Source organism: Glycine soja, chromosome 19, assembly GCF_004193775.1.
Source record: "Glycine soja cultivar W05 chromosome 19, ASM419377v2, whole genome shotgun sequence".
NCBI lineage: Eukaryota > Viridiplantae > Streptophyta > Magnoliopsida > Fabales > Fabaceae > Glycine > Glycine soja.
This window is the reverse complement of record NC_041020.1, coordinates 35,885,111-36,029,289: the sequence shown is the minus strand read 5'-3', so window position 1 is coordinate 36,029,289 and position 144,179 is coordinate 35,885,111. Positions and strand designations below refer to the sequence as shown.

The 144,179-nt window shown below is 33.9% G+C and overlaps 4 protein-coding genes and 1 pseudogene across 7 annotated transcripts in view; 2 read left to right on the top strand and 3 right to left on the bottom strand.

Annotated features, from left to right (window-relative positions):
* Window positions 1-44,016: 44,016 nt before the first annotated feature.
* Window positions 44,017-47,610, bottom strand: LOC114399545 (omega-hydroxypalmitate O-feruloyl transferase-like). The gene is made up of 2 exons (XM_028361751.1): window positions 47,076-47,610; window positions 44,017-45,134 (listed from the first exon to the last, which is right to left on the bottom strand). The coding sequence occupies exons 1-2, from the start codon at window positions 47,529-47,531 to the stop codon at window positions 44,256-44,258; spliced, it is 1,335 nt and encodes a 444-aa protein (XP_028217552.1). The 5' UTR covers window positions 47,532-47,610; the 3' UTR covers window positions 44,017-44,255.
* Window positions 47,611-69,153: 21,543 nt separating this feature from the next.
* On the top strand, window positions 69,154-105,044 carry LOC114398109 (transportin MOS14-like). Of its 4 annotated transcripts, XM_028360256.1 has the most exons (25): window positions 69,156-69,369; window positions 69,449-69,689; window positions 70,450-70,548; window positions 70,696-70,920; window positions 71,025-71,144; window positions 71,366-71,449; window positions 71,533-71,592; window positions 75,349-75,477; window positions 75,749-75,810; window positions 76,180-76,236; window positions 83,832-83,955; window positions 84,425-84,559; window positions 91,358-91,438; window positions 96,586-96,699; window positions 96,804-96,883; window positions 97,109-97,244; window positions 97,580-97,729; window positions 98,975-99,060; window positions 99,476-99,663; window positions 99,738-99,830; window positions 100,163-100,350; window positions 100,509-100,620; window positions 101,024-101,181; window positions 103,506-103,622; window positions 104,445-105,044. In XM_028360256.1, the coding sequence occupies exons 2-25, from the start codon at window positions 69,474-69,476 to the stop codon at window positions 104,667-104,669; spliced, it is 3,039 nt and encodes a 1,012-aa protein (XP_028216057.1). In that variant the 5' UTR covers window positions 69,156-69,369; window positions 69,449-69,473; the 3' UTR covers window positions 104,670-105,044. The 4 variants fall into 4 exon arrangements, with proteins under 4 accessions (XP_028216058.1, XP_028216057.1, XP_028216056.1 ...); XM_028360255.1 differs by having other exon boundaries at window positions 69,156-69,689; XM_028360257.1 differs by lacking the exon at window positions 103,506-103,622 and having other exon boundaries at window positions 69,154-69,689.
* An 11,670-nt stretch (window positions 105,045-116,714) lies between these two features.
* Window positions 116,715-120,043, top strand: LOC114399295 (annotated as a pseudogene).
* Window positions 120,044-128,513: 8,470 nt separating this feature from the next.
* Window positions 128,514-136,559, bottom strand: LOC114400183 (acetyl-coenzyme A synthetase, chloroplastic/glyoxysomal-like). The gene is made up of 17 exons (XM_028362504.1): window positions 136,173-136,559; window positions 135,827-135,970; window positions 135,545-135,700; window positions 135,268-135,390; window positions 134,960-135,128; window positions 133,463-133,545; window positions 133,020-133,121; window positions 132,831-132,919; window positions 132,643-132,733; window positions 131,723-131,836; window positions 130,976-131,131; window positions 130,629-130,697; window positions 130,345-130,520; window positions 129,733-129,789; window positions 129,486-129,576; window positions 129,202-129,300; window positions 128,514-129,055 (listed from the first exon to the last, which is right to left on the bottom strand). Exons 1-17 carry the CDS (start codon window positions 136,524-136,526, stop codon window positions 128,870-128,872), a joined length of 2,259 nt encoding a protein of 752 aa, XP_028218305.1. The 5' UTR covers window positions 136,527-136,559; the 3' UTR covers window positions 128,514-128,869.
* A 7,485-nt stretch (window positions 136,560-144,044) lies between these two features.
* Window positions 144,045-144,179, bottom strand: part of LOC114398321 — a 1,551-nt gene continuing 1,416 nt past the window's right edge. Inside the window, exon 3 of the mRNA XM_028360507.1 lies at window positions 144,045-144,179. This exon is cut by the window's right edge and continues 140 nt beyond it. The gene's annotated coding sequence lies outside the window, so the exon portion shown is untranslated.

Here is a 144,179-nt window from a genome sequence, read left to right as displayed (position 1 = left end):
AAATTAAAACAGAAAATAAAGTAAAAGAAAATTATATTTTTGTAATTAAAAGAGGAAATAAAAATAAAAACACAACATTTTGTCAAATTAAATTGTTTCTTAACCTTTTAGTATCAAGACTTGAGCAACAAGGGCTTAACATCACTGATCTAGTTGCTCTATCTCGTATACTCCTTAAACTTTGCCTCTGTTTAGAATTGGGGCCCCTAAATGTACAGGTAGTGTAACAATTTATGGTGTTTGTTTCGCCACCTGAAGGAGATTTCTCAGATTCTGTGACATTTGCAACCCTGAGCATAGTTTAGGTAAAGCTATACTTTAAAATATGGTTAAAATGGGAAACTGCCTACAAAGTAAGTTGGCCTCAGGTTGTCATGACCAATGGCCATAAATTGTTAAAACCATGTTTAGGCATTATGAAATACTCCTCTGGTTATTTACAAAACCTGTACCAGATGCCACTTATGATCAGCGTGCGAAATTCATCTGGTTAGATATGTTTTCATCTAACTTTACACTATACATCTACCATTCTTAGCATCATTTGGCTTGTTTTAGAAATCTATTATATATTATATTTACGGTCACCACAAAATGGTTAAAAGCGGTAGTCAACTTTAGATGATATAGATAAGAACTTTTGTGCCCTCATTGCGTCTTGACTTGAGAAGTTCTAATGATTGAAAGAAGTACTAATCACTAGTTTGTTATGTTATACTCTTGTCAAATTATATATTCGTTTAGTTATTAGAACTTTTTGAGTACTTCTGTGATGATATTAGATAAAAGATGTCATTGATAACTGTTAAATATGAGTTATTTTTTATACTAAAAATATAATGGAAATATCCTTAAAAATGTTTATTTAGCAGTTATTTATGTTTATTTGTTAAGAATTAATGTTCTTCCTATTCATGGCTTGCAGATATGAAAATGAGGGATTAAAAGTAAAAAAGATGCAGAAAATAGCAAATATTTGAAAGGCCCAGCTCATGATGCGCTCAGCGTGCAGCACGCGCCCAGCACGAAAGCAGGCGTACTTGCTAAGCGAGAAGAAGCGTGCTTAGCGCAAAAACACACACTAGCACTAAGCAAGAGGATGCGCGCTAAGCGCGAATACAGGTACCCACACCAAGCGAGTAGTGCAGACTTAGTGTGAGTACGCAGGCCCAAGTCCACTCTAGCAATTATAAAAAAAGAGTCAAGCCAAAGAGAAAACGCATCGAGTCTCAGAGCACTCTAATATACACGTCAATCCTGAGAACTCTTCCTTAGGGAATTCTTTCTTCTCTCTATCATTTTTTATTCCCTTTTTCCATCCCTTCTCCTACATCAGTTCTAAACCCTTTTCAAGTGTAAGGCCCCTTATGGCTATGAGAGGTTAAACTCTTAGTTAGGGCTTGACAGGTCTAAAAAGCCAAAAAAATGTATTGTATGTTTCATATCTATCAATATAAATAGGTGTTTTCTTTCCTATTATCCTTTCTTATTTTAATTTAATGTATTATTCATCCTTGCATCATCTTCGGGGGTTAGGTGCTTGATAGAGGGTAATCCTTAATAGAAGTACAATGAAGGTTTTACATGTATTAGTTTTAGGGATTAGTCGCTCAAAAGAGGGTAATTTCTAATAGAAATAAAAGGAAGGGGTATCTTAATAAACTCATTACTAGACATAAGTGATTGCATTATGCCCATGCATCAAAGCAAACATCTAGAATTAAAATTTCATGCATTTTATCTATTGAATCTTTGCAAAGACATTTGGGATATAGATAGGTAAGATAGGTTTTTCATCGTGAAACATCAGGGACAAGTATTCTAATAGATGTGGAAGGAAAAATTCACCTAATTGATAGAGAAAAAAATCTAAAATAATACATCTTAGGCAAATAAGGCATGCTAGGTCCTTACATTCTCATCCCATTGAATTCCCTATTATATCTTTTTTCTCTTGTTAATATCTATTATTGCAGTTATTGTTTCTTTTAGCTTATCTCATAATTTCCTCTTATAAATTGAAAATTAGCCAACACAAGTACAAATCAAAGTCCATGTGGAAATCGACACTCGGACTTCTGAGTCTTTACTACTTGGACATTTTGATATACTTGCCAAACGGTTAACAAGTTTTTAGCGTCGTTGTCGGGGACTTTGTTCTTCATACTTGGTTGCCATACATTTTCAATTTGTAAGTATTAATTTTTTTATTCTTTATTTTGCGTTTTTAATTTTATTCATTATTTTTTTTCTTCTCCATTCTTTATCTTCTATAATTTGCACGGTAATGCCTTTTTTTGTGTATGCGAGGTAGAACTGCAACTGAAGATTTAGCTCTACTAAATCCGAAAATTGAAGCCACTTTTAGGCGTAACAACGCTGCAAGAAGAAGAAGAGAGCAAGAAATACAAGGAAGCAATCAACCCTTACCTCCACCCTCTCCACAAAGTTACTATCAAATGGAAGATAAACATGCATGACGAGTGACACTAGAGGACTACTCTAGTACAGTTACCCCCCAGTTCTTCACTAGTATTGCAAGGTCAGAGGTTCAAGCGGCCAAAATCTCTTATCCCCACTCTCTCATACAACTGATACAAGGAAACCTCTTCCACGGTCTACCAAATGAGGATCCTTATGCTCATCTCACCACCTACATAGAAATTTGTAACACGGTAAAGATAGCCGATGTTCCCAATAATGCCATACGTTTGAATCTTTTCTCTTTTTCTTTGGGAAGGGAAGCAAAAAGGTGGCTACACTCCTTTAAAGGCAATAGCTTGCGGACTTGGGAAGAAGTTGTAGAAAATTTCTTAAAGAAATACTTCCCAGAGTCAAAGACTACCAAGGGGAAGATGGAAATATCCTCATTCCATCAATTCCCTGATGAATCACTCAGCGAGGCACTCGACCGTTTCCACATACTACTCAGAAAGATGCCTACACATGGGTACATTGAGCCGGTGCAATTAAACATCTTCATAGATGGCCTGCAACCTTGGTCAAAGCAACTCCTTAACACATTCGCAGGAGGAAAAATCAAGATGAAGACACCGGAGGAGGCAATGGAGCTGATAGAGAACATGGCTGCCAGTGATCATGCCATCCTTCATGATCGAGCATACACGTCAACAAAGAGGAGCATTCTTGAACTCTGTTAGTCGTTATTTATGACTAACTTTTTGCATTGAATAGTTACATGAAATTAGCCTTTTCCCTAATTTATAGTTCTTTTTGTAGGAATTGTACATATTTTCATGTTTAGTTTGAATTTATACAATAGATACTCTCATTTTGTGAATTAATGTTGAAACCACTTCAGTTTCAAGCCAAAAGAAGAGAAGGTCAAGCAGCTGGTGTCTCGCTAAGCGAGACATATGCGCTTAGCGAGTGGCATCCGCTAAGCGAGGCACTCAGCTCGCTTAGCGTGTTGGAAAATCCTAGAAGAGGATCAGTCAAATATGTGCTCGCTCAACGCGCTACAAGCTCGTTCAGCGAGTCGTTTGTCTCTTCTCGCGCTCAGCGCGCCCAGCTTGCTAAGCCAAAATTCACTTGCTCGCGCTTAGCGAGCCAATCTCGCTAAGCGAGCCTTCATAATCTGAAATGTCAAGGAGCCTTTAAAACACTGAAGTTGGCGGAATATAAAGAGAGGAGTCGAAAAACAAAGCCAAGGGAGAAGCTAGAGCGATAGAAACAAGCCTCCAAGAGAGTTTAAGTTAGAGGAGTGAGATTAGGGTTCTAGAGGTTGGAGGAGACATCCTCAACCATTCTTAGCCATTTTCTTCCCTCAAAATCTATTCTTTGTGCTGAAAGTTCATTGCTTGTAATGGAAGGCTAAACCTCTTATTGGGGAGTTCTGCTGAACCTTTGATGTTAAATTTTCTTACTATCTATTTAATGTTGTTTTTATGTGTTCATTGCTTCTATCTATGCTTATTTTTGCATGCTTGTGGCTTGATCACCCATTTGTATGTATAGTTAGGATTTTTAGTACTAGGAAGTGCTTTAAAACCTTAGAACTTGATAGAGCAAGCTAGAAAACTGTATGTCTAGGAATGGAGTGCAACGATCTAGTCCTTATTATGTTGTAATTGTAATGCAACTCTTTTAGACTAAGTTTGTTGAGGGGTCAAGGATGAGGTTTAAATAGAGTTAGGCCCATTCACTCAAGGGATCTTGGTTTGGGTAATTTCTTAGCATAAGAACACTAGGATAACATTAAATAGAGAAAAATATTTAACAACATCAAAGGAAATTCAGTAGGATGACCCAACGTGCTTTTTTACTTGACTGTTTTTACTTCTCAACCTCTAGATATTTTACTTTGTGTTTAACTAGATTTTTATACATAAATCCAACTCAACATTTACTTGCTTTACACAAATGTTTGCTCATTGAACATATATCTTCTAAGTGAAACAAGTTTCCTATGGATACGATACTCAGTTCTTACCATTTTATATTACTTATGCGATTCAGTACACTTGCTTATTAGCATCGCAGAATATTAGTGAACAAGTTTTTACTATGGAACAAACTCACAACTCAAGATGCAACACTAGCCCAAAACAAGCTATTGGCATGACTGATAGAGGCCCTGACAGAGACCCTCAGCAAGCTCTCTCAACAACTACAAGCGGTTATTCCCTCTCTCTCCTCAATCATGCAAATAGGGGGATGCCACATCTGCAGTGGAGCACAAGAGCCAGGGCAATGCATAGCCCAAGAAGATTCTTCTAGGGAAGTGAACTACAAGGGAGCTCACAATCACCATGGATTCCAAGGCTATAACTAAGGAGGACCGTCGGGATTCAACCAAGGGAGGAATTTCACACAGGGCTCAAGCTGGAAAAATCATCCAGGGAAACAGTTCAACAAAGAGCAAAGAAGTCAACCTGTCTAGAATTCCAACCAAGGGATTGATCTTTATGAGAAGACCAGCAATCTTAAGGAGACGCTGACTCAATTTATGTAGATATCCATGTCCAAATACAGGAGCACAGAGTCATCCATCAAGAACTTGGAGATACAAGTAAGACACTTAGCCAAACAAATGGTTGAGAAGCCCACTAGTAGCTTTGGAGCTAACATAGAGAAGAACCCGAAGGAGGAATGCAAGGCGATGTTGACTAGAAGCCAAAGGAGAGCACAAGGTGAAGAAGAGAAAGCTGAAGGAAACCAGTCTGAGGAAGGAAAGAGCAGACAAAGAAGGAGAGAAAGAGAAAGAAGAGAAGAAGAGTAGAAGGTCTTAACCTCTAAGACCAAAAGCCAGCTAGCTCGAGAGGTAGGAAAGAAGAGCCACTAGTCCCTCTAAAAGATCTCTCATATCCTTTAGTGCCATCTAAGAAGAATAAGGAGCGCTACTTCAAGCGTTTCTTGGAGATATTCAAGGGGATGAAGATAACCATGCCATTTGGGGAAGCCTTGTAGCAGATGCCGCTCTACACCAAATTCATGAAGGACATCCTCACCAAGAAGAGGAAGTACATTGACAATGAAAGCATTGTGGTGGGAGGCAACTGCAGTGCAGTGATACAGAGGAAGCTACCCAAGAAATTCAAAGACCCCGGGAGCATGACAATCCCTTTCACCATAGGGAATGAGTCAGTAGGGAAGGCTCTCATTGACTTAGGGGAAAGCATCAACTTGATGCCCCTATCAATGTGTAGAAGTTTTGGAAATATGAAGATATACCCTACCAAGATGACGCTCCAGCTCGTAGACTGATCACTCACAAGACTATACGGGATAGTGGAAGATGTCCTGGTCAAAGTCGGCCACTTTACTTTCCCGATGGATTTCATCATCATGGACATAGAAGAAGATGCGGAGATTCCTTTTATCTTAGGCAGACCCTTCATGCTGACTACCAACTGTGCAGTAGATATGGGGAATGGTAATCTAGAAATGAGCGTCGACGATCAAAAGGTAACCTTTAACCTTTTCGAAGCAATTAAATACCCAGGGGAACACAAGAGGTGCTTCAGGGTGGAGGAGGTCAATAAAGAAGACGTTGATGCTCTTCAAACCACACAAACTTCACTGGAGAAAGCTTTGATCAATGTTGTGGATTGTCTAACTAGTGAAAAGGAGAAAGATCTAAGGGCTTTCTTGTAAGACTTAGATCGTGAAGAAACCATTCCTGCAGGGGGAACCAACTTTGAAGAATTGAAAAGCGGGAGTCAATCCGAGAAGACCAAGGTGGAGTTGAAGATCCTACCCAACCACCTGAAGTATGTGTTCTTGGAGGAGAACGAGACCAAGCCCGTGGTGATCAGCAATTAGCTAACAGTAGAGGAAGATAACAGGTTGGTAGAGGTCCTCAAGAGACACAGGGAGGCAATTAGGTGGCACATATCAGATCTAAAAGGAATTAGCCTTGTCTACTGTATGCACAAGATAATGATGGAAGAAGACTATAGACCTGTCAGACAGCCTCAGAGAAGGCTCAACCCATCAATGAAGGAAGAGGTGAGAAAAGAGTTGCTCAAGCTTCTAGAGGCTGGGCTTATCTACCCCATTTCCGACAGTGCTTGGGTAAGCCCAGTCCAGGTGATACCAAAGAAAGGCGGCATGACAGTCATTCTTAATGAAAAGGATGACCTAATACCAAAAAGGATTGTCACTGACTGGAGAATGTGTATAAATTACCGCAAGCTCAACGAAGCCACAAGGAAAGACCATGTTCCTTTTCCTTTCATAGACCAAATGTTGGAGAGGCTTCCGGGACAGGCTTATTACTGCTTCTTGGATGGATATTTTGGATACAATCAGATTGCGGTGGACCCCAAGGATCAGGAAAAGATGACCTTCACATCCCCTTTTGGTGTCTTTGCCTATAGACGAATATCATTTGGGTTATGTAATGCATCTGCCACATTTCAGAGGTGTATGTTGGCCATTTTTGCAGATATGGTGGAGAAAAGTATCAAGGTATTCATGGATGACTTCTCGATATTTGGGCCCTCATTTGAATGTTGCTTGAAGAACTTGGAGATAATGCTACAAAGATGCGTGGAAACAAACGTAGTTCTGAATTGGGAGAAGTGTCACTTCATGGTTCGAGAAGGTATAGTCTTGGGCCACAAAATTTTGGCCCGAGGGATTGAAGTAGACCAGGCCAAGATTGATGTCATTGAGAATTTGCCATCACTGTCAAATGTTAAAGGCATCAAGAGCTTCCTAGGACATGCAGGGTTCTACAGAAGATTCATCAAAGATTTCTCCAAAATCGCAAGACCGTTGAGCAACCTGCTAAACAAAGATGTTGTGTTTAAATTTGATGAAGAGTGTTTAGCGTCCTTCCAGACCCTGAAAGACAAGCTCAGAACTGCCCCAGTGATGATCGCATCTGATTGGAGTAAAAAGTTTGAATTAATGTGCGATGCTAGTGATTATGAAGTGGGCGTAGTCCTAGGACAGAGGCAATACAAGACATTCCATGCCATTTATTACGCTAGCAAAGTTCTCAATGAAGCACAGATGAATTATGCCACTACGGAGAAGGAGATGCTAGCTATTGTCTTTGCCTTAGAAAAATTCAGGCCATACTTGGTGGGGTTAAAGGTAGTGATTTTCACTGATCATGCCGCCATCAAGCACCTCCTCACCAAAGCATATTCAAAACCAAGGCTGATTAGATAGGTCCTACTTATACAAGAGTTTGATATAGTCATCAAGGACAAGAAGAGATCCGAGAATATGGTGGCTGATCACCTCTCTTGGTTGAAGAATGAAGAAGTGACCAAAGAAGAACCAGAGGTAAGGGGAGAATTCTTAGATAAGTTCCTCTTACAAGCCACCGCAAGACCTTGGTTTGCTGATGTGGCCAACTACAAAGCCACAAGAATCATCCCTAAAGAACTTAACTAAAGTCGACAGAAGAAATTTCTACATGATTCCCGCTTCTATGTGTGTGATGATCCACATCTGTTCAAGCTAGGAGCAAACAATCTGCTGAGGAGGTGTGTTATGATAGAGGAAGCACAAAGCATCCTTTGGCCCTGCCATAGTTCACTATATGGTGGTCACCGCAACAGAGATAGGACAGCAGCAAAGGTGCTACAAGCAGGTTTCTTTTGGCCCTCAATCTTCAAGGATGCTCATGATTATGTGCGTCATTGTGACAAATGCCAGAGAATAGGGGGAATTTCCAGAAGGAACGAGATGCCTCTGCAAAACATAATGGAGGTAGAAATCATTGACTGCTAAGGGATTGACTTTGTGGGGCCTCTCCCATCTTCATACGAGAATATCTATATCTCGGTAGCTGTTGATTACGTGTCTAAGTGGGTGGAAGTCGTAGCCACTCCCAAGAATGATTTTAGGGTAGTGATAAAATTCTTAAAGAAAAACATTTTTTTCCCATTTCGGAGTACCGCGAGCCCTAATTAGTAATGGGGGAACACACTTCTGTAATGCACAACTGAAGAAGGTTCTAGAGCATTACAATGTCAAACATAAGGTGGCCACACCTTATCATCCCCAAACACATGGTCAAGCAGAAGTTTCAAATAGAGAGCTAAAGTGAATCCTTGAGAAGACTATCGCATCATCAAGAAAAGATTAGGCTTTGAAGCTGGATGATGCTCTCTAGGCTTACAGGACTGTATTCATGACTCGCATAGGCCTGTCACCATTTCAGTTGGTCTATGGGAAAGCATGCCACCTATCGGTGGAGTTAGAGCACAAAGCCTATTGGGTCCTTAAACTGCTTAACTTTGATAAAGCTACAACTAGAGGGAAGAGAAAGTTACAATTACTGGAGTTAGAAGAAATGAGGATGAACGCCTATGAATCATCCAAGATTTATAAGCAGAAGATAAAGGTGTATCATGACAAGAAGCTACAGAGATAGAACTTCTAGCCAGGCCAAAGAGTATTGCTCTTCAATTCCAGACTCAGGCTATTTTCAGGAAAGCTGAAGTCAAAGTGGTCAGGGTCGTTCGTGATCGAAGAAGTAAGACTCCATGGAGCTGTGGAATTGGTGGACCCTACAGCAATCTCCCGGATAAAAGATGGATCGTCAACGGACAACGCTTAAAATTTTACAATGGAATCCAGTTAGAAAGATTAGCAAGCGTTGTCTACCTGAACGATCCATAAAATGAAGAACAACGTCTAGCTAAAGATGATAAATTAAGCACTTACTGGGAGGCAACCCAACATTTTTGTTAATTTTTTTTTCAATTGTTGCAAAAAAAAAAAAAAGTCCAACAATGTATATATTGATTTCAGGGGTGCATGAAGCAAAAAGGATGTTGGGCTAACTTTGCGATGTCCTAAGCGCGCATCTGGCGACACACGCGCTAAGCGAGACATCCTTGCTAAGCGCATGGGAAATTTTAAATTTTGGAAGGAATATCAAGGGATGTCGCCCTTGGCGCGCTTAGCGACCACTGCTCGCTAAGCGCAAGTGCCATAACTGCTGGCGGTCTTCGAAACTGCCCAACCCCTCCAACTTCCAGCTACTCTTATTTACTTCTTTCTCACTTTTATTTTCGTTCCCCTTACTTCAGTCTCATTCTTTTCTCTCCTCTCACTCATCACTTCCTTTCCTCTCACTCAAATCCACCGAGCTTCCTATTTTAAGGTACACTAATTTCTTTTGGTTCTGTGTTCATTGTGTTCTTCTTCGCAGGTACCAACTCACTAAGCCTCATATTAGGCTTAGTGAGAACGAGCAATCTGGATGGGAAAATGGATGATTTGGAATGAACTCGCTAAGCGTAACACAACGCACTGAGTGAGTTCATGGCAGCTGATGAACTTGGACAAGCGAGCAAAGCAAGCAAGCACACACTCAGTGCGCCCATCAAGAATAACGAGCCCGCTGAGCGTGCTCAAGAAGATAGAAGAACTCGCTTAGCACGCAGCTCGCTCTAAGTGAGACTACAACGCTAAGCCCACCAGCTCAAGACTTGGCGCTAAGCACACACTGGCGGCTTAGTGCCAGATTTTTATTCTATTCTATTTATGTAATTACTTTACTATTTGCACCCTTATTTTTACTAAACCCAATCTTATTTTTATTTTTCAGATGGCCTCACGGAAATGTCAAGTGGTGCCCACATAAAGAAGGGAATCCACCTCGAATTCCTTTCACTTCACTTCTGAGACAGCTTGGCACATATATCAAGACAATGTTCACCTTCAGAACATTTTACTAAAGAGGAACGTGGAGCTCTCCACAGGCATATTTGATGAATTTTACAGAGAGCTCCAACAGAGGCAGTGGCACCGGGTACTCACCAAACTCCCAGAGAAGCAGATTGACGTCGCTCTGGTTAAAGATTTCTACTATAACATCTTTGACTCAAAGGACAAAGCTCCAAAATACTACATGGTGCGGGGGAATGTCATCAGGTTTGATGCAGAGACGATCAATGACTTCCTTGACACCTTAGTCATCCTTGCTGAAGGAGAGGAATATTTGGCGTACTCCCAGTACCTACACATGTACTTGGACCACCAGGCCATCGTGGCAGCATTATGCACACCCGAAGAAGGATTCGTCCTGAACGTCGACAGGGCCCCATGGAAGCTATTGCGGAAGGATCTGACTATGCTCGCTCAAACATGGAGTGTACTTTCTTATTTTAACCTTGCTCCTACCTCTCACACTTTTGATCTTAATGTTGACAGGGCAAGGTTGATTTATGGCTTCTTCATGAAGATGGACATGGATTTGGACAACTTCATTTCAGGTCAAATCACGCAGATAGCCCAGTCCAACACTTCTCAATTGGGGTTCCCGGCATTGCTCACAACGTTGTGTGACGCTCAGGGGGTCGTTTCTGATACCCTGACCTTTGAGTCACTAAGCCCTATGATTAAGTTGGCCTACATAAAGAAAAACTACTAGAACTTCGTCGACCTGTCCATCACCTTCCAAGGGCACGTTGTGCCTGAGCCAGAGACGCAGCACCAGACGCCCCATCTCCAGCACAACCTCCTCCACCACCTACTGCACGTCGCCAGCCGCCATCCACCTCAATCCTAATGGACCCGCATAGTTAGATGATTCAGTCCATCTACCAGGGCTAGCAGATCATTGTTCAGGGTCTTCACAGACTCTCCATACACCTAGGGATGGACCCACCATTGACAACCCCAGAGGCCTTTATCCAGCAGGTTGCTTGGGCCAGGAGTCCAACCCTCTGCTGATGGGGGGGTGAGCCCTCTAAGGTCAGAGAGACTACTGAGGCAAGAGCTAGGGATGACATCATGGCAGATCTGGTGGCTACTGATTGGGGCCCATGGCCAGACTTGGGTTGAAGAAGCAGGATTTTATTTTTATGTTTTATTTTAAAGAACTTGGACTATAAATAAATGTTATTTAAATTCAATCATTATATCTTTATTTTTATTTTATTTGTTTTCTCTCAAATAATTGCATGATATTTATGAAGTCACTGTTGCTAAGGCTTTTTCTAAAAGGACTCAAACACTTGAAATGTTGCATATCAATTTTGTGAAAATGCTAGTTCCATGAAGGCAGGCGTCAGTTCAAGTAGTGGAGTATGAATCACAACAAAGAGAGAAAAGGTTAGCATGTCTGAAAGAAATCATGGTATGGTAAGCCAGCAACTTTGTCTTGTCCCAGTGAGTTGTGTGAAACTTACTTGTGAGAGAACGTCTATTTTTAATTTCCTGAATTTGCATCATTCTTAGAGTGTTAGATTAATTACATGAGGTGGAAATGATCAAGGCCTTGTTTCTTTATTTTCAGCCACTTAGCCGAAAAACCAACCTTTGATAAAAATTTATCCCTTGCACCTTACTTAAGCCAAAATGATAATCATGTTTTTGTAAAACCCCTAAGCCTATTTTAATTATCTCCTACCTTGTTTTAGGGTTTAAGAGAGTATAAGGGTTTTAGTTATGATATGCCCCTAATTTGGGGGAGGGCTAGGGTAAAGATTGTCTAGGAAGGTAAAACAACACACAATAAGGCACCCTCAAAAAGCTTTTGAGCCCAAATTTCTTTCCAAAAAAAAAGGTGCCATAAGTTTTGTTAGAACAAATTGAGGCTGAAAAATAAATAAGCCTAGGATGATTAAGTAGTTTTTTTAGGATGAATGCTCTCTTATAACCCTAATTTTTGAAATCCCAGAAAAACCAGAATTTCTTTGATTAGTCGGGCCACATTACAAGCTAATAAAAGTCCTTAGTGATCCACCAAGTGTAAGCAGGATAACTTTAACTGAGATGAAGTGCAAAATTAGGAACATTATTTCTAGGTCGTAGGAATTTTAAACACTCATCCAAGACACTTTTGAGCAGAGAGAAATACTAAAGCCTTGTGAGGAAAAGTGACGCAAGCCGACCAGATTGATTTTTGCTACTGACCAATTCTATCTCAATGTTTGTTTATGCTTCCATTGCAAGATCATGACAATTGCAAGAAGGTCCAACTAAGGGAATTTGAAAAAATTGCAACAATTGAAAGTGCTGGAGCATTCAGAGCCTGCTCTCAATTTTAATTTTTGCTTGAGGACAAGCAAAGTTTTTAATTTGGGAGATTTTGATAATTGCTAAATATGAGTTGTTTTTTATACTAAAAATATAATGGAAATATCCTTAAAAAAGTTATTTAGTGGTTATTTATGTTTAATTGTTTAGAATTGATGTTCTTCCTATTCATGGCTTGCGGATATGAAAAGGAGGAATTAAAAGCCAAAAAGATGCAGAAAATAGCAAATATTTGAAAGGCGCAACCCAAGACGCGCTCAGCGCACAGCACGCGCCCAGCTCGAAAACAGGCATCCTCGCTAAGAGAGAAGAGGTGCGCTTAGCGCGAAAACACGCACTGGCGCTAAGCGAGAGGATGTGTGCTAAGCGCGAATATAGGTACTCGTGCTAAGCAAGCAGTGCAGGCTTAGCACAAGTACGTAGGCCTAAGTCCACTCCAACAACTTTAAAAAGAAAGTCAAGTCAAGGAGAAAAACACACCGAGTCTAAGAGTACTCTAATACACACCTAAAGTCTGAGAACTCTCCCTTAGGGAATTCTTTCTTTTCTCCCATCATTTTCTATTCCCTTTTTCCATCCCTTCTCCTACATCAGTTCTAAACCCTTTTCAAGTGTAAGGCCCCTTATGGCTATGAGAGGGAGAACCCTTAGTTAGGGTCTGACAGGCCTAAAAAGCCAAAAGATGTATTGTATGCTTCATATCTATCAATGCAAACAAGTGTTTTCTTTCCTATTATCATTTCTTATTTTAATTTCATGTATTATTCATCATTGCATCATCTTTGGGGGTTAGGTGCTCGAAAAAGGGTAATCCTTAATAGAAGTACAAGGAAGGTTTTACATGTATCAGTTTTAGGAATTAGTCGCTCGACAGAGGGTAATTTCTAATAGAACTAAAAGGAAGGGGTATCTTAATAAAATCATTGCTAGACATAGAGTGATTGCATTTTGCCCATGCATCAAAGCAACATCTAGAATTAGAACTTCATGCATTTTATTTATTGAATCTTTGCAAAGACATTTGAGAAATAGATAAGTAAGATAGGTTTGTCATTGTGAGACATCAGGGGCAAGTATTCTAATAGATGTGGGTAGGAAAAATTCACTTAATTGATAGAGAAAAAAATCTAAAACAATACATCTTAGGCAAATAAGGCATGCTATGTCCTAACATTCTCATCCCATTGAATTCTCTATTATATCTTTTGTCTCTTGTTAATATCTATTATTGCAGTTATTGTTTCTTTTAGCTCATCTTTTACCTTATCTCATTTTTTTCTCTTATAAATTGGAAATTAGCCAACACAAGTACAAAACAAAGTCCCTGTGGAAATCGACACTCGAACTTCTGAGTCTTTACTACTTGGACATTTTGGTACACTTGCCAAATGGTTAACAGTCATGTACTATTCTATGATCATGCTAGAAGTATTGGTCCTGGCTTTGCAATGGCACGAGCAAGCATGCCAGTTGGAGTCTGGTGTGAAGGTATAATTCTACTTTCATTTATTTTGGCAGTATCATGTAAAAGGTAGATTAGTCTATGTCAAATTACCAATTAGTTTAATGGTTTTCTAACCATATGTTGTCTTTATATAGTAGGAAGCTTGAGTCAGATTAGGCATTTGAGAGTTGTTCACCCGTTGTAGCTAATGCCTACAATTTGTCTATTACTATCAGTTAACATGCAATGATGGCAATTGGTGTTTATTTTTTATCTTTGTTTTAGTTGAATATTAGGGTGTTAGTGTTACAAATCTCAAATGAAAAGAAGAAATTATCAAATACATTGTTTTAGCCAAATATTTTCTATGGTGTGTGTTGAATTGTTACTTTCTTTAAAATATTTATTGATTATTGTGCAGTTAGTTGTATTTCAAACTTTTCATTACTTTAAGTATTTCTTTTATTTGATAGTGATTACTCAATAATAATTTGAATATAATATTTTGTACTGTCTGGTTCTGTTTTCAATTTGCAGGTTTGGGTAATATTGACAAAGCAAACAAAATATTAAAAAAAATGAAAAAATAACATTGATTCTTCGAGAATCGATGTTGTAATGCACCACACTATACAACATCAGTGTTGGTTAAACGAATGTTGTAAGCTGCATAATCACATCGGTTCTGGCCAAAACCGATGTTGTAAGCTATATTACAACATCAGTTTTTCCCAAAACCGATGTTATTTATGCAGTTTTTACTTTTTTGTATATTTCTTATTATATGACATCGGTTTCCATAAAAATCAATGTTATGTAGTGTATGTTAATATCAGTTTTCAAAACTCGATATTAACATTGATTGATAATGTTAACATCGATGGTTTCAACATCGGTTAAAAATCGATGTTGAAATTCGAAAACAATCCATGTTAAAAGCTTATTTTTTATGTAAAATTGTATATGATTTCCTTAGGTAAAATCTTAAGTTTGAATTTTGTAGATGAAAAAAATATAGTCAAAATGAGAAATTTTATTATAGGTTATGAATAAATTTTTTTAACAAACATTAATTATTAATAAAATTGATAAATATTTCATAGCATTATTATGATATTAAAAAAAATTGAATTATGTGTTGATGTGGAGATGCATCTATGCGAGCGGTTGCCACGCGCTATTGAATTTGTGTTATCTTTTTAAGGAACATATTCGTCTCATCCCAAAGTGCACTAACTTTCTAATGATAATCTTTGAATTGTGTTACTTTTCATTTACACACTTGTCTCAACTCAATTGCTCAAAAAACTTAAAACAGAAGTTGTGCAATTGAATTATAATACGAAAATAACTGTTATATGTATCTGTATTCATATGGATATAATATGAACACATCATCAATTCTAACGCATATGTACCAGCTTTCCTAGGTGGAATGGGAATTGTTGCCAACACGATTCAGGTTCGAATGCTGATACCAAAAGCTGATGCAGTTAAACCAAAAATTCTAATGCATATGTGCACGAGAGATTATTTTTTATTGGTCAATGTTTGTTAATTAAAAAAAAAATTGAACTCACAATATTTTTTTTATTCTTCTTTTAATTATTAAGTCAATAACTTTGTAAATTAGAGATTTCATACTAAACAATTAAATAAGTTAAAAATCTTATAAAAAAATCCATTGATGTTAAGTGACATAATATGGGACAAGATTGTGTCAAATTTGATATAAAAAAATAACACATTTAATAACTTTTTATGAAAAAAAAATTTATTAATTTGATTTTTTTATCAGCAAGTGTTCTTAATTTGATCGTTATAATGAAAGTTCTTGTTTTTGTTTGATTTTTCCCTTTTAGTTGAAGATCGAAAACCATGTCACGTATTACAGGGGATGCAGTTTTATCATGTGCTAGACATTGGTAAAACTAAAACCAATTAAAGTTGACCACCTAGCTACATGTGTGTTAAAAGCGATACAAAATTAAACACAAAAGAGCATTTGCTGCTGCAACTGTACGAAACTCTTCCATATAAGCCTAGCTAAGCTTTTGACTTCAAATGAAAATGACACACATTGGAAGCATTTAAGCAATTGATTGGTTCTGATAAAAAAAAAAACTTTAGTATCGTGGAATAATTCTTTTATCTCGTCACAAGCACACCAGTTATTGGTTGGAAACTCATCGTTGCATTATGTCCTCAATTTGTTTATCCACTATATGGGGGGTTCCCATGATAGCAATAGAGATCAGGAATCTCGCATACATTATGTTAAAGATTAAACATGCGAGCCACTTGTGCATTTGACGAACCTTATCGTCCCTTGTAACCCTTTAATTTGATTTTCCCTTTTAGTTTGGAGACCGAAAGAGAATATTTTCAAAGCAGATTGGGTCTGATGGTGCCCTTTACTAAGTTAGTTCATCTTATGGAACCTTTTGACATTTCTCGTATGACACATATACGATTCCTACGATGAGAAAAGAAAACACGAATACGGTAGCATCTCATGATCATTCTTTTTTCTTTTTTTTCCTTTTTATTGGTTTATAGTTAAGAAAATGTTATCGTGTTGTATTATACTGTATTTTTTATTTATTTTTTTTACTAATAATTAGTCCAAAAGTTTATGGATTAAATTCCCTTAAACAATGTTTTGAATTCGAATTTTGTAGATAAGAAAAATATTATTGGGAGGAAAAAACTTCACTAAAAGGTGATTAGACATATCTTCTATTAAAAATTAATCATCAATAAAGTTGGTGTATATATTATTAATATGGTTAAACAAAATATTATATATTTGTAATATGTTGAAAATAAATAACAGAAAAAATATTTTTTTAGTTTTATTATTTTCTTTACATTCAAATAAAAAAATGTGAAATTTTCTTAATTAATAAATAAGAATACATCAATTATAAAATAAATATAAATCAAAATCTAATATATATATATATATATATATATATATATATATATATATATATATATATATATATATATATATATATATATATATATATATATATATATATATAACAGTTGTTGATTGTACCTGTCAGCACACATATCAAGCTCTCATAAGGGGATGTTTCACTTTTTTCTCAGAGTTTACAAAAGAAAACAAGATATTTTGCATTTATGCCTATTATATTGATATATCATTTATGTAATTACAAATAGTACAAAAAATTAAATGTGCATTTATGATAATTATATATAAAAAAGAAAAAAATTAAATTAACATTTTCTTATAATTTAATTTTCTACTTTATTTTGTCTGAAAAATTTCTATAATTTTGTTTTTTAAAATTTGCATTTATATGTCAATCATTATAAACTTTTTAGAGTTTATGTACGTTGCAAATATTATGCACATAAAAAATTAATTTTTATAAATATATCTCATTAAAAAAAATAAGCAATGAATTTTTATTATTAATATTATTTTTTGTTGAATTTTTAATATATTTTTGCTGGAAAACTTCAAATATTAATCTTTTGTGGGTGGCCTCCTGTAAGCCAAGAGAGCATTGGCCCCACCCCACAATTATTATTATTAGTAGTAGTAGTAGGGTTTCACACCATTTGTGTAATGTAGCATTTTTATTTTGTGTATTTCTTATTCAGTAAAATTAATTAACTTGTTTGAATATAATCAAGCATCAAAAGTGAAAACCCATTTACCAATAGGTTAATATCTTTTTTCGTGTTCGCTAAGGATATCCCCCGAATACTATTCCTTTAGGGCATAAAAATCATTGAAGTAAACTTTTATATAACTTTATATCTTTTGATAAAAATCTTTTTCACGTATATGGTCTGAAATCAAAATTTTATTAATATACTTAAAGTAGTCAAATAATATTTGCTAATTATGCCAGACATTTTAGGTAAGCCTAATATTAATTTATAAGAGTATGGACAATGGTGCTTTTATTGTAGCATAATTTATATGAGGTGTAGATAAGGATATAATTATGATAAATTAGATCCTTAAATTTTACAAAACTTGCAAAATTAATATATAGAAATATAAGTGTTAAAATTTATATTAAACTTTCATTAAATTCTAAATTAATTTCCATACCACATGTTCAAGGACTGGTTTAACAATAACTGATACTTAAAGTAAATTTTAAAAGAAATTGAGAAATTTTTTTTACGAGTTAATTATATAAATTAGACTTTTTTTTACCAATATGTGTGGCCATTTTGTTAACAAATGTGACTTTTTGGTTTTATAAAAATTAATAGCAATTTTTTTTACTAATAAACAAAGTTTAAGTTTTAGTTGCTGTATGCTTAGATCAATTATTTCACATGCCATGCCATAAACCTTATTAGTTATTACAAACAGCATATTTTTTTATTCTTTTATTCTTATTTAAACTAAAGATAATCTTACATGTATTTTTATTAGATTTATTTTACTATTCTTATCTTTTTAAGAAAATGTGTTAACATTTACCTCCTTTAAAATTTAGATTTGTCTTTTATTAAAAGTGTGATATACTTACCGCACATCAAATTCTTTCTGTGCATGTGAATGAATGATTATCTGGTTAACTTTTAACAATTTACTGAAATGGTAGCCCATACTTTTTACATTTATCAGCTTATTTCTTGTTCTTCATAATAAGATGTTATCCAGTAGCAATAATTCCTAAGAATTTCGTTCTTATCGTTCTCGCTGCACTCTCATTGTTGTTTAATTTTCACAAACAAAAGAACATTCGTTCCTTTTTCCTTACTTTCTAATATCTCCTCATCTGTCATCTCTTGCCCTTCAACCCCACCATGCATTAAAAGAATCCATCTTTCATGATTGATTCTCTCTATCTTTTCAGCTTTCGTTAATTTGTTCACGCACCCTAAATAGAGATTCTTTGCATGAAAGACTAAGGCAAGGCTAAATTATATGGAGATCAAAGAAGGGAGTTGCTATTCTCACCTGCATTTTGGTATTTACACCCCACGTGCTTTAAAACATGATTCCCAAAGTAACCTTCTTTATACAGTGGTAAGAGAGAATACGAAAAAATACACAATGCAAATATGTTTTCATTGAGTAAAGTATATAGTAAAAATATATTTTAGTTATGTATTTTTTTGCATCCACTCTTACACAATAGAAAATACGTTTCCATTTTAATATTTTTTTTCAAAAATCATTGTTATTAATTGAAAATCTTACTTTTAAATTATTCTTGAATTCATTATGATACAATTCATGTTAATGATTGCACATATTACCTTTTTAATAGCAATAGAATTAATTGTGATATAATTATATTTTTAATTTTAATTTTAATTAATGATGGCACAAGTTATCCTTTTCAATTGTAATTGAATTAATTATGATAAAAAATAGTACAAGATTTAATTTTAATTATTATTATTATTAAAGGTAATTCATATGATAATCAATTTGATTACTTTTATAAATGGTAACTTCTATCTAATTAATTCAATTTTAATTAAAAATATATATATTAATTATATAATGTGGACTAATATTAAAAGGTAAATTGTATCCTAATTAACTTAATTTAAATTTAAAAAAGATCATTTATATACCCATTATGATAAATTTAAAAGAATTCACTTGTATCTATAATTAATTAGAAAAAATCATAAAATTTCACATAATGAAAATTAATTTTTGTTGAGCAAAATACACAACAGAATCATATTTTCATTATATATTTTTTTGGAGCTCTCTCTCATACTACAAAACATGATTTCATGTGTATTTTGTCAATGGAATCATGTTTCCTTGAAAAGGATAATTTCATAAAAACAAATTTTTTAAGGCACATCGGTGTGAACAGAAAAAGTGAGGTGAAAATAGCAATTCCGTTGAAGAATGCCAACATCAATTAAATGCTACACTAAAATGGGTTTTACCTTAAATTTTAGAATGAATAGACATTTTGGTCCTTGTCTTTGTATCAATTTTGCAAATTAGTTCCTATCTTTTTTAAATGTAAAAAATAATCTCTATCTTTACATTCGTTATGCAAATAAGTTCCTACCGTTAAAATCTAATTTTCACTGTTAGTCATATGTCTATGTGGCAAGTCTTTGACCCCTTTACTTAGCTTCGGAGAAAGCAAGTCTCCTTCTCACATGAAAAAAATTAAATTTCAATGAATCAAAATAAAAACACTCATTCAATTATGCATCTAAGGTTTTCAACTGCTGCAAATGAGGACTACATTGGCAGCTGCAACATTGCAGCTGCAACATTGTGGTATATACAATTTATGCTGAAATTTAGATATAGGTTAAACAATTTATGCTGCACGTATAAATGCTAAAAACAATAAAAATTAAATACAAATGCATAAGTAATAATCAAAAGTCATATATATGAGTAAAGTGAAGGAATCAAATAAGTTTAAGCCTACAAGGAATGAGAAGCAAGAAGAAAACAGAACTGTGAATAGCTAGAGACAAAAAAGAAAAAGACTTCACAGCTACTAGAGAGCACAGAAACTTACGAAACAAGGGTAAAAACTTCAAGAACAAATGCTTGGCAGGAAAATGCAGCATGGCCTGTAAACCCTGGGGCTTGGTTGGAATAATGTTGATGAACAATGGGTCTGATGGGATTTGGTTGAAATTGCAGCTATAACACAAAACCACTACTACAATTTAAACCACAATTTTCGTAATCGCGGCCATTTGGGTTCTGTTTTTTTTAGAAACCCTAATTTGAGGAAGAAGAAGCAAGTTAAAATTACCAACAATGCACCTCACTAACGGCGTTACTTTCAAATTTAACGACAAGGACTATTTTGCAAAGATAAGGACTATTTTTTATATTTCAAAAAAATAGGGACTAATTTGCAAAATGAGTACAAAGACAGGGACCAAAATGCCTATTCACTCTTAAATTTTATGATGATGCTTGAGTTTAGGGTGTTGCTAGGTGCATCCAACACCATTACTTGTGCACCCAGTAATTTAAGTGAAGTGGCAAAAATGTTCTTCACTTAAATTTTAAAAGTCAGGCTCCCTCTCTCTCTCTCTCATCCAGTCTGTATGTTCCTCTGCAACAAGGCTTCTTCCTCCTCCATCTGTGTAACACATACGAATTTGTTAATCCGTATACAGATTGATTAATCCGTATAACGATACGGATTACCTAATCTGTGTGAGTTTACATATTGATTAATCCATATGACGCATACGAATTACCTAATCCATGAGTTACACGAAATCCGTATAACTCATATAGATTGACCAATTCGTGTAACTCATACGGATTAGGTAATCCATATGCATTATATGGATTAATCAATCCATATAACTCATACAGATTATTTAATCCGTATGTTTTATTTTTTTAATTATTAATATATTAATTTTATTTTTTTATTTTTAATAATTAATTTTTTTATTTATAAATATATTATTTTGATTTTTGTTTTTAAATAGTTATTTTTTATTATAAATAAATAAATTATTTTGATTTTGGTTTTTAAATACTTATTGTTTATTTTTTAAATAAAAATAAATTATTTTGAATTATGCTTTTAAATAGTTATTTTTTTAATTGTAAATATATTAATTTTGTTTTTGTTTTTATATAGCTATTGTTTTTTAATTATAAATATATTATTATCACTTTTGTTTTGAAATATCTGTATTTTATTAAAAATAAATATATTATTTTGAATTATTTTTTTAAATATTTATTTTTTAAAATTAAAAATAGATTATTTTGAATTATGTTTTGAAATAGTTATTGTTTTTTTAAAATTAAAATATATTATTTTGAATTATGTTTTTAAATAGTTATGTTTTTAATTATAACTATTTTATTTAGAATTTTTTTTAAAATAGTTAATCTATTTTAATAAAAAAATAGATTATTTTCATTTTTGTTTTGAAATAGTTATTTTTTTAATTATAAAAATATTTGTAATTATTATATATTAGTTTTTTGTATAAAAAAAATAGGCAAGCAGACATATTTTTTGTTATTTTATTTAATTAATTAATTATAGTATTTTTTAAGTTCGTTTTTAATAAAGAAGTTATTTTGATTACATAAAATTAATTAAAAATAGATTTTAAAAAATATATAAAAATAATAATTTTTTATTTATGAATTATTAAATAGTAATTGATTGGAGTATTTTTTATGTTTGACATAAATTGTTATAGTGGTTTAAATGTCCAGATTATCGTTAGAACAAGAGGTTTTGGTCGGACTTTAGATAGGGTTGTAGGAAAAGCCTTGGGGAGAGAAGATAATCGTGATTTAGATTAGGCTCCCCAAAGGCGAAGGCCCATTGCATCCGCACAGGTAACGGGAAGCTGCCCCTGTTGCTGAGGATGTTCATCACGTGGATGACACAGTTGACAAGGTCTTCCAACAACCTCAAGAAGAAGTTGATACCCAGGGTTTTCCAGGTAGGCCGCATGACACATCAGTTCTGACTGGCTATGCTGATCATGTTGCAATCATTGTTTGGAATGGAGAGGTATTTATATTTTTAAATAAATTATATTTCAATAAGTATTTGTTATTATTGTTAGAATTTTTTTTTTAGGAACGTCTTGAATTGAAGCTATACTCCCATGGAAGGAAGGTTCAGAAATTCGGGAGGCCTGCTGTAGAGTTTGAAGGGTTGGTTGCTGCCACAAGATTAAGTCTTATGATCGCATGTTCATTGAACACTAGCAATCAGGGACTTATATCGGCTTTTGCGGATAGGTGGCATAAGGATACTAGCAGTTTCCATCTTCCTGTAGGAAAGGTGACCATCACCCTAGATGATGGCCTCTTTGCTTCATCTGTCCATCACACGTGCCTTCCATAGCTTTGAGACTGTTCATGTTGACGAAGCGATGTTGTTGTTAGTGAAGTTACTAGAAGTCAATGCAAATGAAGTCAGAGATGAGACAGTACAGTTTCATGGGGGCATATGTACGACTATCATGGCTACAAGACATTTATCGTAGCAAATGTGATGTCGCACACTGGACTGTAGCAGCTCCAGCTTATCTGATGCATTTGCTAAGTTGCTCTCTTTTTGCTAACAAGAATGCAACACACGTGCATGTGGTGTTCTTGGACGCCTTTCGAGACCTCACTCAAAGTGGAAGATATGCATGGAGAGTTGTCGCCTTAGTGCATATGTACGATAATTTGAATGATGCGTCTAAGAGCAGCGACAGACAACTTGCTGGATATATCACACTATTACAGGTAATTATAATTGAATTTAATTTTTGTTTTGTTTTTTATTTTTTCTTTGTATTGATTTGATTTTTTTTTGTTTTGAAAATATGTGCAGTGTTGAATTTATAAGCATTTTCCATCTGTTGCTGGGGTTATTACTACGGAAGACTATCATGAAAAGAAACCACGTGCCTGCCGCTGGACCTCTGGGAAAGCATGACCAATGTCGACGTATTGTAAGCGCCAAGATCAATTGACGTCTGATGTTGTTTGTTGGATGTCTTACGGTGACCACCGTGCAGTTAGAGAGTTCGAGCTCATTTCTTGTTTTTTCGGACATATTCGATCGGGTCCCGTTGTTGTCATACACCGACCAAAGAGGGTTGTGCGGCAGTTTGGGTATGTTTAGACTATTCCTCCACCCTCTCCGGGTTCAAGATTATGCTTAGAAGATATTGATGACAGATGGATGCACTTCTCTGAGTATCTTGCACCGGTGGGTCAAATTTGTGTTGTGCCTAGACAGTGTGCATCAGACTACATCAATTGATTCTGCATGATTTCGCATCCCTTCATGAGGCCGCCAGAGCCCGAGGATCTAGTCAGACATCCACCTGTTGTGCAAGATGACACATATGTCAAACCAGATATGCCTCAGTACCTGGTGGCGACAGCAGTTATGGAGGAAGTACGTGCACATGCATCTTCTCAGATGGAGCAACCTCGACATGCAGTGGTAACATATATATTCATCTTACTCTGAATTTCATTTTATTTAAACATGCAATATGTATAAACCTTATCCATTGTTGTGAATGTCATAGCAGGCTTGTCAAGAAATACCTAAAAGGTTGGAGTGGTTGCTCAACCTAAGGATAGTGATTGAAGACACAGAAACATACAATGTCATGGAAGACTGCCTAAGAATCGCTAGAGGTGTGACTGCGGATTGCAATGTATATGTGCGGTCGTGACGAAGGCGGCACATGGAAGACGCATGAAGACTTTTAGACTTTTTTAGGAAATGTGTAGACAATGTTTATCATTTTATTTTATTTGACAGCATTTTTTTTACCAATTTTATTTGAAATCTTTTTTATATTACTATCGAACCACTTATATCAAATTCCGTGAATTAAACCATAAACCCTATATTCCACACATAACAAAAACTTTAATAAGTTTCGAATTAACCCTAAATTGTAATTGGCGATGTAACACTAAACCCTACGTATTATAGTAACCCTAAACCGTTCGAATGTAAAGTACAATACATAATTATGTGAATTTCCAATGAAACAATTGTATATTATAGTAGTACATGACAATTACATAAGTACCTAAATCTTCACTCTTCACTTAAATCAACATAGTCAGTTTTCAACATCATCAAATTTTTGTACTACCACATTCTACTAATATATGAAGTTGGCCACTGCTTTGCCTGAGGATGACAATTCCTAGACCGTAACAAAACTAGAGGCGGTAAAGGATAACGATCTCTTAAATAAACCTATTACACATGCACAAACAATTTCAAATTATTATAACACAATTAATTTCATAAATTAAAAAACAGGATTATGAAAAATCTACCTGAACAAAATGATTGACATACACATGACCGATACATATTACGCGATGCACAGAAGAATTTGTTGGTAGTTGACTTCTAAGAGGAAAAAACGTTATGCTTTGTTGGAGAGACAGAAAAACAAGGATGACATTACACCTTGATGCAATGACATATCCTATGTCGTTTATATTCATCCACTTATCCATGGTAACCTGCATGTTACAATTATGATTAGATTTATTTAAACTAAATTTTAAATAAAAAATAACATAAATTACATACCATGGATAATCCATCAACAAGTAGGGATCTCTTTAATTCCTCAAATCTATCTATGCCACCAAGGAGGTTGATATGCTCATCAGACCATTTGACAAGTTCTTTAAGCAAATGGTTGCGCACCAAAGACCATGAATCTTCACTCATACCTAATAAGGCAGCAATTGCACAATATCCACAGTCACTGTCAGCTTTGGCATCGACAATATTTTCAATGGAATCGTGAATGTACAGATGAAATTGATCCAACATCGGCAAAGTCCTTCTTGGAATTGCTTGGTTAGATGATGATGCACTACGTTTGACTGAAGAATGACTATTTTGCACAGAATGTAAAGCATTAACATACTCCCAGTAAGATGGATCACGCTTTGTTGATCTTTAATGTTTGGTCATCGATTTCTTCTGAGCACCTTTGGTGTTGATCTTTTCTGGAGAAGGACACGTAGAGTTTAGATCAGGGTAGGCAATTTCCCGGAGTTTACTCTTTAAAGTAACTTTGCCACAAACATTAAGCTCTTCAAATTGCTTTGATATGGTTTCCATCTCTTCGGTTATGCTCACTTGGGGCTCAAATAACCCTTGGTTTGAAAAACTTAGCATCTGCCAAAACATATGGATTATCTCAAGTAGTATGGTACCAAAAACATATTTGGATAGCTCACATGTACATGGAAGACCGTGAGTAGTTCTTATGACACATCCATAACAAGAAGGGTTTTTGTCAGCATAATGTACACGCTCAAACTCAACAACAATCTGATTTAAAGCATACCTTGATATCATGCCAAGTAGTCTTTTGTATAAGGTAACTTTAAAAACATGTCCAACCACATGTGTACTTGTCTCAAAAGATGCCTTAATTTCAGTGTGTTGCAGCGTGATCATGTTGTTCATGGCTTCCCAAACACTACATGGGTTTCCAAGGTTATTCTGTAATAGTCTTTTTAAAACCCCATGAGCAAATTCAACCCTGGATATGAAATACACATAAAAAATAAACAAATACAAGTATTTTATCCATTAAGTCCTAAACCCTAATAAAAAATGACAATTTTCATACCTGTTTGTTGTTGTGTTTTCTAAGTACATCATCTTATTCGTCCAAGCTTTAACAAATTTTTCTTTGTGGGGAATTATCCATGTTTGGTTGACATAGTCAAAAAACATTAACCATGGTGAACAAGTAATTTTAAACCTCTTGAGGCAATCATCAAACTAATCCTTGAAAGGATAATCAACCAAACTCCCCCAGGCATCCATCACATAATCCCATGCATTTTTTAGACCAACCAGGGATTTACATTTTTCCTTGACATTCTTGACAATGTGAAACCTACACAACAAGTTGGTACACTTAGGAAATACAGTTTTCATTGCATTCATCAATACTATGTCGGTAACAATAACTCCAGGAAAGGCATCACGTCTTAGAAAAAGACCTCAAAACCGTTCTAGAGCTCATACCACATTATTTAGACGTCCTCCTTCCAAGTAGGAAAATTCAGTAGAGAATGTCATTCATGTTGGTGTCACACCAACAAATTCAAGTAACAGGAGCATGTACCTATTTGTTTTGTAGGTACTATCTATCAAAAATACCAAATTACAGACATTACATAACTTCACTGCATCAGGATGACACCAGAAGATATCATGTATAACATCTTCATCATTTTATCTATGCCAATGAATATACTGATCTCGTTCAAGAAGCTTCATTAGTTGTTGCATTTCAATATCACTTCCTCTTATGGAAGAATGGTATGCACTTCTTGCATTGTATATTTGTTTGATTGTTGTATAACTATTGGCATTGTGCTCCTTCAGTGTTAGCAGAATACTTCTTGGTTTCACCATTGACTTTGTCATATTAGCAATAATTATCTTTTGATCCTTAGTCAATCGACCAGTGTATGGATGTTCAACTAATGACTTTGTTATTTCATGACTGTGACTCCCACACATTACCTTCACCATCCATCATTGACCTTTAACCACTGGTTTCCCATGAAGCTTAAAGGGACACCCACATTTCCTACTGCCAGTATCTCTTTTTTACAAAATCTTTCTTTCTAGACCTATACTGACCACTCCTTTCACAACCAATTAAGACAAATGAAGTCATTCCTCTCATACCAGTGTTTGTGTCTCTCCTCATAATCACTGCCACAAATCCAATTTCATAATCAACAAATTGAGCCCAATACAAAACATCATCTCAAGTAACAAACACCTACAATGCAATCCACACAAGTTTAGTCTTCAAGGGACATTCATTTAATTACTTTAATAACAATAAATCATATTAATACCTGAGAAGTATTGAACGCATCAGAACAATCAACATGTTCTTTATTCACATGAGTTTTGTCTTCATTTTGTTCATTCATATCAACTTCTTCAAACATTATATTGTCATACATCCATCGATCTTCGTCCATCTTAACAAGACATTCAAAAATTTCAATCACAAACAAACAACCCCTAACTGCATCATACATATACTATCACACAAAATCCTAGGTAATTTTTTACTATATATAATATTATAAAACATTAAAATTGATAACCCTATATATTAAAAACCAATAACATCAACTTTTTTTACTTAAAATTGATAACCATATAATAGATAAAAAAAATTATAACCTAACCATATGTACTAAAATAAATTATATTATTCAACTTAATTCTAATTCATAAAATTATAGCCACCAAAAACAATTAATTTTAGACCACAACAAATCAAATAATTTATACCTAAATTATAAGTGTAAATTATTTTACAATTAATACCATTTTCAAAATATAAAAACAAATACTTACAAATTAATTATCAAACTACATTTATTTAAAAATATTTAAAATAGTAATACCAATTACATTTCAAATAAACAAATAATTTTTTATGCACATTAATTTTTATAACAATCATATTAATATATTTATAATTTAATAAAATTTAAAAAATTAAATATTTCTTTTAATCAAAAAAATTATAAATCCGTATAACTCATACGGATTGGTTAATCTGTATGACTTATACGGATTGGCAATCTGTAAGTTATATAAAACTTATAAATTAATGAATTCGTATTTTACACAAAAAAAAAATCAAATAATGTCGGCGTACCTCTAACATACCTTCGTTAACAACCAAACTAGGCATGGCACCCACGCGGGACGGGGGCGGGGAGTACTCTCCCGCTCCCCGTCCCCGAACCTTACCCTGCTCCATGTCCCCGTTCCCCGGCTCCCCTCGGGGACTTGTGGGGACTCCGTTTTACATTAAAAAATGTCAAAAATTATATAAAAAAATAAAAAAAATTGTTTTATCTCAATTTTTCAATAATAATAAATTTAAGGTTTAATTATAAGTTTAAAACATGACTAAAAATACCAAAATAAATCAATAATAATAGTAATAAAATCACACAAGCATAAAAGGTGAAGAAGGAAGTCAAGGAACGAAGTCTGAATGTTTGATGCGGCGTTTTAGGATTTGGGTAATGTTTGTGTCTTTGTGACTTGTGAGATATTACTTATATATATGATAATTTTATTTTGTATTTTTTTTACTAGTAAAATACTATATTAACCCTTATATTTACGTTATACATATTATAAGTTATGAGGGTATATAAGTAAAATTCTATATACATGGGGATACGGGGACCCTGCGAGGCGAGGAGCATAGTCCCCGTCCCCGAATTAGCTGCGGGGGGTTTTTCATCTCCATCCCCGTCCCCGCGGGATCCCCGAGTTGCGGGAAGAATTGTCATGCCTAAACCAAACTAACCACTGTCACAACCACCACCAATGTACCTCCGTAACACTTTCACCTCAATCGAAGCGGCACAATGCACCTCTGACGGTAATGAAAAAACTAGAACAAACCGAGAAAACGAACGAATGAATGTGTTACTGTAAAAAATAACTTAAAAGGAAGAAGAAAGCACTTAAGGGTATTTTCAAAATTATGTTTTATTGTTGGGTGCGCAAGCAATATGGTTGGTGAACTTAGCAATACCCTTGAGTCTAACTTGGGGACAGTAATAGAGCCCAATATGCATGTCCAGAATGCACTGGTTGGCTTCAATTGCTCAATTTTGTTGGATTTTTTATTATTGAACCCAAGTGAATAATAGATGAGTTCAATTTAATATGTTTCAATGTGTGATTGGACAAGGGTTCAAAATATTGATTTTGAATGAAATTGATTTTAGTTAAATTTTGAAGTGATGTGATTTATATTTAAATGTTTTTAATATAAAATCAAGTTAGAAATAAAACTCTATATAAAATTTTGAATCTAACACAAAAGCTACTAAAAATTACTTCAACTGAATCAATTTTGAATTCTTCTCTAACCTGAAACTAAACATGTAAAAATTTGCCAAAAATTATTTATGAACTCAAAATCAATTATGCAATGTGAAATCAAACACTCACTCAAACACTTTTGTCCATCATTTTTTGGCAATTTTTAACCGTCAAGAAATTAGTCGCCAAAAAATGTCATTAAATAATACCACCTTTGTTCTTATATATAAGACTTTTTCACTTTATTGTTTGTCCTTTCTTATAAAATCTTCTTCTAAAAGTTTGGTGCATTTATTTTTTTATTTTATGATACCCTTAATTAATTATAGCATTCTCTCTCCAAACATTAATTACTTCTTGGTGAGAAGTAATTAAGTGAAGAGAGAAATAAAGGATAATTTTGAAATAACAATATAAATAATTGGAAATTTTAATATAATTGACTAAATTAATAACCATTTTTCTTAAAGGATGTGAATAAGGGATAGAGGTAGTAGTAAAATGAATATCATATCATCACTTACCCGGAAGATTTGACAGCAAAAACTAAAAATATTAACGGAAAAAAAAAACATCAAATATTTAGATGTATTGATAAAAAAAAAATTCAGGAACTAAAATTGAAAACTAAAAAAAGTTCAAAACTAAAAGTATAATTAACCCTAATTTAACTTTGTTTCTTCTGGCCATTACTAGGTATCAATATTTTATTTGATTTTGCAAAAAAAAAAAAAAAAAAAAAAACAATGTCACCCAAGCAAGTTCCTGGCCATAAAAGGAAGATGTAGTCTAGCAACTCTTCAGGACCTACTGAGACCTATAATGTAAACAAGTTCCTACCCTTCCAATGCCTGAAGCAGATAACTGACTCTAACATTAGAGAACCAAAGCATGAATTTTGAGTTCGGATGAGAAGAGTAGCCAAGGGTTGATGAAGTAATTCTGCACCAACACCTACATCATAAACCTAGCCATCACAAATTGCTACAAAAGTTATGTATAAGGGTAAAGGATCTGTATGGACCTTCATATTATTTATTAGATGCATGGTCTTTATCCTCCCCTAAAGTGTACATATCATGATTTGCAACAAGAAAAGCTAGAGGCATAAATATTTCTACCCGTGTTGTGTAGAGATGGAGCCCAATGGTGGCTCACCACCACTAGGAGGCTGAACAAACTAATTAAGAATTATTGATCTTAGTTGCATCTCAAACTTGTTGCTCTTTCATTTCTTACACTTTTTGCTCTACTAGCAAGGTAGATTTTCTATTTGTCATTTGCATTGGGGGATTGTTAAATCACCAACAGTGCTCAAAAGATATATATAAAACATGTGATTAAGTACAACAAATATATGTTGATAAAGAACACATTATTAGTCTTCCTAATATCTCTTATAAAATGAAACACTAATGAATAAAGTCTAAGAAATATAACTTTCAAAATTTATTCGGAATAGAATATTACTCAAATAATTTCTGAGTTTAAGTTTCTAGTTGAGGGTACATTGGGGAAAAAAATTGGAAAATGGGGTGTATCTAAATATGGGAGGTGTGAATAGAAATTTGAAAAGAAGTGTATGAAAATGTTATTGCAAAGATTTCTCAATAATAATAATAATAATAATTTTTTAAAAAAAGCTGATCGAAATCGTCATTGCAATGCAATTTCAGCTTTCTAACAAAAAATTAAAAAGAAAACTCGTCGTTCAAAACCTGATTTTATTTTTTTTAAAATAAAATTAAAAAAGCAAACTCATTTATCTATATATGTAAATTTAAGAATCCAAATACAGAAAAGATTTGTTAATCTATATATGCAAAACTCATTTGGATGACACATGACGAAATAATGTGACTTCTCAAGGTTTGTTTGAATGTCAACTGTCACATTAAATGCTTCAGAAAAGATTGATTCGATTACAAATTAATTATATAATTGATTCATAAATAATATAAAATGATTTAAAGATTAAAATATTTATTGATCATTAAAAAATTTATTTCATTAAATAGTTTTTTTAATTTAAACTTTATTTAAAAATATGTTTATCAATTAATTTATTTTTATAAAAATTTATTGATCATTAAAAATATGTTTGTAAAAACATTTAGTATATTTTTAACGAATAATTTTTTTATAATTAAATTTACAAACAGAAAATTTTAATATATTTATTTATCATGCATTAATTAATAATAATTACTTTTCTAATATTTTTTTTCATTATGTTAATATGAAATTTTTGCAATCTGGAAAAAAATATAGAAACTAATGCATTTAAAAAAAAATAATATAAATAAATGCAAAATTAGTTAAGCGGTAAAAAGGTTTTGTCATAATATATCGTTTTGTTATAATCTAGTAAAATTAAAATTCATTAATTTGAAAAATGTATTATAACTAATTAATGCAAAAATAAGTAGTTGAGAATTATTTGAAATATGTTATAGGTCAATTATATGTAATTCAACTAATAAATATTCAATTTTAATTATTTTCAATCAATTCTAATTTTGTATAAGATAATCGGGTGAATATTAAAATCACATATTTATGATCTTTTATAACTCAAACTTTTACAACCGTATTCTTTTATAATTTAAACTGAATTTTAAAAATATATTTATAAATTTAATTCATTCTAAACAGTAAAAAAATAAAATATTTTTAGTATATTTTTATAGATATTAATTTTTTTATAATTAAATTTAAAATAATAATTTTTTTAATATATTTCACGGATACAAATTTATTATTATGAAAACTCATTAATTTGAACAAATATTAATCCCAATCAATTGTAAATATTCAAATCAATTAAAGATTATACGTAATTGAATAGTATTACAGAATTAATTTAGGGCAGTAAAAAGAAAAAAAAAATTCCAATCAATTTTAAAATTGGTAAATATATTGTTTACATTTTGAATATTCTTTTCCGTAAAATGTATAATTATTGGTAATTATTAATATATGATGACATTTTTATAAGAGTGAGAAATATTATCGAATGATGATTATTTTATCCATTTTAATATGTTTATTATTGTAAATTGACAATTTTAAAAACTTAACTATTTAATACTTCGTTTTGTTGGTCGTTCAAATTTTTTTATGATATACACTCTTATTAACAGGTGTAACATGATTAGATTCTACACTCTTTTTCTCAAGAAAAGAGAAGTATTATAAAAAATCAACAGGTACTACTTAATAATTAATTATTCTTTGTCATTTTTTAAATTAAAATTGGTACTTTTTATTTTCTTATTTGTACCTTTCTTCATTTAAAAATGATTTTTTCTTTACACTTTTCTGTTTTTTTTTCTTTCTTACACTAAAAATTGATGGAGATTTTTTCGTTGACCTTTTTTTTAGTCATGAATTGATTATCAAGAGTACCTTATTTGAAAAGGAAGGAAGAAGGTCAACATGCATGTGTTCTCTACCAAGAAGTTATAGCATAAAGTATCATAAAGCTATGAGAGGAAATTAAAGTTTGAGTCAAGAGTTTCCTGAAATTATGCAAACATATTAGGTGAAAAATCACAAGATCTTATAAATTCTTCCATCTATGTTAATATAAATTAAATTTTACTCATATTAATTTGTACAAAAAATATCACTTAAATTATAAATTTTATATAAAGACATATAAAAAATCAATTAAATCCCATATAAATAAAGTCAAAACAACAATTCACAAAATAAACATAAAAAATAGTGTTTGAAACAAAAGTAAAAATACTAACATTTGTCAATATTTATTATTTATGATAAATATAAATTTAAATTAAATTATGTACTACAAAATATAAAAAAAAATATTAACTTTAAATTAGCATTTAGGGGATTAATGCAAATTTATGACAATTGATGGGTGCGATTCTAACTGCTTTCTTTTTGCATATGTATCTTATTAAAATAAAGTAACTATTTGATGATTTATATTTTTTAAATATTTATATTAAAAGACATTAGTTTTTTTAATAAATTTTAATTTATAATGAAAAAATTATTTTGATTTTTATTTTTTTGTTTTGATTTTTATTTTATAAACTATATTTTAAAATAACAGAAAATATTCTTCTCACACAAAATTAATTTAAACAAAGTTAATCATATCTTTCTATTTTATATCATGAAAGTAACTAATGTAATAATCAATTAAATACAATTAAGGCAATTACATGTAATTATTAAAGATATTTGAACTAAAAGATTGAGCATTAATTAAAATGATTTTAAAATAAAACCTTAAGGTAAACATATAATTATCATGTATAATTTATTTTTTATTATATATAATTACTAAATGTTGCTAAAACAATTATTTTTATTTATAACAATACATCATTATGTTAATTATGGTAATTACGATTGATATATATATATATATATATAGTGATTTTAATTTATTAAGATAATTATAACTAATATATATTTTAATTGAAGTAATAAAAAGCAATGAAGCTATTTTTTCATTTGGAGCTCAATTTTATCTTTTAAAGACTATTTTCACCAACGATCAATTGTGCATTGTATTATTCAAATAGTATGTACAATAACAAAAGAAATTATATCGGTAACATATGCCTATTATGTGACCAAAATATATAAAAAGAGTTAACAATTGTTTCAAGAATGGGATATCACTATAACGGAGACAAAAAGGTTAGGGATTTTTGGTACTTTGAAAAAAAAGGAAGAGCACATGTGATAGAAGAAAACACAAAAAGTATAACTATAATTTTCTCTTAATATTTTTATAAGACTTTTATTAAATTATTCATATATTATTATTTTTATAAAATTACTTTTAAACATGACAAATTTTATTTTATAAATAACAATTATTTTGCTAAATGCCATTGAAATGGTCGATTATTAATTCGGATGAAAGAAATGGTTCAAAATATTTAATAAAATATATTATATAATTTTAAATTATTATCATTATAACACTTATAATCAAAATTACTATTATTATTATTATTTATAGAAATAAAAGGAAAAAGGTGAAATAGAAATATTTATGATATTAAAAAATAAGTCTATTTTTCAATAATTAAAATTATTTAATATGGCATTAAAATGTTTATTAATTAATTTAAGTAGTTTTTAACAATAATTTTCTCTTAAAAAATATTTTTGGATGCTCAGTTCTCACTATAATATTCAAGTAAATATTTTCTCTTAATATCACTACAATATTGACATAATAATTATTAATTTATTTTTGTTTTAAAGTTTTATTTTAAATAATATTCACGAATATCATTCATATACTTACAAATATTTATAAAATACATAAATTGATACTTACCAAAAGAAAATATTGTTGAGGCAAGTATGAAATAGGCAAGACAAGGGGTGTAGTTTTATCTAATGTGACGATGATGAGATAAGAGACTATTATTCAAAAGTCTACACAATATCAAATCATATTTATAATAAAAATCATTAATATTTTTATACAACATTTATATTTAAGAATTATCATTTGAGTTATTGATTTATATATACGTATATACTATAAATATAAATACCAGTATAATATTAACATGAAAATAAACAACATCGTACTTAATTTTACTAATATTATTAAAATTTATAGTTCTTTTTTTAATAAATATTAAAACAAATAATTAATAAATTTACATACTAATAAATGATATTATTTACCTTAAAAAATATAAAATTTCATATCTTAAAATAAAAAATAAAATGTTAATTTCCCATGCATTGCACATGTTTACATATTTGTTGGATCAAGTGGCCTCAGAATAATTAAGAAGGGGAGGTTGAATTAATTATGAACGTATCTTGACTAATTAAAATTTTATCCTTCTTAATGTTACTAGAATCAATCAGGCTTTACTACTAAGTTATGACAAAGTAAAAAACAGAAACAATAACTTAGATAAAAGTAAAGTGGAAATAAAAAGTACATAGCGGAAAAGTAAAGAGCGTAGGGAAGAAGAAGACAAACACATGATTTATACTGGTTCGGCCACAACCCGTCCCTGCATCCAATTCCCAAGAAACCACCAGTTCTTGAGATTTCCAATAACCTTGTAAAATCCTTTACAAGCAAAGATTCACAAGGGATGTACCCTCCCCTGTTCTCTTTGAACAACCAAGTGGATGTATCCTCCACTTGAACTAATCCACAAGAGATGTACCCTCTCTTGTTCTCAGTATTGCAACCCAAGTAGATGTACCCTCTACTTGTACCACAAAGGATGTACCCTCCAATGTGTTAAGACAAAGAATTTTTAGGCGGTTAGTCCCTTGAATCTTTGTAAGGGGAAACAAAAGATATCTCAGGCGGTTAGTCCTTTGAAATCTTTTGTTTAAAGGGAAGAGGAAGAATCAAAAGAATTCTCAGGCGGTTAGTCCTTTGAATCTTTCGGCAAGAGGGAGAAGAAAGAAACAAAAGAATTTTCAGGCAGTTAATCCTTTGAATCTTTTGGCAAGGGGAAGAATGAAGAAGAAGAAGAATACCACAAATTTTTGGCCAATGAACTTTTCTTTACAAAGAAAGTATTGAACAAAAACTCTTAGAAAGATGAATGAATGAATGAAAGAAATCTGTTATGCATACTTTGAAATTCTTGCCATGGTCACATATTTATAATCATTTGATGACTCAAGTTAAAGTTTGTGACTCTTGGCAATTTCTTTAAAACTAGTCACTTTAAAAGTTGTGACTTTTTTGAAAACTAGTCACTTAAAGGTTGTGACTTTTGAAAAAATCTTTAGAAACAAGTCACTTTAAGAATTGTGACTTTTGGTAATTTATTTTTCAAAATAAGTCACCGATAATCGATTACCATCATAGTGTAATCGATTACACATCAACAGATGTGACTCTTCATGTTTAAATTTGAAAATCAAAACGTTTAGAAACACTGGTAATCGATTACAAGTATTGTGTAATCGATTACACATGTTTGAAATGATTTGAAAAAGTTTTATCACAAGTTGTGACTCTTGAAATTTGAAATCTAACGTTTTAAAACATTGATAATCGATTACATGATTATGGTAATCGATTACAACTTTGTAAATCAGTTTGAAAAGAATGTTGACTACTGGTAATCAATTACTGCCTTCTGGTAATCGATTACCAGAGAGCAAAACTCTTGGTAAAGGATTTTTCTTTGAAAAAATCTCTTGAACAAAATTGTGTTATTCAATATTTTGAAAAACTCTTTTAATACTTATCTTAATTGAGTCTTCTCTTGATTCTTTACTTGAATCTTGAATCTTGAATCTTGAATCTTGATTGAACGACCCTTTGATTCTTGAAACATGCTTTGATTGAACGACTCTTTGATTCTTGAAACTTGCTTTGATTGAATGACTCTTTGATTCTTGAAACTTGTTTTGATTGAACGACTCTTTGATTCTTGAAATGAGTCTTTGGCATCATCAAAATAATCTTGGAAAGCATTGCTTCCACAATCTCCCCCTTTTGATGATGACAATCCTGAAATCAAGAGAATACATGCAAGTTTTGTTCTATCGTTCACTCATCTCTTTCTCCCCCTTTCTTTTTGAATTTATGCTTAATCTTTGAAAATATAATATCTTGATTTCTAAAATACCCATTTTCTCTCTCCTTTGGCAACATCAAAAAGCCAAAGTGCGTAAAATAAAATCATACATAAATAATTTTAAAACATACACAAAGCATAATACCAAATGTAAGTACATACCACTAGACATATATCATCAAAATAACTAAGTTTAAAACACATAATCATAAGCAGCCAAGAGCAAATAAATATAATCACCATGTTCAGTCATAATTAACTAAGTAGCAAATACTAAAAAAAACAATCCCAAATATTCAGAGAATAATCTCATGAAACATAGCCAAATACAAGGCTTAAAATTAAAATATAATAATAATAATCTAAATCTATGAGGATGGTGGTGGAAGGTCAAAGCATTGACGAATATAACTCATATTCTCCTCAAGCTGAGTGATGCAAGTATCCATTCCTGTAAACCGTGCATCCATGGCATCAATACGGCTGTCCAATGAGTCAAAGCGCTCACCAACGAAGGTGTGGAGTCCATCCAACCTGTTAAGTATGTTGTGCATAAGAGATGAAGAATCATCTATCTGAGGAGGTGGTGATGGAGAACGGTCTTCTGCGGACTGTGCTGGTGCGTCCTTCTTCACCCAAGTACCATCCCTTTCTTTGCGGTATCCAAAAGAGGAGACCACATTCGCACCGATAGAGAAAGATCTCTTGACTTTAACAAAGGGCTCAAAGTCAAGAGGCACATTAAAATGTTGCAGAAAAAAAAGTGATCAAATAAGGATATGGAAGTGGAGCATTTGATCACAATGCCTTATGCATGCGATATCTCACAAGATGGGCCCAGTCGATTTGATGACCGGTTCAGAAAACCCACATAATTATCAAATCTTCCTGAGAAACATGTGCAAGGTTAGATGATCTAGGAAGTAGGATGCACACAATCAAGTAGTGCATGATGTGGCATTCAAATGCCAATGATCCGAAAAGAATCCTTCCGGTCATATCTGCTTGGTTGGTGCAAACCATCCGGCGGGCATCAGAAACAGAGAAATCGAACTTCCACTCATCATCAAGTGTACCCTCAAACGGTACACCGACACTGAACAATTGAGTGAGTTCAAAGAAAAGGGACTGGTCTATGACCATCTTAATCCCATATACTTCGGAAATCAAGGAATCTTCTTGAATTTCCAAGTTAGAATAAAAGGCTTTAACTAATTCAGGATAAAAAGGAAGTTTCATGGAGATAAATTGAATTAAACTAGAATTTTGAAATGCTTGAAAACAATCAAACACTTCATCATCAAAGAAAAATAAGTTTACAAACTTAGGGTCGATAATGGAATGAGAAGAGAAAGGGAATTGTACCGGATACGTTGTTCTTCCGAGGAAAACAACGTAGGAGATGATATAGAGGGAGGAATTTTGGTTGTCTACGCTTTGGATGCTCCTTGGCTTCGAGTTCCGATGACTGTGGATGAAGTCGAAACGCCCTTTCGCTTCTTTAATGGTTCTGACATTTGAAGAATTTTTTGGAAGTTTTGATTGATGGAGATGAAAGAGAATGAAAAATGATGAATTTTGGGCTTTGTGGGACGTGATTTGGTTGAGAAATGAGGGAGTTATGTGATTTTGAAATTTGGGAGAAAAGGGTTCGTCGTGGAGAAGAAATCGCAAATGACTGTGTTTCTGTCGTTTTGAATTTATAGAGGGGGACACACTGTAATCGATTACATAGTTCCTGTAATCGATTACCAGAACTAAAACTTTACATGTAATCAATTACATGTAGACTGTAATCGATTACAAGGAATCTGTTCTACTGTAATCGATTACACATAGTGGTAATCGATTACCAGAGAACTAACCACTAAAAAATCTAAGTAAAACTCATCAACACATATCATGGTTAATACTTTACTTAATTAAACTATTTTGCATACCAATATAATTCTTATAAAAAATTCAATCATGTCAAATTATGCATAATCATTTCAAACATAATCATCTAAAAAGAAATCAATTAATCATGTATATTCAAATATATCAAACAAGAATCACACAAGGATTGAAGAATATAGATCATAGGCATTATCAAACATTTGGTTAAAAAAACTTCATGCTTTGAGAAAGAAAATTAACTCAAACAAACATATAAGCACAAAATTCACAATAGCAATCAATCAAGACAAACAAATAAAATTTTGTTAGTCATCATATAAACAAGTCAATTGAAAGGAAAGATTTAACCAACTAAATTTAAAAGAGAATGGTTTTGATGTTACTTTTTTCATGATTTAAGTGCCTAGATCTTCAAAGATGGAAGTCAGACTTTTGATTTTTGCTTAGTTTTTTTGAGAGATTTTCTCATCGCTCTCATAGTCCTTGGATAGAAGGTTAATCTCCTTCTCCAAACTATCGGATGAGTCATTGTCATCCCATGCAATATACGCCTTCTTGGATCTTCTTTCTTCATGACTTTTCTTTTCATTCTTCTCAGGCCATTGCTCGTTTGAGGGGCAATTTGCTTTGATGTGACGAAGTTGGTTGCACTTGTAGCATCTAAGAGTTGGAGAGTCTTCTTGGAATCTTTTTCCATGGTTGAAATTTTAACGCCTCTCGATTCTTCTCTTCTAGAAAAATTTGTGAAACTTCTTCACAAAGAGTGAGAAGTCTTCTTCATCTTCTTCTTGAATTGAGGAGGAGGTTTTGAGTGCTATGCTTCATTTCCTCTTATCGGTTTCTTCATTTTGATTTAGTCGTTGGAGTTCCATCTCATGTTCCTGTAATTTGCCAAAAAGAGTGGCAAGAGACATAGAAGAAAGATATTTACTTTTAGAAATGGCAATTACCTTGGGCTGCCATTCCCTACTTAAGCATCTCAAAACTTTATTGATTAAATCTTCATTAGGGAAGGTTTTTCCTAAGGAGGCAAGGTGGTTGATTATCTGTGTGAATCTTTTCTGCATGCTTTGGATGTTCTCATTAGTGTTCATCCTAAATAATTCATATTCATGTGTAAGGGTGTTGACTCTAGATCTTTTCACATCAGTGGTGCCTTCATGTGTAAGTTGGAGAGTATCTCACATCTCCTTTGCATTTGAACAGTTTGACACTCTAAAATATTCATTTATTCCTAGGGTAGAAGTGATGATGTTTTTGGCGTTAAGATTATATTGGACTCTTCTTCTATCTTCTTCAGACCATTTATCTCTAGGTTTTTCTGTTGTTGTGCTTGTGCTTGCATCCACTATGGTGGGTACATAAGGTCCTATTTTTATTGCTTCCCAAATATTTAAATCTATAGCTTCAATAAATATTTGCATTCGGGATTTCCAATAGTGGTAACCCTCACCATTAAAGATTGGTGGCCTATAGATGGAGTTTCCCTCGAAAAACAGAGAATTTGAGGAGGCCATGAATCTTGAAGTTGTAAAACTTTTCTCAAGATACCTGCTCTGATGCCACTTATTGGATCAAGTGGCCTCGAAATAATTAAGAAGGTTGAATTAATTATGAATGTATCTTGACTAATTAAAATTTTATCTTTCTTAATGTTACTAGAATCGATCAGGCTTTACTACTAAGTTATGAGAAAGTAAAGAACAGAAATAATAACTTAGACAAAAGTAAAGCGGAAATAAAAAGTACACAGCGGAAAAGTAAAGTGTGTAGGGAAGAAGAAGACAAACACAAGATTTATACTGGTTCGGCCACAACCCGTGCCTACATCCAGTCCCCAAGCAACCACCGGTTTTTGAGATTTCCAATAACCTTGTAAAATCCTTTACAAGCAAAGATCCACAAGGGATGTACCCTCCCTTGTTCTCTTTGAACAACCAAGTGGATGTACCCTCCACTTGAACTGATCCACAAGAGATGTACCCTCTCTTGTTCTTAGTATTGCAACCCAAGTAGATGTACCCTCTACTTGTACCACAAAGGATGTACCCTCCAATGTGTTAAGACAAAGAATTCTTAGGCGGCTAGTCCCTTGAATCTTTGTAAGGGAAAACAAAAGATATATCAGGCGGTTAGTCCTTTGAAATCTTTTGTTTAAAGGGAAGAGGAAGAATCAAAAGAATTCTCAGGCGGTTAGTCCTTTGAATCTTTTGGCAAGAGGGAGAAGAAAGAAACAAAAGAATTCTCAAGCGGTTAGTCCTTTGAATCTTTTGGCAAAAGGAAGAAGGAAGAAGAAGAATAATAGCAAAAGTTTTTGGCCAATGAACTTTTCTTTACAAAGAAAGTATTGAACAAAAACTCTTAGAAAGATGAATGAATGAATGAAAGAAGTCTGTTATGCATACTTTGAAATTCTTGCCATGGTCACATATTTATAATCATTTGATGGCTCAAGTTAAAGTTTGTGACTCTTGACAATTTCTTTAAAACTAGTCACTTTAAAAGTTGTGACTCTTTTGAAAACTAGTCACTTAAAGGTTGTGACTTTTGAAAAAATCTTTAAAAACAAGTCACTTTAAGAATTGTGACTTTTGGTAATTTATTTTTCAAAATAAGTCACTGATAATCGATTACCATCATAGTGTAATCGATTACACATCAACAGATGTGACTCTTCATGTTTAAATTTGAGAATCAAAACGTTTAGAAACACTGGTAATCGATTACAAGTATTGTGTAATCGATTACACAAGTTTGAAATGATTTGAAAAAGTTTTATCACAAGTTGTGACTCTTGAAATTTGAAATTTAACGTTTTAAAACATTGATAATCGATTACATGATTATGGTAATCGATTACAGCTTTGTAAATCAGTTTGAAAAGAATGTTGACTACTGGTAATCAATTACTGCCTTCTGGTAATCGATTACCAGAGAGTAAAACTCTTGGTAAAAGATTTTTCTTTGAAAAATTCTCTTGAACAAAATTGTGTTATTCAATATTTTGAAAAACTCTTTTAATACTTATCTTAATTGAGTCTTTTCTTGAATCTTGAATCTTGATTGAATGACTCTTTGATTCTTGAAACTTGTTTTGATTGAACGACTCTTTGATTCTTGAAACTTACTTTGATTGAACGATTCTTTGATTCTTGAAATGAGTCTTTGACATCATCAAAATTATCTTGAAAAGCATTGCTTCCATGTGACGAAATAAGGTAACTTCTCAATGTTTCAATGTCACATATCATCATTTGATGCTTAAGAGTATATTGGTCCGGATACAACCCAAATTCAATTTCAAATTAGTACTAAATGAATCATTAATATAAATGAAACAATTTAATTATATAATTGATTCATAAATAATATAAATTGATTTCAAGTTTAAAATATTTATTGGTTATTAAAAAAATTATTTCATTAAACCGTTTTTTATAATTTAAACTATACTTAATAATATGTTTATCAATTAATTTTGTTTTTTTATAAAACATTTATTGGTCATTAAAAATATGTTTGAAAATAAAAATGCTGTTTATAGTATATTTTTAAAGAATAATTTTGCTATAATTAAATTTGCGTACATAAAATTTTAATATATTTTTCATGTATAAATTTTTTTAAAAATTACATGTATAATTTTGCGTTATGTTAATATGAAATTTAATGTTGAAGTTTTTAAATACCGAAAAAAATCTGAAAATTAATGCAATTTTAAAAATATTATAAATAAATGCAAAATTGAATAGTTAAGCGGTAAAAAGGTTTTGTTATAATATGCCATTTTGTAATAATCCAAGTAAAATTAAAATTCATTAATTTGAAAAATATATTATAATTAATTTATGCAAAAAATAAGTAGCTGAGAAGTAAAGGTTTTGTTATAATATACCATTTTGTAATAATCCAAGTAAAATTAAAATTCATTAATTTGAAAAATATTATAATTAATTTATGCAAAAATAAGTAGCTGAGCAGTATTTGGATTACGTTATAGGTCAATTATATGTAATCCAACTAATAAATATTTAATTTTAATTAATTATAATTTTGTTCAAAATAATTGGATGAATATTCAAATCACACGTGATCTTTTATAATTCATACTTTTATAACTATATTTTTTATAATTTAAACTGAATTTAAAAATATGTTTATAGATTTAATTCTTTCTAAACAGTAAAAAACTAAAATGTTTTTATTATATGTTATCAAGAAACTGATGTTGTATTGATACTTTTTACAATGGTTAAAATCACAATCGATATAATAATTAGTGCTAGCAAATTTATAAATTCTATCACATTTCCTACATTGATTTTAGGAATAATCGGTGTAAAACATATAGTTTTCACATCTATTTTAAAATCAATGTTAAAAATGTTTAACTTTTAACAATATTAGATACAACATCAGTTTTAAATAGGTTTTTTTAACCGATGTTAAATGTATTTTTTATGGTAGTGATACATGTATTTTAAAAGCATGAATATTAGTACAATATTGAAATAAATGTCATCAGTTTAAAAAATAATAGTCATACTTAATTTCACTAATACATTTTTTTTACTGCAATTTCACTAATATTATTAAGACTCGTAATTTTTTATAATAACTATTAAAATAAACACATTTAAAAAATTACATATTAATAAAAAAAATATTATGCTAAAAAAGTAATGATACTAATATTATTATTAATTTCCCGTGCATTGTACGGTTTTACATACTAGTATTTTAAAATAAATTTTGTTTAAAGAAATTTTATTTTAAAATACAATTTATCCAGTAATTAATTTTAAAATTATTCATTTTAGTACTTTTTAAAAAAAGTTACCCCAATCTGATAAAAAAAACCACTTTCGTCGTAACACTTCTCTCATACTAAGTAGCATTGCTGTTTAAAAAAATCAAATCAAGTACTACCTTAATCTTGTAATAAAAAATCATCTTGTTTATACATTAACCTACCATATTCTTCTCTACATGAAGTCATAAATCTCATTCGAAGTAGCAACAATAAAAAATTAGCTTAAATGTTCTTGTTTTTCTTAATTAGTTATTTGAAAAAAAAATGTAGTGTTATGCTAAAATCAAGTATTAAACATACAATTTAATAAATATTTGTATTTTCCTTATTTTAAAAAGAAAATCACTATTTTTTTTAACTTATTGAAAGAACTCTTAAAAAAAATAAACGATCGAAGCTTTATATATTTAAGTTATACAAAACATCATGTCATGTACCAATCCTATGCATGTAGCAACAAAATGATCAGTCATATCTTATCTCTGGAAAACCATCACTTACAAATAATTTTTTCTTAACACACATTATCCATATATTGAAATACCATTCATCATTGTTATCTAAAAAAAATACCATTCATCACTTAATTATTAATACACCAACATATATAACTAAGCATACTGATGACCATATCAAGCGAAGAGACATACAGTTGCCATCGATCAAACTCAATTCAAGAACATGTAAAAGAGGGTCTCGAATTTGTCCATTTCCTTGGGAGGAAGAGCCACTATAATATTTATCCCATCATCCCCACTACCAAAAGGAGGAAACACTAAAATAATGTCCTTCCGGTGATACACCACGGGACAACAATACTTAGGCTTCCCCCACGGATACTCCACCTCCTCAAAGCCTAATCTCCACCACGAAGACACCAAAACCTCCCCATGTGGAAACCCACTATGCACCTCTCCCCAGTCTATCATAGACCTTGTATACTCATCACTCATTCTCTTTGCACCCTCTGTCACCATCCCCACCAAGCTTGAGAACTCTCCCTTCTCCAATTCCTCCCATTTTGCTGTGGCATACGCGGTTAACACAGCATTACCCGCAAAGGATTTGGGGAGGGGAGGGTTCAGCCGTGGACGTATGTCCACGGCATATAGTATGGTGGATGACCTAGAGGGGTTGTAGGGTGCAGATAAGGCCTTGCATCTCCATATATGGGCAGTGATAACATTAAACCCAGTGGCACGAGCATTGGTGCTACCCTTGGCTTTCTCCTTGAGGCTGAGAATGTTGTGTGAGGTTAGTTGGAAAACTTTGAAGTCGAGCTCTTCCTTAGAGGCCTCGAAGACACTGGACTCGGTGCTGCCTGTGGGTAAGTTATCGAGCTTGATCAGCTCGTGGTGCGGGAAGCTGACACGTGGCGGAGATCTTGCGGCCAGGAGGTGCCTATCGTGGCAGGGTATCACAGCCAGGGGCTTGTTAGCAGCCAATGCGGCAAGGTTGTCCAAGAATGTTTTGAAGCTTAGACCGTCGAAGGTGGTGTGGCTGGTTGTGAACCCTATTGCGAAGCCTCCACATTTGAAGGATGTCAACTACAAAAATATAATCATTTCATCAATTAAGATTTAATGATATGAAATTTAATGCTTAATTGTGGAGTGGTTATGCCAATTTAATGCCCTACGGCCTAACTTTTAGGTTTTTTAAGAGGATATCAGGAGACATTGTATTTAGTGGAGTACTATTGAAATTTTTCTGTGATATGTGATTGATTGATAAATTAAACTTTCTGAACATCATGGTCCTATACTTAAATGTGCAATCCCATAGCCCTAAACAACAAACGCAGGAGTAATCTATTTGATGTAATGTGATCTTTAATTGTTAGACTAATTTTTCGGCTACCTAACTGTGGACAAAATTAAGATTTCTCAAAATCATGTTGAAGGTAAAGGACAGTACACTTCGAAAAGAACTGGTGAACAATTTTTCCTTAATTGAATTGTACTGTAAGTTTAGTCCTTTGATTTTCCGAGTGATGTAAGAGTGTGTGTGTAATTTTATTTTTTTACTGCATTAATGTAAGTGTGTGTGGAAAGATGAAAATGAAGAGAGAGATTTCAGTTAGAGGAGAAGCGAGCGAGAGCTACGTATATAATTTAATACCCTGGTGTAATCAATCTGTATATTATTTCCTAATTAAACTTCAATTCATAACTAGGGATTAGAGTTTTGGATTTTTGCAACCATTTTACCTTATTACCAAATTGATATAATGATATATTCAATGATCTACAGGTTTTATAGATCCGCAATGCTACTGCTAGAGTAAAGTTTAATGATAAAATAAGATTTAAGATTAAACCTTATCATCTATGGAAAACTTGCTACTATTATAAAATTTCATAGTGAAAATCGATATTATAGAATTTCATGGTGAAAATTGATGTTTAAATATTTTTTTTATTAAATCAAAGCTTAATCGAAACCAAACAGTTCATCAACAATTTTTTTTTAAAAAAAAATTATTCGGAATTAAGAAATTAAATATTTTTTTAAAATAATCATGGCACATGTTGTCAAATCAAAGTTATCCTTATGAATTTGGTGAAAAAACTAATCAGTGCTTTATACAGACTTTCGGCTTCAAAATTTTGATACGAAAATGGTGAAGAATGTTTAACATCAATCCTTCAAATTCATGTAAAATGTATTTATTACATATAAAATATAAAAGTATAACATATCTCTTTTTTAATAAACATTTACTACTTTTATATATATATGCTTAAAATCAAATCTCAAGAGTGGATGTTAATAAAATTGACAAACAATAGAAATACTATACAGTGGAGTAATATATTTTCGGCAAAAGAAATGTATATACGATTTGCCTCTGTTAACAATCCAATTTCTAAGATAAAGCAAAGAAGGAAAGAATGGGAACCAACAACATTTGCATGATTGAAAGAGCAAAAAAAAGCTGATGATGGAAACGAAATTAAATAAAGGTAGCTAGTAGATAGATATGTATTAATGAGGATCTACATTTGCCATGCTCGAAAAGTCGACAGCTATTACAACGTCCTATGATTTCTGAAGAGAAAAAAAATGCATTTAATTCAATTCAAACTACATTGTATCCTTCCCAAAATTATGAAAGTGTAGCTGATGCAACACTAACAAAAAGCTCAACTTCAACAAGCAGATGCAATGTATAAGAGTTAAAAAAGGCAAATTTGCATTGAAAACAAATTAAGGGGAGGGCTAGGAGCAAAGTAATCCCCTCAAACACACACTCTCAAATTAGTTAAAATTTATTAAAAACTATAAAATCAAAAAAGATAATCATTAATATAATATGTTTTAATATTACCTTCATTCATTTTTATAAGAAAAAGGTACTCATAAAGCCGTAAAATACAGACTATAACTTGTTTCTTATTACAAGGAATGATACTAGCAAATTTCAACAAATAAAAGAGAATATGTTTAAAAAATGTGTTAGAGAGTGATTGGAAACAATATTGTACCTGTGCAACGCATAGTGGTTGATCATTTTGTTGAAGGAAATCCTTACTCTTGTGAACAAATTGTGCAAAAGATGGATTGGGATAAACCAAGTGGCCAATCTCACTTAACTTGTACTCACTTGAAGCCACCACAAACCCAGCACCCTTTGCATTGCAATCTATCTCTAATCTTTTGGTTTCGGGGTTCAGATTCAATCTTCCTCCCAAGAAGTCATAGACCACTAGGGCATCCTCTAGAGCATTCTTGAACATCTTGGCCACTTTTTGGGGTGGAAAATCTTTGTTTGCTCCAAAGAAGTGAACCGTTTCCACTTCGAAGTTGAGGACCTTGTCTATGTTTGATAGGAACAATGACCTCTTCTCGGTTTCTTTGGATGGAAAAACCATTGAAGTTTCGTGGATGGTAACCCTTAGGTCTTGGAGAAGTGGTGGAGATTCTGGACAAGTGGTTCCCATGTTTGTCAACAGATACACACAAGGACTAAATGAAAGTGTATAATGTAAGAGTTATGCAATGAGCGTGTGTTGTGCTTTGGCCTTGACCTTATTATATATACACATAGTGGGTGTGTTATCTTTACGAAGGCATGCACATGCATGCACCATGCATCATGTACCATAACGTGCTTTTATGAGCTTTAAATGCATGAAAGGTTCATATTGTGACACGAACTCACGAGGAAGAAAATAAAAGGATTAAATGACATTTAGTGGATGAAATTATAGAAATGTAATATTCTGGTCACATTTTTATATAGTTTTATCCAAATGATGTATTTAGTTTTTTATTTTATTTTTTCATGTGGTTATTTTATCTTTTAAAAAATTTATTTAGAGACCATCTTATGTTAATATTGTTAATAAAATAAAGATATTAAAGATTAAAAAAGAAAAACGCAATACCTTGAATCTCCACCTCTCAAACCAAAAACAACACAAACTCAATTTACATTTACTCCATTATTTGATTGAATCTGAATTGGAGCGTAACTCCAATGAAAAAGAGAGTTTCAATCATAACTTTCCTAATTTTAATACTCTATGACCAGATCTTAAGCAGAAAAAAAAAACATCACAATAATTCTAACATCCATATATATCATAACAGAACATGCACACAGATTTCATAATAATAATAATAATAATAACCTCCATTGATTTCAATTGAAAAAAGAACAACGAAAACCACCACGACCTTGTAAAGTCCTCGGCAATCTCCAACGCAAGTTTGCCTTGAACGACCTTGAAGTACATGTAGAGAGACAGAGTGCGGAGGTGTTCTAAAGGAGGGGGAAGCGACGACGGGTTTCATGCCATTTGTGAGAGAGGCGCTTCGGCGAGGTGACTACTTCAAAAATGGATTCGTATGATTCCACTGTGTTCTCAGATCTCAGATATGGTTCGTTGCGGTCACCGGTGCCGGTGGTGAGGATGACAAGGAAGTGAATAAACTACCAGAAGGGTGTGGTTGTGGGTGACATTGGTGCAGGGAGAAAAGGAAGAAAAAACTTACATTTTTGAATCATTTTTAATTGTTAATATTTTTATCTCATTAAACGGAAATATTTTTATCTTATTAAGAAGTAAATGGAAAGATTATTTTGAATCAGCCAAAATAAGAATTTTTTAAAAAATAAATGATTAAATTGAATAAAAAATAAGACAAAATGATAAAATCATTTGGCCTATAATTTTTGTAAGCACTTGTGCTAATAACTTTTTATACATCTATAACTATCAATAAGAAAAATTATCCCTTCTAATATGCACATGTCATATTCTTAAATTTATATATATAATTATTTTTTTCATGAATCTGGAAAATGTATCGGCTGTCATTACTTTTTTTAATTACTTTTTATTTTAAAAATATGGATAGAGACTCTTTTAACTAATTTTATATAATTTAATTATAGTGAAAAGGAAAACTCAATTTGAAATAGCCATATCCCTTTTAGAGCGTAAGAGTGTGGGAAAATGTGATGTCGTGGTCATGAAATTATGGGTGATGCATGCTATTTTGTAACAGGCGTGTCGGTGTGTTTGATAAGCGTGGCCAGCATTTTTCATGAGCCGATGCATTAGAAATAGCAGGCCAGTTGCCGTGTGATTTAACACAAACTAGAAAAAGTGGTTAAGTGGTTGGTAATTATGTCCTCCAAAGGATAAAGGGGGTTCGCGTGTAATCAAAGCCATGGTTGTTCGTTGACACATATCAACAAGTGTAGAGATTTTACTTCCAAACTTGCCATTTGTAGGACAAAATGTACATGCATGTTGCAACATTATGTGTTCAGTCATCAGTGAGGAGATTTTACTTTCTAAGGCCCTTTTTTAACAGGGTGACTTTGCCTCGTTTTAGACCATTAGATTAAATCTAACGGTTTAAATTTTGTCATTTGAATAAAAGATGAGTATTTTTTTAATTTAATATTTAACTTAATTTCTATGTTTTTATACTTTAAAATCATAAAAAGTACTATTAAACGTGTAGATTAATTAGTATAGAGTTATTTCAGTTTAACTAATGGTCTTTAGAAATATTTTATAATTTATAACAATTTTATCCAATTAAAATACGATTATCTCTCACAATATCAAAATATTTGTATCCGTTCTTAAATTTTCATAGTTTTTTTCTCTCTAAAAAATTTCTGACAGTTTAATAAATGTGAAATAAATAATTTGAAGATCTGAACAAATTAAAAAATATATATAAAAAAATTAAATTAATAATGTCACTTGAAACAAGTTGCAAAATATGGTCCATCAAATTAATTCAATGGCTTAGCATTTCTCTTAACTATTCTTGCTCACCGAAATGAGTTCACTGGTCAAAAACCGCCACTTTTGAAAGCAAATGAGTTCACTGGTCAAAAACCGCCACTTTTGATGTTATTTTAATTAACTAATTATTTTGTTTTATTTTTTTGAGAAAAATGTTCATATATCATCTGTGTCAAGATACACAAACAATCAATCACGGCTCTAGAAATTGTCACAAACCCCAAATTCTTATCGTGTCCATGTAAACCCCACCCCACCCCACATTCTGTTACCTTGCTCACCACATTCGTTGTTCTTTGTGTTGTACCTTCTCTAGTTACATCAACGTCTCTACCTCTGAGACCTACTCCTGTCATATTCTTTGAGAAATAATACTCCCTTTCTCCTTCGTTATAAGATTATTTTCAAAATTTTATTTGTTTTTTTTAAGATAATTTTTTAATTTTTAAATATATTAATTTTTTTTCTGTATACATTTACTTAATTATTATCTTTCCAAACTTAATAAATAATAATTAAGTAGATAAAAAGATTAAAAAAACATAATTTTAGAATGATAATATAATTAATTAATAGATTTAATATGATTAACTAAATTTGTTAAGGAACATAAATTAATTAAAATGATTTTATAATTAAGAAGAGATGAACTAATAGATATATAGGTGATGGGGAAATATGTTTGCAGACATGATCGGAAAGTTTAAGATCGAGATATCCAATTTTTGATGCAGGGAGAAAGTAACAATCAGAAAAAATCTTTTGCTATCACAATGCAACTATGGCGTGATCCATTTTGAAGTTGCAACTGTTACATTGTCCCATTTAAAGGACGTAATCGTCAAACAAAGAGTAAAGCCTTTCTTCTTGGCCAAGGCCTAAAAAGGGATAGTATACCGTATTATGAAGCTGCGTATCCTTTTAGTCATATACTTATATATTTGATACAACATGACTCGGTTTTCAATATATACAAATGACGAATATCATTGGATCATAATTATAGTTAATAAATCTATCTAAGGATATTAACTTGGTTAGAAGTACTTAAGCAAGATTAAGAGACGTAATACCTAACTGGTATTCATAACATGTAAGCCTATAAACCCAACGTCCGGTAAAGTTAATATATAAGGGGAAGAGCCCCAAATAAAAAAATTGATCCACTTTTGAGTATTCACTAGATATTATCAATAGTTTTGAACCAAACTGTTACTTGAGTGTCAGAAGTACCATTTTGCAAATATCTTCTTTTCTTTTGGACTCACACGAAGTGAAATTATTGACAAGAAATCATGAGAGAGAGATCTCGATACAATAGAAAATCCTTCGTTATAAGGATAACTATCTAGTCTATTTGTGACGGAACCAAAGTTATTGACATTTCTCTCAACGGAGATCAAATTCAATTCTTTTAAGATTTTGTCTACTGGTAGCAAGATTAATTATGCAAGGACATTCATTAATTCAGAAATGTATAGTCAAGCGCATTAGGTGCGCCATCTAAGGGCAGAGGCAAGTGCAAGCTGCAGCTTAGAGAGGCCGAAAAACAGTGTTTTTTTTTTTCAATTTTTAATAAAGTTTTATTTAATTAAAACACTATTAAATGACATGATAATTTGTAGAACAATGATTGATTATTGTATAAAGTCTCTTTCACTCACCTACGAGCATTTTTCTCTCTTTTTTTTTATTTCGAGAATTTTCATTTATCACACGAAAAGTAGGATGAAGGAAAATGAAAATGGACATTTGAGCTTTGACTAAATCTCCACGCATCCCTTGACCGTGAAATATTGATGAAAGGAATTAAGTCGATGGTCCCATCCATTAATTAGTACTAATTACAACCCTATACGTGCACAAATGACCCTTCTTACTATTAATTTCCGTTGCAGATTGATATTAACACTAATGGCCGTACGTAACTAATTTTTTCAGCTTTAATAAAAGCAGTTTGGCATTTATGGGCCGAGAATATAAAAATGATTGCGTTGGCAAATCATGTAGTACCATCCGATAGGATGCAGTCTAACGTCACGGAATAATCTCTTAAACTAAGGCGCATAAATAAGTCGATCAGTAAAACAGATATTTAAAGTTTAGGATTGATAAATTAAGAAAATTATTTTAAATAATGTTGTAAAAGTATTAATTAAAAGGCATGAAAATGTCCACCGATAGTCAACGGACGGACTAGAATTGCATAATTTAGAATATTGAAGAACAAAATTTGCAGATTTAAAGATAAAAAATAAAATTACAAATTAAAAATTATAATTTAACCTATTTATTTTTTTCTAATAAAAAAACCCAAACACATTAGAAGACAAAAATCAAAGCAATTTAAGTAATATGTTTTCTTTTTCTAATTAATGTTTATAGTGAGTCTTCTTTCTTTTAAATATTATGTTATATTATTTTTCTTAAACTAAGATTTAGTTTTGCTTTTATTTTATGTTATAAATTTTGTTTATAGCAGTGGTTATTAATAGAAATAATTGAAATATATAATAGGAATTTTTTTCATTTGAGGATATAATTTCGTTTTTAATTGATTTTATAGACAATTTTATTGATAATGTGCCTTTATTTTAAATTTGGAATGCTTTTAATTGGTTTTATAAATTATTTTAGGTTTAATATATCAGGATGTTCCTATTTTTTTGGAAAATTTTAATTAAGTCCCTAAATTAAAAAATATTTGAATTAGGCCATTGATTTTGTAAAAATTTTATAATCAAGTTTATGGCACTTTGAAATTGCCAAAAATTAACAATTTGTGTTACTTTTGCTAACGGTAAGATCCAATTACAAAAATTATAGAAGGATGGTGTATTAAAATATAAAAGGGCCTAATTATAAAAAAAAGCAATTGAAGGACCTAATTAAAATTCTTAAATAATTCAAGAATGGTGTAATAAATCATTATTTTATTTATGTTACCATATATATTGTAGATCATTTTATGATGTGTTAAACTTTTTCCTCCTCGTAAATTTCCTGGTTGTGTCCCTCATTTCAAGTAGGAGTGTCTTATGATAAAAATAATACATATTCCAAAAATATTTTCTGTCTCATAATAATTGTTATACAAAAAGAATAAAAATTATCTAAAAAATAATTGTTATTTTATTTTTTTATATAACATTAATTTTTTTTCATTTATATCTCTTATAATATTAATGATATGCGAAAAAAAACTAAAAATGAGTTAGAAGAAAAAATATGTCTCAAAATAATAAATTTAGTTCAATCTAGGTTTGTAGATCTAAGAAAGATTGTTTGTTTTGTGATTCATTTTTTAAGTCAATCTAATTTATTTAGTTCTAAAACGAAGAACTAAAATGTTTAAGAAGATGCAAACTTGACCCAAGTTATAAAACTATGCATCGCTTGAGTCGACAATGTTGTAGAAAAGTGCTTCACATAAATAGATATGAAACTAATTATGTTATCTAATGAGATAACTTTAAAATGCATATTGACCTTCGAAATGTGCAGAGACCGAGCATGTCCAGACTATGTTTTAGTGGATCCCACCGCGAAATTCATTGAATTTCTTGCGGCAAAACTAAAAAAACATGAGCTTTAATCATGAATAACATGCAAATTGCAAAACAACCGTGAAAGTAAACCTCATTGATTCTTCTGTATGTTCTAAAAATTTATGCAGAGGTTGCAGTGTTGTAAAAAATCAAGAAGAGAGGTTCTGATAAGGTGTGGAGAGTGGACCATAGTATACAAGAAAATTTACTTTTTCATTGTAACTTGTGCCATTAATGATCTGTGTAAAAAACACCCTAAGAAATAAACATAAAAATTAATTTTTCTTTTTTTTTGTAAAATAATTCAGGATAAAAATTACAATTACAATAAGACGGATGAATGGAGTATTAAATAAATCTTCCTACATGTCTCTTATTATTATGACTAGAAGTTATTTCGCGGTTTCTTGTTGTCATGATCCGTGCATGTTCATTAAAATGAACACAAGAAGTTGAATACCCATGTGCAAATAGAAATTAGTAATTTATTACATCCGGGAAATTTAGAGTTAAGTTATGGCACTTAATTCATCTTTGACTATGTAACATCTTATTTTTAGTAAAATAAATTAAAAATAATTTTATTTAAAAATAAATAGAGTTTTAAAAAAATAATAAGGTTTTTATAATTAAATAAATAAATAAAAATAGTTTTATTAATTAAAATAATGATTTTAAGGTAAATAAAATAAATATTTATTTTTAGAAAAAAAATATTTTATTTATTTATTTAATAGGGAGTAAAATAAAGCTTTCTTTTTATGAAATAATAAAATAACAAAAATAGAATAAATAGTAGACTCGAAACCCTAGTTATAAATAGAGACATATTATATCAGTTTTTACAAACATATTATATCAGTTTTTACAATTATGATACATCTATATACTCTAATATCTTCTCCTTCTCTCTATCGCTTGGAAATCCTAGTAGAACAACCAGAGGCAACCGCTAGAGACGCTGATATAGCTGCCAGACTACATGCGTGAGCCCGCTTAGAGGTAAGGGATGAGTTACTCACGCTTCGGGATTAGAATGAACATGTGTAGGGATTCCTAGAGGATCAATTTTGGGTTATTTTATGTTGTTTTATGAAATTCATTTTTGTTCTTATGCTTTTAATCGCAAATTGACTGTGTTTGACAGATCAATTGATGTCCCGATGTGAAATTATTTGAAATTGATGTGTTCTATTCCCTTGTTTCGTGCTTTAAAAATTTATCTGTGATTATAATGTGTGTCGTTCTCTTGTTTCTTATACCTATAAATTGTACGTTTGATTGCTTTATTATTGTGAATTGAGTGCGCTTTCAGTATATTTGTGTCACGAAATATCTATTTAATTTTAATATATTATTTTTCAATTAACTACCAACAACTTTCGTATTTTGCTTATTGATGATGATCGAAAAGATTTTTATATAATACTCCATGATACCACGCGAATGTGCAGGGTTGCACTTTGCTCTTGAATCAATTGGATAATCATAAAGCTATATAAATAATAGGATAAAATTTACTAGATTAGCGTGAGAATTAGATTATTGAAAACATTCTTTGTCATGTTTTGGTCTCATGAGCTTATTACATGTTGATGATTATAACACACACACACACACATATGTATATGAATTGTTAAAATAAATTGGGAATTAATAGTTCAAATAATAAATTAAATTGAAGGAAACTAATATATTATGATTTGACGATAAATACTTTTAATGCATTTTTTTAGTTTAATTATTTATTAACTCTTTTTATTGAAAATAATATAGTTTTATTTAATATATACATGTTTTGTGCCATGTAAATATTAATATTGTGTGATGTTTATATAATTTATGAGGTGTCATAACATGTTACTTTGGGATTATAACATTGTGATTAAGATTGAGTGTATATGATAAATTGAGTATGTGTTAAATTGTAAGGCACATGCATATTGAGATGTTATACGTCTTAAGTTGTGAGCTATAAACTGAACAATCACACAACTGTAAGACCATTTAACATGTTACTTTGGGATTGTAACATTGTGATTGAGATTGAGTGTATGTGATAAATTGAGTATGTGTTGAATTGTAAGATGCATGTGTATTGAGATTTTGTACGCATTGTGTTCTGAGCTATGAACTGTACAATCACACAATTGTAAGACCCTTTAAGAGCAACAAGTTAATGTGTGATGAGTTTTATGATGGGCTCCACTATGGGAACTCGACAAGTCTAATCACTTTGAGGCATGACGAATTAAAATAATTTTGAAAACAATTGAGTAGTTTTATGTATTACATAGTTCAAACTTCAGTGACACATATATGATTTTAAATGCTTGTTTTAATGAGATGATTAATCATATGAATATAACATATTAATATTCTTATTGTGTGATATGTATATGATGCATGAAGTGTGATAATGTGTTGTCTTCGGATTATGAAAGTGTGATTAACTGTGTGTAAGTAACAACTTGAGTATGTGTTAAATTGTAAGATCGCACATGTATTAAGATGTTGTGTACATTGAGTTGTGAGGTATGAACTGTACAATCACACAATTGTGGGTCCTTTAAGGATGACGAGTTTTTGTGCGATGAGTCCACTGTGACAACCTGACGAGTTGAACACTTTAAGGCGTGACGAGTTAAAATTATTTTGAGAACAATTGAGGAGTCTTGTGTTTTGTATAGTTCATAGATAGAGTTAGCATGTTAAAATGTTTTCTGGGTTGAACTTGAATCAGGAAGGAGAAGCCCTAACGGACTCTTCGGAGTCTAAGTCTTAGGGGTAAATACACCGAGTTTGAATGCTCCTTTAAGGCTATGTCGATCCCATATGATTGGAACATTCTCGCAAAATAGCGTGATCCTAACTTGTCTCCCTATGATTTTACCTTGTGAGAGTGACTTGACTTACCAGTGTGTGTGGTATGTCTTGTCATGTACTCTTGGGCACTCGATGAGGTTTTTCATTGACATGGTACCACATTGCATCTAGGATTGAGTTTTAGTATATATGTTACATAATGTTTGTGTATTGGTCATTATTGATTGGTTGAGTGATATTGTGTTTTGATCCTTGAGTACGTGAATGATGTGAAAATGTGTGAGACGTGTTGTGTTAAGGCGTGATGTTATACAATAAGTAGTGGAATGACGTGAGTTGTGTTTAAGTAAGTTAAGTAAGTTGTATTTCATTTATATGATATGTACATCTATATGTTGTCTCGTTTCTCTCTATTAGCTAGAATGTGATAACTCACTCTATGTGTGTTATTTGTGTTTGGATCCTGTGATGATCTCGAACCTTGTGTTCATGGGAGCAGATGGTTAGGTGGATGGCTATGGAGAACCTCATGCTAGAGGGCGTTGGGATACCGTGCTTTGATAGGATGAGACATTGGGGCTTAGGATTTTATGTTGTTTTTATCATATGCTAGTTTTAGATATGTAGTTGAACATGATTTACTTCTATGTTTCTCATTAGAATTTCAGATGTAATACTGATACGATCTTTGTTTAGGGCCAGAACATATTTTTATATTCTTACCGATAAGTTTTAACTTGGTTAATTGGTGAATGTGAACCTTTTACTCTGTTGAGAAGTTTTATATTGAGTTGTGAAGTAAATCTTTTTAAATTACTCTATTATTCTATGCTTCCTTTCACTATATGTATGTCGGGATAGAGGGTGTCACATGCACTGCACATGTCAAGTTGTAAACCATTTCACCATTCTCTTCATAAAAATATTTACTTTTAATCATATATATTTTTAAAAAATTGTATGTAGTGTGAAATTTTACATTTTTAATAACTTATATATGAATTTAAACATTCAGTGTTTTAATTATTATAATTAAGTTTTTTTTTCATTATTTTCTTTTGTTGGGATTCCTACATTTTCTTTTTTCTCAACATATTCACAATTATTTTCATTTTAAATATTCTTTAGCTTAAAATTGATTAATAAAATATTAGATTTATTCCAAAATAAAAAAATCTTTAATTTTTTTTTTTGTGTTCATTCTCACATCTTATTGTGAAAGAGAAGGATGGTGACAAGACGATTTGGCACATTATTGAATAGAAAACTTTGTAGAAGACTTCTTAGAGAGTGGGGGAGTTGTGAAGAGACTCACAAACTGCATATGGGACTTGGGTGTGGGTGGCAGTAGAGGATGAAATAGATAGAGAGAGGAGGGAGGGTGTAAGGGTGAGTATAAAAAAAGAAAGGACAAAAACAAGCACAGAGGCATCACTACATACTTCTTCTCAAGATTCCTAATTGACTACAATGAGTTGGATCTTCGGAGAGTTTAGGAGGCGGTGGTTGCGAAAAGGCTAGACAAGTGGGGACACAGGTTTGATTTCATAAGATTCATGGATGTTCAAAATGTATGGGCCCTGTAAAATTTAATGGTTTTTCTAAGGATCACAATAATAGAAAATCAAATAGGATTTTGAAATATATGATTCTCACAGATAATAGATAAATAATATATATCTTTCTCCATAGTGAAACTTATCTTTGATGTGCTTTGATTCTTTGAAAGATGAGAGAAACAAGATTTCACTTCCTTTGATTGTTCTTTCTATTCTCTCTATCTTTTGTGATCATGGCTAGGGTTGAAAGAATACTTTAATGTCAAGAAGGGGATCTTATTTCACATTAGTGGGCATTGACCCCTTTATAGCCACTACTCCCATCAAATAGTAGTTGTCTTTAGAAATTGCTCCACTTAAGCTCTATGTCCATTTACAACTTAGTCCTTAATAAGTCACATGTCTCTCACATGCGACATTAAAACCTTACATTCTTCCACTTGCTCATGCCAAATTACCTAACATCATGGAAAAATAAATTAATTAATTAAACTTATGTAATGCACATTGAAATGGCTAAATCGTTTCATACATTGGGCACATCATAATTTCATAATTAAGGATATGTACTAATTTGAGTCATGGCAATTTTACATCACTTAATTTGAGCCATGTACCACAAGTTAGACTTCTCCTTAATATGAACATAATTAGAAGCACATAATGGTCCAACATAATGTTTTTATTTAAGATGGTACCTGTTTACGTTACTCTAATACAAACACGCATACAAGTGTAGAGAATAGGTAATCAGAAACATATCATAAATGAGCTCAAAATGTCAACAATCCAAAACAAAAATAAACATTACACCAAAAAAAATCCTTAATAACAATAATGATCATATTTTCAACATGCTCAATAAATATCTTGGGTGGTAATCCCTTTGTCAAAAGGTCAACTATCATGAGATTTGTATTAATAGTTTCTATTGACACTCTTTGTTTCTGAACTTCTTTTTTCATGGCAGAGTACTTCAATTCCATATGTTTAGCACCTTTAGAGTACTTGTCATTCTTAGAGAAAAACACTGTTGTGGAGTTATCACAATACATTTTCAGCGGCTTGGAAATACTATCGATAATTTCAAGCCCTGAAATAAAGTTCCGTAACCAATTAGCTTGAATTGTAGCCTCAAAACATGTTACATGATAAATTTAACTTGTATATAATATCTTTAGTATAAAGTTTATATTATATATAATATATATATTATATAAATTTTATATGCAATTTAATTAGTAACTCACTATTTTATTTGGTAACTCTTTGGTTTGACCAATGACCCACATAGGCTTAGGTGAGGACTTCCTTCATCCTTCCTAAGCTTGGTTTCATGTTTTTTGTTGTTCTCTCTTGTCCCATAAACCTTTTGGATGGTTGATTTATTTTTCTTTTCCTTCTCTCCTTTGTTACCCTAAGTTAGGGATTGATGGTTTTAGGATGATTGTGAGTGATTCAAACTTAGATGTGGATGATTAAGGGTTAGCATATGTTGTATAAGTGTTTAGGTATTGATTGGCATGGTTAAGAGTCATGTGAGGCTTGTGAAGGGTTATGGGTTTGTACGAAACCCAAAATTATGAAGTGCAAATTTTGACCTACAACTTAAGCATTAGGGTCTACGGCTTAAGCGATGAGTCCTGAAACTTATGTGAGATTCGAGTCTACAATTTAAGCCATATTGTTTTGGCACTTAAGCGGTCGATTATAGCTTTAGCTAGAAAAAAGTATAACTTAAGTTACGATGAGAAACAAAGGCTAATATTTTTTTAATTAAAAAAATTAGAATTGGTGTTTCAGTTGAATAAAGGGAAAATTTTTGCGACAAATGGGTACAAAGTATAACTTAAGCGAGCTTTGGTCAAGCTTATGCGATGAGTGGGTACAAAGATTGGTTGGTCTTTGTGGTTAGTTCAGCTTAAGCCATGGCAAGTCCAACTTAAGCTATAGTAATTCCAACTTAAGCCACAATGTATGCAAATGTATATTACCTTTGTATGGTTTTCGCTAAAGCATCACTTAAGTGAGAGGGAAAGACATTGAGAATGAGATGCATATGGAAGGTCAAGTTATGTAGATGTGTAACTATGTGCTTGCTTCAATTATGGTATAGTCATGATTGTTGGCTTATGATTTGTATGAGATTATGATGTTATTATATTGTGTGTTGCTTATGTGCATACATGGTGAATCAAGTGATGTAGTGGCAATGTTTTGGAAGGACTTATTTGTGGCCCAAGATCATATGGAGTAAGGATCACCATGTTATGATGAGTTGTGGTTAAATGGCATCGAGATGGGTGACCTAGCCTATGTGAGGAAAGAATGGGCCTGTGGTATTTTGATCATGAATGACCTAGCTTATACGGGGTAAGAATGAGCTCATTATATTTTATGTGAGGTTCGATGTAATCACTTGTGCAAGAATACTTGAGACATACATCATAAATGATCATATATTTTTAAGATGAGGGATGTGGTCAAGCTTCACCAGGGAAAACATGAGTGAGTTGAAGTTTGACTTTGTCCTTGGGGGTGTTACCCAGTTTGGAATCTTCATGTGGCTCATGCTGATCCCATGGGTTGAAGTGTCCTTGTAAGACTAGGTAACTTTGACACGTCATCGACAGTCTTGTCTTGGTGAGAGTTTAGTAATGGAATCATGTGGGTATGCTACTTGATGTCCTCTCGATCTTCTTTTGCATGTGTTTTTTTGGTATCACATGCATATAAGTAAAAAGAAAGGAACATTACACTGCATTTGTGCTTTATTGTGAGTTTGTTTGGCTTGTGTGGTTGGTTTTGTGATATGGATGCTATGTATGTATTATGTAGTATTGTATGATGTGTGATGATTCTATCTATAATCATGATATGTTGTGAATATGTGAAATTGTTGTGATGACTTGAAATGAGACTAGATGTGAGTTTAAGACTAAGGGCATGGAGAGAGATATACCTTTGAATGGCACTATGTAAGTATAGATGTTAGAATGTATATTGCTATTGATAATTGATAGAAATTGTAAAACTGATTTCATTGATAAAAAAAATTATCAAGCCTAGTTACAAAGGTTTGAGTCACCTCTTTATATAAAGGGACTCAAATTCTAACCAAGACAATTAGTAACTTCTAACCACCTAACAAAAACTTACATCACACACTCCTAACTAATAGAAAACTAACAACTCATTGTTAGTTAATTGACATATCGCTGACAATTAACTAACAACTTATAGTTGACAATTTTCCACTAAGTAAAAAACCAATACATTTTACTTAGTGGAGTAAGAATACTCTGATATCCCCCCTGACATAAGCTCATGGTGGGTAAGATAAAGAAGAATTGAAGGGATCACGCAATGTGAGCTTGGCCCTAGAAGCTTCAAAGTTGCTAGGAGATAAAGTCTTGGTAAGAATGTCAACATATTAACTTGTAGTAGGCACATAAACTACTTGGAGCAGTTTGTTCAGAACCTGCTCTCAAACAAAAAATAAGTCTAACTCCATGTGTTTGGTGCGAGCATGAATAACCAAATTATGAGTAAGAGATGTAGTGCTTGTGTTGTCACAATGGATGACAGGAAGCTTGTGTGGGACAACAAGTTCAATTAGAAGAGATTGAAACCAAGACACCTCTGTAGTGACCAAGGCCAAGCTCCTATACTATGCTTCTGTGCTAGATCTAGCCACAACTGATTGTTTCTTTGACCATCAAGAGATTAAATTAGGCCCAAAGTAAACACAAGCATCAGATGTTGACCTTCTACCATCAAGATCAAAGGCCCAATCCGCCTCACAAAAGGCATTGATGAAAAAAAGGGCAGAAGAAGGTTTTAGATGAAAACCCTATGAAATAGTGCCTTTTAGATACCTTAGGATCCTTTTAACTGCCACCTAGTGATGTTCAAGAGGCTCCTTCATGAATTGGCAGACCTTGTTTATAGAGAAACTTATTTTTGGTCTAGTTATAGTAGCATATTAAAGTGCTCCTACAAATGACCTATACATATAGGGATAAAAAAAAGGATTAAAACCACTTTTAGTGAGCTTATAGCCAGTTACCATTGGGGAAGATATAGGTTTGACATCTAACATGTTGGTTTTGCCCATTAAGTCTCTAATATATTTGGTTTAAGTTAAAGCAATGGAACCATCAGATAGATGCTTTACTTTCATTCCCAAGAAATAATCTGAGGATCCAAGATCTTTGAGAGAAAATACTATATTTAGCTTAGAAATGAGTTGATGTAATAAAGGAATATCATTCCATGTTTTTATGATGTCATCAACATATACTGGAATGTAGATTATGGATGAAGCCTTAAAATAAACAAATAGTGAAGGATCAAACTTGTTGGATTTGAATTCAAACTTTAGTAGAGTCTCATTTAGTTTATCAAACCAAGCCTTAGGAGCTTATTTGAGGCCATATATAACCTTATGAAGCTTGCACACCATGGATTTGGTGGAAGATTCAAAACCTAAAGGTTGCTACATACACCTCTTCCTCAAGAATGCCATTGAGGAAGACATTATTTACATGTAACAGTTGAATAGGCCAACCATAGGTGACAACCAAGGAGAGGGGAAGTCTCACTGTGATAGGCTTGGTGGCAGGTGAAAAAGTCTCAGTGTAATATATTCCATATTGTTGATGAAATCCCTTAGCTACCAATCAGACCTTGTACTTATTTACTGAGCTATTTGAATTTTCTTTAATCCTGAAAACCCACTTACAACCAATAGGAACTCTGTTAGGAGGCAATGAAATAAGTGACCAAGTATTATTCTCAATAAATGCATCATATTCAGCTTTCATAGCAGTTAGCCATGTAGGATTAGCCAAGGCTTGTTTGGTAGACTTAGGTTCCATTTAAGTAAGAAGTCTAGGATGAATTCTATGTTTCACAATTCCAGACTTGGTTCTAGTTTGCATTGGGTGAGTATTTTGAGGAATGGATGGAATAGGTTGTTGTATGTCAAAAATGGAAACAGAAGAATTTACAGTTTCAACAATATACGATTAAGACTCATCTATATTAATAGTAGTAGATGATTGAAACTTTGATTGAGTGTCAACTAAAAGGAAAGGGACATGTTGACTTGATTATGAGTGAGAGAGAAGATTTTGAGAAACAAGAGAAGTTGAAATTTGTGACGTATTGATTGGAGAAGCAACAAAAGAAAGTTGACATTTGTGAGGTATTGATTAGAGAAGCAACAGAAGAAAGGTTATGTGATTGTGTTGGAAGTACAAACACAAGAGGAATAATGGTAATAGGGACATGAGACTCTAAAGAGGAAAGTGAAGAAGTAGAAGATGAAAATAGATTAGGATATGGAAATTTAGATTCATTAAAAACAGATGTAAATTCTGCCATCTAACGAAAGACACTTGTACCCTTTTTGTGCAGGTGAATACCCTAGAAAAAGATACTCTTGGGACCAAAACTAAAACTTGTTTTGTTGTAAGGTCATAAGAGAGGAAAATAAGCACAATCAAACACTCTAAGAAAGTGAAATTCAAGTTGTTGTTTGTATAGTTTGACAAAAGGGTATATCAAAATTAAGGGAAGATGTGTGAATTCTATTAATAAGATAAACATTGGTTAAGAATGCATGATTCTAGTAGGTAAAAGGAAGAAGAGCTTGAGCTAAAAGAGTGAGACCAAGCTCAACTATGTGTGTGAGGGCAAATAACCCTATGAGTGACACCTAATTGTTTTAAAAAGGCAACAAAAGTTCTGAACTCTCCCTCTAGTCAATTTGGACAACTTTAATAGGTAGACTAAATTGCTTTTCAACCATAACTTGAAATTGTTTGAAAACATTAAGTGTTTCATAGTTTTTTTTAAGTAGAAAAATCCAAGTATACCTAGTATATGCATCAACAAAAGTAACATAATAGTTATACCCTATAAAGGAAACAAAGGAAGTTGGTCCCCAAAGGTCACTGCAAATTAGTTCAAGAGGGTGATTATAAGTTATGAGAGAAGAAATAGAGTCTAATCTGTGAGCTTTACCAAGACAACATGAACAACAAAAGTCAAGGCTTAGTTTTATTGATAAATGGAATCTTACAAAGTTATATTACAATTTTATGAATAGAAACACTAAGATGGCCTAACCTAGAGTTCCAAGTCCTTGAATTAATGGATTTTACAGAGACAAAATTTACAGCAAAATGAGAAAAAATAAAACTAGGCCTAGGAGAGTTAGTCTTGATAGCTGATGAAAAGCTTGACAACAAACTGGGAGGTTTGTATAGTCCATCAAAACCTAGATTTCCTTTGAGAAGTTTCTCATTGGAGACCTAAGATTTCACTAAGCAAACATTAGGATGAAATTAAAAAAATACATAGTTATCTTTGGCTAATTGATTGACACTCAACATTTTTTTAGAGATTGTAGGAACATGAAATAATTTGTCCAAAGTAAAAGTAACACTGGGATTAAAGGGAGAGGAAAATGAAGTCGAACCAATAAATTGAATAGGAAAACCTTTACCATTGCCTATTATGATCTGATCAAAACCCTTAAAGGGAGCACACTACTGAATGTTCTGAGCATTTGACGTGACATGATGTGAGGCATTTGAATCTAGAAACCAACTGCTAGAAGAACTAGTAAAGGTACCAGCACGCATAACTTAAGGATGTTTGGAAACAATGGATGATGCAGGAGCTGATTGTGGCTGTGGCACTTGATAATTTGCAGTCTTGGGAACTTCAGAGGGATTGATGAGATAAGATTGTTGTTGTAACTATTGATTAGTAGGAAATTGCATAACTGGTTGTTGTTAGAACTATTGAGAAGCATGATATTGCATAATAGGATACTACATGGGAGAAATAACATACTACATAGAAGTAGATACATAGGATTGTTGTGTGACAAAGGAAACTTGCACAGATTAGGTCATAACTTGCATAGGATTCCTGGTTGAGTCATAGGAGTAAACTTGGGGTAAGCAACTACATAGAAGGAAGAGGAATGTCGATGCCAACAATTACCAACATCATATCCAAACCTGTAACAAATGGAACAATTGAAGAGAACTCTTACCACCACAGTCACCATAGCGACCACCACGACCTCCAAAGCGGCCACCATTGAACTATTGATATTGATTCTGATCAATTTGAGAGAAATTCAAGGACTGACTCTGATTAGAAATAAAATTTTGATTTGAATTTGTTGCACAAAGTTAGTCTGAGTAGTCTTTAAATTAGCTAAAGCAGTGTCCAAATTAGATTTGGGAGGAGCGGAGGAAATTGTCACAACATTAATGGAAACAACATTTTTCTTGTGAAATTTCTCAAGTTGAGACTCATTTGCAAGAAGCACAATTTCAATCTCACTAAGAGAGGGAAGATCAATTTTGTTTGTGATAAAAACAATAGAAAAATAATAATGTTCTGGTAAGCCTTCAACAATTATATCAATATGTTCTTTGAAAGAGATCGGATCTCCAATTGCAACCAAAGAATCAATAATATTTTGTATAATAGAAAGGAAATTAAAGACAAATTAACCTTGAAGAGAGATATGATGAAGATCAGTGCAAAGTTGTCTCGCATTTGCATTCGTATGTGCATGGAAGTAGTTGTGAATTTTATCCCACAACAACCACGAACTTGTGCATCCAAAAAATTTATGAAGCATTGAGGCAGAAATAATGGACTGAAACCACGAGAGGAACAATTGATCCTATTGCTCCCAGGTGCGATAAGCCTTAGTGACATGACCTGCATTGCGATCAACTATCATGGCAAATCACTTCAGAATTTGGAGATCCTTAATGAAGTAATGAAGACGATGACCACATATCACAAGTTTGACTTACGACTTCTAGAAGAGATAGTTTATTGTGTCAAGCTTCTCTATAATAGAGTGATTGAAATGTGTGCTAACTGAAGCAAGTTGAATCAACAGTGCATTTCCATTGTTTGGTGAAGGAAGACCACCACCACCACCACCAGCGACAACTGGAGTTGTCATCATGGCAGAGATAGATGGTGGAAGAGGGGAAAATAGTGATCAAAGATGAAAAAAAATGAAGAAAATTGTTGCGGATCGCAACCAAGAGCTCTATGATACCATGATAGAAATTGAGAGAAATTGTAAAACTAATTTCATTGATAAGAAAATTATCGTGCAAAGTTACAAAAGTCTGAGTCACCACTTTATATAGATGGATTAATAGATTCTAACCAAGACAGTTACTGACTAACTACTATTAGTAACTTCTAACCACCTAATAGAAACTTACATCACACACTTCTAAATAACAGAAAAACTAATAACTCACTATTAGTTAACTGCCAGCTCACTGACAGTTAACTAACAACTTGCAGTTGACAATTTTCCACTAAGTAAAAAACCAATACATTTTACTTAGTGGAGTAAGAATACTCTAATAAGAATAGACTTATGTAAGGTGAGTGTTAGGGATCATTATTTGTGAATTTGATGTTAGCCAAGTATGCCTCAAAAACTCACGAGAGGGGGAGAATTGAGTTCTTTTAAAAATGAATTTCATGCTTAACCTTTAATACCCCATAATTCAATTTTATGAAATAGATGAAAAGAGTTAATTCAAAACCTAAATGCAAGCACAATTAACATGTAAGCAAATCATAGAGTTTAAGGAGAGAGAATAATGCACCAATGTTTTATTTTGGTTCGGTCAACTTGACCTACATCCATTCCTCAAGTCACGCTTGAGATTTTTCACTAAGTCTACATATTTGCTCTATTCTTAATTTTTCTATGATTAATTTGACAAGGATTTGTCTTACCATATAATGAGTGTTGTTTTCATATGATCTTTTTAGAAATTTTAAAACATGTTTTATACAAGGAGATCTTATTTCTTATCATCTTATGTTTGTTTGTCATCAACAAAAGGAAAATATTATTAGATCTAAGATGATTCAACCCTTGGTTTTAATGATGATAAACAAAATATAAGATTGTATGCCTATGATGAAGATTGATAATTTTTTGTTGTACAAATTATCTTAGCAAATCATCCTATAAAAGGATTGCCAATCTTCAAAGCTTTGTCGATCTATAAATTTACCTAAAGGCTCCATCCTAAGAGGAATTTTGTCTTACAAAAGAAGGTATTTCACTTAAGATACTCCTTCCATCCCTATTTATAAAACATAGTTTTGAATTTTTTTTCCTTTATAAGATTTTCTTTTAATTGTCTTGTGCATTAATTATTTTTTGACTAAAATGTCTTGAATTGTCTCTTTTTGTTTCCTATGGAGATTGGAGAAAATGAATATATTCCTAATAAAGTAAGGATAAATTTGGAAAAATATTATAATTATAGACAAATTTAATGATAACAACTAAATTAATCAACTTTCTTAATAAGCATAAAATAATCAACTATGTCTTATAATTAGAGACAAACGAAGTATGAGCTAAGAAGTGTATTTGAGAAGTTTTCAAGATTTGTTCTTATCAAAAGAGACAAACACAAAGTCGACCTATGCTCATGCCTCATAAGATGTATTGAGTCATAAAACGAATAATGACCTTCAATAATTTTGATTAGATGCAAATAAATACTAAATTTGAAAGTTATGCCTTATATGCCAACAAACAAAAGAGTTGCATTTGTCTATGATGGATCAAACGATAATAGATATACACTAAGATCTAGAAAGAATTTAGGATTGAGTTAATGCTCTGTATTTGTGATCTATTTGTAGAGAAGGTTCAAACATCCTTCCATAGATCTATCAAAGTGAAAAAAAAAAGAATGATAAGAAATTAAACTCTTTCTTCACCTAAAAAGATGCACCAACTGCTGCAATTGTTATGAGCATACATGTTATGTGCTAAAGTTGATTTGACTACTGAAGCCAGTTCTAGAAGTGTGGCTTAAGGAAGATAAATAGAGTGGTGTATCAACAAGGAACGAGCGTGCATTCAATGCTCGTATTTAATGCACCAACATACACCTTCTTCAAATGCAATTTGAAGACCATTTAAAGACAACGGTTACCTATTGAAGAAGTGTATAAGTACCAAAAGTTATTGAAGAATTGAATATAACAAACACAAACTTTTGAACAAAACATTCTCTCCTACCTTCAAACTCTTTTTCGTAAATTCTTTAAGTTGTAAAAATCTCTTAAAACACCTTGTGAATCCTGAGAATAGAAAGACATTGTGCTTAAGTTAGATATCCATTTGTAAGATGATAGCCTTGTTTGTATACACTGTGCACCTAACCATCAACATATCTATTGATTTGTTTAGAATAAAAAATGGTTTGGTAGAAAACAATACTTGGTTGTAGAAAGCTTGAGGATTAAGTTTTGTGTAAGAACCATAAGTGATAGTGAAAAGTACTTGTATCTTTGATTAAAGATGGTAAAAACTTGGTGGGTTATAAAAAATTAGACATAATCTTAATGATAGAGATGAACCATTATAAATCACTTTGCTCATTTGATTCTCTCTTTATCTACTTTATATAGCGATTGTGGGTTGACATTTATTTTTTATAAAACAAGTTTTTTTAAATTTGTTAAGTATCATCTATTTTGTTGCTTTTACAAAAAAAATGTTTTTCTTCGTTTTTAACATACAAATGATAGAGGTGTTCTTGCATTTTTTTTAAAATCATAATTCATCCCCACTTCGTGTGATCTTCTGATTTTATAAAATGTCTCAATCAAGTTATTTTTGTCCAATTGAGTTTGACGTTGTTACTTATACAAAAATCCAAAGATTCAATTTAGTCTCAGTATTTATTTATTTGGTTTCTCCTTTATTTAAAAGAATTAAATTTGATCCCTTTATTATTAAAAAATCAATTTGGTGCCTATTTTTTTTTCAAAAAATACCAATCTTGCCCTTTTCTACCATTTGAAATTAACGTAGCTATTATGGTAAATACGGGTGATTTAGATTTGTGAATACCAACAATTTTGAATCACTACAATTTAAGTTTTAAATTATTAAACTTTAACAATTTATAAAAAAAATTACAATGTTGTAGTTAAAATTTATAAAATTATTAACCCAAATAATTGACACAATAATATAAGCTTTCACTACATATAAAACAATCTATTTAACGAGAGAATTTTTGTTCGATTCTAAATTATGTACAAAATTTACTTGAGCTTGTAGCAACTGTGCAATGCAAGTAAAATTAGTCTATCACGTAGAAAACACACTAGTCTCTGATTTGCATTACCAATTTTTATTTTTACAAAATTATTACTATAAAATAGTTTTTTTTAACGAATAAAAAAAATACAGTAGCTGAGAGAACCGTAGGATTAAACATGAGGTGGGTGAGGAAGGTGGCCAATGAGGGTAAAGAATCTATAAAAAATGAGGAGTTGGTGTATGGTGGGATGTAGAGGAGCAGAGCCAAACCCTCACCCGTCCCTCAGTCACTCACTGCTCTGTCACTCCCTCATAGCCCGTAGCCGTCCGATGCAACGGTTAACTGAATGAATCCCTTCCAGGCGTCGCTCCATCTTCCATCATCATCATCATAACATAACAACATCACTCACTCACTCTCTTCCGTCTGTTCTGTTCTGTTCTGTTCCTTTTTTTTTTTTGTTACTCGCTCGATTTTTTATTTTTATTTTATTTTTAATAAAGAAAAAGCCAACCAAAGGCGCACATCATGGAATTGGCAATGAAGGTGGCCGAGGCCGTCCATGTGCTGAACCACGATACGCAATCCTGCAACCGCGTCGCAGCGAATCAGTGGCTCGTCCAGTTCCAGCAAACCCACGCAGCCTGGGACGTCGCCACCGCCATCCTCACCGCTGATCGCCGCCTCCCCCTCCCCGCCAACTTCGAGGTCGAGTTCTTCGCCGCGCAGATTCTCAAACGCAAGGTTCTTTCCTCTCTCTAGAATCTCCTTCTATCTTTCTCTCTCTAGCATCATTAGAGGCTCCTTTGTTTGATGCTTATTATGGATTACGATGCTTTGGATTTCGTAATTGAGGTTTCTGCTTTTATACTTACTATCTGTGTTGCGTGTTTATAGATTGTGGGCTGCGTGATTTAGTTAGGTAATCGAAGTGTTGAGATGAGAAAAAGATGTTGCTTTTTCTCAAGTTAAGAATGTGCTGAGCGTTTTTCTGTGTTGCACTGGCAGTGTTATTATTGAGTTTTGAATTGAATTGATTTTGTTACTTAATAGTATAATTTATTCAGAGATATTAAGGAATATTAATGCATTATTGAGTTTCGGTCCTTTCGGATTAAATTGATTTTGTTAGTTATATAATTTAGTCAATGCTATTAATGTATATGATATGAAAAAAAGTGAGACTTCATTAGTGTTCGGGACTTTTATTGTTCTTCCTTGACTTTCTCGACCTTTTTATAATCTTTTGTTTTTAATTTCTTAAGCTCAACTGTAGTTAGGTTTTTGTATCTCAAGTCATTTGAGCAGTTTAGTGGTAGCTTGTTGCCAGTAACTAATTTTGAAGGTGTGAAGCTTGATTTTGTGTTTTCTTCTTGCTCTGGACTTTTTTTTTTAAGTCGTACGAAGAGTTCCTTCCCCGAGAAAAAATGGAAACCAACAAATACTTCATGACTGATGCCTTTAATATATGTCGGTGATTATTTTTGCATCTTTCAAATTACAGATACAAAATGAAGGTTATCTACTGCAATTAGGAGTTAAGGATGCTTTGTTAAATGCCCTCCTTCTTGCAGTCAAAAGATTTAGTACTGGTCCACCTCAGGTGCATTGTTTTTCTTTCTTTGTGATTCTGTTGAGTGTTGATTATCTTTTTCAAGTAAGGTACTATGTAGACGCTTAGTTGTCTTATAGATGGATTCATGTTAAAAATAATTTGATATGAACTTGTTCTTTGTTGTTGTTGTGACAGCTTTTGACACAGATCTGTCTTGCACTCTCTGCTCTTGTACTTCAAGTTGCTGCACATGGAAACCCTATCAAGCAGCTTTTTTACAGTCTCCGGAATCTGCAGAGCCAGGATGATGACAATATTGCTGTCCTGGAAATGCTCACTGTTCTGCCAGAGGAAGTTGTTGACAATCAACATATCGATTCTAAAATTAGTACATTACACAAAAGCCACTATACCCAAGAGGTTTAGGAACTTTTGCTTTGGTACATTCATCTATGCCATGTTTTTCTGTGCATCCTTGCTCTATCGCTCTGACTTCCTCACATTCTTTTATGTCTGTTTTACAGCTTCTCTCCCATACACCTATGGTTCTTGAGTTCTTGCTGCAGCAGTCTGAAACTAATTTTGATGGTTCTGTGCAACAACACGAAAGGAATAGGAAAATTCTACGCTGCTTATTGAGTTGGGTACGCAATTATACTGATGACTCATTTGGTTTTTGCAATTTTGCCACAATGCATACTTTTATGTTGCCCTATTTTTAAGTTTTAATCATGGTTCTGGACAAGACATCTTTTGCTTTGGTTCTCGTCTGTCTTATATTAACAAGAATATTCATCCATCCCGAGCTTCATCAAAAGCTTTCTGTCATCTCGAGTTTATTCTAGTTTGGTCTCAATATGTTCAGGTTAAAGCAGGTTGCTTCTCTGAGATTTCTCCTGGAACATTGCCAGCTCACCCACTTCTAAATTTTTTGTTCAACTCATTGCAGGTATTCCAGTTCTCATGCACTTGACATTTAGGATGAGCATTCATGACTACTCAAGATTAATTTATATTGCATTGTTTGTGTAGGTTCCTTTATCATTTGATCTAGCCATCGAAGTTCTTGTTGAACTTGTGACTAAACATGAGGTACAGTTGCTTAATTTGATCGAACACCTGTCATTCTGATCATTATTGATCTGGTTGGGTAAGTGCACGTGTCAGGCATTATTTTAAAGATGTCATTGTACTACTAGTCTACTACTATGTTATTGATGTACTTTCTCATTCTCTTAGATTTTATAATATGTTCTAGAGTTCAAGTTATCTGACACTGAATATCAGGGAATCTACCACGCCCTCTCCCATGAGCTCCACCATGACCTCCTCGACCATACGAACAGCCACCATCACCCCTCCCTTGATTACCATACACAGAATCATAATTTGAGGAGGAGTGTGTGTTACCCTGAGTTAGATGAACCTGAGCTTCAGAAGTAGAATTGAAATTTGAACCCTTAGCAAAATTCAACAAGCTCAAATTCTTCTTGCGAGACTTTTCAATGCTAGATTCCTCAGCAGTAACATAGAAGTGACATTGTCCAGATTTAGAGGATCACGCAAATTGTTTAGAATAGTACAAATTGTGCGATAATCATTAGGAAAACCATCGAGAATCAGGTTGATGTGAGCGCTCGTCGAAATCGAGTCTCCAATTGATGCAAGTGAATCAATTAAGGATTGAATGTGCAACAGATAAGCAGTAATCAAACGATTCTCAAGAGAAGAAGAACGAAGCTCACTATGCAAATGCTTCTTCTTTGCGCGCGTAGTGGATTGAAAGTGTTCATACAATCGATCCCATAGATGCCACGAGGTTGCGCAATTGATGATGCGAGGAAGAACTGTTTCTGAAATAGTCGATTGGAGCCAAGAGAGGATCAATTGATCTTGTTGCTCCCAAAAACGATAGGCAGTGCTAACGATGTTGTTGTCAAGATCTTCAACGGTGAGAAATTTTTGCGGAATCTACAGAGCGAGGATGTAATCAAGAAGACCATGTCCAATGATTACAAGTTGAACTTGAGAACGCCATAGAAGGTAATTGGAATCTGTGAGTTTCGCTGTTACAGTGTGCAAGAACGAGACGTGGGAGTGTGGTGCCGGCGGCAGAGGAGGAGGCGGAGGTGGTGACGGAGAAGAATTGTTGTTTGCGGAAGCCATTTTCATAAGCAAGGATCTAACCTAGCTCTGATACCATAAAGAGATTTAGGGAGAAGAGAGAAAGAGAGAGAGAGAGAGAGAGGAAAGTGTTTTTGTATAGATGAGGATTCAACCCAACCAGAGGTTGGGGAATGAAGCAGTACATATAGGCAGTTTCATAATAAAATGATAAAACTGTTGATAGGTGTACTTATAACTGTCTAACAGAAAACTAACCTAACCTGAGTCAGTTAACTTTGAGAAATAGTTAACTAACCTCTGATTACAAGAGATACAGAAACTAAGAAAAAGAACACTTAGAGACTAGAGAATACAATACTACTCTCTTATAACTAGATTTTAGAGTTGTTAGGTTCTTAAAATTATCATATGTAACTATACTGGTATGCTTTAAGTTTGAAGCTTTGCTCTCATACTATCTACATTGAGTACATTCCTACAATGGATGTGTGGTTGGCCTATATTCAAATAGAACATTCAAGCAACTGATTTTTTTTTTCTTGTTTAGGATTTAGGATAGTCTAGGTCCAACATAACAGTTGAATTGATGGTTATTTAGAGGCATCTTATGGTAGGGGTGGTTTAGCAAGCTATAAGTTGATCATTAAGGGTGAATTTTATGGATTTTTTGGTGCTGTGAATTATATAATGGAAGTTGGAGCTGAAGGTTCTTACAGCAAATTCCTGAAGATGAATTAGTAAATGATGCAGAGTCACGAGAACAATAGGAGTGGCTTTAAATTGAGGAAAACATTAGAAATTAATGAAAGAGCAGCGATAGAAACCTGCTTAAAACTATTGTTCATCATGCTTAGAAATTAGTTGCATAGCATGACATGACTGATGCAATAGCAGTATTATGGACTAACGAAAACTGATGATTACCTATTAAATAATCAATATAGCATGGTTAGAGTTTGAAATTGTATTTGGATAATTATGGCTCATAGTTGACAGTCGGCACATTTCAGATGCTTGGTTTACAAAAAAATAGTATATCCTTTCATTTTCTTCAGTTTTTTTTGGATTGTTTAGAGTTTGGGTGACAGTCTCATATTTTGGCTTTCTCTATCATTCCCTCTTGACGTGCATCTCATAAATGGGAAGCTAGGGGAGTCCTGCTTCTTTGTCTTTCTCTTTTCCATTTTTTTTTATGTAGTTCATCTTAAAAGAAAGCATATAACATGTTTAAGGCAGGCAGCTGGACTATTGACCCTGTTTTATTAATGTATTAACTGTTATTTTAGCTCATACAGCTGAAAATACAGCAAGAGCAAAAAACCTGTCTACTTTGAGCAGCCAGTTGGCAGTATTGTTAAATACAAGCCATGGTGCTGTCATGACGGAATGGCGTGGCAAATTTTTGCTAACCTCCATTGCAATTTGTGAAGGGAGGCCCACCATGATGGTAATGTTGTCAAACTCGAAAATTTACGTAAACTCGTAGAGACTCCGCAAACTTAACTCGCAAACTCGTAAGAGTTTACTGAATATAAAAAAATATTAAAATACCTATAAGTTTTTAAAATGATAGCATTTAAAAAACTAAAATATTATTGCTGATATTTGTTAATAAAATAAAAAATATTAACCACAACAAATAAAATCAATAACCAGTGTATAGAAATACAATAATACAACAATTTGGTGCTCCTAAATCAGTGTATATTCCTAATATAAAAATACACTCAGAAATTGAAGGAATAAATAAGAAGTAGCAACTGTTTAACATGTAAATCAAATCCTAAATAAGTGTTCATGGTTCAGTGAAGAAAAAATATCTTGATTGGTAGCCTGGTCTTATACAGCAGAGACAAAGTTACAGGTCGAGCCTTAAACGAACTCCAGAAATAAAATACCTTCAAGCTTTCAATGAATGCCAGCAGCAGATCGAGCAGAGGACAGATTGAGGAAGAGAGCATGCATAGGAAGAAAGGAAAAGCAGCATAAAAAATGTCAGAGAAGTGCTTCAATTTGATCTTCTCCTTTCTGTTCTGGTTCGTGACTCTAGGAGGTTTCGTCTCTTTTAAAATCTTTCGTCTCTACTGGACTAGCCAACTCGGGACGGAACTGGCGAGTTTAACCGAGTTTGTCTGAGTTTGAGTGAGTCTGCTTGATTCTACTGCAAAAACAAGTTTGGTCCTGAGTTAACTCGAAACATGGTTCTGAACTCGTAAACTCATGCAATTTTATGAATCAACTCGTGAGTTTGATAATCATGCGTGGCGGCGTCATAAGGTGCAATGCTGTGTTTATATGGCTGAATACTGGCCTTCCACCATCCACCACTGATAACACTGCCTTTGGTTATACTTTTACAAAGCTAATACCTCTGGTTGAGACAATTGATTTTTTCCATGGGTTTCTGAATCATTCCTCCTTTCTCTTCTCCACCTTTCAGTTTTTCCAGTATGCATATTTAAAATCGTGTTCTCCACTATGCTTTCTTTTTGCCATTTGTGATAAAGACTGACAAAACAATGATTTTTTTAACTACTATTATTGCATATGAGGCTAGAACTTTTCTGGATTTGTGTCTAATTTTTTCTACATAAATTTGGGGTGAATTTTGGCAGTTTACTAAGTTAAACTAGTCTTTTTCTTCTCATTACTTATTGCATTTCTATGCATAATGTTTCTGAAAATGGGTGATATATTGATTTTGATTTTGGTTTTCTTTAGGGAGTGCCCCGAATTTTGTTATGCAGAGTACATTATCTGAAGGAAGTACTTCTTTTTCCAGCTCTTTCTAGGGGAGACATAAAAGTAATTGGTGGTCTTTCTTGCTTGTTGTCAGAAATTGGGCAGGCTGTAAGTATTTAAATAATATTTGAGTTCTCTAGGATTTTCAAAAATCCTCCTTGTTGTGGATACCTTTTTATTTGTTGTCTACTTGTCTGTTAGGATGGCTTTGTTTCCTAATGGTGACTCTTTATTTAATCTTATGTGTTAGATATATGAAAACAGTTCAGTTTACTTATGGTTACTAACTTACTATTAGTCATTTAATTTTTCCATTGCTATGTGCAAGCTAAACAATGCATGCCTCATTTAACTTGTCAACTTGATAAATGTATGCTAGGCTCCATCTCTAATTGTAGAAGCAAGTGCAGAGGCCCTAGCCTTGATTGATGCCCTCTTGAGGTAATCTCAACAATTTATTTAGAATTTTAATTGTTTTAGTTTAGTCTTTTCTGCTCATTTATGGGTTGGAAGAAATCAAGGATATTAGGGTTTATTACATATGTCCTATTCAACATAATCATTGATTGTGAACTCTTCATGCTGTGTCAGTGGATCTAAGATGCTCTCACAGTAAAAGGATACAAATGTTTGGGTAATAACTCTGACAAAGATTTACAATTTGGGAACTTGTATGAACATACTTCAAAAGGCACTTTTTCATGTTGTCATAGTTTTGCATATCTCTAATCAGCTTGTTTGCATATAGCATATTATTATAGATTTCGTTGGTGTTGAGATTAACCTGTTGAATTTGAATTACGCTAACAGCTGTGTGGCATTTCCAAGTGAAGATTGGGAGATCGCAGACTCAATACTGCAGTTTTGGTAATGCAATTTTAGTAAGGCTTTACCACTTGTTTATTGGGGAAATTACACTAGGTAGGTACCCTTGAGTTTTCTTACGTGACACTCGCTACCCTTTGGGATCAGATTACACTTGATACCCCTTGAGCTAACGTCCATTAACAGGAGTTGGTTTACTAGTTGCAAGATTGAAGAAGCTACAAATGATGATAAAAGGGAAGATAGGTCATGTTTTGGATCTGGTTTTCTATTCTAATGGATGTTGAACACCATATTCAACTACAGTTTATGTGTGGTATAAGAAAACCTCGGGTACCGAGTGCAATTTCCCCTTGTTTATTTAGTTTGATGATCTCTACCCATCAATTATTTGAAATATGATGTATGTGTTTATCTCTATGTTGATCTATTTGTGTGCTCTCTCTCTTCTTTGAACCTCTTCGTGTAGTTTCTTGTTGCCATTTATTCTCCTAAGCATGTCAAATATTTGGTTGTTGTTCATGCTGCTAATTGATTATGAGATTTGATATAACATTTTCTTTTCTTTGGGAATGCTCTTGTTAGAATTTCAAGATAGCATATCATATTGTTGGAAAGCCACCTTAATTGTGTCACCCCTAGCCTGCAAGTGTCTCTCGAAAAGGGCTACCTATGGAGTGGCTAACCAGAAAAATTGAGTGAAGCATAGTGTGGAGATCCCACATTGATTAGAGACATGGCCAATGTAATCATTGTAAGGCTTAGACAATCCTCACCTTACAAGTTGATTTTATGGGGTTGAGTAAGGCCCTAAGCCCAAATTCTAAAATGGTATTAGAACCTATCTTAAATCCATTGCTAGGCCAACTGCATTGCCACGCTCTAGGCCCATAGCCTTAGGCGTGAGGGTGTGTGTGCCTTAATTGCATCACCCCTAGCATGCAATTGTCTCTTGGAATGGGTTACTTATGGAGGGGCTGAATAGAAAAGCTGAGTGAAGAGTCATAGTGTTGAGCCACCAAGATGTCAATTCTTAGTAGGTTGAGATCCTACATTGACTAGAGATATGACCAATTAGTCATTATAAGGCCAGGGCATCCTCACATTTCAAGCTAGTTTTATGGGTTGAGTTAGGCCCAAAACCCAAATTCTAATATGTATATGGTAGATTGAATTAGGAGCAATCTTATTTTTTTTTTGGAAGGCAAAAATATATTATTATTAATATGATAAGATAGTACCAGGGGTACTGAAAATTAAATACAAGGCACCAAGTGTGCCACCTTCCAAAACAGAAACCAACAGGCCATAAACCCAACAATCCCCAACACAAAAGGAATACAATATATTAACCAAAAGACTCCGAAAGATTGGTAGACCATTGGTTAAAATGAGTATTGAATCCTTTCTCTCTAGCTTTTAACCAAGATCAAGCAAGGAATAAGGCCTCATCCATCACTTTATGAGGATCAATATAGGATCGTAACTCTATATTAGGATCATATCATTGTAATTAATATTATCGTACTATATATAGACTATGTGTGGATTGTCTAGAGACACTTTCTTCACAACATGTTAATAACAGCATGCCCTTTCTTCCACGACACTTTCCAGTGAGCTTCCACCATTCAACTTTCTGGTGACCTCAAAATTTCATGTCCGATTTTGAAACCCTTGGGTAGAAATGCCAAGTCTTGATTGTCCAAACCTTTAAGTTTTACAGCTGCTAGCCTCTCCATGTAGTCTACCTGAAGTCCACTACACCTTTAACATCTTGATAGAATTGGACCAGAAACAGGGAATGTGTGTATTATTATTGTGGTGCCTCCAACACCCAAGACAGAATACAGATGAGTTTCAAGGTCTCACCACCCTCCACTTCCTAATCCCCCATTTCCTCTAATTCCCCTCTAATAGACTATTTATAGTTTCTTAACTAACTAACAGTTAGTTATCCTAGCTGTTTTAACTAACTGACAGTTACTAAGGCTCTTAGCTCTTCCAAGGATATTTCTTAACATACCCCTTTCCTCATCTATCACATCTTCACTGGTGCTTGAGAGAGTTTGAGCCACTTTTGTGATACTCTTCCATAGGGTCATGAAAACTCACCAACATGAGACTTCCCAAGCCACTTTGGCTCCTATCTTGGCCATTTGAGGGGTTTGAGATTTGGGTCTCATGGTTGTGTTCTTTGAACAACTCTGATGGGCCTCATGTGGGCATATAATTAAAAACAACGCCAACCATAGAAGGGGTAAAGGAACAAGGTATCTCAAATTTAGAAGAAATAATATTTTATTTTCTCATATAGAATTATGAGGTCAATGAACCTATATGTACATGAGTCTGCTGGCTATTTTAGGAAATATGGACAACTAATTCTAGGGAGACAAATCCCTATAATTATGGGATTTATTCTAAATACATAATCCTAGTATTAATAGTAATATACAGCTGTGATAAAGAATAAAAATACAATCAGGGATAAAATATAAACTTTCCTAAAATACACACTAAGTAACATGATTTTGACACTCCCCCTCAAGCTGGTGAATAAATGTTCTCCATTCCCAGCTTGGATATAATTCTTGCAAAGTTGATACAGTTTAGCCCCTTGGTGAGTATATCTGCAAGTTGATTTTGAGTGGACACATATGGAGTGTAAATCAAGCCATTGTCTAGCTTTTCTTTGATAAAATGTCTATCCACCTCAATATGTTTGGTTCTATCATGTTGCACTGGATTGTGAGCTATACTAATTGCAGATTTATTGTCACAATATAACCTCATTGGTTCATCCCACCTTATCTTTAAGTCTTCCAATATAATTTTCAGCCATAGAAGTTCACATATTCCTTGGGCCATTGCTCGAAATTCTGCTTCAACACTTGATCTAGCTACTACACTTTGTTTTTTGCTCTTCCAAGTCACCAAGTTTCCACCAAGGAAAGTGCAGTATCCAATAGTTGATCTCCTATCCACAACTGACCCAGCATAATCTGCATCGGTATATGCTTCAAGACTTACACTCTTGTTTCATTTGAACAAAATCCCTTTTCCTGGAGGCCCTTTTAAATATTGAACAATTCTAAGGGCAGCTTGTAAATGTGCTTCCTTTGGTTGGTGCATAAATTGGCTGACTAAGCTTACAGCAAAAGCAATGTCTGGCCTAGTATGGAATAAGTAAATAAGTCTGCCCACAAGTCTCTTATACATTTCCTTGTCCATGACAATATCCTCCTCTGCACTTCCTAACTTTATGTTTGAATCAACTGGAGTACTTGCTGGTTTGCAAGTTGTTTTACCTGTTTCTTTAAGCAAGTCAGTGATGTATTTTTGTTGAGATATGAAGATTCCTTTCTTAGAATGGGCCACTTCAATTCCCAAAAAGTATTTAAGTCTCCCTAATGTCTTAATCTCAAATTCTGTGGCAAGGCATTGACTTACTCTTGCTGCTCCCTTTTGTCATCCCCAGTTACTATAATATCATCTACATACACCAGTAATACTGTTACTTCCCCTGAAACTGAATGTTTGACAAAATAAAGTGTGATCACCTTGGCTCTGTTTATAGCCCAAACTTGTCATAACTTTGGTGAATCTTCCAAACCATGCTCTCGGGGATTGGTTCAGCCCATATAGAGTCTTTTTTAGCTTGCAAACAGTTCCAGTAGCAACCTGTCCATCATAACCAGGGGGTAACTCCATGTATATTTCTTCTTCAAGATCTCCATTTAGGAATGCATTCTTCACATCAAACTACTGCAGGTCCCAATCATGGTTTGCTGCTAATGACAATATTACTCTGACCGTGTTCATCTTAGCAACTAGGGCAAATGTTTCCAAGTAATCCACTCCATATGCCTGAGTGAATCCTTTGGCCACTAACCTTGCCTTGTAACGTTCAATGGTCCCATCAGCTCGATACTTTATGGTGTATACCCATTTGCACCCAGCTGGTTTTATTCCAGTTGGCAAAGTGACAAGTTCCCAGGTCTTGTTCTTGTTTAACACCTCCATTTTCACATCTATGGCTTGTTTCCATTTCTTGTCAGATAATGCTTCAGATACAGAGGAAGGTGTGAGTGTAGTGTTTAGGTTTGTGAGAAAGGTTTTATGGGTAGGAGATAATTTTTTAAAGGATATGAAACTTGATAGAGAGTAAAGTGGTTGTTGGGTGCATGTTCTAGTTCCTTTTCTAAGGGCAATGGGAAGGTCAAGGTTTTGGTTCACCTGTACTTCTGAAATTTCAGCAACAAATTCATTAGAATTATTTATAGGATTAGAAGATATTACCTCATGTAATGATGGTGGATCAGATTCTTGGACATGGATAGAATTTGGAATGGCCTTTTCTCTCCTTGAATGTACCAGATTTTTCCCAAATTTTCCACCATTAGTCTCAGGTTGAGGTGCAGGTCCTGCTGTTGAATAAGGGGATTGTTCTGCTGAATTTGGACTTCTTTTAGTTTCGTGTACAACAGCGCTAGTTGTCCCAATTTCAGGTCCAAATGTCATATTCGGAAGCATTAGAGGCTCATCTTCCTCTATTACATTCTCCCCCTGAAGATAAGGTTGCTTGAAGTAGCTTTCTTGTTCGTTGAAGGTGACATCCCTTGACACATAGAATCTTCTTGATGGAGGGTGAAAGCATTTGTAACCCTTTTGTGTGGTTGAGTACTCCAAGAATACACACTTGACAGCCCTAGGATCCAGTTTTCCCCTTTCATTACTATGAACATGTACAAAGGATACACCCCCAAATATTCTAGGTTGGAGTTTATTTGTAGGGTCCAAGTGTGGGTAGAATGAGGATAGGACTTGTTGGGTTACAAGTGTGAGGTGAAGTCCCACATCGGGTAGAAGTGGAAAGGTTGAGGAGAAGACTCATAAACCTGAGCCTTAAGGTTTTGGGTTAGAGTGTGGTGTCAGGTCTCCTTATGTGGTGGCTCGTGGTCCACAGGTGTACCCCTCGAATCCCCCCAACAATTGGTATCAGAGCCGATGGTTCAAGTTAGTGACCGGCTTAGATGAGTATGCAAGTACCGCAGGTGGCCAGAATGGCTAGCGGCACAGCACGCCCTGCAGGTGAAGCGGGGTAGCCAGAATGGCTAGCGGGCAGGGCAAGTACCGCAGGTGGCCATGACTATACTCGTGGATGATAAAGACTTCCGCTCGAGAGGGAGACTACCATGTGGAAGAGACTCACACTTGAGGGGGAGATGTGTTGGGTTACAAGTGTGAGGTGAAGTCCCACATCGGGTAGAAGTGGTAAGGTTGAACACCATATAAGTGAGGAGAAGACCCATAAACCTGAGCCTTAAGGTTTTGGGTTAGAGTGTGGTGTCAGGTCTCCTTATGTGGTGGCTCGTGGTCCACAGGTGTACCCCTCGAATCCCCCCAACAGGACTTGCATGAGACTTTTTGATTCTAAGATTTTTGAGGGTAACCTATTGATTAGGTAGGTGGCCGTAAGGAGGGCTTCCCCCCAAAATTTTTTAGGGACATGATTTTGAAAAAGCAAGGCTCTGGTTTGGTTTAATAAGTGTCCATTTTTCCTTTCTGCAATCCCATTCTGTTGGGGTGTGTTAACACATGAAGACTCATGGATTATCCCTTCCTTTTGACAAAAAGAGTTGAGCACAAGATTAAAGTAGTCCCTGGCATTGTCAGACCTAATTCTCTTAATGTTGACTCCAAATTGGTTTTTAATCATTGAGACAAACTGAATAAAAATAGTGCTAACTTCAGATTTCTGTTTTAATAAGAAAACCCATTCTCGACTTGGGGGTTTTCCATGTAATTTCCAACACTTCTCCCTTGTGTGACGTGGCTTGTTGCAGTAGGTACACCAGACTTCCTCATGTTTTTTCTCCATATTGGAAAATCCGTTTTTCTTCTGGTTAACAACCATGGCTGTTCCTCCTTCAGCTATCATTGTTGAGCTTTCAGCAGTTGGGGTTTCTAGCATCAGTTCTCGCCTGCTTTCTTCACTCCGGATGATGGCTATCACTTCATTAAGTACTGGGACTTTCTCTTTTCCTAGAATTTTGATTCGGACCTGGTCATATTCAGAATTCAGGCCTACCAAAAAATCATAAACTCTATCTTGTTCAATGTACTCCTTAAGGATTGCTGAGTCTTCTGAACACCTTGCTTTTATGACTCGATAGTGATCCAATTCCATCCATAGGGATTTGAGTTGATTGGCATATTCTGTGACTGATTTGTTTCCTTGTTTTGCACCCAAGGTTTTCACCTTTACATCATATATTTGTGCAGCATCCTTAGCCTTAGAATAGGTTTGTTCTTCTGCCTTCCAAATTTCCTTTGCTGATTTAAGGAACATACATGTATCACTGATTTCTGGGACCATTGAATTCCACAGCCATGCCATGATCATGGAGTCTTCTTCATCCCATGATTTGAACTTGGCATCCTTTTCATCAGGGGCATTATTAGTCAGGTGACTGCCCTTTCCTTTTCCCTTCATTATGGTCCTAATGAGTTGAAACCATTTAAGATAATTCTTTCCAGTTAACCGATAAGCAGAATGAATATTCTGCAATTCTCCAGCAATCTGGAATTTGTCCCCTATTTCAGGAACAGGATTCACAATTTCAGCCACGGGTGAGATCAAGGCTGCGATGAGTAATGAAGACAGCAATGAAGGCTGCGATAGGTTTAAAGGTTGCGCAGCAATGAGGGCTGCGACTTAGGGTTTCAGGCACGGTCAGAGGCTCCTAAGGTTCAGGAGCTCTGATACCATCTCAAATTTAGAAGGAATAATATTTTATTTTCTCATATAGAATTATGAGGTCATTGGACCTATATGTACATGAGTCTGCTGGCTATTTTAGGAAATATGGACAACTAATTTGAGGGAGACAAATCCCTATAATTATGGGATTTATTCTAAATACATAATCCTAGTATTAATAGCAATATACAGCTGTGATAAAGAATAAAAATACAATCAGGGATAAAATATAAACTTCCCTCAAATACACACTAAATAACACGATTTTGACAAGGTAGGATGTGAAATGACATGGAAAATGGAGGGGAGAAGTCTGTTACTACCAGATTAACATAACAGACAGGACAGGAGGCAGCAGGAGAGTGGGGAAGGTGTTGTAATCATTGAGAATATGAGAGGAATGAGGGATAGGGGGTAAGGCAGGCTATCATTTGGGTAGTTTGAGGGTGTGTGTTGCTAACTTACCTAGGGAAGAGAATGTCTCCTCTGATAATTACTTGATTTGTTTTCTGTTCTGAATTCCCGCATTATTCTATTGTAATCTGAGGTTTGTTCTCTGGATTCTCCTATTATTTCTATAGTAAATTTCAGTTCCTATTTGATTTAATGCATGCCCAGACCTTCCCAGTCCTTTTTTTTAAGCACTCCATGTCCTTTAATTAAGCATAATGGGATTTTTGCAGCATTTAGGATTTATCTGAGAATTTTCTTACTAATTTTTCCACTTAAAACTTTGCTGTGTTATGTGATGATATACAGAGACTAGGAAGCCTTTCAGTATCGTTAGCTTCTCAACTTCCTAATTATTTTTTACATCCTCTCGCGTTGATGATGAACACACTCATCATAAGCACAAAATATCTTGTCACAGGTCCACTCTTGCAAGCTATATACTTGGCATTGATGAAGATGATGCAAAAAGTAGAAAACGCGTGGAAGACATTTTTTCTCCCGTGTTCTCAACATTACTTGATTCACTGTTATTGCGTTCTCAGGTTTGTTCATGTCTATTTGCATTTTTCCAATATGGGCATGAATTAATTTAATGTTGCTTTCTTATTTATGTCTTTGTTCCGGGGGAGGGGAAGATTCTATTTGCTTTTATCTACCTTGGACATTTTCTACTTTATAAATAATCTTTAAACTGTTCACTTTTAAAAAGAGAGAGAAGGAACTTTGCCTAACATTGGTTGTTGTGTTCTAATCGATAGTCCATATTTTATGAATATTGGATCTATTATTTGTTGATAAAAAAAATTATTTGTTCCATTGAAAATATTAACCTATCACTTATGATTACTATGGTATATTGGTCTTCATTTTGTTTGTGAGCATAACCTTTATTCAAGTGTGTAGCTTGACTGGTTGATCTTTTCTTTGTTAATAATCCTTTGAGCTTCCTTGTATTAAAAGATTGAATCTTTTGAGTAAATTGCCTTTTCTTTCCCTCTGGGTGCTTAACAGGTGGATGATTCAACATACAATGATGAGGGAGGAGTAGTTGATTTGCCTGATGGCCTTATCCATTTCAGGGTGAACCTAGTAGAACTTTTGGTGGATATATGTCACCTGTTAGGATCTGCCACATTTATGCAAAAGGTGCTTTTGGAATGTTTGATTTCTTTTATTTCTTTTTTGACTTGGTTTCCCGGGCTTGGTTTTATCTCTTACACCTTTTATTTGGTATCCAATAGCTGATAACTGATAATCACGAATTTTGACTCTGTTTGATCATGTTGGGTTATTATGAATAGATACTAATTGTTAATGGTTCAGAGAAAGTTTAGAGAGAAGATGAGTAATTATGAGAAACAGAAAAAATTATTTCATTCCCAAGTTTATTAGTACAGTAGTTAGGTATTTATACAGTATTGTTTTTAATCATGATTTCTGTATTGTATCAATCTCATGATGTCTAGAGAGAGAGAGAGAGAGAGAGAGAGAGTGAGTGGGTGAGGGAGCAAAACAGTGAGTGGGTAAGAGAGCGACCATGTCATAGCTACGCCGAGAAAGGGTAGGAGCAACGCAATGTGGCAACAGCCGACAGTGGTGACACGACGAGGTGAGGGGAGGCAAAAAAACTGGAGGGACGCCTTAGATGTGTCTTCCTTCTACTTCACGTGTTTTCCAAAAGATATGGGGGAAAAGGACTTATGGTTCAAATTTAAAAAATGGGGTGACGTCAGAGAGATATTCATCACAAAGAATAGAAACAGAAGTGGGAGGAGATATGATTTCGTGCGATTCAAAAGGGTTGAAGATGTTCAAAAACTTGAGAGGTAGTTGGATAACCTGATTATCGGGGGACTGAAACTGCACGCGAAACTCCCGAAACATGGAAGGGAACGAAAGCTGGTAAAGAAAACCAACATCGTTGATCAATACAAGAAGGGACATGTCAGGGATAAGCTAGCAGAGCAAGACGAGGACATAGGCAGGCTGAAAACAACACAAACAGTGTGGAACAGAGGAGCTTAGAAGCATTATCCTCAATGAAACACATTACTAATTTCGTACACGGAAGCGGTTGTGACAGGCAGCAAGACGACGACGAAGAGATGGGTCCCAACACATAAACAGGCGATGACGCAACCATCCCACTCGTCAATACAACTAACTATACCCATGGAATAGAGGAAATGGTTCAGTGACATATGGGTTGGCAGGTTACGAAACTTGACGGTGGTCGACAGATTAGAGGAAGAACTGCTGTGGGACGGAGGTGAGGACGTTAGGCCTAAGTACCTTGGTGGTGGTATGGTACTACTCATGGGCCTTAGTGATACTAGAGTAGAAGATTTGTGTAGGGAAGAAGACGAAAATGGTTTGTCCATGTTTCACACATTGGAGAAATGGAGCCCAACCCTGAAGTCTGGTTTCAGGTTGGTTTGGGTCCAATGCTGGGGAGTCCTGTTACACGCATGGGACATGGAAAATATCAAAAATATTGCGGGGGTGGTGGGTGAAGTGGTCGAGATTCATGACGATGTTGCGGACCTCCAATGCCTGGATAGGGCAAGAGTGCTCATTAAGACACCATGGCACCTCACAATTAACCACAGGGGTGCTGGCGTCCATTAACAAGGTTGAATATGTCATTAATATCGTGGAGGAGACATCTTACAGCCCCTGTAGATGTAAATGCAATGGGGATAGCTTCACAGGATCTTCGGAGGAAATATCGTCAGACAAGTGTGACACGGGGCAGAGCCTGATGTCGGAATACAAAATGTTTGCCGGCGAGTCACCGGCGGCAGCCATGGACGTGGGAGCAGTAGAGAGTGACCAGAACAGAAGCGAAGGGGAGAATCTAATGTCTGCTGGTCAATGTACTAAACAAAGACCCATGGACATTACGCGGGACCCTCTGCCAAGTAGACCAGTCAATTTCAGGCCTAGCGACAATAGTACTAGCCATGGGGTTGAGTCTCCTATGTGATGCTGGCGGACGCCAGACACCCACCTTGGTGAGCCAGCTTGGTGACAAGGATAGATATGAAAAAGATGACAAATGTCAGGAGGTAGGGGCAGCGGAGGTTTACGTAGGAATGGTGAATGGTACTGTGGCTTTTGAAGAGAAGAACGAAAACAAATGTAACAAAGGAAAATAAAGAGATGAAAGGGGCCCACAACTAACCCATAATTTTGAATTAAAGGGGGAGGAGGCACGTGCTGGTTCAGAGGAAAGAGAAGAAGCTCTGTCTATTATAGGGCCCACAAAGAAAATAAATGAGGAAACAAAGGGAGACAAATATCAGATGGTGGGCTTTAACATAAATGGGCCTGACCCTAAGTGGAAGGTATATTCTAGAAACAGGTGGTGCAAAAAGGAAGCTGGACCTAAAGAGACAAATGAACCCAAAGAAATAATTGGGCCCCAAAATGATCAGCAACAGCAGAACAACAGCCAAGGAAAGGAGCCCACCTCCAGCAAAACTAACCACGAGACATCCCCAAAAATGCTAGAGGGTAGTGGAGTGAAAGAAATAATAAGATGGGAGGAAAGACACAATGATGATTACAAAACAGGAGTATTAAAGTCAGCTACGAGTTCTACAAAATGTGAGCTGGTAAAAGAAGCTGCAAGCAATTGGGATATGGCAAAATATTTGGGAGTCAAATGCTGTAACCAGGAGGACATAATGGTATGCAAAATGGTGAGCATGGAAGAAAGGGATAAGGAAGAGGCGCAAAGGAATAATGAATATTATAACATACAATATAAGGGGGCTGGGGAGGGGGTAGTGGGCCTTAATCAGAAAACTAGTGAAAAAAGAAAGAATAGATATGTTATGTCTACAAGAGACTAAAAGGGAAGTGATGGACAAGAAGGAATGCCAAGCTTTGTGGGGGGATCCTGAGGCTAGATGGAAGGTACAACCAGCATGTAATAGTGCTGGAGGGTTACTATGTATGTAATGAGGAGACATTTAGACTAGAAAACAAGTTGATTGGACATGGTTTCATTTACTTGGAAGGGACATGGCATGCGGATGGTGGCAAAGTCATGATAGTGAATATATACTCGCCATGTGATGCAGTTTTGAAAAGAAATTTGTGGGAACAGATCAGAAAGATAAGGCATTCAAATATGGGGGGCCTATGGTGTATAATAGGAGATTTTAATTGTATTAGAAGACCCTCGGAAAGAATAGGCACTTGTTAAAGGATGCAGGATGAGGGTATTATGAAGGAATTTAATGAATGGATTGCAGATTTAGAGGTTGAGGATGTGCCTTGTGTGGGACGAAGATTCACTTGGTACAGACCAAATGGGACAGCCAAAAGCAGATTGGGCAGAGTTCTTGTATCCACTGAATGGTTTGCTAAATGGCAAGGAAGCACCTAACTTATCATGGATCATAACTTCTCAGATCACTGCCCAATTCTGTTGAGATCTACCTGCGCAGATTGAGGCCCAAAGCCATTTCGGACTCTGGATTGCTGGATTGAGGATAAGTCATTTAGGAAGATTGTTTGTGATAGTTGGACATCGAATGATGTAAGTGGTGGGGGGGGGGGGGTTGTTTTAAAAGAAAAGATTAAGAGATTAAAGTAGAGATTAAAAGTATGGAATAAGTCCCAGTTCGGTGATATGCAACAAAAAATAAGAAGAATAGAGATGGAGATGAACAAGTTGGAAATAGAAGGTGAGGATAGGCAATTGAATGATGAAGAGATCAAAAGGCAAAATTAGATGGGAGAGGCCTAAATTAGATGGGGCCAGATTTAAGGCTATCGGACAACAACATAATGATCTCTTGGCGGTGTGTTTTGATGAGGGAAAAGTGAGGGATGCAATATGGGATTGTGGCAGCGAGAAGAGCCCTAGACTGGATGGATTGAATTTCAGGTTCATAAAGGAATTATGGGATGTTATTAAACCAGATTTGATGCGATTTCTGGATGAGTTCCATGTCAACGGAGTTTTTCCAAAGGGAAGCAATGCTTCATTCTTAGCATTAACTCCTAAGGTCCATGATCCACAGAGTCTGAACGAATACAGACCTATTTCATTAATAGGTTGTGTATATGAAATAGTGGCCAAAGTGTTATCTAGAAGGCTGAAGAAGGTGCTGCCAGTCATCATACACGAACGAAAAACCGCTTTCATAGAAGGTAGACACCTACTCCACAACGTGGTTATTGCCAATGAAGTGATTGATGAAGCAAAAAGGTGCAATAAAAGCTGCCTCATGTTCAAAGTAGATTACAAAAAGGCATATCAATCAGTTTGCTGGGAGTTCCTCCTGTGTATGATGAGGTGGATGGGATTCTACACTAAATGGATTAGCTGGATTGAAAGGTGTCTGAAATCAGCTTCCATTTCTATGTTGGTCAATGGGAGCCCAACCACGGAGTTCATTCCTCAAAGAGGTCTTAGGCAAGGAGATCTACTCGCCCCATTCTTGTTCTACATTGTAGCTAAAGGCTTAACTGGTTTGATGAGAGAAGCACAAGAGAAGAACTTGTTTGAAGGATTTAAGGTCTGGAAAAATAATGTGGACATCAGTATACTACAGTATGCAGATGACACAGTTTTCTTTGGGACAACGTTGGAAAATGTTAGAACAATCAAGGTGATGTTGAGGAGCTTTGAGTTGGTGTCGGGACTGAAGATAAACTTTGCCAAAAGTAGATTTGGCACAATCGGGGCAACTGAGCAATGGATACTCAATGCTACTACATACTTAAATTGTAGATTGTTGTCAATACCCTTCTCTTATTTGGGTATCCCTATTGGGGCAAACCCACGGCATAGTGAGACATGGGATTCAATAGTCAAAAAATGTGAGAGAAAACTATCAAAGTGGAAACAAAAATATCTCTCTTGTGGGAGAAGGGTGACTCTGATAAAGTCAGTCTTGAACTCGATCCCTATCTTTTTTTTCTCCTTTTTTAGGGTGCTGAAGAAAGTGGTGGACAGGTTGGTGGGGCTGCAGAGCCGGTTTTTGTGGGGTGGAAACTCAGACCAGAAGAAGATTGCTTGGGTGAATTAGGGTACAATTTGTCTGCCAAAGGAGAAAGGAGGCTTGGGTATAAGGGATTTGGGGAAGTTTAACTTTGCTTTACTCGAGAAATGGTGCTGGAATTTGTTCAACCATCACGGGGAGCTGTGGGCACAAGTTCTGAAATCAAAGTATGGCGGTTGGAGGAATTTGGATGCGACAAGAAGGTCCATTAGAGAATCTCTCTGGTGGTGTGATCTTAGCTATGTTTGCAATTTGTCTGAGGAGGGGAGCTGGCTTAAAAATGGGACAAAATGGAAAATAGGATGTGGATCAAAGGCCTTGTTTTGGGAAGATGGATGGTTGGAGGATGGGGTGTCGCCGAAGGAGAAGTATCCATGACTGTACCAGATTTCTCAACAACAACATCAACACATCCAGCAAATGGGGACAACATCAAATACAGGTTGGGAATGAAAGTTTTAGTGGAGGAGGTTTTTCTTGGAGGCTGAAATAGACATTGTTGCAAAATTTATGGTTGATTTACGGGGTTTGACAGTACATGTGCAGCACCAGGATATGTTGAGATGGGAGGGAGATTCAAGCAGCAAGTATATAGTGGGGAGTTCTTACGGGTTACTCAATAGTAATTTGTCTGTGGAGAGTCAAGATGAAACGTTTAAAGCACTATGGAAGATAAAAGTCCCAAGTAAAGCATTAGTTTTCGCTTGGAGATTGACCAGGGAAAGATTGCCTACAAAGAATAACTTAAGAAGGAGGAATGTGGAAACTAATGATGTCAGCTGCCCATTTTTCAGAAGTCATGATGAGGACGAGGCTCACTTATTCTTCACTTGTGCTAAAATCTTGCCGCTATGGTGGGAATCGCTATCTTGGGTAAATGTAATGGGTGCTTTCTTGGAAAATCCGAAACAATATTTCCTTCAACACTCCTACTACAATCTCAACGGACTTAGGTTTTAGCGGTGGCAGACCTGGTGGATTGCTTTGACATGGTGTATTTGGCATCATAGGAATAAGATTGCCTTCCAAAATGAAAGTTTCAACAGCCATAAAGTGATGGAGGACACTCTTTTTTATTGCTGGACCTGGCTTAAAAATTTGGAGAAAGGATTTGATATCCCATTTCACTCCTGGTCCAGTAACATTAGTGATAGTTTTTGTTTTGAGGGGGGATAGCTTATAAAATCGAATTTTGGCCTGTTAGGTACCTAGCAGTTAGTCAGATCTTTGGTTTCCTAATTCAGGTTGGTTAGCATGTATTAGGTCACCATATTTCTGCACCTTGCAAATGCTAGGATGTATATACAACCGTACCGCTTGTACTGATTATAATGTTCTATATAATATATATACTTTTGCTGATAAAAAAAAAGAAGGTATTTATACAGTGAGCCCAGTAGACAGTTATCAAACTAACTGACTTACTTAGACTAGCTAATAGAGATTACAGTAATAGACTGATCTCAATACAATATTCACACACTAACTATAGTGATGGATAAAAATGAAGATTTTATTCAAACTTTTGGTGTAGTTGAATATGAGGCTTGCTTACAATGGGAAGCTGATCCAATAAGTTGTTGATATATATCCTGATCTTTCCAAGAAGAAAAACAATATCTTTGCAATTTTTGCTTGATAAAATACACTATAGCAGGAAAGAGATAAATAGTATTATACAGCATTGATTATAAAAACTAACCAAGCAGGATAAATATTAAAAAACTAATTGAGCAGGATAAATAAATTTTACTGGAATTGTTCATTTAAGTTTTTGAATGGAAGATAGTTTGTTATCCAATTCCTGGCTATATTCTGGTTAATGTATGTCAAACAACTCTTGATCATTATCATTAGTGCATCATGTCAATTTATTTAGTCAGCAAAGTCTCTATTCTCAATTTGAATATCGTTGTATGTACAGCTCTTCATTGGTGGGTGGGCATCTCAGAATCTATCAATCCCTTGGAAAGAAGTGGAAAGCAAGCTTTTTTCTCTTAATGCTGTGAGTAACACTTGCTGCTTTCATTTTGGATTCTTTATTGGCCTGCTAATTATAGCAGCTAGACTGGTGATTTGGCATGCAACAATATGATATGTGTAGAAACTCTATAGAGGAGAAAAGAGATTTGTATATTGACTTTAGAAAATATTACAAAAGCCACAGAGATGTCTTAAAAGAGCAGTATTTATACTGTTGAGATTCAGTTGTAACTGAAGACTAACTAAAGCTAACTGTCAACTGACTACAGTTATAAAACTAACTAGAGTTAGTTACCATATACACTTACACCCACCTACCCCCCCACAAACTCAATGGGGCTGAGAAACCAAAGGTAGCTCAGCTACATTGAGTTTGGAACACAAATAGGTAAACCTAGTAGGAGACAAAGGCTTGGTAAGAAATCTGCCCACTAGCTGCTTGGCGAGAACCTTTTCTCTTACAAAAAACACATCCAACTCCATGTGTTTGGTTCTAGGATGGAAAACTGGGTTATGAGCTAGCTGCACTGCACTGGAATTGTCACAAAGCACTAGAGGCGTAGTATGAGGAACTGCAAGTTCCTGGAGGAGAGTCTGAATCCAGAGGATATCAGCTGTGGCAGCAGCTAAACTCCTATATTAAGCTTCTGTACTGGACTTGGAGACCGCTTTCTGGACCACCAAGATACCAAGTTAAGGCCAACATACACTGCTGCACTGGAAGTAGATCTTCTGTCATCTGGGTCTGAAGCCCAGTCAGAGGCCCAAAAGCCCCTAATGGAAAGGTGTTGATGAGGAGAAGCAGGATACAGAATAAGACCAGAATAGAGAGCACCTTTAAGGTACCTCAAAAATCCTCTTTACTGCTGTCCAGTGGGATTCAAGAGTTGAGGTCATGAATTGGCAAACCTTGTTGACAGCAAAACTGAGTTCAGGACGAGTGATAGTCAGATACTGCAGGGCTCCAACAACAGACCTGTAAAAAGAAGGATCCTGCAGTAAATCAGACCCATGTTTGGAGAGCTTGCAGCTTGAGGTCATGGGTGAATAAATGGGCTCTGCCTCCAACATATTTGTCCTTTGCAACAGATCTCGAATGTACTTGGATTGAGTCATTAAGAGTGCTCCACTGGACAATGAATGAACTTCAATCCCCCAAAAATAGTCTAGAGAACCCAGCTGTTTGAGAGAGAATGAGGCATTGAGTTGCTGAATTAACTTGTGAACCAAAGAAGGTGAATTACCAGTGATAATAATATCATCAACATATACTAAAATGTAGGTAATAGTGGAGGAAGTCTTGTAAATGAATAAAGATGGGTCACATTTGCTGTCAGTAAACCCAAACTGCAGCAAAGTAGTTTTGAGCCTCTCAAACCAAGCTCGAGGAGCTTGTTTGAGCCCATAAATTGCTCTATTCAGCTTGCACCCAAGGGACCTATCTGAGGACTCAAAACCTGGATGTTGAGTCATGTAAACTTCTTCCTCTAACAGCCCATTGAGAAAGGCATCATTTACATCCATCTGCTGCAAGGGCCACTTGTGAGTGATAGCAAGAGTTAAAATCACCCGAATTGTTACTGGTTTAATCGCAGGAGAGAATGCCTCATGAAAATCAAACCTAAACTTTTGGTTAAACCTTTAGCCACCAATCTGTCTTTGTACCTATTTATACTGCCATCAGAGTTTTCCTTAAATCTGTATACCCATTTACATCCAATTGCATTTCTGTGGGGAGGAAGAGGAACTAGGGTCCAAGTATTGTTCCTTTTAAGAGCCTGAAACTCATCAGTCATGGCAGAAAACCATTTGGAGTCTTGAAGTGCTTGTTTCACTGACTTGGGTTCAGTATGAACACAAAGCAAGGAAGGATGAATCCTTGGCTGTACTATTCCAGCTTTGGCTCTTGTAACCACAGGATGCACATTTTCTGGTCTGACAAGAGAGGTTGGTGGGGAATTGAGGTTCAGTTGGAGACAACTGAGGATGAGCATCAGACTGCAGTGTACCAGAATGAACAGTAGCTGGGGAAGCTGCTGTATCCTGACTATGAGATTGAGCAGGTTCAGGTGACTGTGAGACAGCAATGTCAGAACTGGGAGACTCAATAGAGGGTGAGGAGATCTGGCTTTGAGGCTGAGATGAAATTGAAGAGGGAGGAGGATGAGAGACTCAAGTACAGGTAAGGTAGTGGAAAAGGATGCAATTGGAACAGAATTGGAAGAGGTAGAAAACAGTTTTCTATAAGGAAATTGATGTTCATTAAAAATGACATCTTTTGACATAAAAATTCTACCAGAAGAGGACATATATTTGTTGCCCTTGTGACTGGGTGAATAACCCAAAAACACACATTCAGAGGACCTAAACTCAAGCTTATGAGATTGGTAAGGGTGCAAGAAAGGAAAACAAGAGCAACCAAACACTCCTAAAAATTGATAATCAGGTTCAGTTTGAAAGAGAACAGTATAAGGGATATCAAACTTAAGAGGAGCTGAGGGTAACCAATTTATGAGATACACAGCAGTTTGAAAAGCATGATCCCAAAGGAAAGAGGAAGGGATGCGTGACTAAGTTGAGAGAGACCCAACTCAACTATGTGACGATGCTTTCTTTCCACCCCACCATTTTGGTGATGTGTGTGTGGACAAGTTAGCCAATGAATGATCCCCAATTCCAACAAAAAGGAAGAGAAAACTCGAAATTCCCCTCCCCAATCTGTTTGAATAGCTTTAATCTTTTTGTTAAATTGCAATTCAACAAGTGACTTGAATTGTTTAAACACTGATAAAGCATCAGAGTTATTCTTCAGAAAATATATTCAAGTAAACCTTGAAAAAGCATCAACAAATGACATATAATAGCGTAATTGACAATGAGAATTCATAGGAGCAGGACCCCACAGATCATTTTATATTAATTCCAAAGGAGAATTGTGTACAGTTTGAGAAAGCTTATAAGGAAATCTATGAATCTTGCCATACAACAAGCAGAACAAAAGGGCAGTTCATCTTTAACAGGAATTTTGAAATTACAACGATTAAGCACAAGCTTTAAAGCTTGAGAATTGGATTGACCTGGGCTAAGTTGCCAAATATATACAGAGTTAGGCACAGTATTATTACAATCAACAGAAGAAACAGTATTTATACAAGCTGGAGAAGACACAGCAGAGCAGAACTGAAGATTGGGAAACTGGTACAAGCCATCAGATCCAACATCTCCTTGAAGAAGGATTCTTTTGGAATCCTGATATTTAACAAAGCAACGATTAGCATGAAACTCAAAGAAAACATGATTATCTTTGGCAAATTTGCTTACACTAATTAGATTCTTAGTGATTTGAGGAACAAGAAGCATGTTTTTAAGAATAAGTTGGCCATTAGGACTGAAAGGAGAAACAAAATTGGAATTACCAGGGGCTGAGATATTCAGACCTTGTCCATTACCAATAATGATCTGATCTGGACCCTCAAATGGACAAGTTTGCTGGATGTTCTGCGAGTTATTAGTTACATGGAAGGATGCTCCAGAATCTGGAAACCGAGATGATGAAGAATTGGAGTCAGAATTTGCCACCATAGCTTGTGGAGGCCTAGAATTAGAGTTCTGAGAGTTATGATTCTGATTCTGACTTTGCTGTGAACTCCAATTGGAATTAGAAGAATTGTTCCAGTTGTTGATTTGGTTCTGATTCTGATTATGTGACCAGTTATTATGATTGTTGTTATTCCCATAATTGCCATTGTTGTTCCCATAATTGTTGTTATTCCCATAATTGCTATTGTTACCACTATTGGCAGCTTGATACTGAGGATTGAATTGCCTGTAGCAAGTCAGACCTGTGTGATTGTACTTGAAACAAACTTGACACTGGACTGAGCTCTGTCTGCCGCGACCACCACCACGGTTGAAACCACCTCCGCCACAGCCATTACAGCCACCAGAACCTCGTGAATCTGAAGAATACTAATTTGTATACACAACATCGGTGTCGGAGTACAAATTCGAGTTGTCATTGTCAATGGAGTGCGACGAATTTGCTTGAGTGAGATTTACTGTTGGTGTGAAGGAATTACTCGAAGATTCGAGTCTAGTGTATTTGCAAAGCTGTAGCTTCTGCACAAGGATGTATCCTTCAGCCTCTTCAATGTTGATGTGTGGTAGATGACTTTCAATTAGAGTGATGGTCAAGTCAAAATCCCTAGGAAGTCCTTCCAGAATTGCATCCATGTGCTCACGAGGTAGCAACATCACCTACCAAAGCAAGCACATCAATGAGTGCTTTGATCTGAGAGAGAAAATCGGAAATTGGACAATTATCCAGCCTCCTATGACAGAGCTCTGATTGGAGCTATCGCGCCTTTGTTCATATCTGGTGATGAAAATATGCTTGAATCTTGTCCCACACTTGGTATGATTGAGTCGATCCAAGAACTCAAGCGAGCATGGAGCTCGAGAGTGTAGACTGAAGCCAATCAAGGAGAAACTGATCTTGTTTATGCCAGATCGATAAAAGAGGATTAACGCGATCAAGATCGCTATCTTCATCAGAAAGGTATCGCGGAGGGATTTGAGGACTCGTAACGAAGCGATTGAGTCCGAGCGCAATGATCGATGGCTTGATTTGCTGTCGCCATAGCAAGAAGTTCTTATCATCTAACTTTTCAATGATTTGATGCAAAAAATTTGTTGTAGGAAACAACGAAGGAACATCTTGATTCATCGGAAATGCGTTGAGTGGAGTCGCACCGGAGATGTTCGCCGGAGATGTTTGCCGGAGTCAGGCCACCATTGTTGGCCAGAGTTGCACCAGAATTTGTGGAAGCCATGAAAAAGGATCAAAGAGCTCTAAATACCATGTAGAAACTCTAGAGAGGAGAAAAGAGATTTGTATATTGACTTCAGAAAATATTACAAAAGCCACTAAGATCTCTTACAAGAGCAGTATTTATACTGCTGAGATTCAGTTGTAACTGAAGACTAACTAAAGCTAATTATCAGCTGACTACAGTTATAAACTAACTAGAGTTAGTTACTCCTATCTGAGTCTCATTGTTGACACTTTTGTTTACTGAAAACTAATTCACTTTTATACCTTGTAAATTTAGATAATAGTCCAGTCATGTTAAACCATGTTTATTTACAGCAGTACTTTCTTCACTCCAGGTTGCTGATGTAATCGTACAGGATGGCCAAAGTTATGATTTCTCTGTAGTTATGCAGTTGGTGACCATGTTGTCCATTAAACCTTCTGATGGCTTAAAGGGTTTCATTTGCATTGTGGGTCATATATGAACTCTTTCATTTCCTCTGTTGGCAGCATTTAGTTCTAAGCAGTATTTATTCTATTTTACCGTCCATTCAAAAGTGTACTTTTATTTTAGGTATACAGATCTCTAGCAGATGCTGTTGGTTCCTTTTCCAAGTGGATATCTGCTTTTAAGGAAAATTTTAGAGCCTTGCTGTGAGTACACAAAACTCCATTTTTCCATGGTATTCATGATTAACTGATTAATTAGTTTTTTTACCTCATTTTATTATTTTAATTACCTTAGCTCATTTATGTTAAATAGATATATTTGATCAGAGTTTAAGATTTGTTTAATTAAACCTTAAATAACTATGTTGATGATTGACAATTTTCAGTTTTCACATATTCATTTTATGCTACAAACCTTTCTACTTTCAGATTATTTCTTGCTATTGGGATTTCAGAACCTCTATCTTCGAATGCCTGTGCATCTGCCTTGCGTAAAGTCTGTGAAGATGCTTCTGTAGTAATTTATGAACCTTCAAATTTGGAAATTTTAATGTGGATAGGAGAGGTAGGTTACTCTATGCTTGTAGTGGAGTAAATATCTGATGATAATATCATGTATTAAGTTCTATGAAGCATTGTGTGCTTGAATTTCTGTTATTATCATATTTTTTCTCTATATGTTTGATACTTGTGTTACCATCTATGCAATATGTACATGGCTAAAGATGCTCAGCATCTTAATGTTCATAGATGTTAATGGATTTTATTTTTTATATAATTTATCTAACTTTCCAAATCAGTTGATGAAATCCTTTTGGTGCATGGTATATGATATCTTTCTCAAATATCCCTGAACTATGGATTCACTTTTAGCCATTTAAGTCATGCTTGTTGCTGTAGGGTTGGGACAAGTGGCATTTATCTTTGGAAGATGAGGAAGAAGTTATGCATGCTATAAGTCTGGTCCTTGGTTCTGTTCCCAATCTAGAACTAAAGAACAAGTTATTGGCTAAATTGCTTTCACCTAGCTATGAAGCTATTGGGAAACTTGTGAGCCTTCGTTTTCCTTTCTTGTTCACTACTGATTTTGACTGTGCAATGCCTATTTTGACCAGCTCTATTGAGCTGGTTGTTTCAACTGCATTCTTTCAGCATTATGCACTGATTCATCTGTAGTTTTCTTAAAGATTTTCCTGGACAATTAAATCAAAATTTGCTCAATGTTAATTTTTATGTGAAGATGTAAACGTACTTTTTGCCTTTGATTCTGATAATATAGTGTATATGAATTGTTGGCTAATTGCTGTTATTCACCCTGTTCTCTGAAGTTTATTTATTTTCTTAGTAGAGAGATAGAATAACCAAGGTGGTAAAGGAAAATTAAAGGCACATAAACAATGATTCTTGACTTGCTTTCTTGTTATATAATGATTATGGGTTCAGCTCATGTTCCCGAAACTGAAATTTTTTTCTTGTCTCTACTTCTAGTATATATGCTATTTCTAAAGGGAAGCATCTGCTGTGTAACATATTTTTATAAGCACCCATTTGTCTTTGCTGTGAAATTCCTGCTTTTCTGATACTTGCTTTCTTAAAAATTCTTTATAAAAAGCATAAATATAAAGAAATAACATTGTGATTTTTTAGTTCTGCTTTTAGGATAACCATCACTTTCTTGCTTCTCTTTAACAACAGATTTTGTGTTTCTGCTGTCACTTATCTGTCACATTTACTTTGGCCATAAAGTTGAAAAAATTTAGTATAAAAAAACAAAAAACTCAAAAAAGTAGCTTTTATTGATATCACAGCACAGACAAACAGAAGAATTATGATGCTTTCTGCAGTTGAACATTTAAATTGTCCATAATTTTTTTTTTTTGCTCAGCAAAAATATATATTATATGTATAAAAGAGTACCAGAGGTACTGTAGGTACAAGTATAAGTTTAAAACATAACTGGTACAGAAAATTATGTCCCAGCTATACCCCATACTTAAACACATACATGCTGCACCTCTTGGAAGAGGTGTCAACCTTTACCCTCCCTTTCTAATTATACAAATACATCTGACAAATTGGAAGACCACTGGTTAAAATGTGTATCGAAGTCTTTTTCCATAACTTTGAGCCAGGACCAAAGTAGAAAGAGCGCATCGTGTAGGGGGGGGGATATTGTTTATTATCTGCTGCTATAACTTCCTTTTCCATTATAAATTTCTGGATGCATTTGTTTGAGAGCGTTTTCTGTGTAATGTGCTCTTTGAATTGTTGGATCTCATCCTGCTTTTATTTCAGGTTGATCCAGATATCAGCCTTTCTCTTAAACAGAACCCTGCTTCTTATATGCAAGTTTTGAATGCTTCCTCTAGAGGGTTGCACAGGTATGCTGGTGAATAGTCTGGTTTTCTTATTAAATTCATTTTACCAGATGACAGGTTGTTGTCAGGTTTTCTTCTTGGTCATTACATCTTTTTTTCTTAATAAAACTGATTTAGACTTGCTAGCAAGTTTCCAATGTGGAATTTGTATATTCAAAATTATTTCTCTATTAGTCTTTCGTTGACACCTTTTATCTTGACATTATGAAATACCAATCTCACTGTTACAAGTCTTGCTTATGTTTGCTCTACATTTTGCACACAGAATAGGTTGTTAGTTGCAGGATTGTGTTTCTTTAGTTTTTTCCTCGCAATTTGTTACTTGTTCCTTCTTCACTAGTATTGAGTCTTTTTGTATTCAACAGTATAAGTTTGTTGTGGTCATTTCCTTCTCTCATTTATATTCCTTTAAATTCAGAATGGGAACTGTATTCAGTTATCTTCCCATATCCATGGCAACTGAACCTGCTGCAGATGACTCAATACTTTCACTGCTAAGGGTTTTCTGGCCCATCTTGGAGAAAATTTTTGGCTCTGAGCATATGGAGAATGGCAATTTATCCGTAGCAGCTTGCCGAGCTCTTTCACTAGCTGTTCGATCTTCAGGTTTACCCACTTGGACACATTTGTTGACAGTTCATCGGTTCCCCTTGTGATAAATATAGTTTTTTAATGTGCAGGTCAGCATTTTGTGACATTACTGCCCAAGGTGCTGGACTGGCTTTCAACAAATTTTGTTTTATTCCAAAGTCATGAATGCTATATAAGAACCGGTAGGGATTTTTTATGATCTCTCGTTCATTTAATGCCCTATTATGCATATTCCAAGATGCATGTCACTGTACTGGTTGAAGTGATTGTTAAATCTTAATGACTTTGGCAAAGTACTGGTACATGATTAATTTGGAAAGTAAAAAAATTGTGATTATTTTTATCCGGTATTTACATAGGCTTGTATCTTTATGATTGTCAATCAAGAAAGCATTATTTGATGCCATAACAATCTTATTTGTACTTGTTTCCATATTCTGATAATGTTATTGTGCTCCTTCTGGGATGTTGCAGTGAACCTTTACTAATTTCCTGATTCAAACAATATTTTCAGCTTCCATTGTCATTGAAGAATTTGGTCATCTAGAGGAGTACGGACCTTTATTTGTCACTTCGTTTGAAAGATTTACTCATGCAGCTTCTGTAATGGCCCTAACTTCATCCTACATATGTGACCAAGAACCTGACTTAGTGGAGGCCTACACCAATTTTGCTTCTACCTTTATCCGATCCTGTAACAAGGTCTTTCTCATTCTATTTGCCCTATTTCTTTTTTCGGGAGTAGGGATCCAGAGTCTTCAGTGTTGAAGAAACTAGTTTGAATTATTTTATGGTTAGATTTAATTGCTGTTGTAAAAATGAAGTCTGCATATCTTTACCTCATCGATGTTGTATCACAGGATGCTCTATCAGCTTGTGGTTCTCTTCTTGAAGTTTCTATCCAAAAGGCAGCTATATGTTGCACAGCCATGCACCGTGGTGCAGCGCTTGCTGCAATGTCATATTTATCTTGTAAGAAAAATTTATATTGCTTTTGTTGTTGTCGTCTTATTTGTTTTAAATGCAAAACCCTTTTCTTCTGTGGAGGGGGAAGGATACGAAAATTAAACTATTAAAGTATAAAAATATAAGAAACTGAAGAATATCTCATCTATGAAAATCATGTAGCCAAACAAACTTCTGCTATAAATTGCTGCTAAATTCTAGAATAGTGATGTTAATATTTATTTGACTTTGTAGTTGCCTTCTATTTAGATGTACACTTAATTCTATTTTTATGTTTTTACTCTAGTTTTATGAAACTTTGGTGTAATATTGACTGGAGTCATTTGTTTATATTTTTTGTGTTAGATGGTATCTCCTTATTTTACTCATTAATTTTAGTTCATTGACTGTGATTTCTCTTACTCTTCAGGTTTCTTAGATGTGGGTCTTGTCTCTTTGTTAGAATGTATGAATTGTATTACTGAGGGATCATTCAACATCACAGCTATTCATGTCATATCTCACAGTGGTGAGGGTCTTGTATCTAATGTGGTGTATGCTTTACTCGGTGTGTCTGCAATGTCACGGGTAAATCTCTCAACTTTCCTTGTTAGTGAATTTCTTTAATGTTCTCAAGAGCAAATAAATGTCTGTTCATGACTTTGTATAATGAAGTAGAAGCAATAGGAAATATGGTAAACTATGGGAGAAATTGATTCTGCTAGGATGAAGTTTGCCTATTTATTATCCTTAAGAAGTCATTCTCTTGCTGCAACCTTCCCTTTTTTCTTATAATGCATTTTGCATAGAAATGAATCTTTGTTGCCCGCCTTTACATTTTCTATGCAGGACCGTTAGTCAACTAGGGCTTTATCATCTGATTTTTATTAAGGGAAAAATCGAATTTCTTGTAGTTCTTATACGATTCACAAAAGCAAGAATAGGACTAAGCAAAGCAGTTTACATTCGAAAAATAGGTTTTTTGATTCCCATTAGTTGTTGGTAAAAAAAAGGGTTAACTATGTTTTTGGTCCCTAAATTTTTTGATTTTTTTTACTTTTAGTCCCTGAACAAAAAATTGACTAGTTTTAGTCCCTGATGTTTTTGTCTGTCAGTGTTTTTAGTCCTTACAGTTAAATGTTGTTGTTAAGTGATCATGTGACACAAATTTTATTATTATTTAATTACATTTTCTGGCGGTTAGTTTTTTGGCGATTAAAAACCGCTAAAAAATGCTTGGCTAAAGTGTTTTAAAAGGTTTTAAAAATTTTCTGGCAGTTTAAACCTCCAGAAAATGCTTCACATTGTTTATTCTACTTGCATCAGAATATTTGTGGGTATCATCTTCACAACAGGCACCAAAATGCTTCCACTCTTTCTCTCTCTTCAATATCCAAATTGAGAGATATTTTAGTTAAATATTTGTTTTAGTTTCATCATTAGACAATCGAATTTGGTTTTCTAATATATCCAGAGAAATAAATTCCTTATCCATAACTTTTGCCCTATTTAGAAATTCATTGCTCAATTTGTTTCTAATTTCTTCATTAGTATAGCTCTAATAATTAGACAATTCATCATAGAAAAATTTATCTCTTGTGAAGAGATAAAATTGGATTTTGAGAGAGAAAACCCTCTCTACCCCATTGAAAGGAAAAAAAAAAAAATCAAAGACGAAAGATTCAGCGGAAATAGACCCTATTAGTGATTCCCTTTAGCTTCTGAGTACCCTCATGGACTCAGAACTCCCAAGCTTTTGCTGAGATCCACAACGCACAGTCAAAGGAGTGTCATTGGGTTCCCAGATCTGGTGTCGCATTTTTGACTTCGAGATCGAGATGCGAGATTTGGTGTTTCCTAGATCTGGTCCCCAATGAAGTGTAGTGCACGGAGAGAACTGCGGATTGCTCGTCTCCATTTCTTCTATCGGGAGATAAGGTCATTGCATTGGATTCTATGGTTCTCGGCGCGGCCAGCATTTCAAACCCAGATCTGAATTAACGCACAACACAGCAAAAACCCAGATCCGAAACAGAAACGCTCAACAAAAATGAGAGAGGAAGGTCATTGCGTTGAAACAAAAGGGGGGAGGGGGATTGATGCAGCGGTGTTGGTATGGCTACTCCCATGAGCATTTGATGTGGCGCAATTGATGCCCTCAAAGAGCACTATGAGTCGAATAACAAGGAGGGAGTCTTTTGAGATTACTTTGATTAGTCTACCAAGTACTGTTGAATCTGTTGCTTCGTGAAAGGCATTGTTAGGAAAATATTATTTTATTAGGACATGTTAAATAAATATTTTCAGTGTAAATGTGGCTCCAGATATGAGGTTGAAGCCTTGAAGGTGTTAAAAGAGCTTCTGTAATTTCTGGCGGTTTTTAACCATCAGAAAATGTTTTTTAATGATTAATTATTCATTGAGGCATTTTCTGGCAGTTTCTAAACTGCCAGAAAATTAGTCATCAGAAATGTAATTAAATAATAATGAAATTTATGCCACATCCTCACTTAATGGCTAGGACTAAAAACTCTAACGGACAAAAACATCGAGGATTAAGACTGGTCAATTTTTTGTTCAGGGATTAAAAATGAAAATTCGAAAAAGTTCAAGGACCCAAAATATAGTTAACCCCCGCCAAAAAAGATCACATTTGTTTATTTTAGTCATTTTTGCATTATGCTGATTCATCTCACTTGAAAATTGAAATGATAACTCCCATTTCCCTAACGTATTGGTGTCTTTGTATGTTCATAAATAACCCAAAAGTATCTGAAGAGTCAAGTTTTCTTATATTCTCTTTTGCCTATTCCCTCTCCCTAGCTTCATTTGTTTGCTTCAGCATTAATTGTTCTTTTAGGCTTATAGTTTTGATTGATACATGGCTAGAAGACTTGTTTTTTACATGATAGGTTCACAAGTGTGCTACAATTTTGCAACAACTGGCAGCAATTTGCACTTTAACTGAAAGAACAACGTGGAAGGCTATACTTTGCTGGCAAACTCTTCATGGCTGGCTGCACTCAGCGGTCTCTCTCCCATTCCTTTTTGCTTGCATGTTTAGTTATTATGTCACCTTTAAGATTTGTTTGTTTGTTTGACTTTTCCTATATAAAGAAGCCAGCAGTTAGGGTTAGATTTTCTTCTAAATTTCCTATCTCCATGAAACTTAAAACCTGAACTAGATCATCAACAAAGAATTTTTCTCCCCTCGTCATTTATAACAGTTTATATTTTGATTATGATTGGATTGGATGGCATACTCCTTACCGTGTCAACATAAGTTCCTCTTGTCTTCTTTTGATCTGACTTGAATGCTGTGAAATTCTCTAGTGGCATATGGTCAAGATAGCCAGGTGCATCTGGTTGCAGTCAGTTGATTAGGCTATAAACAGTGAGGCATGTGTAGATCAGTTAAGATAAGGCAATATAGTAATTTAATCAGTAAAAGGCTATAGAATGTCGGACATGAGAAAAGTTTTGTTCTGGTCGAACAAGATGTATTGATTTTTTTTGTTTTTTTTTTTTTGGTTTTAAAATACATAGACAAGGGCAGGCAACTGGGGATCAAGATAAGTTAGTATTTTCTAACGGATGCTTGTGTTGATGTGCATGGATACGGAAATGTAGCAATCTGCTCCATGGTTTTGTGCCTGTTATCAGATACATCTTTATTAGTAATTGTAATGTTTTAAAAATTAATGAACAATGTAGGTTGGTTCGTGTGTAGGCTCAATTATGGACTTTACTGTCTATTTTGCCATTATGATCTTATGAGTTTGTGGGTTTCATGTCTTTGCGACCATTGTCTCCCTATTGTGCTTAGTTTGATTGACAATTTAAGTTTTCAGGTTCAGGCTCTTCCTGCTGAATACCTTAGCCATGGAGAAGTAGAGGCCATAGTGCCACTTTGGTCCAAGGCCCTAGCTGATGCAGCCACTGATTATCTTGAGAGCAAGAACTCTGATGGATTAAAGAGCGATTTTGGGCATATGCAAGGGAAGGGTGGCCGAGTTTTAAAACGGCTGGTTCGGGAATTTGCTGATGCTCACCGCAATATTCCAAATGTAACTTGACCACTGGATGAGCATTTTTGTTTAGTAATTAACTGATGCGCTTCCACATGCAGGATCAAGAGTCACGAGGCACCTCTGGTCTTTTCTAACGGTACCTGTATTATTTGTTGTAAATTGTTGAGATATGTATAGATGCGCGTATTGTCAACTGTGATGCCCTATTTAAAATGCCTCACCAATTTCCATTACTATTATTTTTCTGTATTTTTGCCCTCTGTACAGTAGTATATGCCCACAATTTTGGCCCTCAAAAGGTTTAGGATAGATGCTCCCTTTTTATCAAATTGTACAGGATATCCATGAAGGATCATCCGCATATGGAATTATAGTGATTTTGAAGGAAAGTAAATTAATGACATTTATATTCTATAGTCATTTTCGTTGTACCACATGAAACAGATTGAATTACTATAGTAGTTTATTTTGTTAAGCATAATAATTCCGTCAAAAAATAGATAGATGAAACAATAACAACATACTATTTCTTTTTCGTATCATTTAATGTTTAAGGTTAATGTACATGAATTAAGAAATATTTAACAAAATTAAAAATTATTGTTATATTTGAACTAAAATATCTTTATTTAATACCTTAATCTTTGATATTTGTACTACAAGTAGTGAATATTAAATAAAGATATATTTGAAAAAAAATGTATTAATTAGACTTTAAAATCTTAAAATATCAATTATTTTGGAAAAAAAATAGAAAGTTAAAACATAAAAAATATGGGTAGTAATTATTATTGGCAATAATAGTTTTACATACATGTGATGTTTGAAAATTTTTATTTCACTATGCTGAAGTTTACAAAAAATCTTAGAATGTTGTCTACTCGAATTTATATGTGCTGTGAAGTTTATTTCAAATGTTTCATTCACATCCAATGATTTTAATATTATCCATCTTTTTTTTTTTACACAAACAAACTCTTTATTCTATTGTTAGAAGTTTTTCAAACTTGAATTTGTTTACAAGTCAAGTTATTATTAGGTAAAAAAATACTATTAAAAAGGAGATTTTTCCATTTCAATATGAGTTGTACTTTTCCCTGATCTGTGACAATTTTTAAACAAGTTCGTGAACTATGATAAAAAAAAATTCAATTCAATTCTTGAGTTTGTATTTATTTTTTAATTAAGTCCTTGTTGAGGAACACAATTGAAAAAAAAAGTTTAGAAACCTAATTAAAATTAGACAGATAATTGATGAACATTTAAATCAACTTAACCTTTTCTAAAAATAATGAGGCAATTTTTATTAATAATTAAGAATACATTCTTTTAAAAAAAATTTCTTATTGTTTAATCTCTCTCTCTCTCTCTCTCTCTCTCTCTCTCTCTATATATATATATATATATATATATATATATATATATATATATATATATATATATTTACATGAATGGACTAATTTTAAATATATATTTTTTAATTAGTTCTTATAAAATTTTATTTTTTGATTTTAGTCCCATGATTAAAGGATTCCTTGAGTATTGACGTGGCTAATGGTGTATTCCTTCAATTGATTGACATCATGGTTGTTTGTCATATTAACAAATGATTACATAATCACTCGATGATGTCACAAAAAAATGTCTAATCAATAAATGATGATATCATCAAAATTATCAGTTAACCTAATTACATCATCAAGGATTAATTATTTTTATGGACTAAAATTAAAAAGTGATTTATTTTCAAGGACTAACAACATAAATGGATATATTTACAAGAACTAAAAACAAAAAAATAATATAAATACAACAAAAAAGTGGCATGTTTGTGAAAAGATATTTAAGCATTAAGCTAAATTTGTTTGATAAATAAAAATAAATACCTTGAAAAAAAGAGAAATTTGATTGATTAAATTGGAATCTTGTTTAAGTTACATTTTTTTATATTTATACAGTACAATTGACATCAATAATTCTTATATGATTACTACTCACTATTCTCCATTTTAGGAGGCCACTACACTGACAATTTGACTTGAAAAACTGCTTTCAACTGTATCCCATGTTTAGGCTTTGCTTCGTGCTTTGACTTCTAGATTGATCCCAACCGTAGACTACCTTAAGTATATATGTGTTGGGCCCCAATCAGTCATCTATAAAATGACTAAATCAATCCTTAAAATCTTGCATTTATATCTTCGAATTCCATTATCAAAATGCCTTTTGCCTTGGACTCTAAAATCAAGATTACTTTGTCAACAATTAACATTATTAATATTTGGTCAATAGTTGTCAAATTTTAGTTGTTGAATATTTGGTCATCTGTCGTCAACTATCAATTAAGTGTTAATTTAATTTAATGTTTAAATATTCTTTTGTAAACATGCCATTGTTTGTTTTAGTCCATGTACCTTTTTTGTTTTTAGTCCTTGCAAATATGTCATTTTTTGTTTTTAATCCATAAAAATGTTACTTTTTGAATTTAGTCCCAGGAAATATGTCACGTTTTCTTTTAGTTTCAGATGAATTCATCATGACGATGTGATACTTTTGATGAGGACATCATCATTTGCCGACTAGTCATTTTTTATGATGTCATCAAGTGATGATGATATTATCATGACGTCATGGTGACGTTAGGACCATTGAATTTTAAGAATTGTGAGAATGAATTTTAATGGCTGATTTTATTATTCTGTAATGACTCTTTATTATCAAGCAATAATAGGTAATAAGATTAAACATAAATCCTCATAATATATGAGCCACATAATATTTTTCCAACACACTTATCACGTTAGCGTGTCAATGCCACCTCATGAATTAGATGCCATGATGAGAGTTTTTGTTAAAAAATTTACTATTGAGCAATAATAAGACAAATCTAGACCCTCACTTATTTTGATTAGATGTAAATAAATATTAAGTTTCAAAATTGTGTCTGAAACACATACAAACAAAAATATGTTGAGTCTACATCTAATGGATCAGACGATAGTAGACAAATGTTGAGTTTGGATATTTAATGACCAGTTAATGCTTTGTGCTTTTGATATTCTATTTAAGGAATGTTCGATTATTCCTCTTAGGATTTTTCAAAAACATAAAGAAAGAGAGAACTCAAAAGATAAAGCTGCCTACTTCAGCAAAAGACATGCCTAGACTTGTAACAGTGTACTTCACAATACAAAAATTGATTTGCTCTTTGTCGCTAGATTTGGAGTACCATTTAAGAAAGATAATTTGAGTATTTTATTGGTCTATGTTGACAAGTATTTTTTTAATGTTGCAATTAGTACTCCAACACACATCTTCACCAACAGACAAAGGACATATGGAAAAGGTCGTTTAGAGACAACAATTACTTCCTCAGTAAGACTGTAAATACCAAAGTTTTGAAGTGCTGAAGTTACGAATTTTGAACGAGCATATCTCCCTCAAGCCTTCATCTCTTGTAATAGTTTTCTAAGTGATTCAAAAGTTCTCAAAACACTTTGTTTATCCTAAAAGTAATGACTGTGGGCTATATCTTGTATATTCGTCTTTAAGACATTAGCTTAGTTAGTGTACACTTGATCTTAAACAATACTTGGGATATTAGCTTGGCGAAGTTAATGTAAAAACTACTTAGATGAACCTAGGAGTGACTTGTCTAAACAACACTTGTATATTTGTGAAAGATATTGGAAACTTAGTGGGTTGTCAAAAATTGGTCGTAATCTCAGCGTAGAGACAAACCATTGCAAATTCGTGTGTCTTTATTGTCTGCTTATGTTCTTTTAACTAATTTTTGAATTGTAAAGCATGTTCGTAAAAATGGGTTAGAAAAGCCTTTGTGAAAATTATCATCTGTTGTTCCTTTCTAAATTTTCTTCAAAATCGATTGCTTTTAGATGATATGTTGTTTTGTGGAAATTTTATAAAGGGTAAATACTCATTTTCATCCTTGAATTTTTAAGGCACTGACATTTAGGTCCCTAAAAGATGGAAAATTAAAATTTTGTTCCTAAATTTGAAAAAAGTGTAACAAATTAGTCCTACCATTAGTTTTCTGTGTTAACTCAAACAGTTGTGCTTACATGGCCCTCCGATGATGATGTGACAGATGACGGTTGTCACATGTCATCCATGTGGTTGCCACATGTCGTCTACATGATTGCCACATGTCAAAATGTTGATTTTTCAGTTTGGTTTTTGAACTTAGTAACTTGCTATCATTTTAGTCCCTGAACTCAACCACTTACCCACACCTCAAACGTAACATGTACTGTCATTTTGGTCCTTGAAAATTCTTTTAAATTTTCAATTAAGTCTCATGTTACATGAAATTATTAGCATAGACATTATAATTGTTAAGGCAAATCATATTTATGTCTTAAGACGAATTAGAACCCTTATTTATTTTGATTAGATGTAAACAAATACTAAGTTTAAAAATTACGTCTTATGTGCTATCAAAACATGTTTTGCAAAGTATGTGTTTGATGTTTCAGATGATACCAAGATAGAATCATGATCTAATACGACATTAAACATGACATTTAAGACCTCATTTAATACTCTATGTCTAAGATTTATTTTGCAAAGACATTCTCCTATGATCTGTTGAATCCTATGAAGAACAAACAAAGCCAAGTTCTGAAATTTCTCAATCGTCATCAAAAGAAGAGCTTTGTTGCATAGACATCCTCTGACATAAAAGGTAGTGGTTTCCTGCTATAGTGTTCAACACACCAACGATGAAAATTGGTTTCTCAACATGAAGAAGTACGTGCATCGAATGCCCAATGACCATTTTCTTCATATGCGAGCTTAAAAGAGGAAATATGTCTATTTAGAGACAACAAATACTTGATTGAAAGAGACCTATATAAAACAAAAAATTTGAAGATATGAAGTACAATTTGAAGCGCTCATTATTTCATTCTTTGTGTAAAAGTTCTTTGTGTAAATTCTTGTAAAGTTTAAAAAAACTCACAAAACACTTTGTTCTTCTTGAGAGAAAAGACTAAGTGCAGAAATTGTTTATTCGTTTGTAAGATGATATAATGTTAGTCATTGTGTAATCAAACAAACAAATCTTTTTTGTTTATGTTAGAGCCAGCAGTGATTTGGCAGGACAAAAAATACTGGTTGTAACAAGCTTGGGGTAAAGCTTGAGTTAAGGAGCTAGAAGTGACAGTAACAAATACTTGTAACTTGTTGAAGTTAGTAGAACTTGGTTTGCCAAGAACTAGAGGTAGTCTCAGTGGTTGAAATGAACCAATCTATTTTTTTTGTGTCATATTCTTTTTATTTTCTCTTTTGTTATTTGAACTAACCTAGGGTTTGAATTTGATCTTTGCTTTTGAAAAACTCTGTTTGTTTTATAAAGATTCAAAACTATTGTTTGATTTGCTTTGCAAAAGTTTGATATTGGTTTTCTTAAGTCTTAATTCATCAGACGATAATTTTGTTATTTACAAAAAGGTTTTATTTGGTGAAAATCACAATTCAAACCTTCTTTTTGTGATATTTGCCTTTACAATAACAATTGCATATAAGAGGACATGAAAAATGAAAGTGTTAGAACCATTGTTTTATATATCCTTTTGTAGTTTTCACATTGTTGTTCAACGATTGAGTATTAGAAAACATATGACATACTAAATTGAGCATAAAATATTATTAATCCATTATATTCTCAATGGAGAAAGTGTTGGAATTTTCCGTTCCTATTTTCCCGAACAGTTTTTCTGTTGCAATTTTTATTGGAAGTGGGTTTCTGTACATGGTCTATTTTATGTCCACATTCAACCCATGTTGAGCAACATTCAACAACAACCCATGATCTTATCATCCATACCCATATTTTGTTGAGCTTTGTGATGGACAGAGCTCTATAAATAGAATCGGGTGCTCTTAGTTTTGATCACCAAACCTACTCATCTCTTTAGATAAAATACACCATTGAGTTTGAGTGAGTGAGAGTCTAAAAAGCTAAAATTATGAAGGCTTAAAAAGGTTTATAGTAATGGGTGGAGGTAGGTACCTCTGAAAATTATATTTCTTCTCTGCGTCTGTTGTTTGGTCTGAATGTGTTGCTTATGGTTCAGACTAGTATATTTATAAGTTTTTCATATGGTATCAGAGCCTTATTTGCCTCTGCCTTGCTTCTTTTTGGCACTCATGCGTTATTTTTGTCAGATATGGGCGCTCTGTTTTTGAATGTTTTAATTCATATTTAGACTGAAAATCATATTGGAATTGATTTTCATTTTTATCTGTGATTTAAAATGATAATTTTGACTATCTATATGGCTAAAAACCATCGGGTTTTCATTCAGGTCCGTGGGTTGCAACGGGGTGAAAGTGACTTGGCTCAAGGTTGAAGACGATGCATACGACCTTTCATTTTGTTTCATTTCTCTCACCGTTTTGATGCTACGAGCTTTTTTTTTTTGGAATCACTTGTTGCATTTTAGTACGGGCCATGTGACTAATGCTTTTAATAATATTAAAATCATACTCTACATAATTCTCGCTAAAGGCCCATGTTTGCTTTGGCTAGCCCATGTCGCCTTTAAAACAATTTGAAGGTTTAATAATTGTTTGTATATATAGAAAAACAACTTATACATTGCCCAACCATATAAGTTTTATGCGAAATACCTTAATGTCTTTAATTAATAATTGAATACGTACATGTTTTTCTAAATAACTGAATAACATATGCTAAACATTGTCTTCCCTTTTCATATGCCATAATTTTTATTGATGATTATACATATGATAAATAATTAAATTGAATGGTTTAGCACATATATGGTTTTGAATTATTTAGTGCATTTTAATGTGTTTAAATTATTTGTTTATTTAGTTTAATTGTATGTTTGAATTTGATATTTATTTAAGCATGCAATATTAAGTTAAATAATTTAAGCACCTTAAAATTAATCATTAGAGAGCTTACATGTTTTCTTTTTATTAAAGAATGATATGCATATATTGTTTATTTATTTCCTGAATTTTGTATGTATTATTTTATGATTATTGTACATGCAAAATTATGTTAAATAGTATTTATGCAATGTTATTCAACTGTTTGCATTATTGAGAAAAATTATGCAAATATTTAGCTCTTTATTAAGAATTAATTAATGTTAAGTGATTAATATAATTTAATTGATTAGAGAATAGCCACAAAATCTTTAATTGATTAGGTTTATATATATTAAGTGTTAAAATCACATTTAAAACATTAGTTGTGATTAGTCATATGTAATGTAATATAATTTGCCCACAAGAATTTTATTATATTTGTATGACTAATTAGGATAAAATATAAAGTTATATTTCTTAATTTACCCACAAGAATTAAGAAAAAAGAAACATAATTTGATAGTTTTATCATAAGTTTGAATCTAATTGATTAAGACTTTAGCCCACAGACAAGTTTTATGTCACTAGGTTCACAAACTAATACATGTTTTGCATTGGTAAAACATAATATTTTATTTGGTCTCAAATTATGAATAATGAGAATGTATGTTTGAACTTTGCAGTTAATCAATTAGCGAACATTTCTAATATTAAGTGTGATATTCCTAAATTGAAAGGGGACAATTATAAGGTTTGGAGGAAAATAATTCTCCTTCATCTAGGCTGGATGGGTATTGACTATGCCATTAGGAAAAATGAACCATCGGGTATTACATAAATTAGCACTCTAGATTCTGTTGATCTTCATGAAAAATGGGAGAGATCTAATCGTCTCTCTGTGATGTTCACGAAAACCAATAAATCTGCTAGTATTCATAGTTCTGTCGATCAACATGAAAAGGTCAAAGATCTTTTGAAGGCCATTGATGGTCAATTTGTTACATTTGATAAGGCCCTTGCCAGCACCCTTATAGTGCAGTTTTCATCCTTAAAAGCTTTGAAAGTTACCATGTTAGATTCTTTCCTAGTGCACTACATTTCATGTACTCTGCCAATGCAGTATGCCCATTCAAAATCTCTTATAACACACATAAGGACAAGTGGTCAATTAATGAGCTATTGTCTATGTGTGTTCAAGAAGAGGAAAGGTTGATAATGGAAGAGGGTGAAAAGCTATATTTAACTGCTCAGGGAAAGAAGAAAGGGGATTAAGCCAAGAATAAGGGCAAGATTCCTACTCAGTTAGTCATAAAGAAAGAGTCAAAGTGTTTCTTTTGCAAGAAGAAAGAGCACATGAAGAAAGACTACTCAAAATTTAAGAGTTGACTTGACAAGAAGAAAAGGCACATGAAGAAACAAAATTTACTTTTGTTTGTTATGAATCTAATATGGTTAATGTTAATCATAACACATGGTGGATTGATTCTGATTCTACAATCGATGTTTCTAATACCTTGCAGGGTATGGAAAACCTAAGGAAGCCAGTGGGAAGTGAGCAATACATCTATTTAGGAGGCAAGATGAGCTCACATGTGGAAGCCATTGGGACATGTAGTTTAGTTTTAAGCAACGATTTTATTTTGTGTTTAGAAAAAACATTTTACGTTCCAAGTTTTTCTAAGAATTTGATTTCTGTATCAAGACTTGCACCATTGGGTTTTTCCTTTAATTTTTCAGATTGTGGTTTTTCTTTAATTAATAAATCTAGAGTTATTAGTTTCTGTGGATTACTTGATGGGCTTTACTTTATTGAATTGCAAAATGATGCTACCTATAATTCTATGCATGTTATTGTTGGGTTAAAATGATGTGTATTGAATGAGGAATCATCTATGTTGTGGCACCGAAGATTGTGACACATCTCCATTGAGAGAATTAAGAGATTGGTAAATGAAAGGGTATTTAGTGCTTTAGATTTTACTGATTTTGAAACTTGTATAGATTAAATTAAGGGTAAGCAAACTAACAAGTCTAAGAAGGGTGCAAAAAGGGGCTCAAACCTATTAGAAATCATACACACTGATATTTGTTGTCCAGACATGGACTCAAGTGGTCCAAAATACTTTATCACTTTTATAAATGATTATTCATGACATATGTATCTCTACATACTTCATTCTAAGGATGAAGCTTTAGATACCTTTAAAGTTTTTATGGCCGAAGTGGAGAAACAATGTGGAAAACAAATTAAGATATTGAGATCCAATAGAGGTGGAGAGTGTTATGGTAGATACATGGAGATTGGACAAGCACTTGGTCTATTTGCAAAGTTTCTTCAAGAACATGAGATTGTTGCCCAGTACACTATGTCTGGTTTTCCAAATCAGAATGGTGTGGAAGAAAGAAGAAACCAAAATTTTATGGAAATGGTGAGGAGTATGAGGAGTAATAGAAAACTTCCTAAATTCTTGTGGATCGAAGCACTAAAGACGAATGTGTATATATTAAATCGAGTACCAACCTAGGTTGTCTCAAAGATACCTTTTGAGTTATTCAAAGGTTGGAAACCAAGTTTGCAACATATACACGTTTGGGGATGCTCGTCTGAAGTAAGAATTTATAACCCACAAGAGAAGAAACTAGACCCAAGGACTATCAGTGGGTATTTCATTGGATATGCCGAAAAGTCTAAAGGGTGTAGATTCTATTGTCCATCACATAGCAATAGGGTTGTGGAATCGAGAAATGTAAAATTTCTTGAGAATGACTTGATCAGTTGGAGTTGTCAATTTCAAGACATTGCTTCTGAAAAGGACCACTATGAAGCTCTACCTTCTATCTCAAGTAACAGATTGATTGTCATTCACACCCCTCAAGTACAAATGGGTGTTAGACAACCAATGATTGAAATTCCATAAACTGTTGAAAATGATCCTGTAGATCAACTTGCTGATGAGAAACAACAAGTTCCTCAAGAAGTAACATTAAAAAGGTCTACTATAGTCAAAACGTCAACAATTCTTAGTGATTATGTGTTGTATCTGCAAGAATCAGACTACAACATTGGAGCTGCAAATGATCCTGAATCATTCTCATAGGCCATGAGTTTTAATGAATCAAACTTGTAGTACAATGCTATGAAAGATGAAATGGATTCTATGGCATCTAACCAAGTCTGGGATCTCGTCGAGTTGCCTAATGGTGTAAAAGCCATTGGATGTAGATGAGTCTTTAAAATAAAGAAAGACTCACTAGGCAACATTGAGAGGCATAAGGCAAGACTTGTTGTCAAAGGGTTCACTCAAAGAGAAGGAATCGACTATACAAAGACATTTTCTCCTACATCTAAGAAAGATTCTTTTCGAGTAATTATGGCATTAGTAGCTCATTTTGACTTTGAGTTACATCAGATGGATGCGAAAACGACATTCCTTAATGTTCTTCTAGGGGAAGAGGTTTTCATGAAACAACTTGAAGGATTCTTCTCTAGTGATAATGAGCACTTAGTCTACAAGCTTAATAAATCCATCTATGGATTGAAACAAGCCTCCCACCAATTACATCTAAAATGTCATGAGGTCATCACTTTATTGGGTTTTGAAGAGAACATCATGGATCAATGTATATATCAGAAGGTCAGTGAGAGTAAGATTTGTTTTCTTGTGCTATACGTAGATGATATTTTGCTTGCAACTAATAATAGGGATTTACTATATAAGGTGAAACAATTTCTCTCGAAGAACTTTGATATGAAGGATATGGGAGAGACATCTTATGTCATTGGCATTAAGATCCATAGGGAAATGTCTCGAGGTATTTTGGATTTGTCTCAAGAGACTTATATTAACAAAGTTTTAGAGAGATTAAACATGAAATGTTGTTCACCAAGTGTAGCCCCCATCGTGAAGGGTGACAAACTCGATTTGAGTCAGTGCCTGAAAAATGATTTTGAGCAGGAATACATGAAGAATATTCCATATGCTTTAGTTGTTGGAAGGCTTATATATACTCGAGTTTGCACCAGACCTGACATTGCATATGTTGTTGGAGTTTTGGGAAGATATGAAAGTAATCTATGTATTGACCACTGGAAAGTTACAAAGAAAGTGATAAGATATCTTCAAGGAACAAAGGATTGCATGCTAACGTACAAACAAACTAATTGTCTAGAGGTGATTGGCTACTCAGATTCAGACTATGTGGGTTGTGTTGATTCACGAAAATCAACATCTGATTATATTTTTATGCTAGATGGTGGAGCTGTATCTTGGAGAAGTGTCAAGCAGACCTTGACTATTACTTTCATTATGGAGGCTGAGTTCGTTTCCTGTTTTGAGGCTACCTCACATGGTGTATGGTTGAAGAGCTTTGTGTCTAGACTTAGAGTTGCGGACTCTATTTCTAAGCCATTGAAGTTGTACTATGACAACTCTGCTGCGATATTTATGGCTAAAAACAACAAAAGTGGAAGTCCAAATAAGTACATCGACATCAAGTACTTAGCCATAAGAGAATCTGTTAAAGAAAAGAAAGTGGTCTTTGAACACATTAACACTAAGTTGACGATTGCCGATCCTTTGATTAAAGACATGCAACCAAATTATTTTAAGGATCATGTAGTACAAATGGAACTTGGTTCTATGATGTGATTTCATTGTAATACAATTGTTATTTTGAAACTATTATTTAGTTTGATGTTTTTTCATATGGCTTTATGCACATATTCATTCATTTTTTTTGAGAAATATCATTAAGTTTAGATATGAAATAAATATATGGTTTATTTATAAAGTTGAGAGCTAACATTTAGAGTGATATATTGTGGTACATGAAAGATAATAATCTTTATTAGAGAACTTATTGTCATTACTCATATTTAATTTCTAATTGTGAGCGCCTAACCAATTTAAAGATAAAAATGAATATTTATCTTTTTATAAATCACAAATTTACAATTTAATCTTTCTTGTTGTAACTTTTGTCTTTATAAGCACCATAGACAACAAAGTAAATTTTAAAAACATGGAAGATAGAATGTACAATAATTTTTTTTGAGGGATTAAATTGCACAATCATAAATCTACAAATTCAAGAATTCAATAAAAAGAAATGGTTCAAGTCTAAGAGTAAAAGTTACCAAATAATTTAGAAATTAAAGAGGAATTTAACCAACAAAAGTAATATGATTCACTACAGTTTATCAAAAATCTAAGAACGTTGGATTAAGATAAAACAAAACAAAGACTAATAATACTCTAATCTCTCTCTAATCTCAAATCCAATACAAAATTTCTCGTTCCTCTTCATCATCTTTGCTTCAGAAGCGCACCGGAAAACCCTAGGCCGTGTGCGAGAGTCTGATTCTTTCACCCAAACATACACAGAGGTGACTACATATACTTCACTTCCATCTTCCAACTATAATAACTGTTCCTTATATTTGTTCTTATATTTGCTTCAATCACGAGTTGGATCTTTTGCCCACTAACCCTTTTGTTTTGTTTTATGTTTTTTTAGAAGCAAAGTCTGCTCCTTTGATTTGTTTTGTTTATGGGTACCGTTGTTAGTAGTAGCAGTGAAAGCATGTGTGATGTGCATCTGGTGTTGCAGTTTGACTTGAAGTTTCCCTGCTTTGACTAGAAAATTTGACCCCTTTTTATTTTATTTTGTTAACTGCGGAGAATGAAAATACTGAAGATGGGTCTAACTTAAAGAAAATGGAGAAGGAGGGGAAAAATATGAACTTTGACATATAGATGGAGTTCATGGGTTTCAGGCTTTGACACCAATACTCATCAAATTCCTTTTTTTTTTTTTTAAATGGTTCAACAAAAGATATCTACTTATGGATTGCTGTTTGTCCAATACTTTTTTTTTCTTTGTGTTCAAATTCCAACTCTATCTGTTGCATGTTTTAATCAGTGTGATTTTGTTACGTGCGGCACCACTGTTTTTTTTTTTTTTTGTAATTTTGGTTTCCTTTACCAATTATAAGATCATGTTAGCTTGCAGGTATTACAATTATGTTATGTTCTGTGATTGTTTACCGAGTGTGGGAAGAATATTATTCCATTTGTATGGGTACCACATATCAGGGTGTGTAGTACAATACACCGACTTATCTAATCGTTCTTCAAGCTATGATGTTATACACCATTTATAAATTATAATGTGTAAGCTTTAGCTAGATATTTTTACTTGTAAGTTGTCACTATTGTTTACTGCTGCATAGATTAGGACCTTTAGCATGAATGCTAAGAAGTTATGCTGCAGTATAGCTTATAGGTGAATGGTGAATCTCCGATCATTTCATTCCAAAAGTTCTCTTAATATGTGCATTTGCTGTTCTTCTTTGGTTCCTTTTTGGCCTTTCTTTGAATTTTCTATGCTCATGGTCTTCGGAAAGAACTTCTATGTTAAGAAAAATGGAATTTAACTTAGTTTCTGCATTTAAATGCTTTAAGCAGAAGCATCAAATATTTATTACTTATCCTCTGCTATGAAAAAATATATTCTTGTCATTTTAAAGCAATTTTTGGTTACTGAGAGTTCCTAGATATACTTCTATAACCTAATATTTGAGAAAATGAAGTTGAAATATATTGCATAACAAAATCTAATTGCTTGAATGCACCTTGAGCCTAGAGTTCTGTTGGCTCTGGGGTTGAGACACTACTGTTCTAGTAAGTGTACTAACATTCTCGTAACTTTAGTTCTTCACTGCTAATGGCTTATTATTGAGTCTGTAATCATTGAAAAGGATGCTTATAAATTTACCAGTGTTTGATTCTCTCAGCCTTTATCTCTAAACATGCATATGCATATGTAGCAGATATACATAATATTCCATGATAATTGTATTGATATTGTTCAATAATACGAGTAAATTTATTAAAATATTTGTGATTTTGTAAGTGCTTTTGAGTGATGGTTAACTGATTGTCACCTTCCATTTGCTAAATTTGCTTCCATTTGGTTGCATTTGTAGGCTATTTTTTCAGCTATTGCCAACAATGGCTGATGGTGAATCTGACAAGAACATTGAGATATGGAAGATCAAGAAATTGATCAGAGCATTGGAATCTGCAAGAGGTAATGGCACCAGCATGATTTCTCTGATTATGCCCCCACGTGATCAAATATCTCATGTCACTAAGATGCTGGGAGATGAGTTTGGAACTGCTTCAAATATCAAAAGCAGGGTGAACTGACAGTCAGTGTTGCTGCCATTACTTCTGCTCAACAGAGGTTGAAACTGTATAATAAGGTTCCGCCAAATGTTTTGGTTCTTTATACTGGCACCATTGTCACTGAAGATGGCAAGGAAAAAAAAGGTGACAATTGATTTTGAACCTTTCAAGCCTATCAATGCATCACTTTACCTCTGTGATAACAAGTTTCACACAGAAGCTCTAAATGAACTTTTAGAATCAGATGACAAGTTTGGTTTTATTATTATGGATGGGAACGACACCCTTTTTGGGACATTAACTGGAAACACTCGTGAGGTGCTTCATAAATTTACTGTTGATCTACCAAAGAAGCATGGTCGAGGAGGGCAGTCAGCATTGTGTTTTGCTTGTCTTCGCATGGAAAAGCGGCACAACTATGTCAGGAACACTGCAGAACTTGCTACTCAGTTTTTCATCAATCCTGCTACTAGTCAACCTAATGTTTCTGGACTTATACTTGCTGGTTCAGTTGGCTTCAAGACTGAGCTGAGCCAGTCAGATATGTTCAATCCTCGTTTGCAAGCAAAAATATTGAATGTGGTTGATGTTTCCTATGGTGGGGAAAATGGTTTTAATCAAGCTATTGAGTTATCCACGGAGATGTTATCTAATGTGAAGTTTGTTCGAGAGAAACGCTTGATCAGAAAATACTTTGAAGAGATCAGCCAGGACACTGGGAAATACGTCTTCGGAGTTGAAGCACGCTGAAGGCTCTGGAGATGGGTGCTGTGGGAACACTTATTGTGTGGGAAAATTTGGATATTAATAGATATGTACTGAAAAATAGTTCTACTGGTGAGATTGTCATAAAGCACTTGAACAAGGAGCAAGAGGGTAATCAGAGCAACTTCAGAGACTCGCCCACCTCAGCAGAGTTAGAGGTTCAGGAGAAGATGCCCTTGAGTGGTTTGCCAACGAGTACAAAAAATTTGGATGCTCGCTGGAATTTGTGACCAACAAATCTCAAGGATCACAATTTTGCAGAGGGTTTGGTGGTATTGGGGGTATCCTTTGCTACCAGCTCAATATCAGATCGTTTGATGAGTTATCTGATGATGGAGAAGTGTATGAGGATTCCGATTAAGCATCTGTTATACTCTTTTAGTCGAATTTTTGAATAATAGGATGAAGCACTATAACCTCCATTGCAAAAAAAAAAAAAAAGCCGTAGATTTTACTTGATTTTTTTTGTACCAAGACTTTGTCCTTTCTTGTTAAATTCATCATTTATGTATTAGTAACTTCCTTTGGTTTTTTGTTGTATACTTATTACAACTCTGGGAAGTCATTCTTCAATTCAAAGATATGAATGTTTCAACGTCTCAAGGGGTGTGGCATCTACATTTCGTGGTTCTATTATTCTCATGACCTGCTTGGATCGCTGTTATTCTCTCGAGTACTATATTGTGGTGCAGCATGTGATAATTTGTTTTCGGGTGAAAAATCAAAGTTGACAATAAAGCACGTGCAATATTAATCGTCCATTATTAGTTCGGTGGTTGAGTTGCTTATGCTTTCAGGCCTTCCACGGCAAAAGTATATTAAGTAAGCTAAATTGTAATTTTAGTTTTCCTATAATTTTTATTTTTGTGATTTAAGTGAATATGTTAAGTTTAAGGTTCAATTAGACCGAAATAAAAGAAAAATAATATATGTAGAATTGAAGATTGAATTAAAATTACAGATTTTTTAAAACATGGGAACTAAAATCGCAAAAATAAAATCAGGGAATCAAAATTATGGATTAGGAATTGTAGGTGGATGAAGATTATAATTTAGCCTATTGACTATCAAAGTTTGAATACAACTTCTTTAAGTAGTTTATCTGTTTGGATCCCATTCACTTGTGAGTCAAGTTCTAGGAAAATTTCTTCCTACATCAGTCCAATTTCTTCTACACCTGGTATATGGAGTGAAAAATCAATTTTGTCCCTCATTTAAAATGTGAAACACAGATTTTCAATTCGTCTCTCATCTCACACCATTCATTCACACTTACACCATTTCTTCTTTCAGTTTTGCCCTCTAAAATTTTCTCATCCTCTTCTCTTTAATCTATGCTTGATCTTCATTAATCTGTGGTTCATCTTTATCAATTTGTCTATGGTTATCGTGGTGTTCGCCATCGTCTTGCTATCGCATTGTGAGCTGTCGTGAGTCCTGTTGTCACCCTATGTGTTTTTTTTTCCCTGTGTATTGAACCTATACGGATTGACAATCTGTATGGTCTATACAGATTACCAATAATACAGATTGTCAATCCGTATAGTTTTATATGTTTTAATTATTTTATAAATAACTATGTTAATACCTTTATATATTTAAAAATCAATGTATAAATTAATTATGTTATTTAATTATTTTATAAATAAATATATCAATACTTTTATATATTTAAAATAATTATATATAAAATAATTAAATAAGAAAATGTGGAAATTTTTATAATGTAATTTTTTGAAATTTTAGTTAAATATAAAAAATAGGTAATACTATATAAGAAAAATGTTAATGAGGACTATATTTGTATAAATATTATTACATTAATAATATTAAGTATTTATATAAATAGCGATTTCAAGTATAAAAAATTTAAAAATTTATTTATACATTGATTTTTAAATATGTAAAAGTATTAAAATAGTTACTTATAAAATAATTACATAATTATTTATAATATATTTAAAATAAATTTGTACATTGGTTTTGATTTTATATTTTAGTTTTCTTGATTAATCATTTAAAGTTAATCTAAACTTTTGTATTACATTTGTTAAAATATACTACATTTGATAAATACTACTATGATTTTAGAACATTTATTAGTATGGTTTTATTCTTCAATATAAGACTATTTTGTTTAAGTTGTGGGTTGATTTGAAGTGAATGTGTATTATTGGTGAATGAAGTGTTTAGGTTAGAAGAAAAACATAATCAAAATATGTTTAAAAATATCATAAATTTTTTAGTAATAGAATGATGACATGAATTGATATTAATATGAAAATTTATAAATTATGGTTAGAATAAGAGAATTGCATTAGACTTTAGGTAGAGTTTTAGGTAGAGCCTTAGGTAGACATGTTAGTGGTGATGAGGAAGAAGCCTAAGAAAATCAGCATGTAGACAACAGGTAGCAGCAACTGTTGCCGAGGATATTGACCTTGTGGATCATGCTGCTGACGAGATTTAAAAGGAGCTTCACGAGCCTGTTATGGATCATGTAGGTGTTGATACAGTTTTCCAGGCAGGCCCTAAGATACATCGGTGTTGATGTCATATGCTGATCATGTGGCAACCATAGTTTGGACAGAAGAGGTAGTTATTTGTTTAATTATAACATATTTAAATAACTATTTGTCATTTTAATTTACCTAATTAATTTTAATTATTTGGAAGAACGTACTGAGTTGAAGTTGGCCTCTCATGGGAGGAAGGTGAAGAAATTTAGAAGGCCTTCACCTGAGATTGAAGGCATAGTGGCTGCTATAGGATTAAGTTCTCTGATTACATGTTCGTTGGAGACAAGTGACAAGGGACTTTTATTTGCTTTTGCAGAGATGTGGCACAAGGAAACTAGAAATTTTCATCTGCAGATAGGAGAACTAACTATAACCCATAATGATATGGCATCCTTATTATATCTACCCATTATAGATGCCTTCCATAGCTTTGATGCAATTGATTTAGAGGAGGTTGTTGACTTGTTAGTTGAGTTGCTTAAAGTCAGTAGACAATACACAAAATATGAGACTGAGCAATGTAGAGGGGCATATGTTCGCCTTGCTTGGCTACAAGACGTTTATCATAGCAGATATGGTGCAAGACAATGGGCCCTAGCAGCTCGAGCATATTTATTGCATCAGGTAGGTTGCACACTATTTGCTAACAAGAGTGTCACAATACCAGTATGGTATTCTTGGACGCATTTCGTGACCTTAGCCAATTTGAAGGCTTTTCATGGGGAGTGATTGCACTAGTACATATGTATGACAATTTGAATATTGCATCCAAGCATATCATAAAACATCTTGTAGGATATATCACTCTCTTGCAGGTAATTATAATGATTTTTATCATTGTTATTTGTTTTAAACTTTATATGTATTATTGATTAGAATTGTTATTTGTATTTTTTAATATGTGCAGTCTTGGATCTACGAGTATTTCCTTACAATTGAGTCCATTATTGCTTATGAGGATTCCATGAGAGGAAACCACATGCTTCTCACTAGAAGTATGGGAAGGTATTATCAGTGACGACCTATCGTAAGTGCTTGGATAGACTGACACCAAATGCTGTTTGTTGGATACCTTATGGTGATCATCGTGCTTTCAAAGAATTTGAGCTCATTTCACTATTTTCTGGATATATCATATGAGGTTCATCTATTGTTAGACACCAACCAGAGAGGGTATTACGACAATTTAGTTATGTTCAGTCTATTCCTCCACTTCCTACTGGTTGGAGAGTTTTGTAGTTTTCCTGGTCAGTGTGCAATTGGCTACATGAAGTGGTTTTATAGGATATCTCACCTATTCATGAGTCTGCCACAACTTGGGGAGCCTCTTAAACATCCACCCATGGTGCATGATGATACATATATTATACCAAATCCACCTGTGTTGCCCGTTCACTCAACAACTATGCCGCAATTATTACACCTACAGTTGTTGATGTAGACATGGCTTGACATGCAGTGGTATAATATACTTACAATTCGACTAATATAATTTTTTCCTTATATGCTTCCAATATTAATTATTGACATTGTTGTCAATGTCGTAGGTCGTTTTCCAAAAGATAACAGAAAGCTTGGAACACATGATCAACATGAGGATGATCACTATTGGAACTAATGCATACACTATGACTCAACATTGTCTAATATTAACTAGGGATGTCACCGAGTAAGGAAATGTTTATGTTTGCTCAAGACGAAGGAGGGATACATAGGACAAAGATGGTGGTGGACAAGTAAGATGATATAGTTGGGATTGATTGAGTACTGTAGGATATTTGTATATAATATGACTGAACATTGTTTAATATTTTTATTATTTGACTGACTTTGTATATGACTATGGTTAACATTTTCATTTATTTGCTATTTGACTATTATGTTCAATCGAAAACAAAAATTGTGTTCATTATGCAAATATGATTGGAAAGTGTTACATGCATTATCCATGTTGTCACAACTATGCAAGTTACAAACATTGTCCAAAAATAACAAAATGTTCAATCTTCTCCTAAATCAACATATTGTGTGGTCAACCTCATGTAATTAGTATACTGGTGCATTCAACTAATATAAAGAGTATGCCATTGTTTTGCTTGATAATGACAACGTGTTGACCATAACAAAGCTGTTGGCAGCATGGGACAACCATCTTTGAGAAATACCTATTACAAAGACAAATACACATTCAAATGTTCATAACACATGTTATAATAAAAAAATTTAACAAATAGGATGGTCATTGTTATACCTGAACAAAATGATTGACATACATATGACCAATACATATAATGTGGTGAATAGAACTATCTCTTGGTGGTTGGCTTCTAAGAGGAAAAAACGTCATGTTTTGTTAGAGAGAAAAAGAAACAAGGATGACGTTATACCTTGATGCAATCACATAACCCATATCACTAATATTCATCCACTTATCCATGGTTACCTGCACGTAACAATTTTAATTAATATTATCAAAAAAATATTTATATATGAATACGTAACAAAAAACTTATATACCATGGATAATCCATCAACAAGTAGCGACTGCTCTAAATCCTCATATTTGTTTATGCCATCAAGCAGGTATATATACTCATTAGGCCATTGTCCAAGTTCTTTCAGCAAATGATTACGAACCAAAGACCATGAATCTTCATCCATACCTAATAAGGCAACAATTACACGATATCCACAATTATCATAAGCTTTGACATCGACAATGTTTTCAATGAAATCCTGAATGCATGAATGAAATTGATTCAACATTGGCATCTTTCTCTTCAGTTTTGTTTGTTTAGATGATGATGCAGAACGTTTCAGTGTGGATGAGCCATTTTGCACCAAATATAATGCATCCACATACTCCTAGTAAGACGGATCACGCTTCGTTGATCTTTGTTGTTTGATCATCTATTTCTTTTGAGCACCTTTTGTTTTGACATTTTCAGAAGGAGCACACATCCAATTTAGATCAGGGTAGACAATTTCCCAAAGTTTACTCTTTAGAATCACTTTGACACATATATCAAGCTCTTCAAACCACTTGGAAATGGCTTCCATCTCTTCCGTTATGCAAAATTCGGGCTCAGATAAACCCAGGCCTGAAAAACTTAGCCTCCAACAAAACATATGGACTGTGTCAAGTGGTATGCTACCAACAACATATCTAGCTAGCTCACATGCACATGAAAGACCATGAGTAGTTCTCATAATACATCCACAACGAGAATTGTTAATGCTAGCATAATTCACTCGCTCAAACTCAACAACAATATGGTTTAACGCATACCTTGATACCATGTCAATTAGTCTCTTATACAAGGCAACTTTAAAAACATATCCGACCACATGTGTGCTTGTCTCAAAAGATGCCTTAATTTCAGTGTGTTGCAGAGTGATCATGTTGTTCATGGCTTCCCAAACACTACATAGGTCTCCAAGGCTATTCTGCAATAGTTTCTTTAAGGCCAATGTGTAGACTCAACCCTGCATTTGAAAAACACAAACAATTATTTTTATCCATTAATGTGTTCTTATTAAAACCAATATACATTTACAGTTTTCATACCTATTAGTTGTTGTGTTTCCTAAATGCATCACCCTATTCGTCCATGCTTTAACAAACCTTTGTCTGTGGGGAATCAACCATGTTTATTTCACATAGTCAACAAACATTGACCATGATGAACAAACAATTTCAAACTTCACAAGGCAATCATCGTACTCTATCTCAGTAGGACAATCCACCAGACTCCCCCATGCTTCCATCACATAATCCTATGCATTTTTTTTACCACAAGGGTTTTACATTTTGCCTTCACATTCTTATCAATGTGAAATCACAACAGGTTAGTTGCTTCACATATTAAGTTCACCATCCAGCCTTCACCTCCCAACATTGGTTTCGCTTGCAGCTTAAAAGGACAAACATTTTCTATGTTAGTCACCGTTTGTACTAAATCTTTCTTGTGTGCTCTATATTTTTCACTCATCTCACAACCAATTAAAAGAAATGATGTCTTTTCTCTCATTCGTGTTGATGTGTCTGACCTCATTATCGTAGCCACAAAATCAATATCATACGCAACAGTATACATGTTTAGTCTTCTTGGGACATTTATTTACTTACTTTAACAAAATACAAAATCATATAAATACCTGAGAATTATTAAAGACATAAGAACAATCAATATTTTTAAACACACCAAGTTCCTCTCCATTATCTTCATCCATATTAATTTCTTCAGACATTATGCTTTTAGATATCCACTAATCTTCGTTCATCTTAACAAAACATTAATAAAAAAATTTCAATGACAAACTAACAACAACTAATGAAATTTCATAGGTATAGCCTATACAGATTAACATATAATAAGTCATACCTCTATATACATATAATAATAATTTATCTCTTAATAAAATATATGAATTGTTATCACTTATAATTAATTCTAATTATGTATAAATAAATCTATTTTTTTTTTAAAAACTTCAATGTTGAAATTTATTTTAAAATCTTCTACGCTAGACAAAAACATTATATAGATATATCAATAAATATTTTTTTTAACATATACTATTACACAATTTTATTATTTTTTTGACTACATACAACACCCACCACGACGACAATCATGAACTCAATGTGAACTGCGAACGAACCATTGCAACAATACACTTTGATGAAACCAACCGCAACACGGAAGGAGGAGTTCAGCCAACAAAAAAACGCAACTAAATGGTGTAAGAAAACAAAGAAGGAAGGAATGAAGAAGTATAATGGGTGTAGGAGAAATGTGATTGGTGCAGTAAGAAAATCCCAAGTTCCATATATTTTGTAGGGCTTTACTATTCCCACCCGGTTTTGCTAAGTTCACCCCAACTTTTCTCATTTTTTTAAAAAAAATACACTTAACAAAATATGTTTTCATCACATATCTTGATAAAATCTTGTCAAAATACGCAACAAAAATATTTTTTCTATGAAGTTGGACAAAATATGTTGAAATACAGTGATAATATGTTTCCTCTATATATGCAATTGAAATATATTTTCATTGTGTATTTCGATAAGAATTTAACAAATTTTGATAAATTTTGTTTTTAAATCTCTTTAATAGGATGTAAAAGTCAATATGATGTCAATGTTACTTATGTTAACGCATTGTTACTTGATAACATGAATTAAAACAAAAAAAATTACAATAACTAAAATTAAAATAAAAAATATTTAAAGGACTAAAATCAAAATCTTCATATTTTACAAGGGCCAAAAGATTATTTAATCCAATTTAAAATTATAAGAATACAAAACTAAATTTTTAAAATCCCTCCCATTTACTTCCCTCTATTAAAATCCCTCTCTCCTCCCCTTTTTTGAACCAAACAGTCCATTAGGGATCAAATTCGGTTGAATAATTTTTTTTTCCAGAGGGATCAGATCGTATTCTCTTGCAGGGAAAAAAAGGTTTTTGGAAAACATTTTGCACAGTAAAAATTGTAAGGTGCCATGCCAAATGCTTAACATAACACATAGGCACCTTACGCTAAATTAAGCAGAGCTCTAATAACAAAGAGACTCGTGCATACCAATTTTCCAGACACTAACTTGAGTCTTTTACCTTTTTTATTTTCTCGTGATGTTTAGGGGAAAAGGGGCATTGGTACTTAACGTAAACGCATACACCATGGCACATATGGTATGTTGCAATTTGCAAATCACACACTGCAAAGGAAAAATAAAATATTGGCATAACTTGGATAACAAGACTTTCCGGTAAACTATGGGTGATCTTATTTCACTAATAAAATATTGGCATAGCTTGGAAAACACCACTTCTTGGTAGCTGTATACCATGTGATCTCATCCCACTAATAAAATATTGGCATAGTTTAGAAAACAAGACTTCCTGTTAATTGTATACCTCGTGATCTCACTAATATTTTTTCTTACCAAGAAAAAAATAATGCAAAGTAAGTTGCCATCATCTATACCAGCATTGTTTAGTTACACTGACTCTAATTTAGAGTTTCAACCTTCGTTCCCTTCATAAAATATAGTTTGAGCTATATCGGTGTTTATGTGACTAGTGATTGATATCACAATGCAAAAATTCCAATGGAAGTAATGTGGTTGGCTATCTCCACAATTTGTAAAAACGAAGTATAGTTGGTATAACAGAAGCATAACAAGTTTAAGAGCAAACTAAATGCATGTTTGGGTATCCATTGTAAATGGATGTAGGTGACAAAATGAAATTTGCAAAAGCATCCCCAACCTTCCTCTTGCGTTCAGTTTGTAGCGGACCATTGGGTTTGATCTCAGAATTCATGCACAGCAAGTAGGATTGGAAACCAAACATGCTCCAAGTGTCTAACACTAATATGCAGATTTTTTTTATCCATAGGAATTGAAGACAATATCAAGGAGTTTACAACACTCGCACACCGTGCTCAACAACTGAGCTAGACCCCCTTGGTACTAATATGTAGTTTATAGCAAAAGAAAAAATGCATGTTGGAACTGTCAAAAAGAAATAGAGAGAAGATAATAATAAGAGATATGGATGATTTATTTATTATTTATCACATGCACTAAGATTCCCATAAAAATACAGATACACAAGGCAAAATTTGTCCTCACTTCTCATTGGCTATTATACCTTTACAAGGAATACTAACAACACTTTCTCTAATATATTCTTTCTAATTCACTCTACTAAAGTTTAAAATTTATTAGAAACTACAAAATCACGAATAAGGATCATTAAATAAGTAGTGATGTCCATAAATTATTGTAATTTCCAATAAACTTTAACTAATAATGAAGAGTGCGTTAAAAAAAAGTACACTGGAGTGTGTTACTAGCATTTCTCATACCTATAATAATACAAAGTTTGGGGCTTCAAGAATCTGCAAGTTCTATAAGTTGATTGACCACATTTGGATCTGCAAGGGTACTTGTATCTCCAAGTTCATCCAGCTGCCGAGACGCAATTTTTCTCAGAATTCTTCGCATTATCTTTCCACTCCTTGTTTTTGGAAGGCCAGGTGCCCAATGAATTTTATCAGGTGCTGCAAAGGCTCCTATCTGAAATGTTAAAGAAAAGAACATGAAAATTAATTTATAACTAAAGTTAGGAAACAAAGAACAATAGATCAACAAAGTAATCATCCTGAGAGTTTATCAAGGCACAGTAGTTCCTTGTTGTCGGCTTTGAAGTTTGAAGTACAGACCTGCTTTCGAACTATGAGTACAAGGTCCTTCCGCAGTTCTTCACTGTAAGGAACACCATCCACAACTGTAACAAATGCATAGATGCCCTGTCCTTTGACCTACAGTAGTAATGGTAGTTGATTCAGATACAGGTAGCAATCCTTTAGGGATGCTAGTAATAGTAGTTGATCCAAATACAGGCAGCAAACTTTTAGCAATGTTATACAGAAACTGTACTTAATTTCTTTCATACAATAACACATACTTATGACTCTCACGTAGAAAGAATATTATACAGTCATACCTCATGCTCCACACCAACCACAGCAGCCTCTGCACATTGCGGATGTGAAACTAAAGCTGATTCCACTTCTGCCGTGCCAATTCGATGCCCACTGCATATGATAGCAACTACATCAGACTAGAACATCAAATAGAATAGAACTGCATGGAAGATATTCATGTTTAAATGCTTACATATATAAAGAATAAAGCAAGAACTTATAAGATTGAGGAATTATCAGAAAAAGCTTTAGAAATTTAAAGAATACCTAACATTGATGACATCGTCAACTCTTCCAATGAGCCAATGGTATCCATCTTTATCCCTGAAACAAAGTTAAATGAGTATATTATAATTATCCCACACACACAGTTTCATGTTCTGGTATTTCCTGTATTAGGTAAAACTACAGATACTTAATTCCCAAAGGTTAAACACAAATGCAAAGATTATTATATAAGAATCCTGGAAACTGGCAAATATGAGCATCTATGTTAGGGATGAGGGTGGAGGTCAGTCTGTGACTGTACCAAAGCCATGGCTGGTTTACAGCAGAAAGAATAGAAAGTAAGTAGTTAGGGGTCATAACTGATTTATAGTAAATCAGTTATGACAGCTCAGCATTAGGAGTTTATATAAATAAGGCTTGACCCTTGATGAAAGGGCAGCTTGGCTCATTTGTAATTGTGACAAGGACTTGCCTTGTGTAAGAGAGGAGTGCCTCTCTTGTAACGGAATTCTGTTATAGAGTGATCAATACATGTTCATTCTCTATTTCCCTATTCCGTGTCTTGTGCTATTCTCTTTACTCTGTGGTGAGTGTGTAAGGGTGAGAGAGTATAGAAGATTCCTAACAATCTAATGTTAGTAAAATACTAACCTGCTGCAACCATCACCACTGAAATAGTATCCGGCAAATGGCTTGAAATATGTTGTTTCATATCTTTCATGATCACCATACAGAGTTCTGAATGCCCCAGGCCATGATTTCTTCACACACAAATATCCATTGCACTCCCCTTCTATTTCAACACCTTTCTCATCCAGTATGACAGGCTACAGTTACAAATTAATTAGTCAGTGATGAAGGCAAAGTGAAATAGTGACATAGAGGTAAAACAAATATTAAATTATAAAATGAACATATAAGGTCAGCATAAAAACCTGAACTCCAAAGAAAGGGAAAGTTGCAGAACCAGGTTTCTGGGGCCAAGCACCTGGTAGTGGAGTTATCTGCAAGCAAAAAACAAAAAAGAAATTGAACCAAAGACAGAAATGCACAAACATGATAAGCTTCTCTCCCTCATATGTGTGTGCATGTGGTGATGAGATTGAGCCTATACTACTATACAAAATCTAACTCTCCATTACCACTTGAGCTGTGCACATGTGGTACACAAGTACACAACAGATTAAATGTGACTAATGGAATGAACCTATCTAACATGTTCAGTGTTAGCCATTAGAACCAAACCAAATTTAATACAGATAATCATTGGAAGCTACAATACCATGAAGCCACCTGTTTCTGTTTGCCACCAAGTGTCAGAGATAGGGCACCTTGAATCTCCAACTACATTGTAAAACCACCTCCATGCACTTGGATTTATGGGCTCACCTACACTTCCTAGGACTCGTAAAGATTTCCTTGAGTAGCGAGTAACAAACTGCACAAATTACAATGATTTGAATGAAAAATAATTTAATTAAGAATGAATGGAACTCTACACCCTTGCATCAGACAGTTCCCTTGTTCTATCACTCCATTCAGATATTCCAGTTGGAACTTTATTCAAAATGTCAATATAAAGTACAAGTTATATTCCTATATGATGTGCAAAAATATCAATTTTACATGAGGATGCATCTAAGCTTCTTTTGGTTAAAGATTTATAATAAATTATCAGAATAATTAATGGCCTATTTGGTTTGAGAAAACGTTTTTTGTTTCCATTTCCTGTTTTCATGAATAAATACAAAAAATATCATATTGTTTTTATTTGTTTTTGTTCTAAAAGATTTGTATAAGAGATGATGTAAACAAGATGTTCTCAATACAATAACAGCTCGCTTCTTTGAAAATTGGAGCAATATTAAATTTCTCCAACCTTCAAACTGAGACTAATTTGTGATATGATTATGACCAGAGGAAAGACAAAGGAGATTAGGCATGCTGGGTTGTGTGTGTATGCAGAAGCATTTATTCATAGTCAAATGATTTTTCAGAGATACTAACACATGTTATAGACGTATCTTACCGCATCACCATCACGCATGAGAGACCGCACCAATGTCGGAGCAGTGTAGAATATTGTCACCTTATATTTGTCAACAATGTCCCAACATCTCCCAGCATCAGGATAATTAGGAGCCTGCATTCATCTTGATATCAGATTTGAAGTGAGGCATTTCTTAGCAATTCCTTGACTCTCACAAGTTTCTATATATGAACTCAATGAGCCAATATTATGATCTTGCTGGAAATCACGGTACTTTTATTTATAAACCATGTACATATACTTTTGTTAAAATATGTAGCCAAGACACTTTGTGTATCTCGAAAGCTCAGTATGAGGGAATCAAAATAACCATGTATGTAACCACATCCTAGACAACCAACTGATCAGGCATTTAATAATTGGCCTCCAATTCTTAATGAGGGCCTTTTAACAGTTAATTTTGTTTTTGTCCGTTCAGTAAATATTCTGTGAGCTCAAAAAATATCTCAGAGCACTATATATTTACTTGTATAACACATTCTTTATTTTTATTTTTTAGAATTCATAACCAACAACAAGCAATAACCAAAGCATTTTTCCTACTAGGTGGGGTTGGCTACATAATCAAACAATGTCGTTGAGCTTAATCTAATACCAAGTCTTTACAGTAGCAATTTGATCCAGTCTTTTATATTGGTTTCTCAGTTTTTCTTGATCTTCCTATACTACTAAAGTGCTAATGCGCTAACCTCCATCTGTTCGACTGGGCTTCAACCATTCTTCTTCTCAAATGGTCAAATCATCTTTTAGAATCTCTAAAATGTAGAAATATGAATTTACAGTTGAATTTGTCTTTTTGGTTCCACTAACAACATGTCAATTGGATTCATTTTCACTAGCTCTTCCATGCATTATGCATATAAATGATTATCACCATGTTTCAAGTTGAAATTTATTACCCCTTCATACACAATAACAGATGCACCATTGAGCATGGGTCCATAAGTGACATAGCTGTGCCCAGTAATCCAACCACAATCAGCTGTACACCTGTAATCAGGGTATAAAAGAGTTAAATAATAGTGAACCAGTTTTCATCAAGATCATGTCAAAGATAAAAAGATAGAAGATAAACTTTCAAGCATACCAGTAGATGTCAGACGGCTTGTAGTCAAATGCATACTTAAATGTTGTTGCAGTGTACACCATGTAACCACCAGTTGTATGGAGGACACCCTTTTAGAAACATTTATATTAGAAAAGCAGCAGCCTCAAATAAAGAAAGGAAGAAAAAGGTAACATGAATCAAAGTACAGCAGTAACAGCACACAAATACCTTAGGTTTTCCTGTGCTCCCACTTGTATAGAGTAGAAAAAGTGGATCCTCTGCATCAACCCACTCCAACGGACAAGTAGTTGGATATTGAGGAATGACATCCTACAAAAAACAGTAACATGGTAGCAAAAAACAGGTTTAAAGAAGTGCGGAATTTTATCATAATTATAGGTAACCATGAACATTGAAAACATATTTAATACCACTAACAGATTCAAGATTCACAGCAAACCTTATCATCAGACACGAACAAATCTGTTTGAAATAACTGAACTGAACTACTGAAGAAATTCAGACTGAAACAATTGTGTAACTAATTCTTATTCATGGCACGTAGACATTTTGCACAGAGTACAGAAAATAGAATTAATGATTCTACACTTAGCTTAACCATGTGAGGGTATATATTGTATGCAATGGGGTGAAAACATTTATATACCAACCTGCCACCATATATCACGCCCTTCCTTCCATTTGGTATCTACCCTCTTCATTGCCAATGGGTTTTCATAAACTAGGCATTTATCTGTTTAGACAGGGAAAAGAAGCAAAACAATAAGATCAGAGAAGATAATAAGGGAACACAATGAATTAGAGACTAAATTGGATGTAGCATATACATCTTCACAAACACCAAAGGTAATACTATTGCTCAGTTCAGTTGCAAATGTCTGTTACATAGTGAAACAGGTCAAATGGGATGGACAACACTGATAAGTACCATAGATAATGTGCAGAAAAAGATATAAGTGAACTGTTTTTGTATTGGGTCTGACCCAAATGAACTCAGATCCTGTGTTTAGAGAGTTGCATACAATAAAGAAGAAAATCCCTAGGCAATTTGAGAGGCTCAGACTCTCCCAAGTTCTAACCAAAATCCCTATCCCCTCTCTCCACTCCTAACTTCCTGTTTATATACCTTTCCTCCCTGCATGCTCCTGCGCCTTATTCTCTCATACTACAGACTGCCAGCATGGTAGTTAGTTAGTTATGGAGTATATTCACCCCTTCCATCTCTCCTCCCAGGGCCTGATCCAATGTGCTGACCCTTTTACCCATTTTCTCATATACCTAAGTAATTTTGGGCCTCGGGATCTCATCCACAGCCATCAAGGGAGAAGTTTTATAGCATCCCAGCCTACTCCATTAGCCAATATCAATATTAGTGAAGTCAGTTTGGATTAATGATTGTAAAAGAAATTAAAAATTGTCACTGATTTCTAAGTGCTAGATTTTCATCTTATGACATTTTCAAACTATAAAAAAAAACTTAATGATGTAGAGGAAAGCCTACTCCAAAAAGCCAGGCTGCTAAGAGGGGAGAGCATCTACTTTAATTATTATTTGTGTCTGAAGCCCAGCTGATATGGGACTTTCTCCTATGTCACATACTTAATATCTCACAAAATATAAGAAAAATGCAAGAGACATGAACAACACCCATAAGGCTATTAAGGTTAGTGACAAACTAAAAAAAAAGGTAAAGTATGTTTTTGGTCCCTCTAAAATATTGCAAATTCCGTTTTAGTCCTCCAAAAATTTTATATCCAATTTCCGTTCCTCTAATTTGGAAATACTTCACTTTTGGTGCCTAAGGTGGTCATAATTAACATTTGATGGCTGTTATAAACTGCCAGAAAATACAGTTTAGGACCAAAAATGGAGTATTTCCAACTAAGGGGGACAAAAATAGGATAAAATTTTAGAGGACTAAAACCGAATTTTAAAAAAATAAAAGGGACCAAAAACATACTTTACCCAAAAGTAAAGTCAAAAAACAGTACTCATTTTATTTGAAGAGTTTGACCTATCTAGTATCTACATGCTAGTAAGCTTCAATTTGTCAACAGTCATAAACTTTGTAGCGGTACATGATAGTTGCTATATTTATTTAAGAGATTATATCACTCAAACTTTAAACAAATCAATGGTATTCCTACCTATAGAGACCCCATTTTGGGCTGAATCATTGATTGCAGCATCAACAATATCTTTTAGATAGATAGGCTTAGGGCCCCTTTTAACAGCATTGCAAGTAATAACAACTTTTGGTTTACAATCAATGATTCTCTGGGAAAGAGCTTCTGCAGAAAAACCAGCAAATACAACCTAAACAAATAAAAATAAAAAAAGAACTATCAGTGTTAACTCAAGAGGCAAGTGAAACATGTCAAGCAATTAGGTAATTTTGACATGACTAAACAAGAAATGGTGGCAAGGAAAATATTTTTAGGTTCTTGAGTGATACCGAATGAACAGCACCAATCCGGGCGCAAGCAAGCATTGCGATGGGAAGCTCCATAAGCATGGGCAAATAAATAATTACGGCATCTCCCTTCTTCACACCAATATCTTTAAGGTAGTTTGCAAGCTGCAACAAGAAAAAAATTCAATCATTCTGCCAATCTCCATTGTGTTTTCGCTCGTGAAAAACAAAACATATTAGCGCACCCGAACTTGAGAAACTTCATATTGAGTATCCTCTTTGTATTGCATGCAGACAGAGAGGAAAGTCAGAAACTCACCTGGCAAACTTGTTGTAGAAGTTCAGTGTATGTCAAAGTACCATCCAAACCAGGCTCATTGCCTTCCCAGTAAATGGCAACCTTGTCACCAAGTCCAGCTTCAACATTTCTATCCAAGCAATTATAACAGATGTTGGTGATGCCACCCTTGAACCACTGAAGCAATGCAACAACAAATGAACACACACACACAAGGTCAACCTCACTCAGTCTCTAAACAAACACTATCAGAAGGAAAACAAAAACAAGATCCAAATGGGACAGTGGAAACAAATCAATTACCTCAATCTTTATATTCCCTTTCCTCACATCAAAATTTTCATCACACACTTTATCACCCCATCTCTGTTTCCAATAGAACTCTGAGGCAATCTCAGACCAGAATCCAGCAGGATCCTCAATGGATCTATTATACATCTTCAGATACTGATAGATCACAATCATACACAAACACATAACTAAAAGACAAAAAAATAATTATTTTTTTTTTTACAGAATCTTGTACAAACACTGAAGCCCCTTTCTCTTCATATGTTAAGAAGCCAAAATCATTGAACCCCAGAAAACATTCATGAAGCTGCAATCAAATTCAAAATTTTAACACCGATCAATGTAAATACTCTGAAACCTGTTCTGGGGACTGAACATTGGCTTGGCTAGCAAAGTCCTCACTTGGAAGAACGAAATCATCCTCTTCAGTGGCGAGAGATTCACCAAGTATCACAGCATTCAAGTGAGAAATGTGACCCGCACCTGATGGAAGAAGCTTCATTGATTCCACATGGCGCAGGAAATTGTTGGTTCTGAGATTAGAAGCCATAGTAATGGAGCTTTTCCTCTTCCTTCTCCTTTTGCAGTTCCAAAACAGAGAGGCAGAAGAACGAGGCTTATTCAGAATTGGATGGAACGTAATTGGGTGAAGAGAGTCACAGGGTGTTCCACCCAGGTGAACAGAGACTGGGTTATGGGACAGAGGAATCATCTTGACATAGTTGTAAATGTGTGTATAAAAATTTAATTAATAAAACAAATCCTGAGGAGCCGCATAATAGGAAAGAAAATAATGTTTTCTTCTAACACTAAGTGAACTAAATTTAACGTGATTGAAAAAAATAATCATTAAAATTAATCCAATGAATATTAGTAATTGTTATTCATAAAGTTAGTAAACATTTCACACTAAATTAGTGATTAAATAAAAATTACTCGTATTATTTTTTATTTTCTAACCTAATTCCATGGGATCGGAAAGCTAAAAATCTTAATTAAGATAATTATACGAAAATGATGGTTAAAACCATAGGACTATAATAAAACAAAAATAAATAAGTAAAATTTGTCTTTTCTTCCAAAATGCAACTAGTCATAGTCTTTATTGGAAAAATTTTGCACTCCACTTTTTTTAGGTGAAGGACTTTTTGTTAGGGTCAACATTCATTGTGATTCAAAAACTAAAACCGATAATAACAATACCAATTTGTTATGATCCCAAATGGTCAGAGAGGCGGCACAGAGACTGTGCACATGAGGTTAACTTTTTTAAGAAAATGAACCAAAAGATAACGGCAATTGCTGGCAATGAAAAAGTTTTCAATTCAAAGGAAAGAAAAGAAATAGAGACTAACTTTAATGAACTCAATTTCCACAAAAGACTGCAGAAATGTTGCAAGGCAATATGAGGTGAGTGAGAGAGACTAATCAGTGAGGACAGATCGAAGCTGTTGGCAGGGTTTGGAATTCACCTCTCAAATCAAATGATTGGGTTAAATAGGTCTCTTCATGACAACATGGTGCTTTCAATGATTGGTTTTTGTTATATAGGAATCAAAGATAGATGATACTAGGAGGCTTATAATATTTACACATTTTATTCAATTGAGTTAGACCTCTTTAGTACTTTAATGATTAGTTTGTGGTGCGAATTTTGATTGGATTGTGGTAGCAGAAGCACCTTGCCGGCTTGCCGGTTTTGTTGCCTGGTTTGGCCATTTCTTGCAAGTTACAAAGCATAGTGTCATCCCCGGTTTCTCTCCTGTGGTTATCTATGGTATTTCAGCCCCAATGAACTAGCAAATTTTGCCTTTTCTTCTGTATTGCACAGTTAATTTCAGTGTCATTTTTCGAGGATTATCAACATTAAACTCTTATTCATGATGAATGCTGGAATGACACTTGGCATGTAAAATAGGAAGTTGATAAATTTGAAACGAGCTTGTCCGTGAGAATCGCAAATTTGTTTCAAGATATTCTAAAATTTCAGTTATCATGTTTATGTATTTTTTTTAAAAGTGAATTACACTCTTGAAAATTTGATGAAGTTACACATTTTTATTTTTAATCCTTGCACTAACTTTTCTGGATTATTTAAACCATTGATATATATATATATATATATATATATATATATATATATATATATATATATATATATATATTATAAAATGACATTTTACCTCAATCACAATTTATTATATATTTATGATTTTTACAATAATTAACTTAAAAGTCATGTCAATGAATAATTTATGATGGAATGATAATATAAAATTGTTTCACACCATTAATCCATGACCATTAAACTCTAAACATTGCACTAATATCTTTTATATATTATTTTTTTAAAAAAAAAAAAACTTATGAATTCTCTAAGCTTTAATTTAGCACATGCTTCTTAGTCCTTTTGTCTAGCTTTTATTTCCTTTTATACTAAAAACAAATACATTATATCAATCCTTTTAATTGTTTTAAAAACATTACATCATATCTTCTATATGAAAGTTAAATGCCAATGTTTTAAAAAAAAAGGGAAAAATTTGTACAAGTTCATGAAACCTCAATAGTTTCAATGTAATTTATTCTTTTTTTAATGATTTTGATTCTTCTAAAGTGAAACATGCATATTGGAGGGTTAAATGAATTCATGTTTGTTGATTAAAATATTAATGATTAATATATATAACAAAAATTAAAATTAATTATAATTTTAATCATTGATTTTTTTTAATTATTATTATTGTTATTAATATTATTATTTGTTTTCTTAAGTGTGTTTCCTCACTTTGAGAGGAGCCAAATCCATTTTCATACGAACAAAATTTAAAAATTAATTGATTTTTATTTTGCAGATTTGGTGTCTTATTATTTTTTTTTTAAAGAATTTGATCCCCACTATTTTAGTTAGGGGTGATGCTAGATGCACCCAGCATTATTGCTGGTGCACCAAACATTTAATGTTAAAGGACAAAAATACCCCTGGCATTATTTTTAAAAATTTTGTGCACCCAACGCCTTTCTCACGCATTCGCGACTGTTATTCTTCTTCTTCTTCAGCCCCTACGTCGTTGTTCTTCTTCTTGTGCTGCAGTGTTCGTCTATGTTTTGACGACATTGAGGACCTGCTCCACCGTCGACAGTTGAGGTAAGCCTCTTCTCCCCGTGGATGTCATTTCCGTTTTTGCTTCGTTTGTGCTTTTGTACTGTGTAGGGATTTAGTTGATCCGAATTAGAGGTAGGTTATAGGATTATGCATACGGATGAAGTAGGATATAGATGATCCGTAATGGATTTTAGGTTTTACGGATGAAATAAGCAGAATACAGATCAAGTTGATCCGTACGACGCATACGGATCAACTTCATCCGTATGCTTCTTACGGATCAACTTGATTTGTATGCACGTTACGGATCAACTTGATCCATAAAATTCATACGGATCAAGTTGATCCGTATGACCCTATTTTAATTAAAAAAATGTAAAATAGGTTTAAATTTATGAAAAATGTTTTTATTAGGGTTTAGGGTTAGTTTTGAGGGTTTTAGGGTGAAGTAGAATACGAATGAATAATGAAATAAGTTTCAAATTATGCTGTAATTCTTTGATGAAGTTGATATTGCTTTGAAATTTGTTTATGCTAAAAAGTTTGGTTTGTATTGTATAATGTTTGAATTGTTTGAACATGTTGATATTGGTTTGAAATTTGGTTAGTTTGTAATACTTTTGACTTCAGTGGAATACCTTAAGCCAAATGACTTTAAATAAGTGAATACCTCAAGCCAAACCATGGGTTAAGCAAATACCTTAAGCACATAACTTGATTTTAGCTAATAGGAGGAACTCAATCTTTTTACCTTTTTAATTACTTATCCTATAAGCAGTTATGGAGAATTTCATTGACATACCTAAACTAAATGTGAACCACATACTTTAGATAAGTATTTAGCCTATTAATTACATTGTGATGAATTTGCGTAGTTATACAACTTGTATATGTTTAGGATGCCAACTTCCTAACAAAATGGTATATGGTGTCCGTCCAAGCATTGATGAGAATGACAAGTTAATATAGTCTCTCTGCTTGAAGGCTTTGGATTAGGAAATGGTAGAAAAGATACAAAAGGAAATGAAAGGGAGTGGTTTACACCACTGCAGTAATGCTCTCAGCCTCCACAACCTCCTGTATCCGCTTTCGTGGAGAGGTGACACAAGGAAACTAACAATTTCCATCTTCTTGTTGGGGAGGTTAGCATCACCCTGGATGATGTGGGTCTCTGCTTCATCTTCCCATTGTTGGCGCCTTTCATACCTTCGAGCCTCTACATGTCGACAAGGTCGTGTTGATGTTGGTGGAGTTACTAGAGGTCTCCGGAGAGGAAGCTAGGACTGAGACAACACATTGTCATGGGCCATACGTACGACTATCTTGGGTACGAGATATATATCAGAGGAGATGTCAGGCCGGACTTTGGACTGCTGTAGCTCATGCCTATGTTCTGCATATTTTAGGTTGCACTCTTTTTGCTAACAAGAGTGCAACCCATGTTCATGTTGTTTTCTTAGACGCTTTCTGTGACTTCAGTCAGAGTGGAAGCTATGCATGGGGAGCTGCCGCCCTAGTGCATATGTACGATCATTTGAATGAGGCTTGTAGGAGCAGCGACCGACAGCTAGCTAGTTACATCACTCTATTACAGGTAATTAATATGTTTTTGATAAGTTAATTACAACTATGTTTTAAATATTTTTTTAAGATGTTCATTTGACATTTGTATGATTTTGATTTAATCTTTGTAGTGTTGGATATATGAGCACTTTCCGTCAGTTGCGGAGTGTATGGCTGATCCGGACTTTGATGGCGTGTCACCACGTGCATGTCGGTGGATTGCTGCAAAGGCTTCTTTGAAGTCCATATCTACATCGACATACAGGCAACATCTAGATGGACTCAGGATTCCTAATGTTTGCTGGATGCCTTTATGGTGAGCATTGACCCGTTCGGGAGTTTAATTTGATTTCATGCTTCTCCAGTCATCTACGATGGGGGCCCGTTGCCATCAGACACCAACCAGAGAGGGTCATGCACCAGTTCGAATTCATGCAGAGTATTCCTCCAGAGGCTATAGATTCCTGGGTGTCGTTTGAAGAAATTGACGACAGGTGGATGCACTACTTAGACCATCTTGCACCAGCAAGTCAGATTCGTGTTGTGCCAGGACAATGTGCACCCGAGTACATGGACTGGTTCCTCCTCATTTCTCATCCATTCATGACAGCGGCACAACCATCAGATCCGCCGCGACATCCACCTATGACGCAGGATGCCTCATTTGTGGAGCCACATATACCTCAGGTCCCAGTGGCACCAACAGCAGCACCGGCACATGCCCCTTCTGATGTGGAGCAGCCTAGACATGCAATGGTACGTATTACTATTTGGTTTGTTGTATCAAATTTCATTTACCTCAGTTATTGTAATACTAATTTGGTTGTTTTCTATTTAATAGGATGCTTGCCATGCGATCGCTGAAAGGTTGGAGTGTCTACTCAACCTAAGGATAGTCATAGCAGGCATAGAGACACACGAGGTCAGGGAAGAATGCATCAGGATTGTTAGGGGTGTCACAACAGATGACAATGTGTATCTGAGGTCTCGACTTAGGTGGCGCACGGATCAACCATAGTTTCTTTAGACATTTTATATTTTCATATTTGGACGATGTTTATAATTTTCTTGTATTTGAAAACATTTTGTTTTTGACTCAACATTTTGTATATTTTAACTTATTTTGGTTTATAATTATAATTTTATGTTAATTCGTCTAAATATTAGGGTTAACATTAAAATCTTATTTTTAAACTACTTACCCATTAATGACGTCACAAGCTAGTTGTGTGTGTCTTCTTTTTAGTTTAAGCATGGTTAAATATTGGTTTTTTTTATTATTGATCTAAGAAGAAGATGCATATTGGGCCTAAATACAAGCCCCAACAAAAAAAAAAACAGGACACAAAATTGTTGAAACACGACTCTTTGCCAAGTATACCCTTATGCTTTAGGTTTTTTTTTTAAAGAAAATACCCTTCATGGAAACATGTTTATGTTGATCACAAAAGCACAAAGAAATGTGTTTCTATTTTGTTTCAGTTGTCAATCATTTTGTATCATTTATTTTTTAAAATAAATATATATTCTCAATGAATGGCAATATAAATCCAACTTCAAAATAAACAAAAAATGAAACAATCTAACATAAGTGTTAAAACAATACAAAATACATGCATGTAGTGAAACTAACTAGTAGTATTCTCAATGAGTGGCTTGTGTATAATTTTTATCATGTTGAATTAAATTGGCGATGGTGTTGTCAGTGGAGTTGGTTGATGGCTCTAGTTGATGCAAGCATGTCATGATTTGGTTTATGGGTCTTGGTTAATGCAAAGAGGCCAATGAATCTTTGTTGATGCAAAGAGACCACAGACAAGTCTTTGGAGTTGGTTTATGACTTTGGTTGACACAAGCAAACTATGATTTAGTCATTGGATGTAACCAACATAGCATATAGTTTAGTAGGCTTAAGGATCACATTTGAGCAAAGACAAAAAACATATATGCTACATTTTTGTTGTCTTAAAGTTTTAGGATTCATTTTCAAGACATTCATCCCTATTTTTTTTATTATTAGTAATATTATTATTATTTGGAATAGAATGGTCACAGACACAACATAAGGGTTTGTTCACTGATTCATTTGTCTTTTGGTTTACCAACTTTGATATCAAGCTTCCAATGAATACCGAATTTGTTGATTTAGGTGAACCATGAACATAAAATAATAATCATACGGTTTCATTCGCTAATGGACACGAATTCAAACATTACATTAACTTCAACATAGTGGAAAGAAATAAAATTTGCATGAAAAACTACAACTAAGTAATACTAATTTTGCATTGAATCATGTTGCGACCGAGACATGTCGTCTTCCATTTCCATTACCTGTTTACTAAAAACCGCTAAAATTTCTATTGACCCAATTTTTTTCCAATAGTTAGACTGCACTAACACCTTTAGCATGTCATTGTTAGTTTTCAGTTCAATAATTTCGAATTTGATAACTTTATCTGAATACTCATAGTGGCTTGGTTGTAAAAAAAATAATCGCCTTACCGTTTGTGTTTCATGCATACCATAAGGGGGAATCCCATGAGGTGCAACTTGCTTGATCAAATCCTTCGGTTCATCCATGGTACATCCGAAAGGAATGTAAAACTTTTTGAGATTTTTTCCTGTGAACGAATAACCAACAAACTTATGTTGGCGTGGCATGTTCCACCTCCCTTTGTAATATAGCAGGGCATCATGAGTAGGGGTCATAGTGGCTTCAAGTAAGTTTAATATACCATCTGGTGTTCTACCAATGGTGCATAATAACTCAATCGGACCAACACACGAAAATTGATGATTACACATTAACATTGTGTTAACATCATCATCATTTTTCAATTGCATACATTGAAAGCGAAATTGGTTACCTGTATCTGTGAATGGCTGCCTGTAGTAAATTTCATCCAAATATTGTTTGTCGGTTAGCTGAAGGGTATTGTGTATTCTGGTTTTAAGCGTTTCAAAATCACAAGCGTTAGGTACTTGAATGGGTGTTGGAGTGGAAGTTTGAAAATAAACACCACTATCGTTGTGAATAATCAATCCATTTGGAAAAATAAAACCCAATGTGGAGTTCACAATCATTGTGAATAATCGATCCATTTGGACAATGTTTGATTTTTTACAGTGTTGGCGAGTGTCATATACATAAGTGGTTTTCACTAACATTGCTTCAATTTTTTTAAAAAAAATAGAGATGCGTGCAGATGATTTCTATTTGTGTTGTCAACTACAGCAATGTGGTGTCAAGCTTTATCTTGCATTAGAATGTGTTGTCAAGTCTAACAATGTCGTGTCATGTTTTATGTTAATACACATACATTTCACAATGTGTTGTCAATTCTGACAACGATGTATCATACATGCGTAATTTGTAACGATCAACACCAATTAATTTATTTCTTAACACAACAATTAAGTAATAATTAAGGATAAACGTATCACAACAATTTATATCACATGATGATTAAAATATAAAATTAGATTTGACCTACGCGCCTTAAGTAATAATTCATTATAAAATAAGTAAAAAATAATTAAACAAACATAGAAAGCTAGATAACTTGGTGGGAACTATGTGTTCAAAATTAATTAAACAAATATACAAACATAGATAACTCTAATGTGAGATTAAAATTCATAACGATCAACCATTACAAGGTACATGTTCAGTCTTCATTTATGTCAACATAG

What these genes read in the sequence shown, in the direction of transcription:
- LOC114398109 (XM_028360256.1), top strand. Translation starts at nt 69,474, where the DNA reads ATGGAATTGGCAATGAAGGTGGCCGAGGCCGTCCATGTGCTGAACCAC. An exon ending in CGCAGATTCTCAAACGCAAG is followed by an intron (nt 69,690 to 70,449) that starts GTTCTTTCCTCT and finishes TTCAAATTACAG; the next exon opens with ATACAAAATGAAGGTTATCT. An exon ending in TCCTCTAGAGGGTTGCACAG is followed by an intron (nt 99,061 to 99,475) that starts GTATGCTGGTGA and finishes CTTTAAATTCAG; the next exon opens with AATGGGAACTGTATTCAGTT.
- LOC114400183 (XM_028362504.1), bottom strand. Translation starts at nt 136,526, where the DNA reads ATGATTCCTCTGTCCCATAACCCAGTCTCTGTTCACCTGGGTGGAACA. An exon ending in TCATGCGTGATGGTGATGCG is followed by an intron (nt 131,132 to 131,722) that starts GTAAGATACGTC and finishes TAATTTGTGCAG; the next exon opens with TTTGTTACTCGCTACTCAAG. An exon ending in TACTCATAGTTCGAAAGCAG is followed by an intron (nt 129,056 to 129,201) that starts GTCTGTACTTCA and finishes TTAACATTTCAG; the next exon opens with ATAGGAGCCTTTGCAGCACC.
- LOC114399545 (XM_028361751.1), bottom strand. Translation starts at nt 47,531, where the DNA reads ATGGGAACCACTTGTCCAGAATCTCCACCACTTCTCCAAGACCTAAGG. An exon ending in AACCACTATGCGTTGCACAG is followed by an intron (nt 45,135 to 47,075) that starts GTACAATATTGT and finishes ATATTTTTGTAG; the next exon opens with TTGACATCCTTCAAATGTGG.